We start from the raw sequence: 144,179 nt of genomic DNA, 5'->3' as shown, positions 1-144,179 counted from the left end.
TTAGCAGCAGCATCATTAATTAATTTTGATTCACATCTGATTTTTACAGTTTTGAGACTAAACTCTGTCTCATGTACTCAGCAGACATCTCCTTCTAGCAGAAATTTGTGGCATATTAGCACTAGAAGGATTGGGAAATATTTCTCTGCTTTCAATCTGCTTACAAGCCTCCCTCATCACCACACCTATGAGGGAAAAAAGTCATCAACCAAAGAAAACTATTTCTGCATTTGAAGCTCTTCCATATCTCAATCAAGCATATAAATTAATTTTTTAATCAAGAGTCTTTTTAAAATATAAGATCTTAGTTTTCAAAATACAGAAGTTAGGAATAATTTGTAATTTTTTCTATTTTCTAACTGCATATTCCATTATTTAGAAATTAAGAGAAAAAGAGCTAGCCATGGGAAGAAGGGCAGGGCCAATGAAGTTCCAGAGAAGATGGAGAAGGATGAGTGTGCAAAATTAGACTGATATTTCAAATGTTGTTTTCCATTATGCTTTTCCACATGTTGGATTGTTCATGTTTAGTTTATTTGCAGCCATCTTATCCTCTTCCACCTATTTGGTTCTAATCCTCAACTATTTTAGAATAATGATCTTTACTCCTTTCAGTATGATGCTTAAATAGATAATAAAGCAGGCTTGTAGTAAGAAATTATGGTATGGGAATAATACAGCAATTAAAGTATGAGTAATAACTTCTGTTACAAAGTGAAAGGAGAAATAGCAGAGACCTCAAATAAATTATTCGATGACAAAATTACCAAAAATATTCTTAAGGAAAATGAAAACCAGAATGATACCTCAAAAAAGCTCCGCAAAGGAATGGACAAACGTCAGGCTTTGCTCAGTTTTCTTACCACTTTTCCTAATATTGAGTTAACATATATAAGACAGGCAAATATTTCCCTAATGAATACATACTTTTTGCATTATCACTCAACTACAAAAGTTGAAAATTTGCACCACTAATATAAATAAACAACAATAACAACAAACACTTTATAAATGTTTCTGAACTGGATAAACAAATTTTGGAACTTGCTCAAAAATACCAGGTTCCTATCTTCTTGTCTAAGACCTAGTTAACCAAAGTGGATTTTAATTTTGTAATGATCTGTGACAAAGGCATTAGCCATGAGCATGACTAAATATTACCTGATAGACTTTTTAAATTAAGTTCTTCACAGTAATCTTTCCAATATACTGATAGGAGAAACAGACTTTATAGTTGCTCTTGTGCTCTGGTTAGACTCATAATAAGATTTATTGTGTTGAAGCAATGATGGTGTCATAGGATGAAAGACATTCTGGCCACATTTTAAATACTTTGCTACTCTGAGTGCATATTTTATGTGACCTATTGTGAACTGTCACATCAATTCATGGCATCACTGACTCGATGGACATGAGTTTGAGCAAGCTCCAGGAGTTGGTGATGGACAGGGAAGCCTGGCATGCTGCAGTCCATGTGGTTGCAGTCGGACATGACTGGACTGGACGTAACTGAATTGTGAATTGTGTTTCAGGTAGAGTGTGTAACTGTTGAGCCAGTTACTACAGTCAGTTAATCTTGGAACTGAATATTATGTAAATATTGATAAAAATGATCATATTACTTGAAAGAGTGTTTCATCTACGTTTGTCCTATTACTTAGCATTTTAGTATATAAAAGGTCACATTATATCATCACTATACTGAGGTTGTGGAAAGAATATCATGCTCTGGTACAAAGCTCTGTGCTTTGGACTGGCTTGTATTATCTTTGCTTATTATATTTATACACTGATGCCAGAAAACACTGAAGAACCCTGGAAAGTAGGGATTTTGGATACTGCTATGAAAATGATTTCACTTATAGTAAATTTTTTCCCCAGGGAATTGGGATTCCTTGTTACAAGCACATGTAAACTTTCTTTTAATTAGTGTTTTGAAAGAGACTTTGGTTTTCTTTTAGGACAAATCAGCTGAATATTATTAATCTGTTTAATTTAATAAATCATTATCAAATCTAATTATTTGTACATAACACAGGGAGATCAATTTCTTGCTGATAAGATGTGCTGAGTTGTCATTTCTGATTCTTTGAGACCTGCCAGGATCCTCTGTCCATGGGGATTCTCCAGGCGAGAATACTGGAGTGGGTAGCCATGCTCTCCTCCAGGGGACCTTCCCAACCCAGGGATCAAACCCAGGTCTCTGGCATTGCAGGCGATTATTTACTGGCTGAGCTACCAGGGAAGCCTGCTGATAAAACAAATACAAAATATATTGGGACACAAATAAAAGAAATGTTATTATTTAAGTTGGAAATTAGGAGGATTTTATTTTATTTATTTATTTGCTTTTCCTTTTTTTTTAAATTTATTTTATTTTATTTAACTTTACAATATTGTATTGGTTTTGCCATATATCAAAATGAATCTGCCACAGGTATACATGTGTTCCCCATCCTGAACCCTCCTCCCTCCTCCCTCCCCATACCATCCCTCTGGGTCATCCCAGTGCACCAGCCCCAAGCATCCAGTATCGTGCATCGAACCTGGACTGGCGACTCATTTCATATATGATATTATACATATTTCAATGCCATTCTCCCAAATCATCCCACCCTCTTCCTCTCCCACAGAGTCCAAAAGACTGTTCTATACATCAGTGTCTCTTTTGCTGTCTCGTATACAGGGTTAACGTTACCATCTTTCTAAATTCCATATATATGCGTTAGTATACTGTATTGGTGTTTTTCTTTCTGGCTTACTTCACTCTGTATAATAGGCTCCAGTTTCATCCACCTCATTAGAACTGATTCAAATGTATTCTTTTTAATGGCTGAGTAATACTCCATTGTGTATATGTACCACTGCTTTCTTATCCATTCATCTGCTGATGGACATCTAGCTTGCTTCCATGTCCTGGCTATTATAAACAGTGCTGTGATGAACATTGGGGTACACGCGTCTCTTTCAATTCTGGTTTCCTCAGTGTGTATGCCCAGCAGTGGGATTGCTGGATCATAAGGCAGTTCTATTTCCAGTTTTTTAAGGAATCTCCACACTGTTCTCCATAGTGGCTGTACTAGTTTGCATTCCCACCAACAGTGTAAGAGGGTTCCCTTTTCTCCACACCCTGTCCAGCATTTATTGCTTGTAGACTTTTGGATCGCAGCCATTCTGACTGGTGTGAAATAATACCTCATTGTGGTTTTGATTTGCATTTCTCTGATAATGAGTGATGTTGAGCATCTTTTCATGTGTTTGTTAGCCATCTGTATGTCTTCTTTGGAGAAATGTCTATTTAGTTCTTTGGCCCATTTTTTGATTGGGTCATTTATTTTTCTGGAATTGAGCTGTAGGAGTTGCTTGTATATTTTTGATATTAGTTGTTTGTCAGTTGCTTCATTTGCTATTATTTTCTCCCATTCTGAAGGCTGTCTTTTCACCTTGCTTATAGTTTCCTTTGTTGTGCAGAAGCTTTTAATTAGGTCCCATTTGTTTATTTTTGCTTTTATTTCCAATATTCTGGGAGGTGGGTCATAGAGGATCCTGCTGTGATGTATGTCAAAGAGTGTTTTGCCTATGTTCTCCTCTAGGAGTTTTATATAGTTTCTGGTCTTACATTGAGATCTTTAATCCATTTTGAGTTTATTTTTGTGTATAGTGTTAGAAAGTTTTACAGTTTCATTCTTTTACAAGTGGTTGACCAGTTTTCCCAGAACCACTTGTTAAAGAGATTGTCTTTAATCCATTGTATATTCTTGCCTCCTTTGTCAAAAATAAGGTGTCCATATGTGCATGGATTTATCTCTGGGCTTTCTATTTTGTCCCATTGATCTATATTTCTGTCTTTGTGCCAATACCGTACTGTCTTGATGACTGTGGCTTTGTAGCAGAGCCTGAAGTTGATTCCTCCAGTTCCATTCTTCTTTCTCAAGATAGCTTTGGCTATTCGAGGTTTTTTGTATTTCCATACAAATTGTGAAATTATTTGTTCTAGCTCTGTGAAGAATACCATTGGTAGCTTGATAGGGATTGCATTGAATCTATAAATTGCTTTGGGTAGTATACTCATTTTCACTATATTGATTCTTCCAATCCATGAACATCATATATTTCTCCATCTATTAGTGTCCTCTTTGATTTTTTTCACCAGTGTTTTATAGTTTTCTATATATAGGCCTTTAGTTTCTTTAGGTAGATATATTCCTAAGTATTTTATTCTTTTTCGTTGCAATGGTGAATGGAACTGTTTCCTTAATTTCTCTATTTTCTCATTATTAGTGTATAGGAATGCAAGGGATTTCTGTGTGTTGATTTTATATCCTTCAACTTTACTATATTCATTGATTAGTTCTAGTAATTTTCTGGTGGAGTCTTTAGGGTTTTCTATGTAGAGGATCATGTCATCTGCAAACAGTGAGAGTTTTACTTTTTCTTTTCCAATTTGGATTCCTTTTATTTCTTTTTCTGCTCTGATTGTTGTGGCCAAAACTTCCAAACTATGTTGAGTAGTAATGGTGAAAGTGGGCACCCTTGTCTTGTTCCTGACTTTAGGGGAAATGCTTTCAATTTTTCACCATTGAGGATAATGTTTGCTGTGGGTTTGTCATATATAGCTTTTATTATGTTGAGGTATGTTTCTTCTATTCCTGCTTTCTGGAGAGTTTTTGTCATAAATGGATGTGGAATTTTGTAAAAGGCTTTCTCTGAATCTATTGAGATAATCATATGGTTTTTATTTTTCAATTTGTTAATGTGGTGTATTACATTGATTGATTTGTGGATATTGAAGAATCCTTGCATCCCTGGGATAAAGCCCACTTGGTCATGGTGTATGATCTTTTTAATGTGTTGTTGGATTCTGATTGCTAGAATTTTGTTAAGGATTTTTGCATCTATGTTCATCAGTGATATTGGCCTGTAGTTTTCTTTTTTTGTGGTATCTTTGTCAGGTTTCAGGTATTAGGGTGATGGTGGCCTCATAGAATGAGTTTGGCAGTTTACCTCCCTCTGCAATTTTCTGGAAGAGTTTGAGTAGGATGGATGTTAGCTCTTCTCTAAATTTTTGTTAGGATTCAGCTGTGAAGCCGTCTGGACCTGGGCTTTTGTTTGCTGGAAGATTTTTGATTACAGTTTCAATTTCTGTGCTTGTGATGGGTCTGTTAAGATTTTCTATTTCTTCCTGGTCCAGTTTTGGGAAGTTGTATTTTTCTAAGAATTTGTCCATTTCTTCAACGTTGTCCATTTTATTGGCATATAATTGCTGATAGTAGTCTCTTATGATCCTTTGTATTTCTGTGTTGTCTGTTGTGATCTCTCCATTTTCATTTCTAATTTTATTGATTTGATTTTTCTCCCTTTGTTTCTTAATGAGTCTGGCTAATGGTTTGTCAATTTTATTTATCCTTTCAAAGAACCAGCTTTTGGCTTTGCTGATTTTTGCTATGGTGTCTTTTGTTTCTTTTGCATTTATTTTTGCCCTAATTTTTAAGGTTTCTTTCCTTCTACTAACCCTGGGGTTCTCCATTTCTTCCTTTTCTAGTTGCTTTAGATGTAGAGTTAGGTTATTTATTTGACTTTTTTCTTGTTTCTTGAGGTATGCCTGTAGTGCTATGAACTTCCCCCTTAGGACTGCTTTTACAGTGTCCCACAGGTTTTGGGTTGTTGTGTTTTCATTTTCATTCATTTCTATGCAAATTCTGATTTCTTTTTTGATTTCTTCTGTGATTTGTTGGTTATTCAGCAGCGTGTTGTTCAGCCTCAATATGTTGGAATTTTTAATAGTTTCTCTCCTGTAATTGAGATCTAATCTTGCTGCATTGTGGTCAGAAAAGATGCTTGGAATGATTTCAATTTTTCTGAATTTACCAAGGCTAGATTTATGGTCCAGGATGTGATCTATCCTGGACAAGGTTCCGTGTGCACTTGAGAAAAAGGTGAAATTAATTGTTTTGGGATGAAATGTCCTATAGATATCAATTAGGTCTAACTGGTCTATTGTATCATTTAAAGTTTGTGTTTCCTTGTTAACTTTCTGTTTAGTTGATCTATCCATAGGTGTAAGTGGGGTATTAAAGTCTCCCACTATTATTGTGTTATTGTTAATTTCTCCTTTCATACTTGTTAGCATTTGTCTTACATATTGCGGTGCTCCTATGTTGGGTGTGTATATATTTATAATTGTTATATCTTCTTCTTGGATTGATCCTTTGATCATTATGTAGTGACCTTCTTTGTCTCTTTTCACAGCCTTTGTTTGAAAGTCCAATTTATCTGATATGTGTATTGCTACTCCTGCTTTTTTTGGTCCCTATTTGCATGGAAATCGTTTTCCAGCCCTTCGCTTTCAGTCCGTATGTGTCCCCTGTTTTGAGGTGGGTCTCTTGTAGACAACATATGTAGGGGTCTTGTTTTTGTATCCATTCAGCCAGTCTTTGTCTTTTGGTTGGGGCATTCAACCCATTTACGTTTAAGGTAATTATTGATAAGTATGATCCCATTGCCTTTTACTTTATTGTTTTGGGTTTGAATTTATACACCCTTTTTGTGTTTCCTGTCTAGAGAAGATCCTTTAGCATTTGTTGGGGAGCTGGTTTGGTGGTGCTGAATTCTCTCAGCTTTTGCTTGTCTGTAAAGCTTTTGATTTCTCCTTCATACTTGAATGAGATCCTTGCTGGGTACAATAATCTTGGCTGTAGGTTATTTTCTTTCATCACTTTAAGTATGTCTTGCCATTCTCTCTTGGCTTGAAGAGTTTCTATTGAAAGATCCACTGTTATCCTTATGGGAATTCCCTTGTGTGTTATTTGTTGTTTTTCCCTTGCTGCTTTTAATATTTGTTCTTTGTGTTTGATCTTTGTTAATTTGATTAATATGTGTCTTGGGGTGTTTTGCCTTGGGTTTATCCTGTTTGGGACTCTCTGGGTTTCTTGGACTTGAGTGATTATTTCCTTCCCCATTTTAGGGAAGTCTTCAACTATTGTCTCCTCAAGTATTTTCTCGTCTTTCTTTTTGTCTTCTTCTTCTGAGACCCTTATGATTTGAATGTTGTAGCATTTAATATTGTCCTGGAGGTCTCTGAGATTGCCCTCATTTCTTTTAATTCATTTTTCTTTTTTCCTCTCTGATTCATTTATTTCTACCATTCTATCTTCTAATTCACTAATCCTATCTTCTGCCTCTGTTATTCTACTATTTGTTGCTTCCAGAGTGTTTTTGATCTCATTTATTGCATTATTCATTATATATTGACTCTTTTTTATTTCTTCTAGGTCCTTTTTAAACCTTTATTGCATCTTCTCAGTCCTTGTCTCCAGGCTATTTATCTGTGATTCCATTTTGATTTCAAGATTTTGGATCAATTTCACTCTCCTTATTTGGAATTCTTTATCAGGTAGATTCCCTATCTCTTCCTCTTTTGTTTGGTTTGGTGGTTTATATCCTGTTCCTTTACCTTCTGGGTATTCCTCTGTCTCTTCATCTTGTTTAAATTGCTGAGTTTGGGGTGTCCTTTCTGTATTCTGGCAGTTTCTGGAGTTCTCTTTATTGTGGCGTTTCCTCACTGTGTGTGGGTTTGTACAGGTGGCTTGTCAAGGTTTCTAGGTTAGGGAAGCTTGTGTTGGTGTTCTGGTGGGTGGAGCTGGATTCTTCTCTCTGGAGTGCAATGAAGTGTCCAGTAATAAGTTATGAGATGTCTATGGTTTTGGGGTGACTTTGGGCAGCCTGTATATTGGAGCTCAGGGTTGTGTTCCTGTGTTGCTGGAGAATTTGCTTGGTATGTCTTGCCCTGGAACTTGTTGGCTCTTGTGTGGTACTTGGTTTCAGTGTAGGTATGGAGGCATTTGATGAGCTCCTGTCAATTAATGTTCCCTAGAGTCAGGGTTTGGACTTAAGCCTCCTGCTTCCAGTTATCGGTCTTATTTTTACAGTAGTTTCAAAACTTCTCCTTCTATACAGCACCATTGATAAAACATCTACATTAAAGATGAAAAGTTTCTCCACCATGAGGGTCACTTAGAGAGGTTCACAGCGTTACATGGAGAAGAGAAGAGGGAGGAGGGAGTTAGAGGTGACCCGAATGAGATGAGGTGGAATCAATAGAGGAGAGAGTGGGCTAACCAGTAATCACTTCCTTATGTGCATTCCACAACTGGACCGCTCAGAGATGTTCACAGAGTTATACAGAGAAGAGAAGAGGGAGGAAGGAGACAGAGGTGGCTAGGAGGATAAAAGGAAGGAGTGAAAAGAAGAGAGACAGATCCAGCCAGTAATCAGTCCCCTAAGTGTTCTCCACCGTCTGGAACACAGAAATTCACAGAGTTGGGTAGAGTAGAGAGGGGTTAGGGAGGAGACACAGGCGACCTGGTGGAGAAAAAGGAGAGTCCGAAGGGGGAGAGAGCAGTCAAGCCAGTAATCTCACTCCCTAGTAAAAAAATGGGTACTGAAGATTGGGTTCTTAAAGGTACAAAATTGGTAACAAATACATAAAAGCAAAATTAAAAATCTAGAGTAGAGTTTGGAATTTCAAAAATACAATGTTAAAGAAAAGAAGAAGGAAAAGAAAGAGAGAAAAAGAAAAAAAAAAAAAAACAACAACCAAAAACAAAGTCACCAAAATTATAAAGAAAATATAGGTACAACATTGATAACAAACACCAAAAAGCAAAAGTTAAAAATCTAGAGTAGAGTTCAGAATTTCAGGAATACAATGTTAAAGAAAAGATGAAGAGAAAGAAAGAGATAAAAAAAAGTCACAAAAGTTATAAAAAAAAATATAGGTACAAAATTGATAACAAATACCAAAAAGCTAAATTTAAAAATCTAGAGCAGAGTTTGGAATTTTGAAAATACAATGTTAAAGAAAAGAAAAAAAAAACCCCAAAACAAAACAAGGTTACAAAAGTTCTAAAAATATATATATATGAAGTTTGCTTTAAAAAAAAAAAAAGTCTTTTTTTTTTTTTTTTAAAAAAAGTAATACTAGGTTATTAAAGTGAAAATTAAAGGAGTAATAGAGGACTTAAAATTTTTTAAAAATTAAAAAATAAAAGAATGATCGTAAAAATAGTAAAAATATATATAGGGCTTTCTCTGATGTTGTTGTGGGTATTGTGGGTTCAGTTCATTTTTGGCTAGTTCCTTGTTCTGGCTTATATTTCTCAAGATCTATAGGCCCCTTGTATGTAGTCAGTACTAACCATGGGGTTTTAATCTATTGCCTGTTGCTTCCAAGGCGGTTCCCTCTGTTATAGCTTCTTCTGTTTGCTGGTCTCTTCAGTGTTTGATTTCTACCCTGATACAAAGGGGGTGGTGGTAGACACCTTTTTTTTTTTTTTTTAAGGCTCACTTGTTCAGTTGTGTTGTGGGGAGGGAGGGACGCTGCAAATAAATAACACTGGCATGTGCTCGCAGTGCCTCAGCCACACTGGGCCTGTCCCCGCTCATGGGGCATGTACCCTCCCTGCCCACACTGCTCAGGCTCTAGGTTGCTCTGCCGGGAACCATCCGCAGCCGGCCCTGGGCTGCTTGCACCTCCCAGGTCTAAGCCTCTCAGGTTCAGGCACTCGGGTAGTCCTCAGAGGCACAGACTTGGTTGGGCCTGCGTTTTGTGCCCTTCCCAGGTCCGAGCAGCTCAGGTGATGAGGTGTTTGGCGAGTGCGATTGCTGCAACTTATCGCCTCCCCGCCACTCGGTTATCTGGGTGTACAACCGGCACACCTTCTCAGGCGGATTTTGACTGTCCAGAACCCCAAGAAGTTTTAGTTAGCAAAGAAGCCTGCTTACAGTTTTGTAGATAATGTCTCTCTGGGGCTGCGATTGTCCCCTTCCGGCTCTGGCTGCCTGTCACTGGAGGGGGACAGTCTGCAGCCGGCTATCTCTGTACAGTCCTTTGTTCCGTGCGCAGGCCTGGTGGTGTCTTAGGTTAGGGCTGGCTTTTCACGTGGTAGATATCCCGCAGTCTGGTTTGCTAGCCCAAATTATTTCGCTCAGGTAGCGCTGGGGGTATTCAGGCTAGATCCTTACTCTAAGCAATGCAGCCGGTGCCCTGCCTCCCTGCCCAGCCCCCGCTTGCTAATGGCAGATGCAGGCATCTGCGCTGCTTCTCCACTGGGGGAGTTACCGTAGGGCTCGTAATCTGTGGGTTTTAATTGTTTATTTATTTTTCCTCCCTGTTATGTTGCCCTCTGTGCTTCCAAGGCTCGGCACAGACTCGGCAGTGAGAATGTTTCCTGGTGTTTGGAAACTTCTCGCTTTTTAAGACTCCCTTCCTGGGACGGAGCTCCGTCCCTCCCTCTTTTGTCTCTTTTTTTTGTCTTTTATATTTTTTCCTACCTCCTTTCGAAGACAATGAGTTGCTTTTCTGGGTGCCTGATGTCCTCTGCCGGCATTCAGAAGTTGTTTTGTGGAATTTACTCAGCGTTTAAATGTTCTTTTGATGAATTTGTGGTAGAGAAAGTTTTCTCTCCATCCTATTCCTCGGCCATCTTAGCTCCTCCCCCAATTGGGGGGATTTTAAAACAACTTGTATTTAAATTTCTGAGAAAACCTAGTCTCATACATTCTGTTAAAATTTGCACATGTATATTGATTATGTTCTATATTTTGATATATGTTTAGTATTTGTACTGTTTTAGTGTCTTTCTCTTTCTCAGTGATTTTCAAAGGTTTTGGTCTCTCTGGAACTCTTTATTGAGGCTCAGAGATCTTTTGTATGTGGATTATATTAGTTAATATTTACAGCATTAGAAACTGATCTCATTAGAAATCAATGTAGTTCATAATGGTGATGATGATTACCTATTAGAAATTATAATTAATCAGATTCAATTCAGTTCAGTTCAATTGCTCAGTCATGTCCGAATCTTTGCAACTCCATGAATCGCAGCATGCCAGACCTCCCTGTCCATCACCAACTCCTGGAGTTCACTCAGACTCACGTCCATCGAGTCAGTGATGCCATCCAGCCATCTCATCCTCTGTTGTCCCCTTCTCCTCCTGCCCCCAATCCCTCCCAGCATCAGTCTTTTCCAATGAGTCAACTCTTCTCATGAGGTGGCCAAAATACTGGAGTTTCAGCTTTAGCATCATTCCTTCCAAAGAAATTCCAGGGCTGATCTTCAGAATGGACTGGTTGGATCTCCTTGCAGTCCAAGGGACTCTCAGGACTCTTCTCCAACACCATAGTTCAAAAGCATCCATTCTTCGGTGCTCAGCTTTCTTCACAGTCCAACTCTCACATCCATACATGACCACTGGAAAGACCATAGCCTTGACTAGACGGACCTTTGTTGGCAAAGTAATGTCTCTGCTTTTCAGTATGTTATCTAGGTGAGTCATAACTTTCCTTCCAAGGAGTAAGCATCTTTTAATTTCATGGCTGAAGTCACCATTTGCAGTGATTTTGGAGCCCCCAAAAATAAAGTCTGACACTGTTTCCACTGTTTCCCCCATCTATTTCCCATGAAGTGATGGGACCAGATGCCATGATCTTCATTTTCTGAATGTTGAGCTTTAAGCCAACTTTTTCACTCTCCACTTTCACTTTCATCAAGAGGCTTTTGAGTTCCTCTTTACTTTCTGCCATAAGGGTGGTGTCATCTGCATATCTGAGGTTATTGATATTTCTCCCGGCAATCTTGATTCCAGCTTGAGCTTCTTCCAGCCCAGCGTTTCTCAATTAATCAGATAGTGGCACTGTTTTTGCAAATTTCATTAATGACTCACTTTATGGAAGAGAGCTGGATTCTCTGCTTTTGCATTTAATCTGTTGTAATATCATAGGTCTTGTAGCTTCTGGAAAATGCCACTGCATACTCATGAGGGAATTAGGCTTTTAAAAAATATGGGAAGTGTCATAGTATTATGCACATTCCCTGAATATGTCTCAGAGACCCACAAGAATTCCAAGACCATACTTCAAAAATTACTGCTTTTGTCTCTTTCTCTCCAATCCTAAATTACTGGATTTCATTTTTCTATGTGTGTGTGTGACAATGTCAGAGTTGAAACTAAGATCTACATCAATGAAAATATCACGCTCTTCTGTCAAAACATGCTGCTATCTGGAGGCCTTAGGGATGATATGGAGAATAGGAAGTTTGGGGGGCAATGCATCAGCAGACAATACATTATCAGAGAAGAGAGAGCAGTGCATGGTATCTGGGAAGCAGCAGATCTGTCAAACCAGATACCAAGGTATTTCCTGCCCAAAGTCCAAAATATGCCTAATCAGCCGTTCCCTCAATGTTTCCTTTTATTGCAAATGCTACACCTTTTCATTCAATGGTCTTAGACAAAAACAAACAAGTGCCAGCACTACAGAGAAACTGCTATGTTATCTTCTAAATAGCTCATATATCCTAGAACTTGAGAGTCAATCAGTCAGTTCAGTTGTTCAGTCAAGTCCGACTCTCTGAAACCCCATGGACTGCAGCACGCCAGGCTTCCTTGTATATCACGAACTCTGGGAGCTTGCTCAAACTCAAATCCATCAGAGTTGGTGATGTCATTCAACCATCTCACCCTCTGTTGTCCCCTGCTCCTCCTGCCTTTTAACTCTGCCTCATCAATTTTAGTACATTCTGAAAACACATGAAGCTAGTGGTAAAGAATACACCTGCCAATGCAGGAGGTGCAAGAGACTTGGGTTTGATCTCTTGGTGGGGAAGATCCCCTGAAGAAGGAAATGGCAACCTGCTCTGGTATTTCTGCCTGGAAATTCCATGGACATAGGGGACTGGTAGGTCCCAGTCCATGGGGTTGCAAAGAATTGGACACAACTGTGAACAGGTCTTAAAAGGGTCTACTTAATCCTTTTGTGGCTCAGTTTTTTCAACTGTAAAGTGAGAAGTCTATAAAACGTTGCAGCATTTTTATATGAATAGAGGGGACATATTACAAAATAGCAGGTAGTAATGTCTGGAATAGTAGCTGTTTTTTTTTACAGTAGAGATATAGTCAGCATTTACTCCATGATAGGATCTATGAGAGATAAGAGGCCAAAAAAAGTAAAAAAGGGTTACTTTTAAAGTAATATATCTGTTAAATTGAAATTATCTTCACTGTGATTATATTCAACCAGATATGAAATTATTTCAGAATATTTTCCATATATATATTGATAGTGAAAAAAGCTAAAATTTATTGCACACTTATGATGTGCCCTGTCCTACTTTAATGTCCTTAAACCTATGACTTAACAGAAATGCCCTTTGAACAAGCCACTCTTGTCACTCTAATTTTATAGATGAGGAAATGAGACATAGGGAATAAGTAAAACAAAGACTTATAGTCAGTAATCCATAGAATTGGAAATCAAACCCAGACAGTCTGTATCTAGACTCTACTTTTTTTTTTTTATTGTTGTGCCAAATTTTAAATTTAACTTTGCATACAATTAAATTCAATCTTTCAATTATATAGTCCTATGTGGTTTAATAGGAGAAGGAAATGGCAACACACTCCAGTATTCTTGCCTAGAGAATCCCGTGGACAGAGGAGCCTGGTGGGCTGCTGTCCACAGGGTCACACAGAGTTGGACATGACTGAAGCGACTTAGCATGCATGCATGAATTGGAGAAGGAAATGACAACCCACTCCAGTATTCTTGCCTGGAGAATCCCAGGGACAGAGAAGCCTGGTGGGCTGCTGTCTATGGGGTTGCACAGAGTCGGAAACAACTGAAGAGACTTAGCAGCGGCAGCATGTGGTTTAATATAGGTAGAGAATCATGTAACCACCAACTATAATCAAAATATGAAAACATAACCCCTCAAAATCACCTTTGTGCTGCTCTTTTTAGTAAAGACTTCCCCATCCTAACCCCCTGGTAAGCACTAATCATTGTATATCTGTATACATTGCCCTTTCTATAATTTCATAGAAATGGGTTCATGTGCATTTGGATTTTGAGTCCAGCTTGATGTATTTCACTATGCATAATGCATTAGAGAGTAATCCATGCTGCGAGAGTATAATAAATTAAATCCTTTCTAAAGCTGTGTAGTATTACATTATATGGATGTATCACAGTTTGTCCTAAATAAACATTTGAAGTATATTTGAGTTGTCCAACTTTGGAGTGGATATGAATAAAGTTGCTAAAGCACTCATATACAGGCTTTTGTATGAACAAAAATTTTAGTTTCTGTTGGGTAAATACCTAGAAATAGATTGCTAGTTCATGATATAAACATATATTTATCTTTACAAGAAACTACCAAAATACTTCCTAAAAAGCTTGTACCATTTTGTATTTAGATCTGCATTAGATGGAAGATTTAGTTGCTCTGTCTTCTTACTAGCGCTTAGTATTTTCAGTTTTTCTTTAAAAACCATTCTAATAAGTGTGTCAAATATCTGGTTGTAGTGTACATTTGCATTTCCTTAATGACTAAAGGTCATACCTGAATGGTCTAGTGGTTTTCCCTACTTTCTTCAATTTAAGTATGAATTTGGCATCGAGGAGTTCATGATCTGAGCCACAGTCAGCTCCCGGTCTTGTTTTTGCTGGATGTATAGAGCTTCTCCATCTTTGGCTACAAAGAATATAATCAATCTGATTTCAGTGTTGACCATCTGGTGATGTCCATGTGTAGAGTCTTCTCTTGTGTTGTTGGAAGAGGGTGTTTGTTATGACCAGTGCGTTCTCTTGGCAAACTCTATTAGCCCTTGCCCTGCTTCGTTCTGTATTCTGAGGCCAAATTTGCCTGTTACTCCAGGTGTTTCTTGACTTCATACTTTTGCATTCCAGTCCCCTATAATGAAAAGGACATCTTTTTTGGGTGTTAGTTCTAAAAGGTCTTGTAGGTCTTCATAGAACTCTTCAGCTTCAGCTTCTTCAGTGTTACTGGTTGGGGCATAGACTTGGATTACTGTGATATTGAATGGTTTGCCTTGGAAATGAACAGAGTTAAATAAACAGGGTGACAATATACAGCCTTGACGTACTCCTTTTCCTATTTGGAACCAGTCTGTTGTTCCATGTCCAGTTCTAAAACTGTTGCTTCCTGACCTGCATACAAATTTCTCAAGAGGCAGATCAGGTGGTCTGGTATTCCCATCTCTTTCAGAACTTTCCACAGTTTATTGTGATCCACACAGTCAATGGGATTTTAACTCAGATGGGAATTTAACTCAGATGAGGGCAACATAACTGAGGGAAAAAAACAAACACATGGGATTTTAACTCAGATGGGAATTTAACTCAGATGAGGGCAATATAACTGAGGGGAAAAAGCAAACACATGCAAAGAAGCGGCTCAGACACTCGCGTCTCCCAGCAGTGTCGGGGGTGGGCAGGGAGGCGCGGGCTGCTTCGTTGGTCCTTAGGGTAAGGACTGGGCTTGAATGCCCTGAGGCCAATCTGAAGGGGCTAATGTGAACAAGCAACCTAAAATGTAGGATCACCAGAGAGACCAAAAATAAAAGGGTCTTTTCCGTAAAAGGCTTTTACGCTGTATGGTGAACCCTGGCACACTCACAGAACAAAGGATTGTGTCCTAGCAAATACCAAAGGAGAGCAAGACGGCTACTGTCTGTTTAGGGTCCTCCCTCCCTAGAGGCAGGGAGGCAGGTGTGGGGCAGCCACAGCTGGAAGGCAAGGGGCTGCTGCAATCTCAGCCCCAGAGACTGTATCTTCCACCAAACTGTGAGCAGGCTGCCAGTTGCTAATCAGTTGCTATCCCAGTCTTGCTAGGATCCTGGACAGTTCACATCCACCAGGAGTGTCACAACCTGAGGTCAGCTCCCACCTTGCACTGTACCCCCACGATGCACTCAGGAAACCAAGTGGCAGGACCAGGCAGGTGCATAAGAGGCACGGCCTACCTGTGATGGTGTGCTCGCCAAGCACCTGGCTGCTTGAATGGCTTGGACCTGGGAAAGGCACAAAACCCATCAGGGTCTGTGTCCTTGGGACACCCGAGAACCTGAGCAGCTTATACCTGGGAAATATACAAAATTCAGGGCCCAGTTAGAACAATGCCCTTGCAGAGCACCCTGGAGCCTGAGTAGTGTGGATCCAGGACGTACATGTTGCCTTGGGCTATGGCAAACCCAGAGTGGTCCATCCACTGTGACCACTCCCCACACATGCCAACGATATTTGTTTGCATTGTCCCTCCCTCATTTCCCATAGCACAACTGAAAAAGTGAGCCTAAATAAGTGGCTTTTTTTCCTTTGTGTCAGGGCAAGAATTAGGCACTGAAGAGACTTGCAAACACAGGAAGCCAAAATAAGCAAAGAAAGGGGAAACACCCTGGAAATGACAGGTGCAGAAGATTAAAACCCTACAGGTAATGCTGAGACTGAATTTGAGGGGCAACTATAGACCTTAAGAACAAGTACAAGCCAGAAAAATGGACTATCTCATACTGAACTGACCCCATACTGCCCACAACAGCTCCAGAGAAATTCCTAGACATATTTTTACTATTATCACTTTTTAATTTTTTTAAAAAATTAGTTCTTTATTACTCCTTTAACTTTCATTTTTATAGCCTACTATTACCTTCCTTAAAACAACCCTGTTTTTGACAAACAAATTTCATATATATTTTTAAAATTTTTGTGACTGATTTTGTTTTGTATTTTTTATATTGTATTTTTGGGAGTCTAACTTCTATTCTACATTTTTAATCTTTGCTTTTTTATATTTGTTATAAATTTTATACCTTTAAGAATTTAATCTTCAGTATCCATTTTCACTTAGGGATTTGATTACTGGCTTGATTGCTCTCTCCCCTTTTGACTCTCCCTTTTCTCCCCCAGGTCACCTCTATCTCCTTCCTCCCACTTCTCTTCTCTATATAACTCTGTGAATCTCTCTGGGTGTTCCTGGCTGTGGAGAGTTGTTTCACCATTAACGGAGGGGTTTTATCTTTTGTGCTGTATGGATGGAGAAGTCTTGAGGCTACTGTAGAGGAGGAACATAAACCCAGAGACAGGAGGCTCAATTCCAGAGCTTTAGACTCTCAGAGAAATCCTGATTCCAGGGAATGTTAATAGATGTTCAGTTCAGTTCAGTTCAGTTCAGTCGCTCAGTCGTGTCCGACTCTTTGTGACCCCATGAATAGCAGAACGCCAGGCCTCCCTGTCCATCACCAACTCCTGGAGTTCACTCAGACTCACGTCCATCCAATCAGTGATGCCATCCAGCCATCTCATCCTCTGTTGTCCCCTTCTCCTCCTGCCCCCATTCCCTCCCAGCATCAGAGTATTTCCCAATGAGTCAACTCTTTGCATGAGGTGGCCAAAGTGCTGGAGTTTCAGCGTTAGCATCATTCCTTCCAAAGAAATCCCACGGCTGATCTCCTTCAGAATGGACTGGTTGGATCTCCTTGCAGTCCAAGGGACTCTCAAGAGTCTTCTCCAACACCACACTTCAAAAGCATCCATTCTTCGGCGTTCAGCTTTCTTCACAGTCCAACTCTCACATCCATACGTGACCACAGGAAAAACCATAGTCTTGACTAGACGAACCTTTGTTGGCAAAGTAATGTCTCTGCTTTTCAATATGCTATCTAGGTTGGTCATAACTTTCCTTCCAAGGAGTAAGCGTCTTTTAATTTCATGGCTGCAGTCACCATCTGCAGTGATTTTGGAGCCCATAAAAATAAAGTCTGACATGGTTTCCACTCTTTCCCCATCTATTTCCCATGAAGTGATGGGACTGGATGCCATGATCTTCATTTTCTGAATGTTAAGTTTTAGCCAACTTTTTCACTCTCCTCTTTCACTTTCATCAAGAGGCTTTTTAGTTCCTCTTCACTTTCTGCCATAAAGGTGGTGTCATCTGCATATCTGAGGTTATTGATATTTCTCCCTGCAATCTTGATTCCAGCTTGTGTTTCTTCCAGTCCAGCGTTTCTCATGATGTACTCTGCATATAAGTTAAATAAACAGGGTGACAATATACAGCCTTGACGTACTCCTTTTCCTATTTGGAACCAGTCTGTTGTTCCATGTCCAGTTCTAAAACTGTTGCTTCCTGACCTGCATACAAATTTCTCAAGAGGCAGATCAGGTGGTCTGGTATTCCCATCTCTTTCAGAATTTTCCACAGTTTATTGTGATCCACACAGTCAACGGCTTTGGCATAGTCAATAAAGCAGAAATAGATGTTTTTCTGGAACTCTCTTGCTTTTTCCATGATCCAGCAGATTTTGGCAATTTGATCTCTGGTTCCTCTGCCTTTTCTAAAACCAGCTTGAACATCAGGAAGTTCACCGTTCACGTATTGCCGAAGCCTGGCTTGTAGAATTTTGAGCATTACTTTACTAGAGTGTGAGATGAGTGCACTTGTGCGGTAGTTTGAGCATTCCTTGGCATTGCCTTTCTTTGGGATTGGAATGAAAACTGACCTTTTCCAGTCCTGTGGCCACGGCCGAGTTTTCCAAATTGGCTGGCATATTGAGTGCCGCAGTTTCACAGCATCATCTTTCAGGATTTGGAATAGCTCAACTGGAATTCCATCACCTCCACTAGCTTTGTTTGTAGTGATGCTTTCTAAAGCCCACTTGACTTCACCTTCCAGGATGTCTGGCTCTAGGTGAGTGATCACACCATTGTGATTATCTGGGTCGTGAAGATCTTTTTTGTACAGTTCTTCTGTGTATCTTGCCATCTCTTCTTAATATCTTCTGCTTCTGTTAGGTCCATACCATTTCTGTCCTTTAATGAGCCCATCTTTGCATGAAATGTTCCCTTGGTATCTCTAATTTTCTTGAAGAGATCTCTGGTCTTTCCCATTCTGTTGTTTTCCTCTATTTCTTTGCATTGATCGCTGAAGGCTTTCTTATCTCTTCTTGCTATTCTTTGGAACTCTGCATTCAGATGCTTATATTTTTCCTTTTCTCCCTGCTTGTTGCTTCTCTTCTTTTCACAGCTATTTGTAAGGCCTCCCCAGACAGCCATTTTGCTTTTTTGCATTTCTTTTCCATGGGGATGATCTTAATCCCTGTCTCCTGTACAATGTCATGAACCTCATTCCATAGTTCACCAGGCACTCTGTCTATCAGATCTAGGTCCTTAAATCTATTTCTCACTTCCACTGTATAATCATAAGGGATTTGATTTAGGTCATACCTAATGGTCTAGTGGTTTTTCCTACTTTCTTCAATTTCAGTCTGAATTTGGCAATAAGGAGTTCATGGTCTGAGCCACAGTCAGCTCCTGGCCTTGTTTTTGCTGACTGTATAAGAGCTTCTCCATCTTTGGCTGCAAAGAGTATAATCAATCTGATTTCTGGTGATGTCCATGTATAGAGTCTTTTCTTGTGTTGTTGGAAGAGGGTGTTTGTTATGACCAATGCATTTTCTTGGCAAAACTCTATTAGTCTTTGCCCTGCTTCATTCTGTATTCCAAGGCCAAATTTGCCTGTTACTCCAGGTGTTTCTTGACTTCCTGCTTTTGCATTCCAGTCCCCTATAATGAAAAGGTCATCTTTTTTGGGTGTTAGTTCTAAAAGGTCTTGTAGGTCTTCATAGAACCGTTCAACTTCAGCTTCTTCAGTGTTACCGGTTGGGGCATAGACTTGGATTACTGTGATATTGAATGGTTTGCCTTGGAAACGAACAGAGATCATTCTGTCATTTTTGAGATTGCATCCAAGTACTGCATTTCAGACTCTTTTGTTGACTATGATGGCTACTCCATTTCTTTTGAGGGATTCCTGCCTGCAGTAGTAGATATAATGGTCATCTGAGTTAAATTCACCCATTCCAGTCCATTTTAGTTCTCTGATTCCTAGAATATTGACATTCACTCTTGCCATCTCTTGTTTGACCACTTCTAGTTTGCCTTGATTCATGGATCTGACATCCCAGGTTCCTATGCAATATTGCTCTTTACAGCATCGGACCTTGCTTCTATCACCAGTCACATCCACAGCTGGGTATTGTTTTTGCTTTGGCTCCATCCCTTCATTCTTTCTGGAGTTATTTCTCCACTGATCTCCAGTAGCATATTGGGCACCTACCAACCTGGAGAGTTCCTCTTTCAGTATCCTATCATTTTGCCTTTTCATACTGTTCATGGGGTTCTCAAGGCAAGACTACTGAAGTTGTTTGCCATTCCCTTCTCCAGTGGACCACATTCTGTCAGACCTCTCCACCATGACCCACCCGTCTTGGGTTGCCCCATGGGCATGGCTTAGTTTCATTGAGTTAGACTTGGCTATGGTCCTAGTGTGATTAGATTGACTAGTTTTCTGTGAGTATGGTTTCAGTGTGTCTGCCCTCTGATGCCCTCTTGCAATACCAACTGTCTTACTTGGGTTTCTCTTACCTTGGGCGTGGGGTATCTCTTCATGGCTGCTCCAGAAAAGTGCAGCCACTGCTCCTTACCTTGGACGACGGGTATCTCCTCACTGCCACCCTTCCTGACCTTCAACGTGGGATAGCTCCTCTAGGCCCTCCTGCCCCTGCACAGCCGTGGCTCCTTGACTGTTAATGAGCATTAATAGATGTTAATGAGCATTAAGAGCCCAACCAAAATTCTCTTTACCTACACTGAAACCAAGCTCCACCTGAGAGCCAACAAGTTCCAGTGCAAGATACACCACGTTAATACTCTAGCAAAACAGGACCACAACCCTGAATATTAAAGGATGGCCTGTCCAAAGCCTTACCAAACTTATAGACACCCCAAAATTCACTACTGGACACTTCACTGCACTCCAGAGAAGAGATCCAGCTCCATCCACCAGAACACAGACACAAGTTCCCCCAACCAGGAAACGTTGACAAGCCACTGCTCCAACCCTATCCACAGGGAGCAAACTCCACAATTAAGAGGAAACACGACCTTTCAGCCTGCAGAAAAGGCACCCCAAACACAGCAATATAAACAAAATGAAAGGCAGAGAAATATTCAGCAGGTGAAGGAATATGATAAAAATCCACCAAACCAAACAAAGGAGGAGGAAGTAGGGAGTCCACGTGAAAAATAATTCAGAACTATGACAGTAAAGATGATCCAAAATCTTGAAAATAAAATGGAATTACAGATAAATAGACCTTCTTTGACAAGGATTGAGAAAATGCTAAAAACATTTAACAACTGACTTATAAGAAATAAAGAAGAGTTGATCAATAATGCACAATGCAATAACTGAGATTAAAAACACTCTGGAAGGAACCAACAGAAGGATAACTGAGGCAGAGGAGAGCATAAGTATAGTAGAGGATAGAATGGTGGAAATAAATGAAGCAGAGATGAAAAAAGAAAAAAAGAATAAAAAGAAATGAAGACAAATGCAGAGAACTCTGGGACAATGTTAAATTAATTCAAATCATAGGTGTCCCAGAAGAAAACTAAAAGAAAGGGCGTGAGAAAATATTTGAGGAGAATACAGATGAAAACTTCCCTAAAATGGGGAAGGAAATAGCCACCCAAGTCCAAGAAACCCAGAGAGTTCCAAGCAGGATAAACCCAAGATGAAACACCCCAAGAAAAATATTAATCAAACTAACAAAAATTAAACACAAAGACAAATATTAAAAGCAGCAAGGGAAAAGCAACAAATAACACACAAGATCAGATCAGATCAGATCAGTCGCTCAGTCGTGTCTGACTCTTTGCGACCCCATGTATCGCAGCACGTCAGACCTCCCTGTCCATCACCAACTCCTGGAGTTCACTCAGACTCACGTCCATCAAGTCAGTGATGCCATCCAGCCATCTCATCCTCTGTCATCCCCTTCTCCTCCTGCCCCAATCCCTCCCATAATCAGAATCTTTTCCAGTGAGTCAACTCTTCACATGAGGTGGCCAAAGTACTGGAGTTTCAGCTTTAGCATCATTCCTTCCAAAGAAATCCCAGGGCTGATCTCCTTCAGAATGGACTGGTTGGATCTCCTTGAAGTCCAAGGGACTCTCAAGAGTCTTCTCCAACACCACACTTCAAAAGCATCCATCCTTCGGCGTTCAGCTTTCTTCACAGTCCAACTCTCACATCCATACGTGACCACAGGAAAAACCATAGCCTTGACTAGATGAACCTTTGTTGGCAAAGTAATGTCTCTGCTTTTGAATATGCTATCTAGGTTGGTCATAACTTTCCTTCCAAGGAGTAAGCGTCTTTTAATTTCATGGTAATTACAGTTACCATCTGTAGTGATTTTGGAGCCCAGAAAAATAAAGTCTGACAAGGTTTCCACTGTTTCCCCATCTATTTCCCATGAAGTGATGGGACCGGATGCCATGATCTTCGTTTTCTGAATGTTGAGTTTTAGCCAGCTTTTTCACTCTCCTCTTTCACTTTCATCAAGAGGCTTTTTAGTTCCTCTTCACTTTCTGCTGTAAGGGTGGTATCATCTGCATATCTGAGGTTATTGATATTTCTCCCTGCAATCTTGATTCCAGCTTGTGTTTCTTGCAGTCCAGCGTTTCTCATGATGTACTCTACATATAAGTTAAATAAACAGGGTGACAATATACAGCCTTGACGTACTCCTTTTCCTATTTGGAACCAGTCTGTTGTTCCATGTCCAGTTCTAAGTGTTGCTTCCTGACCTGCATACAAATTTCTCAAGAGGCAGATCAGGTGGTCTGGTATTCCCATCTCTTTCAGAATTTTCCACAGTTTATTGTGATCCACACAGTCAACGGCTTTGGCATAGTCAATAAAGCAGAAATAGATGTTTTTCTGGAACTCTTATGCTTTTCCCATGATCCAACGGATGTTGGCAATTTGTCTCTGGTTCCTCTGCCTTTTCTAAAACCAGCTTGAACATCAGGAAGTTCACGGTTCACATATTGCTGAAGCCTGGCTTGGAGAATTTTGAGCATTACTTTACTAGCATGTGAGATGAGTGCAATTGTGCAGTAGTTTGAGCATTCTTTTTTTTTTTATTTTTTTAAAATTTTATTTTATTTTTAAACTTTACATAATTGTATTAGTTTTGCCAAATATCAAAATGAATCCACCACAGGCATACATGTGTTCCCCATCCTGAACCCTCCTCCCTCCTCCCTCCCCACACCATCCCTCTGGGTCGTCCCAGTGCACCAGCCCCAAGCATCCAGTATCGTGCATCGAACCTGGACTGGCAACTCGTTTCTTACATGATATTCTACATGTTTCAATGTCACTCTCCCAAATCTTCCCACCCTCTCCATCTCCCACAGAGTCCATAAGACTGTTTTATACATCAGTGTCTCTTTTGCTGTCCCGTACACCAGGTTATTGTTACCATCTTTCTAAATTCCATATATATGCGTTAGTATACTGTATTTATGTTTTTCCTTCTGGCTTACTTCACTCTGTATAATAGGCTCCAGTTTCATCCACCTCATTAGAACTGATTCAAATGTATTCTTTTTAATGGCTGAGTAATACTCCATTGTGTATATGTACCACTGCTTTCTTATCCATTCATCTGCTGATGGATATCTAGGTTGCTTCCATGTCCTGGCTATTATAAACAGTGCTGCGATGAACATTGGGGTACACGTGTCTCTTTCCCTTCTGGTTTCCTCAGTGTGTATGCCCAGCAGTGGGATTGCTGGATCATAAGGCAGTTCTATTTCCAGTTTTTAAGGAATCTCCACACTGTTCTCCATAGTGGCTGTACTAGTTTGCATTCCCACCAACCGTGTAAGAGGGTTCCCTTTTCTCCACACCCTCTCCAGCATTTATTATTTGTAGATTTTGGATCGCACCCATTCTGACTGGTGTGAAATGGTACCTCATAGTGGTTTTGATTTGCATTTCTCTGATAATGAGTGATGTTGAGCATCTTTTCATGTGTTTGTTAGCCATCTGTATGTCTTCTTTGGAGAAATGTCTATTTAGTTCTTTGGCCCATTTTTTGATTGGGTCATTTATTTTTCTGGAGTTGAGCTGTAGGAGTTGCTTGTATATTTTTGAGATTAGTTGTTTGTCAGTTGCTTCATTTGCTATTATTTTCTCCCATTCTGAAGGCTGTCTTTTCACCTTGCTAATAGTTTCCTTTGATGTGCAGAAGCTTTTAAGGTTAATTAGGTCCCATTTGTTTATTTTTGCTTTTATTTCCAATATTCTGGGAGGTGCGTCATAGAGGATCCTGCTGTGATGTATGTCAGAGAGTGTTTTGCCTATGTTTTCCTCTAGGAGTTTTATAGTTTCTGGTCTTACATTTAGATCTTTAATCCATTTTGAATTCATTTTTGTGTATGGTGTTAGAAAGTGTCTAGTTTCATTCTTTTACAAGTGGTTGACCAGATTTCCCAGCACCACTTGTTAAAGAGATTGTCTTTAATCCATTGTATATTCTTGCCTCCTTTGTCAAAGATAAGGTGTCCATATGTGTGTGGATTTATCTCTGGGCTTTCTATTTTATTCCATTGATCTATATTTCTGTCTTTGTGCCAGTACCATACTGTCTTGATAACTGTGGCTTTGTAGTAGAGCCTGAAGTCAGGTAGGTTGATTCCTCCAGTTCCATTCTTTTTTCTCAAGATCGCTTTGGCTATTCGAGGTTTTTTGTTTTTCCATACAAATTGTGAAATTATTTGTTCTAGCTCTGTGAAGAATACTGTTGGTAGCTTGATAGGGATTGCGTTGAATCTATAAATTGCTTTGGGTAGTATACTCATTTTCACTATATTGATTCTTCCAATCCATGAACATGGTATATTTCTCCATCTATTAGTGTCCTCTTTGATTTCTTTCACCAGTGTTTTATAGTTTTTTCTATATATAGGTCTTTAGTTTCTTTAGGTAGATATATTCCTAAGTATTTTATTCTTTCCGTTGCAATGGTGAATGGAATTGTTTCCTTAATTTCTCTTTCTGTTTTCTCATTATTAGTGTATAGGAATGCAAGGGATTTCTGTGTGTTGATTTTATATCCTACAACTTTACTATAGTCATTGATTATTTCTAGTAATTTTCTGGTGGAGTCTTTAGGGTTTTCTATGTAGAGGATCATGTCATCTGCAAATAGTGAGAGTTTTACTTCTTCTTTTCCAATTTGATTCCTTTTATTTCTTTTTCTGCTCTGATTGCTGTGGCCAAAACTTCCAAAACTATGTTGAATAGTAATGGTGAAAGTGGGCACCCTTGTCTTGTTCCTGACTTTAGAGGAAATACTTTCAATTTTTCACCATTGAGGATAATGTTTGCTGTGGGTTTTTCATATATAGCTTTTATTATGTTGAGGTATGTTCCTTCTATTCCTGCTTTCTGGAGAGTTTTTATCATAAATGGATGTTGAATTTTGTAAAAGGCTTTCTCTGCATCTATTGAGATAATCATATGGTTTTTATTTTTCAATTTGTTAATGTGGTGTATTATGTTGATTGATTTGTGGATATTGAAGAATCCTTGCATCCCTGGGATAAAGCCCACTTGATCATGGTGTATGATCTTTTAATGTGTTGTTGATTCTGATTGCTAGAATTTTGTTAAGGATTTTTGCATCTATGTTCATCAGTGATATTGGCCTGTAGTTTTCTTTTTTTGTGGTATCTTTGTCAGGTTTCAGGTATTAGGGTGATGGTGGCCTCATAGAATGAGTTTGGACGTTTACCTCCCTCTGCAATTTTTTGGAAGAGTTTGAGCAGGATAGGTGTCAGCTCTTCTCTAAATTTTTGGTAGAATTCAGCTGTGAAGCCGTCTGGACCGGGGCTTTTGTTTGCTGGAAGATTTTTGATTACAGTTTCAATTTCCATGCTTGTGATGGGTCTGTTAAGATTTTCTATTTCTTCCTGGTCGAGTTTTGGAAAGTTGTACTTTTCTAAGAATTTGTCCATTTCTTCCACGTTGTCCATTTTATTGGCATATAATTGTTGATAGTAGTCTCTTATGATCCTTTGTATTTCTGTGTTGTCTGTTGTGATCTCTCCATTTTCGTTTCTAATTTTGTTGATTTGATTTTTCTCCCTTTGTTTCTTGATGAGTCTGGCTAATGGTTTGTCAATTTTATTTATCCTTTCAAAGAACCAGCTTTTGGTTTTGTTGATTTTTGCTATGGTCTCTTTTTGTTTCTTTTGCATTTATTTCTGCTCTAATTTTTAAGATTTCTTTCCTTCTACTAACCCTGGGGTTCTTCATTTCTTCCTTTTCTAGTTGCTTTAGGTGTAGAGTTAGGTTATTTATTTGACTTTTTTCTTGTTTCTTGAGGTGTGCCTGTATTGCTATGAATTTTCCCCTTAGGACTGCTTTTACAGTGTCCCACAGGTTTTGGGTTGTTGTGTTTTCATTTTCATTCGTTTCTATGCAAATTTTGATTTCTTTTTTGATTTCTTCTGTGATTTGTTGGTTATTCAGCAGCGTGTTGTTTAGCCTCCATATGTTGGAATTTTTAATAGTTTTTCTCCTGTAATTGAGATCTAATCTTACTGCATTGTGGTCAGAAAAAATGCTTGGGATGATTTCTATTTTTTTGAATTTACCAAGGCTAGCTTTATGGCCCAGGATGTGATCTATCCTGGAGAAGGTTCCATGTGCGCTTGAGAATAAGGTGAAATTCATTGTTTTGGGATGAAATGTCCTATAGATATCAATTAGGTCTAACTGGTCTATTGTATCATTTAAAGTTTGTGTTTCCTTGTTAATTTTCTGTTTAGTTGATGTATCCATAGGTGTAAGTGGGGTATTAAAGTCTCCCACTATTATTGTGTTATTGTTAATTTCTCCTTTCATACTTGTTAGCATTTGTCTTACGTGACTCTGTGTGCTCCGTGTTGGGTGCATATATATTTATAATTGTTATATCTTCTTCTTGGATTGGTCCTTTGATCATTATGTAGTGACCTTCTTTGTCTCTTTTCACAGCCTTTGTTTTAAAGTCTATTTTATCTGATATGAGTATTGCTACTCCTGCTTTCTTTTGATCCCTATTTGCATGGAAAATCTTTTTCCAGCCCTTCACTTTCAGTCTGTATGTGTCCCCTGTTTTGAGGTGGGTCTCTTATAGACAACATATGTAGGGGTCTTGTTTTTGTATCCATTCAGCCAGTCTTTGTCTTTTGGTTGGGGCATTCAACCCATTTACGTTTAAGGTAATTACTGATAAGTATGATCCCGTTGCTATTTACTTCATTGTTTTGGGTTCCAGTTTATGCACTGTTTTTGTGTTTCCTGTCTAGAGAATATCCTTTAGTATTTGTTGGAGAGCTGGTTTGGTGGTGCTGAATTCTCTCAGCTTTTGCTTGTCTGAAAAGCTTTTGATTTCTCCTTCATACTTGAATGAGATCCTTGCTGGGTACAATAATCTGGGCTGTAGGTTATTTTCTTTCATCATTTTAAGTATGTCTTGCCATTCCCTCCTGGCTTGAAGAGTTTCTATTGAAAGATCAGCTGTTATCCTTATGGGAATTCCCTTGTGTGTTATTTGTTTTTCCCTTGCTGCTTTTAATATTTGTTCTTTGTGTTTGATCTTTGTTAATTTGATTAATATGTGTCTTGGGGTGTTTCTCCTTGGGTTTATCCTGTTTGGGACTCTCTGGGTTTCTTGGACTTGGGTGATTATTTCCTTCCCCATTTTAGGGAAGTTTTCCACTATTATCTCCTCAAGTATTTTCTCATGGTCTTTCTTTTTGTCTTCTTCTTCTGGAACCCCTATTATTTGAATGTTGTAGCGTTTAATATTGTCCTGGAGGTCTCTGAGATTGTCCTCATTTCTTTTAATTCGTTTTTCTTTTATCCTCTCTGATTCATTTATTTCTACCATTCTATCTTCTAATTCACTAATCCTATCTTCTGCCTCTGTTATTCTACTATTTGTTGCCTCCAGAGTGTTTTTAATTTCATTTATTGCATTATTCATTATATATTGACTCTTTTTTATTTCTTCTAGGTCCTTGTTAAACCTTTCTTGCATCTTCTCAATCCTTGTCTCCAGGCTATTTATCTGTGATTCCATTTTAGTTTCAAGATTTTGTATCAATTTCACTATCATTATTTGGAATTCTTTATCAGGTAGATTCCCTATCTCTTCCTCTTTTGTTTGGTTTGGTGGGCATTTATCTTGTTCCTTTATCTGCTGAGTATTCCTCTGTCTCTTCATCTTGTTTAAATTGCTGAGTTTGGGGTGTCCTTTATGTATTCTGGCAGTTTGTGGAGTTCTCTTTATTGTGGCATTTCCTCACTGTGTGTGGGTTTGTACAGGTGGCTTGTCAAGGTTTCCTGGTTAGGGAAGCTTGTGTCGGTGTTCTGGTGGGTGGAGCTGTATTTCTTCTCTCTGGAGTGCAATGAAATGTCCAGTAGTGAGTTATGAGATGTCTATAGTTTTGGGGTGACTTTGGGCAGCCTGTATCTTGAAGCTCAGGGCTGTGTTCCTTTGTTGCTGGAGAATTTGCTTGGTATGTCTTGCCCTGGAACTTATTGGCCCTTGTGTGGTGCTTGGTTTCAGTGTCGGTATGGAGGCATTTGATGAGCTCTTGTCAATTAATGTTCCTTGGAGTCAGGAGTTCCCTGGAGTCAGGGTTTGGACTTAAGTCTCCTGCTTCTGGTTATCGGTCTTATTTTTACAGTAGTTTCAAAACTTCTCCTTCTATACAGCACCATTGATAAAACATCTACATTAAAGATGAAAAGTTTCTCTACGATGAGGGTCACTCAGAGAGGTTCACAGGGTTACATGGAGAAGAGAAGAGGGAGGAGGGAGTTAGGAGGAGTTAGAGGTGACCCAAATGAGATGAGGTGAATCAATAATGGAGAGAGTGGGCTAGCCAGTAGTCACTTCCTTGTGTGCACTCCACAACTGGACCACTCAGAGATGTTCACGGAGTTATACAGAGAAGAGAAGGAGGAGGAAGGTGACAGAGGTGGCCAGAAGGATAAAAGGGGGGAATGAAAAGGAGGGAGACAGATCCAGCCAGTAATCAGTTCCCTAAGTGTTCTCCACCGTCTGGAACACACAGAAATTCACAGAGTTGGGTAGAGTAGAGGGGTTAGGGAGGAGACACAGGCGACCTGGTGGAGAAAAAGGAGAGTCTAAAGGGAGAGAGAGCAGTCAAGCCAGTATTCTTGCTCCCTAGTGAAAAATGGGTCCTGAAGATTGGGTTCTTAAAGGTACAAAATTGGTAACAAATACATAAAAGCAAAAATTAAAAATCTAGAGTAGAGTTTGGAATTTCAAAAATACGATGTTAAAGAAAAGAAGAAGGAAAAGAAAGAGAGAAAAAACGAACAAACAAAAACAAACAAGGTCGCGAAAATTGTAAAGAAAGTACAGGTACAAAATTGATAACTAATACCAAAAAGCAAAAATTAAAAATCTAGAGTAGAGTTTGGAATTTCAAAAATACAATGTTAAAAAAAAAAAAAGAAGAAGAAGAAAAATAAAGAGAGAAAACAGACAAACAAAAACAAACAATGTCACAAAAATTATAAAGAAAATACAGGTACAAAATTGATATTATTCAGATATACAATGTTATATAGAAGAAGAAGAGAAAGAAACAGAGAAGAAGAAAAAAAGAAGTCACAGAAATTATATAAAAAAAACTATAGGTACAAAATTGATAACAAATACCAAAAAGCAAAAATTAAAAATCTAGAGTAGAGTTTGGAATTTCAAAAATACAATGTTAAAGAAAAGAAGAAGAAAAAAAACAAGGTCAAAAAATTATAAAATATATATATGAAGTTTGCTGAAGAAGAAAAAAATAGGGTCTTTTTTTTTTTTTTTTGCAAAGTAATAGGTTATAAAATTGAAAAAGGAACAATAGAGGACTTAAAAATTTTTTTTAATTAAAAAAAAAAGAAAGAATGATGGTAAAAATAATAAAAATATATCTAGGACTTTCTTGGTGTTGTTGTGGGTTCAGTTCATTTTTGGCTAGTTCCTTGGTCAGACTTATATTTCTCAAGATCTATAGGCCCCTTCCTATGTAGTCCGTAGTAACCACAGGGTTTTGGTCTATTGCCTGTAGCTTCCAAGGCGTTTCCCTCTGTTATATCTCCTTCTGTTTGCTAGTCTCTTCAGTATCTGGTTTCCGTCCTGACACAAAGGGGACGGTGGAGGACACTTTTTTTTTTTTTTTTCTTAGGCTTACTTGTTCAGTCACGCTGTGGGGAGGGAGGGAGGAATGCTGCAAACAAATAACACTGGCGTGGGCTCGCAGTGCCTCAGCCACCCTGGGTCTGCCCCCTCTCACGGCGCATGTAGCCACCCTGCCCACACTGCTCGGGCTCTAGGTTGTTCCACTGGGAACAATCCGAGGCCGGCCCTGGGTTGCATGCACCTCCCAGGTCCAAGCCGCTCAGGTTCAGGCACTCGGGTAGTCCTCAGAGGTGCAGACTCAGTTGGGCCTGCATTTTGTGCTCTTCCCAGGTCCGAGCAGCTCAGGTGATGAGGTGTTTGGCGAGCGCCAATGCTGCGACTTAATGCCTCCCCGCCACTCGGTTATCTGGGTGTAAAACCGGCGCACCTTCTCAGGCAGATGTTGACCGTCCAGACCCTCAAGAAGTTTTAGTTAGCAAAGAAGCCTGCTTACAGTTTTATAGATAATGTCTCTTGGGGCTGCGATTGCCCCCTTCGGCTCTGGCTGCCTGTCACCAGAGGGGGAAGGTCTGCAGCCGCTATCTCTGTTCAGTCCTTTTTGTTCCGCGCTGGCCTGGCGGTGTCTTAGGTTGGGGCTGGCTTTTCACGTGGTAGATATCCCACAGTCTGGTTTGCTAGCCCAAATTATTTCGCTCAGATAGCGCTCAGGGTATTCAGGCCAGATTCTTACTCTCAGCGATGCAGCCCGCGCCCGCCTCCCTGCCCAGCCCCCCGCTTGCTAATGGCGTGTGCAGGCGTCTGCGCTGCTTCTCCGGTGGGGAGTTACCGTAGGGCTTGCAATCTGCGAGTTTTAATTGTTTATTTATTTTTTTCTCCCTGTTATGTTGCCCTCTGTGTTTCCAAAGCTCGGCACAGATTCGGCAGTGAGAAGGTTTCTGGTGTTTGGAAACTTCTCTCTTTTTAAGATTCCCTTCCCGGGACGGAGCTCCGTCCCTCCTCTTTTGTCTCTTTTTTTTGTCTTTAATATTTTTTCCTACCTCCTTTCGAAGAGTTGGGTTGCTTTTCTGGGTGCCTGATGTCCTCTGCCGGCATTCAGAAGTTGTTTTATGGAATTTACTCGACGTTTAAATGCTCTTTTGATGAATTTGTGGGGGAGAAAGTGTTCTCCCCGTCCTACTCCTCCGCCATCTTGGCTCCTCTCCCAGTTTGAGCATTCTTTGGCATTGCCTTTCTTTGGGATTGGAATGAAAACTGACCTTTTCCAGTCCTGTGGCCACTGCTGAGTTTTCCAAATTTGCTGGCATATTGAGTGCCGCAGTTTCACAGCATCATCTTTCAGGATTTGGAATACCTCAACTGGAATTCCATCACCTCCACTAGCTTTGTTCATAGTGATGCTTTCTAAGGCCCACTTGACTTGACCTTCCAGGGTGTCTGGCTCTAGGTCAGTGATCACACCATTGTGATTATCTGGGTCGTGAAGATCTTTTTTGTACAATTCTTCTGTGTATTCCTGCCATCTCTTCTTAATATCTTCTGCTTCTGTTAGGTCCATACCATTTCCGTCCTTTATCGAGCAAACACACAAAGGATCCCCATAAGGATAACAGCTGATCTTTCAATAGAAATTTTTCAGGTCTGAAGGGAATGACAGGACATACTTAAAATGATGAAAGATAAAATCTACAACCAAGGTTACTCTACCTAGCAAGTATCTCATTCAGATATGAAGGAGAAATCAAAAGCTTTACAGACAAGCAAAAGCTGAGAGAATTCAGCACCACCAAATCAGTCTTCAACAAATGGTGAAGGATCTTCTCTAGACAGGAAACACAGAAAAGGTTTATAAAAACAAACCCAAAACAACAAAGTAAACGGTAATGGGATCATACTTATCAATAAATACCTTAAATGTAAAAGGGTTAAATACTCCAACAAAAAGACAAAGTCTGTCCAAATGGATAAAAAAACAAAACTCTTCATATATGCTGTCTATAAAGTACCCACCTCAAACCTAGGGACACGTACAGACTGAAAGTGAGTGACTGAAAATGATATTTCATGCAAATGGAGACCAAAGGAAAGCAGGAGCAGCAATACTCATATCAGATAAAATAGACTTTGAGATGAAGGCCGTGAAAATAGACAAAGAAGGACACTACACAATGATCAAGGGATCAAACAAAGAAGACTTAAAATTATAAATATATATGCACACAACATAAGAACACTCCAATACATAAGACAAATACTAACAAGTATGAAAGGGGAAATTAACAGTAACACAATAATGGGGAGGGGGGGACTTTAGTATTCCACTCACACCTATGGATAGATCAAACAATCAAAAAATTAGCAAGGAAACACAAGCTTTAAATGATACAATGGGACCAGTTAGACCTAATTGATATCTACAGGATATTTCACCCCAAAATAATGGAATTCACCTTTTTCTCAAGTGCACACAGAACATTCTCCAGGATAGATTACATCCTGAGCCACAAAATAAGTTTGCTAAACTTTTAAAAATTGAAATAATTTCAAACCTTTGCTGATCACAATGTGGTAAGATTAGATATCAACCACAGGAAAAAATAATTATAAAATACCCAAACATATGGAGGCTAAGCAACACACTTCTGAATAAACGACAGATCATGGAAGAAATCAAAAAGGAAATCAAAATGTTCATAAAAACAAATCAAAATGAAAACATGACAACCCAAAACCTATGGGATTCAGTAAAAGCAATAAAATTCAGTAAAATCTAAGAAGGAGATTCATAGCAATACAAGCCTACCTCAAGAAACAAGAGAAACATCAAATAAACAACCTAACTTTATACTCAAAGCAACTAGAAAAAGAAGAACCCCAAAGTTAGTAGATGGAAACACATCTTAAAAATCAGAGCAGAAATAAATGAAGAAAGAACCTAAAGAGAATATATCAAAGATCAAAAAACTAAAAGCTGGTTCATTAAGAAGATAAATAAAATAGACAAACCATTAGCCAGACTCATCAGAAAAAAAGGGAGAAGAATCAGATCAATAAATTTAGAAATGAAAATGGAGAAATCACAAGAGACAACACAGAAATACAAAAGATCATAAGAGACTACTATGAGTAACAATATACCAATAAACTGGACAACTTGGAAGAAATGGACAAATTGTTAGAAGAGTATAACCTACCAAAAGTGAACCAAGAGGAAATAAAAAATCTTAACAGACCCATCACAAGCACAGAAATTGAAACTATAATAAAAAATCTTCCAACAAGCTAAAGCACAGGACCAGATGGCTTCAGAGGTGAATTCTATCAAAAATTTAGAGAAGAGCTAACACCTGTCCTATGCAAACTCTTCCAGAAAATTTCAGAGGAAGATAAACTCCCAAACTGACTCTATAAGACTACCATCACCCTAATACCAAAACCAGACAAAGATCCCACAAAAAAAGAAAACTATAGGCCAAGCGTCTTCCTTGCCAACCTAAGTACTAGAGGTCAGATTTGGTTACCCCGAAAAACGTTTATAGATGGATGACCAGATAACGTACTGTACACACCTGGATCACTGTGAATAAGCAGAGGAATAATCTGTGACTGCCTCAGGGAAGAGGAACATGCCCACACATACACCTCTGGTAGTTTGCAGCATGTCCCCATATCCCTCAGAGTAAAACCCAGACTCCTACATGAGGCTTACAGAGCCTGTATTTGTCTCCAGGCTTATCTGTCTATGTTTTTGGCTGCTGACTATCATTAGGCAACCAAACCCAAAATTTCACATACCTCTCAGTCTTTCTGCCAAGAGTGCTACCTCTTACCTCCGTTCACACAAACAAAAGAAAATTGGGCTATTCAGCTCTCAATTCACTTCTTAAGAGAAATTGGATGTAATTTTAATCTTTGTTCCCCTTAGCAAGGTGCTTTTCCCTTCTAACTCTTTCAATATTTATTTTTTAAATAGATTTTTTTCCTGCTTAATGTTCACTGATATTTCTGGATGTGTGTTTTTGGCTATTAATTTTGGGAAATTATCAGATATTCAAATATTTCTTTAAGGCGTTTTTCTATTTGATTGTTTTTGTATTCCCATTAGGCATATGTTCTAACTTGAGGCTAATATGTGCTCATCAGTTCAGTTCAGTCGCTCAGTCATGTCGGACTCTTTGTGACCCCATGGACTGCAGCAGGCCAGGATTCCCTGTCCATCACCAACTCCCGGAGCTTGATCAAACTCATGTCCATAGAGTCCGTGATTCAGTCCAACCATCTTATCTTCTGTTGTCTCCTTCTCCCCTGCTCATAGTTGTTTCAAATTCCCTAATTGATATTTCTAAAATCAGTATCTGCCGATAGCCAGCGTGAAGAACTCCACCTGTGGCAAAGGTCATGAGGAAGGAGGCTTGGCACACGCAAAGGCGGGATCGAGCCTCAGGAGTCCCCCTGGAAATTCTTGAGCAGCTACCCCCAAAACCAGAGCCTGCCTACTTTACTGCTTTGTGCTCTCACCTACACCTCTGACTTTACAGGGGGCTGTCCCCCACCACCTCTTTCAGAGAAGGAGTTAACTTAGAGCTCCAGTTAATAATAATTCCTGGGCGTGACTGGAGTGTTTCAACCTACACACTCCTCTGAAGGTTCTCTAGCCTGCCTGACAGGCTTGTCCGGCCACATGTGATTGCTCACAGCCTCCCAACCGTGAGAGGCACAAGATGCTCTAAACTTTCTAAAAACAGATTATTTTAAGAAGTTAGGAAATTATTAGTATAGCAGGCTGATTAGAAATTGTATTGGTGACGGTTTTTCATTTGTTGAGCCAGTGTTTGCTGCTAAGTCTCCACATCCCCTGCCCTTATACACATTAATGAATATATAGAAGAAATAAGTATTAACCTTTGATATTAATCACATTAGACCTCAGGCTAAGCAAATTCTTTCCTTAATTAAAACCCACTACACCCTCACCCTATAGGAATGTAACTTTATCTGGTACCTTTGGAAGGTGGCGTCTGTTTTAAGAATAATCACCCCTGGAGAAATAAGTGTTCTGGTTGACTGACCGCTGTCACAAGGAGAGGGTCATGAATTGTTAACAGGCCCCCTAGCCAGAAGATGACGTAACACCCCTAAGACCTTCGTATACATTTGTATAAAGCACCTGACTTTAATAAAAGTCAGGACTGCTGACCCCGCGTGACTTTTGTATAACATCTCAGTGTATAAAAACAGACCCTGGAAAATAAAGAATGGGATCAGTTCCTCGAAAGACTGGTCTCCCCATGCCGTTCTTTCTCTCATCTTCTGGCTGAATTCCATCTGGGGCACGGAGGCTCGTCAAGCCTACTTATTATGCCTGGGCTTCTAAGATCTGACTGGGGAGGCCTCAGTGTCTCCTCTCCTTCAGGAGAATGAGAGGACGCCTACGGCCTATGTAGGTGACATAAATTCCTTGCCTTGGAATTTTGTTAGCTTTCCATGTAAACCAAGTTATTCAGCCTCTTTTCTCCACTGAATTTTCTCACTGAGCTATCCTCATTCTATTACTCTTTTCATCTCTAATTAATATTTAATTAAAGCCAGTGTATTCACCGATGCCGTCTCTCCTTCGAAATTCCCTGGATCCACCGGGGCTGGACCCCGGCAAGTATATCTGAATCATGTTCTGATGCTTGCTTTATCTCTTCAGACTGTAGTTTTTCTTTTAGTGGATTTGAGTCTCTGACCTGTGCCTTTTTAAGGCATTTCTTAGCCTCCTCTGCTTTCTCCCTTTGTACTTCACATGAGACTGGAAGATCAGAAGGGGCTGGAGTTGGCTATTTGTTCTTTCTCCAGGTGAGAGAAGGCTTTTTCTGTGAAAAGGAAACCTTCATTATGAAGATTACTGTGAACAACTTAAAATGTTTTCTTTTTTTTTCTCTCCCTACCAAAGACAGGAAAGAATTTTTTCCACTGTTCTCTATGACAACTCCCTAGTGGAGTTTCTGGATGTAACACCCAAGAAAGGGTTGGGAACCTCTTATCTCTGAGTCCCCAGGAGAATTTGACTCAAACTTATCCACATCAGGCATCCAGCCATTTATTGCAATTATCATTGAAATAATTTTATCAGTTTCTAGTTTCAGTGTCTTCTGCTTTAGGTAATCTGACCTTTCCTGTGATTCTTTGTATTTGCCTATCTCTCTAGATTGGGGTGATTCTTTGCCCTGTGACAGTTCTCTAATGGAGCAAGTAAAAAGGTTCTTAGTTTTGCAGCTGTTTGGAATTTATCTTTTTATGAAGATAATGTGATGACTTACAAGGTTTTTGCATGCTGAAGCTTACTCTAAAAGATTTATGTTAAATTTCCATCTTGATAAATTGATGGTTTTGACTGTATATTCCAGGTTGCTGTGGAAGCCTTTGAATATGTGGTTCTTGATCAGCTCTTGCACTGGAATTGGGGAAAATGTAGGCCATTAATTGAATGAGTTTCCTCTTGGAGGGTGAACTGGTGCCTCTAGGCTCTAGGACCTAGATGGAAGAACCAATTCATACATGAGAAATCCATGCTTCTCACAGAGCACAGCCTGGGACCCTGGGGACCAACCCAGGAACCTCAATTTCCCCTAAAATTGTAATAACGAATTTTTGAAGGTTTTTCTGAGTCACAAAAATATTTCATACCAAAAAGAAAGAGAGAGAGAGAAAAGAAAAAGAAGATGATCACATCAATGTGGCTCATGTTTTTATCTTCATGTTTCTATGTAATGTATAGAACATTTTGGGCATCCCTGGTGGCTCAGTGAAAAAGAATCTGCCTTTCAATGCAAAAGATGCACATTCTATCCCTGGGTTGAGAAGATGCCCTGGAGAAGGAAATGGCAACCCACTCCTGTATTCTTGCCTTGGAAATTCCAAGGACAGAGGAACCGGGCAGGCTACAGTACATGGCGTCAAAAAGAGTCATAGATGGGACTTAGTCACTAAACAACCAAACAATGTAGAACATTTTGGTATACAGTTATGCATACGCTTTTAATGTCTTTTTCTGCTATTACTGACATTTGTGCTAGGTTGTTCGGTTTTGATTCATTGATTTATTTATTCATTATGGGGTTTCTAATGTCCACATATTTACATGCTGGGTTATTTTGTATTGGGTATCCAAAATTGTAAATCTTACCTTTCTGTATACTGGATATTTTTGTTTTAAAAAGACTGATTCTTTAGATCTTGCTTTTTAAGATTTGTTAAATAAAACCAGAGTAGTCTTCAGCCTGGGGCTAATTATTCCCCAGTCCTAAGGGAAGACCTTCTGTGTCCTCTATTTAATAAGCCCGTGAATCTTGAATTTTTCCAGTGTAGTTCTTAGAACAGACAAGATTCCTAACCCTCTGTGAGCACTGGGTCACTCTTTAATCATTTCTGGTGGTCTTTTTCTGTGCCCCATGTATGATCCCCACATACAATGTGCCAGTCAGTATTCAAGGAAGCCAGCTACAGATTCATGAAGTTCTTTTTCTGAGCAATGTTCCCAACTACGATTTTCTGTCCTGTGAATTGTAGGCACCTTAGTGTCTAAAGACTCCTTCCTCTGTGTGTTCATCTTAGGGAACCACCAGACTTCTTTCCCTCCTCTATGTCACAGAAAACTCTCCCAAGGCAGAAAGCTAGGGCAATCACATTTCTCATCTGTTAGGAATTACTCTTTTTTCCTGATCTTCAGTGTTTTCCAAAGTATTGTTTCATATATTTCCAAACTGGGTGGGGGGAGAGTAGATTTGTTGTATTCATCTACTTTGGCCAGAAAAAGAATAGAATTCTAAATGTTTTTAAAATACATTTCCAATTTTTTGGTAAACATTGATTTGCAATATTTATAATTTTACACTTTATTCCCATAAGCTTGCTAAATTTTCATTTCCAGAAGATGTATTCTTTTGGATTCTCTGTGACTATTAATGAATCACTTAAAAAAATATTTTCTTTCTTATTTTCAACCTTGATGCCTGTCAACAATGTTCAGTGAGCAGTCAATAAGGAAAAGGAAATTTTATTTGGGCTAAAGTGAAGAATATAACCCAGGAGAGAGACTCTCAGAAACCTCTGAGCACTGTTCTGCCAGTTAGAAGTTTAAGGCATAGTCATACACGATTTTGAGACAAAGGATTGTGCATCAACATGACATACTGATATTTTACATAAAGTTCACTGAGGATACATAGTATAGGTTAGCTGGTACAAAGTGAGTAGCAAGTCACCATGATCTCCTGCAGAGTTGGGAAAGAATGCTGGTTTTTTATGAATTTACATAGGTCTGCAGAAAGGGGAAAAAATGATCTTGATGGTAAGCAGGTACTTCCATCTTTGAGAGGTTTGGTTAATGTGGAAAGCAGATGCACACTGCACATGAGGGTGAGAAAGAGGAGGCCTGGATGGACACAGAAAATGTTTAATTTTTCTCTTCTCCTGCCTTTAAATACAAATTGTATTTCATCATGCCTCAAATTGTTGGACTTTTTTCACTGGATAAATCCCTCTGTAAAAAAAGTGGTGGGAATGGATATCCTTGTTTCACATCCTTTCTGGTTTCTTCTTGCCTGCTGGTATTTCTCTCTGGGATTATTTTGGCTTTTCTGAAGAAGGCTTAGTATTTCTTGTAATGTGAATCTGCTGGTGACAAATTGTGTTATCTTTGTCTTTATTTACCCCCTTAAGGATATATCTATTTTTTTCATGTATAGCATTTTATATTGGTAGCTCTTTTTTTATCTTCAATACTTTTCAGACTTTATTTTCTTCAGTGTCTTTTGCTTGGTATGTAATACCACCCATATTTCTTCCTGCTGTTTCCTTCAATAATATGATGTTGCCTTCATTAGTTTTCTTTAATGTTTGTGTTAGTTTTTATTCCTGTGTAATAAGTTACCACAAATTTAATTCAATAGGTTAAGTCAATTCAAAGATTTCAAAACTTTGTGGATCTTGTATGGTATGGGTGGGTTCATGCATTTGAGTTTTATATTGCTTAAATCAAGGTCTTGGTTAGAATTGAGCTTTTCTGAGCTTAGAGTCTTTCTTCAACTTCTTTTAGGTTGTTGCCTGAGTTGAGTTATTTATGGTTGTAGGACTTACCTATTTTCTTGCAAGCTGTTGACTGGGAGCCACTGAACATTTAGTATCTGCCCACATTGGTTGACATTGGACCTCTGCGTATTCATGTCAGTAATTGAAAGTTTGAGGTCGACTGATTTGTAGCCTTAATAACATCGGCCAAATTCTTTCTTATTAATGTTGGCAATGGTGCTTGACTGAATAACTAGGATAAGTTGTTTTTACACCAGTAACCAAAAACCCCAGATAGTCATCTTAGAATTCCAATTTCAAGATTTTTGTCTTCATCTTTGATTTTCAACAGTTACAACTATGATGTGATTCTATGTTTTCCTTTGTATTTATACTGTCATCAGTTCACTGAGCTGTTTGACTTGTGAGCTCATGTCTTTCATGAATTTTAGAAATTTCTCATCCAACATCTATTCCAGTATGTTTCTTCCCCATTTATTATTTCCTGTCCTCTTGGGAATCTTCAAACATATTTTAGACCATTTGATGTTGCACACATGCTTAATTTATATTGCCATATCTTTATGTTCATGTCTTTTTCTTAGTTACTCAATTAATCCTTTGTATCAGACATTTTATTTTTAATTCTAGAATAACTGTTTATAATCTTTTGATTTACCTATGATGAATTCAACACTTTTATATGTTTCTCCATTTTAACTAATTTCTTTAACATATTTAAAATAGTTATTATAACATCTTTCTCTGTTGTTGTGAATTCCAACATCAGAGCTGTCTATGAGTCTGATTTATTCATTGAATTTTTGTGTATGTGTGTGTACCAGACATTGTGTTTAAAAGAACCTTTGAAAATGAAGTAATTTTTATTTATTTATTTATTTTAATTGAAGGATAATTGCTTTACAGAGTGTTGTATCTTATTTTTATTACAAAGAATGAACATACCTATATCTATATTTTGTAGCAAGTGTGAGGGTTAATTACTTCAAACCAATCAGGAACTGACCTGAGTTGTGACTACATAGTATCATTAATCAGTTTCAACTCACATCTGTTTTCTACAGTTTTGATTTTTAGCTCTGTCTCATGTGCTTGGCAGATACCTCTTTCCAGCAGAAATGTCTCATACAACCATTAGAAACATGGGGAAATATTTCTCTGCTTTCAACCTGCTTACCAGCCTCCCTCACCACCACATCCATGAGGGAAAAATCAGCAATCAAGGAAAACTATTTCTGCATTTGAAACTCTTCCATATTGCAATAAAGCATATGAATTCATGTCTTTATCAAGAATCCTTTTTATTAATGTAAGAGATTAAATTTCAGAATGCAGGAAGAAGTTATACTTTTTTTCTATTTTCTGATAGCATATTCTGTCATTTAGAAATCAAGAGAAAAAGCTAGCCAATGGGGAGAAGAGCAGGGCCAATGAGGTTCCAAAGAAGTTGGGAAAGGATGAGTGTGCAAAATTAGACTGATATTTCAAAATGTTGACTTTTCCATTAGCCTTTTTTCAGCCTTCTTATCCTCTTCCACCCATGTGGTTCTTATTCTGCAACTGTTTTAGAATAATTATCTTTATCCCTTTAAGTCTGATGCTTAGATAGATAATAAAGCAGGGTTGTAGCGAGAAATGACAGCATGGGGATAAAACAACAATTACAGTAAGAATAAAAACTTCTGTTGCAAAATGAATGGAGAAACGGGAGAGGCCCCAAATTAGCTATTTTATGAAAAAACTCCCCAAAAATGGTCTTAAGGAAAATGGAAGTCAGAAAGGTAGTTCAAAAAAAGATCCACCAAGGAATGGATAAATGCCAGATTTTGCTCAGTTTTCTTACCATTTTGTCCAGTACTTAGCATATATAAGATATGTGATAAATATTTGTTTAATCAATACATACTTTTTGCATGATCATCCAACTAAATAGATTGAAAATGTTCACTTTCAATGTAAATAAATACTTTATAAGTGTTTCTGGACTGGATGAATTAATTCTGCCAAGAATACTAGGTTCCACTCTTCTTGTCTAAAGCTCAGATGATCAAAGTGGATTTTAATTTTGTAATAATGTATGACAAAGATATTAGCCTTGAGTGTGACTAAATATTACCTGAAAGGTTTTGGTTTTTTTTCTGTGTGTGTGTGTATGTGTGCATGTGTGTGTTTTTAATCTTTTTTTTTCTTTACACTATTCAGTAGTTTTTTTTTTTTTAGTTATCTTTTTTATACATAGTATAAAGTATACATGTCAATCCAAATCTCCCAGTTTATCCCACTCCTTCCTCCCCCTCTTGGTGTGTAAATGTTTGTTCTCTATGTCTGTGTCTCTATTTCTGTTTTGCAAAGAGAGTCAAGCTCTTCACATTAATCTTTGTAAAATAATAATAGGAGAAACACCAGACTCTATGGTTTATCTTGTGCTCTGTTTAGACTCATAGTAAAATTTATTGTGCTGAATCAATGATAGTGTCACAGGATGAAAGAGCTTCTGCCAATGTTCTAAATTCTTCACTATTCTGTCTGCATGTTTGATGAGACATATTGTGAACTGTGTTTCAGATACAGTGTGTGTGTAACTGTTGAACCAGTTACAACTGGTCATTGTTAATCTTGGAACTGAATTTTAGGTCAGCATGGTTAACACAGTCAGATTACTTGAGAGACTCTGTCATGTACCTTTGTCCTACTACTTAGCATTTTAGTATATATACGGGGACATTGTATCATCACTATCCAGAGGTTGTGAAAAGAATATCATGGGGTACAAAGCTCTGTGCTTTGGACTGACTTGTATTCTTTGTGCTTTTTATATTTTTACACCAATCCCAGAAAACATTGAAGAACCATGGAAAGTAAGGATCATGGATGCTGCTATAAAAACTACTTCACTTGTGGTAATTTTTTTTTTTCCAGGGAATTGGGATTCCTTGTTACAAGCACATGTAAAGTTTCTTGTAATTAGTATTTTGAAAATGACTTTTTTAAGATAGATCATTCAAATATTATTAATCTGTTTAATTTGATAAATCATTATAAACTCTATTGAATCTGTATAAAACATGGGAGATAAAATTTTGCTGGTAAAATAAATGCAAAATATACTGTGCCAAGAATAAAAGAAATAATATTATTTAAGTGGAAAATTGAAGGGATTTTAAAGCAATTTATATTTTATATTCCTGAGAAAAACTAACCATGTATTTTCTTAAACTTACTTATGTATACTGATTATGTTTTTATATTTAGATGTACATTTAGTACCTGTATTGGTTTAGTGTCTCTATCAGTCATTTTTAAAGTTCTTAGTTTCAGAACTCTATACCTTTTAAATATTGAGACTAAATGAACTTTTTTAATGTGGGTTATAGTTATTAGTATTTGCATTAGAAACTGACCTCATTAGATAACAATTCCCTGGTAGTCTAGTGGTTAAGGTTCCACACTTCTATTGCAGGGGGCCTATGTACAATTCCTGGTAGCAGAACTTAGGTCCTGCATGCCCCACAGTGTGGAAAAAAAAAGAGAGAGAGAAAGAAATCAACGAACTTAATAATGATAATGATGTTAATATAACAAGCCTATTAGAAGTTAAAATAAATAATAGTGATATTGTTTTCCATTTTTGTAAATCTCATTTATGTCTCACTTTATGGAAGAGAGCTGGAGTCACCATCTACTTTTGCATTTAACCTGTTGCAATATTACATGTCATGTAGCTTCTAGAAAATTCCACTACATGCTCATGAGGAAATTGGACTTTTAAAAAAGGCAGGAAGTATCATTTCCTGAATATCTCTCAGAGACCCACAAGAATTCTAAGACCATACCTTGAAAACCACTGCTTTTGTCTATCTTCAATACTATATTGCTACATTTTAGATTTTATTGTGACAATACTAGAATTTGAACTAAGATCTACCTCACTGAAAGTATCAGGCTCTCTATCAAAGCATGCTGCTAACTGGAGGCCTTATAAATATGTGAACAATAGGAAGTTTGAGGGACAATGCATCAACAGACAATAAATGATCAGAGAAGGGAGAGCGGTGCATGGTACCAGGGAAGTGCTTGTCTAGTGTGCTACCTAGAGGAGGTGACAGATCTGTCAAACTAGATCCCAAGGTATTTCCTGTCTAAAGTTAAAAGTGTGCCGAATGATCTGTTGCCCTCAGTGTTCCCTTTTATTGTGAATGCTCCACCTTTTCATTCACTGAATTAGAGAGAAAAATGAGCAAGTGCCAGCCCTACAGAGAAACTGCCATGTTATTGTCTGAAGAGCTTCTATAGCTTTAAACTTCAGAGTAACGAATGCTAATTTACTGCCCTGCCTCATCAATGTTAGTACATTCTGAAACCATGCAACTGTAGAATTCAACTTCTAGTTTATCAAATGCAAAACAGAATTAAAATATTGCATATGTAAAATAGAAATGGCTTTTGTATTTGCTCATATATACATGCAATTATTTTAGCAATCAGCTTCTAATTGCTCAAGTGATAATCACTTTGTTATTGTCATAAATAAATTTTATAATGTGCAACAATTCTTGATAAAATAATGTGGAAAAACAAGACTACAGAGTTAGACATTCATATTATTGGCTGCATATCATGAGAAACACTGGACTGGAAGAAGCACAAGCTGGAATCAAGATTGCGGAAGAAATATCAATAACCTCAGATACGCAGATGACACCACCCTTATGGCAGAAAGTGAAGAGGAACTAAAAAGCCTCTTGATGAAAGTGAAAGAGGAGAGTGAAAAAGTTGGCTTAAAGCTCAACATTCAGAAAACGAAGATCATGGCATCTGGTCCCATCACTTCATGGGAAATAGATGGGGAAACAGTGGAAACAGTGTCAGACTTTATTTTTGGGGGCTCCCAAATCACTGCAGATGGTGACTGCAGCCATGAAATTAAAAGACGCTTACTCCTTGGAAGGAAAGTTATGACCAACCTAGATAGCATTTCAAAAGCAGAGACATTACTTTGCCAACAAATGTCTGTCTAGTCAAGGCTATTGTTTTTCCAGTGGTCATGTATGGATGTGAGAGTTGGACTGTGAAGAAAGCTGAGCGCCTAAGAATTGATGCTTTTGAACTATGGTGTTGGAGAAGACTCTTGAGAGTCCCTTGGACTGCAAGGAGATCCAACCAGTCCATTCTAAAGGAGATCAGCCCTGGGTGTTCTTTGGAAGAAATGATGCTAAAGCTGAAACTCTTGTACTATGGCCACCTCATGCGAAGAGTTGACTCATTGGAAAAGACTCTGATGCTGGGAGGGATTGGGGGCAGGAGGAGAAGGGGACGACAGGGGATCAGATGGCTGGATGGTATCACCGACTCAATGGACGTGAGTTTGAGTGAACTCTGGGAGTTGGTGACGGACAGGGAGGCCTGGCGTGCTGCAATTCATGGGGTCATGAAGAGTCGGACATGACTGAGTGACTCAACTGTACTGAACTGACTGAAAGTAGAAGACAGAGCATGAACTTGAAGTCCAGATCTTAAAAGAGTCTACTTCATTTTTCTGTGGCTCAAGTTCTTCAACTGCAAAGTGAGAAATCTATAAACAAATTGCAGCATTACTATGAGAGTAAGAGGGCATGTTTTCCAAGACAGCATGTAGTGATGTCTAAAATGGTAGCTGGTGTTTGTTCAGTAGAAATCTAGTAAGCATCTACTCCCATCATCAGAACAATCAGAAATGAGGGGCCACACCCTAAAAAAGTTAATTTTTTAAATTAATTTTTATTAGAGTATCATTGCTTTACAATATTGTGTTAGTTTCTACTGTACAGAAAAATTAATCCATTTACATATATATATATCCCCTCCTTTTTGGACTTCCTTCCCATTCAGGTCACCACAGTGCATTAAGTAGAGTTCATTTTAAAGTGATAATTATCTGCTAAATGGAAATTATCTTCACTATGATTATCTTCAACCAGCAATGAAAATATTTAAGAGTGTTTTTCACATGTATTGATAATGAAAAAAAAACTAAAATTTATTGGGCACTTATGATGTATCCTTTCATGCTTTAATTTCCTTAAAACTGTTATTTAACACTTACAACTGCACTTTGAAGATGTCACTATAGTTATTCTTTTTATAAATGAGGAAAATGAGGCACAGGGAATAAGAAAACCAAAGACACATAGGTAATAATTTTTAGAATTGAGATTCAAACCAAACAGTCTATATTCAGACTCTACTTTCCTTCAACATTACGCCAAATTAAAAGTCAGCCTATTGGTTATACAGTCCTATGTCATTTAATATAGGTAGAGATTCATGTAACCAGCACCAAAATCAAACATGAAAACATAACCCCCCAAATCACCTCATGCTTCCCTTTTTAGTAAACACTTCCACACCCTAAACATCTGGTAACTGCTGATCATTGTATGCCTGTACACTTTGTGTTTTTGAAATACCATAAATGGGTTCATGTTTGTGTATCTGTGTGTGCGTGTGTGTGTGTGTATTCAGTCACTTCAGCCGTTTCTGACTCTTTGAGACCCTATGGACTGTAGCCTGCTAGTCTCCTCTGTCCATGGGATTCTCCAGACAAGAACACTGGAGTGGGTTGCCATGCCCCCCTCCATGGGATTTTCTCCTCCCAGGGATCCTCTCTGTGTCTCCTGTGTCTCCTACATTGCAGGTGAGTTCTTTACCCATGAGCCACCTCGGAAGCCCAGATGGGTTTATACTGCATGGGAATTGTGAGTCCAGCTTAATGGATTTCACTAAACATAATACATTTGAGAGACTTCCATGTGGTTCAGTGGTTAAAAATTCACCTGCCAATTCAGGAGACACGGGTTTGATCCCTGGTCCGAGAAGATTCCACATGCACTTCATAGGCCATTCTCTTCAACAAGAGAAGCCACCACAAGCCCTTACACTGCAACTATAGTAGCCCATACTCACTGCAACTAAAGAAAGCCTACACAGCAACAGAAACCCAGCACAGCCAAAAATAAAATAAATAAAAAGAAAGATATATTCTAAAGTAATCTATGCATTGAGAGTATCACAAGTTCAATCCTTTCTAAAGCTGTGTAGTATTCCCTTATGTGGTTGTATCATGAAAGTGAAAGTGAAAGACAGTCATGTCCGACTCTTTGCCACCCCATGGACTATACAATCTATGGAATTCTCCAGGCCAGAATATTGGAGTGGGTAGCTTTTCCCTTCTCCAGGGTCTTCCCAAACCAGGGATTGAACCCAGGTCTCCTGCATTGCAGGCAGATTCTTTACCAGTTGAGCCACAAGGGAAGCTGGATGTATCATGGTTTATCCCAAATAAACAGTTGAAAGATATTTGGGTTGTTCCCACTGGAGTGGATATGAATAAAGCTGGTAAAGCACTCATATACAGGATTTTGAAAGAGCAAAAATTTTAATTTCTACCAGGTAAATACCTAGAATTAGATGTTTTGAGTAATATTATAAATGTGTATTTAACATATAGCAAATTGCCTATTTGTTTGTTTGTTTGTTTTGGGTCTGTCACTTTTTTTTCACATTTTATTTTATTTTTTAACTTTACAATATTGCATTGGTTTTGCCATATATCAACATGAATCTGCCACAGGTATACACGCGCTCCCCATCCCGAACCCTCCTCCCTCCTCCCTCCCCGTACCATCCCTCTGGGTCTTAAAGAGCCAGTACAATTTGGCATTCAGACCAGCAAAACGTGAAAGTTTTAGTTGTTCTGTGTCTTTTCTACACTTAATATTTTCAATTTTTTAAGAGCAATTTTATTATTGTTTCAAAATATTTGATTGTGGTACACATTTGCATTTCCTTTGTGATTACAAGTATTGAGTATTGTTTCATATATTTATATCTTATTCCATGTTTTTGTGGTGACATGCATGTTTAATTTTTCCTCCATTTTGAAAGATTGGTTCTTTGTTTTGCTATTTTTAACTATACAGAGTTCTTCCTATTGGGGATACAAGTCATTTGTTGTTGTTGTTCAGTGCTAAGTTGTGTCAGACTTTTTGCAAACCCATCGACTACAGCACACCAGGCTTTCTTCACTCTCTTCCAGTTTGCTCAGATTCTCGTCCGTTGAGTTAGTGATGCTATCCCATGGGAGGACCCTGGTAGGCTACAGTCCATGGGGTTGCAAAGAGTCGGACATGACTGAGTGACTTCACTTCATTTCACTTCAACCATCTTATGCTCTGTGCCCCTCTTCTCCTTTTGCTTTCAGTCTTTCCCAGAGCCATGATCTTTTCCAATGAGTCGGTTCTTTGCATCAGGTGGCCAATGTATTAGAGCTTCAGCTTCAGCATCAGTCCTTCCAATGATTTTGATTTCCTTTAGGATTGACTGGTTTGATCTCCTTGCAGTCCATGGAACTCTAAAGAGTCTTCTCCAGCACCACAGTTTGAAGACATCACTTCTTTGGTGCTCAGCCTTCTCTATGGTCCAACTCTCACATTTATACATTACAAATGGAGGAACCATAACTTTGACTATAGCTATGTCACTTTGTTTGCAAAGTGATATCTTTGTTTTTTAATATGCTGTCTAGGTTTGTCATAGCTTTCCTTCCAAGGAGCAAGCAATTTTTATGGCTGCAGTCACCTGTGCAATGATTTTGGAGGCCAAAAATATAAACTCTGTCACTGCTTCTACTTTTCCCCCATCCATTTGCCATGAAGAATGGGACATGATGACATGATCTTAGTTTTTGAATGCTGAACTTTAAGTCAATTTTTCACTCTTCTTTTTCACCCTTATCAAGAGGCTCTTTAGTTCCTCTTCACTTTCTTCCATAAGAGTGATATCATCTGCATATCTGAGGTTGCTGACATTTCTTGGCAATCTTGATACCAGATTGTAATTCATTCAGCCCAGCATTTCACATGATGTACTCTGCATATAAGTTAAATAAACAGGGTGACAACATACAGCCTTATCATACACTTTTCTCAATTTTGAACCTGTCACTTGTTCAGTGTAAGGTTCTAACTGTTGTTTCTTGATTCAAATACCTATTTCTCAGGAGACAGGTAAAGTGGTCTGGGATTCCCATCTCTTTAAGAATTTTTGTTTGTTGTGATCTACACAGTCAAAGGCTTTTGAGTAATCAATGAAGTAGAAGCAGATATTTTTCTGGAATTCTCTTGCTTTCTCTGTGGTCCAGTGAATGTTGGCAGTTTGACCTCTGGTTCCTCTGCTTATCTATATCCAACTTGTTCATCTAGAAGTTCTAGATTCACATACTGGTGAAGCCTAGCTTGAAGGATTTTGAGCATTACTTTGCTAGCATGTGAAATGAGAGCAATTGTATGGTAATTTGTACATTCTTTGGCACTGCCCTTCTTTGGGATTGGAATTAAAACTGATATTTTCGAGTCCAGTGGCCACTGCTGAGTTTTCCAAATTTGCTGGCATATTGAGTTCAGCACTTTCACAGCATCATCTTCTAGGATTTTAAATAGCTCAGCTGGAATTCCATAACTCCACAAGCCTTGATTGTAGTAATGCTTCCTAAGGCCCACTTGACTTCAGACTCCAGGATGTCAGGGTCTAGGTGAGTGACCATACTAGCATGGTGATCTGGGTCATTAAGACCTTTTTTGTATAGTTTTCCTGTGTATTCTTTTAGCAGATACTTAGTTTGTAAATATTTTCTCCCAGTCTGGGACTTTTCTTCTTGTTGTCTTAAGTTACACAGCAAAAACTTTTACATGTCATTGAAGTCCAATTTAGCTTTCCAAAAAGTAAAGCTTTCCTTCTTTAACATTGTATCTAAGAACTTTTTACCTAATCTAAGATCACTGATTTTCTCCTATCATGTCTTCTGAGAGGTTTGCAGTTTTTCATTTTACATTTAGGTACTGGATTCATTGGGCTTTCCAGGTGGCTCAGTGGTAAAGAATCTGTCTGCCAATGCAGGAGACGCCAGAGACACAGATTCAGTCCCTGGGTCAGGAAGATCCCCTGAAGTAGGAAATGGCAACCCATTCTTGTCTGGAAATTTTCATGGATAACAGTGCCTGGCAGGCTACAGTCCATGGGGTTGTAAAGAGTTGGACACTGAGCACACACTGCTCAGTGGATCCATTATGAGTTAATCTCTATATAATGTGTCAGGAATTGGTCAAAGTACATTCTTTTTGCATATGGATGTCCAGTTGTTCCATAATCATTTGTTGAAACACTTACTACCTTTCTTCATCGAATTGCCTTGTATCTGTGTCAAAAATAAATTGGACATAGTTGTATTATTTTTTTCCTTTTTATTAAAAATATTTATTTATTTTACCCTGTCAGTCTTAGTTGTGGCATGCAGAATTTTCGTCATGTCATGTACGATCTTTTCTTGTGGTGCACAGACTCTACTTGTGGCACACAGGGTTAGTTGCTCCGAGGCATGTGGGATCTTAGTTCCCAGACCAGGGATAGAACCTGTGTCCCCTGCACTGGAAGGCAGATTCCAGTGGACCACCAGGGACGTCCCTGTGTTGGTTTATTTTTGAACCGACTCCTTTTTCTTCCCTTGATCTGTGAGTCCAGCTTTTCAGCAATGCTACACGGTTTTGATTACTTTAGCTTCTCAGTAGTCTTGGAACCAGGTTGTAGGAGTCCACCAACCTTTCTTAATTACCAAAATTGCTTTGATCATTATAATTAATCACCATTAATCATAATTTTTAGTAGTGACTAAAAATTCTGATGAGCTTTTTGTCTGAAATTTGTTGACTCTGTAAACCAATTCAGAAAGAGCTGTCAGTTCAACAATATTGTCTCTGATCAGTTTATGAATATTTCTCAATTTAATTAGGTCTTTAATTTCTCCCATCAGTGTTTTCCCATCAGTATTCAGCAGATAAAGACTCTATATGTATATTGTTATATAACTAAAAATTTAATTTTGGTGCTGTTAAAATTGATACTTTTTTAAATTTTGATTTCCTTTTGTTTATTGCTACATTTGAAATGATGTTTCTTATGTATATTCACTTGTATATTTTGTTCAGACTGAACATGCTTATTTGTTTTTTAAGGTTTTTGGTAAATCCCATAATATTTGCTTAGATAATTGTGTTGACTGGAAATAGAGACAGAGAAACTGTTATCCTTTTCTTTCCAGCCTGTGTGACATTTTCTTTCTCTGCCTTAGTGCCCTGACTGGGACTTCCCAGAATTCTGTTGAGTATAGAGCAGATATCCTTGCCTTAGGACGAAGCATTCAGTCTTTCACTATTAAATATGATTTTTTTTTGGTAGATATCCTTTATCAGATTAAAGAAGTTTCTTTTTATTATAAGTTTGCAGAGATTTTTTTTTTTTATCAAGAATAGGTGATGAGTTAAGCCAAATTGTTTTTCTGCATCTGTTATTATAATTGTATATTAGGATGAGCATATATAATTTTTCTTTCTGTATTAGTATCATGAATTACATTGATTTACAAATAGTGTACTAATCTTGCATTTCTGGGGCAGAACTCAATTGATAATAATGGATTGTCATTTTTCAATATCAGGGAATGTTATTTAATATTTTGTTAAGGATTTTTGCTTCTATGTGTGTACAGGCTCAACTCCTCAGTCTGAGTCTTTGCAACCACAAGGACTGCAGCCTGCCAGGCTCTTCTGTTCATGGAATTTTCCAGACAAGATACTGGAGTGGGTTGACAGTTCCTTCTCCAGGAAATCTTCTGACCCAGGAATCAAATCAGCCTCTTCTGCTTGGCAGGCGGATTCTAAACTGAGCCATCTGGGAAGTGTGCATGTGCGTTTTTATTTGAAATCAGTAGTATTTTAGAGCTATTTAGAAATGTTAATATGCTGAAATTTCTACTTCAAGCCTGTACTATGCAGACAAGCAGAGTATTTATGATTCATTATTCCTTAAGTAAATATTATTTTTTAAGTTTGGTCAAGTTACTTCTATCAGAGAACCTTTCCTTTCTTTTTTTCAATTTAATTTTGTTTTTTAAATTAATTTTAATTAGAGGCTGATAATTTTAAAATATTGTGGTGGTTTTTGACATATATCAACATGAATCAGCCACAGGTGTGCAAGTGTCCCCCCATCCTGAAACCCCTTCTCACCTCCCTCCCCACCACAACCCTCTGGGTTGTCCCAGGGCACCAGCTTGGAGTGCCCTGCTTCATGCATTGAACTTGCATTGGTCATCTGTTTTACATATGGTAATGTACATGTTTCAGTGCTATTCTTTGAAATCATCTCACCATCTCCTTCTTCCACATAGTCCAAAAGTCTGTTCTTTACATCTGTGTCTCTTTTGCTGTCTTGCATATAGGGTTGTCATTACCATCTTTCTAAATTCTATATATATGTGTTAATATACTGCATGGTGTTTTTCTTTCTGACTTACTTCACTCTATAATAGGCTCCAGTTTCATCCACCTCATTAGAACTGACTCAAAGGTGTGTGTGTGTGTGTGTGTGTGTTTAATAGCTGAATAATATTCGATTGTGTATATGTACCACAACTTCCTTATCCATTAGTCAATGGACAACTAGGTTGCTTCCATGTCCTAGCTATTGTGAACAGTGTTGCAGTGAACATTGGGATACAGATGTCTCTTTCAATTCTGGTTTCCTTGGTGTGTATGCCCAGCAGTGGGATTGCTGGATCATGTGGCAGTTCTATATCCAGTTTTTTAAGGAATTTCCATTCTTCTCCATAGTGGCTATACTAGTTTGCATTCCCACCAACAGTGTAAGAGGGTTCCCTTTTCTCCACACCCTCTACAGCATTTGTTATTTGGAGACTTTTTGATGGCAGTCTTTCTGACTGGCATGAGATAGTACCTCATTTTGGTTTTGATTTGCGTTTATCTGATAATGAGTGATGTTGAGCATCTTTTCATATGTTTGTTAGCCATCTCTATATCTTCTTTGGAGACATGTCTGTTTAGTTCTTTGGCCCACTTTTTGATTGGGTTGTTTATTTTTCTGGTATTGAGCTGCATAAGCTGCTTGTATATTTTTGAAATTAATTCTTTGTCAATTGTTTCATTTGCTATTATTTTCTCCCACTCTGAAGGCTGCATTTTCACCCTGTTTTCTTCAATGTGCAAAAGCTTTTAAGTTTAATTAGGTCACATTTGTTTATTTTTGCTTTTATTTCCATTATTGTGGGAGGTGGATCATAGAGGATCATGCTGTGATTTATGTCAGAGTGTTCTACCTATGTTTTCCTGTAGGAGTTTTATAGATTCTGGTCTTACATTTAGATCTTTAATCCGTTTTGAGTTTATTTTTGTGTATAGTGTTAGCAAGTGTTCTAGTTTCATTTTTTACAGGTGGTTGACCAGTTTTCCCAGCACCACTTGTTAAAGAGATTGTCTTTTCTCCATTGTATATTTTTGCCTCCTTTGTCAAAGATTAGGTGTCCATAGGTGCATGGATTTATCTCTGGGCTTTTTGTTTTGTTCCATTTATCTATATTTCTGTCTTTGTGACAGTACCATACTGTCTTGATGATTGTAGCTTTGCAGAATAGTCTGAAGTCAGGCAGATTGATTCCTCCAGTCCATTCTTCTTTTTTAGGATTGCTTTGGCTATTCCAGGTTTTTGTTTCCATACAAATTGTGAAATTATTTTTTCTAGTTCTGTGAAAAATACCATTGGTAGCTTGTTAGGGATTGCACTGAATCTTTAGATTGCTTTGGGTAGTATACTCATTTTCATGATATTGATTCTTACAATCCACAAACATGGTATATTTATCCATCTGTATATATCATCTTTGATTTCTTTCATCAGTGTTTTATAGTTTTCTATATATATAGGTCTTTTGTTTCTTAGGTAAATTTATTCCTAAGTATTTTATTCTTCTCATTGAAATGGTGAATGGGATTGTTCCCTTAATTTCTCTGTTTTCTCATTGTTAGTTTATAGTAATGCAAAGGATTTCTGTGTTTTAATTTTATATCCTGTAACTTTACTATACTCATTGATTAGCTCTAATAATTTTCTGGTGGTATCTTCAGGGTTTTCTATGTAGAGGATCATGTCATCTGCAAACAGAGTTTTACTTCTTCTTTTCCAATCTGGATTCCTTTTCTTTCTTTTTCTTGTCTGATTGTTCAATCTCTTTGTTTTTCTCCCATCCATTTCTTATAGGCTCTTTTGTAAAACATAATTTAGCAATTAATTATATGTAAAGGAGTACAGTGGAAGTGAGAAATAGATTTAAGGGACTAGATCTGATAGACAGAGTACCTGATGAACTATGGATGGACGTTCATGACATTGTACAGGAGACAGGGATCAAGACCATCCCCATGGAAAAGACATGCAAAAAAGCAAAATGGGTGCCTGGGGAGGCCTTACAAATAGCTTTGAAAAGAAGAGAAGCAAAAAGCAGAGAGAAAAGGAAAAATATAAGCATCTGAATGCAGAATTCCAAAGAATAGCAAGGAGAGAGAAAGCCTTCTTCAGCTATCAATGCAAAGAAATAGAGGAAAACAACAGATTGAGAAAGACTAGAGATCTCTTCAAGAAAATTAGAGATACCAAGGGAACATTTCATGCAAAGATGGGCACAATGAAGGAAAGAAATGGTATGGACCTTACAGAAGCAGAAGATATTAAGAAGAGGTGGCAAGAATACACAGAAGAACTGTACAAAAAATAACTTCAAGACCAAGATAATCACAATGGTGTGATCACTCACCTAGAGCCAGACATCCTGGAATGGGAAGTCAAGTGGGCCTTAGGAAACATCATTATGAACAAAGCTAGTGGAAGTGATGGAATTCCAGTGCAGCTATTTCAAATCCTGAAAGATGATGCTGTGAAGGTGCTGCACTAAATATACCAGAAATTTAGAAAACTCAGCAGTGGCCACAGGACTGGAAAAGGTCAGTTTTCATTCCAATCCCAAAGAAAGGCAATGCAAAAGAATGCTCAAACTACTGCACAATTGCACTCATCTCACATGCTAGTAAAGTAATGCTCAACATTCTCCAAGCCAGGCTTCAGCAATACGGGAACTGTGTATTTCCAGATGTTCAAGCTGGTTTTAGAAAAGGCAGAGGAACCAGAGATCAAATTGCCCACATCCGCTGGATCATGGAAAAAGCAAGAGAGTTCCAGAAAAACATCTATTTCTGCTTTATTGACTATGCCAAAGCCTTTGACTGTGTGGATCACAATAAACTGTGGAAAATTCTGAAAGACATGGGAACACCAGACCACCTGACCTGCCTCTTGAGAAACCTATATGGAGGTCATGAAGCAACAGTTAGAACTGGACATGGAACAACAGACTAGTTCCAAATAGGAAAGATGAGTATGTCAAGGCTGTATATTTTCACCCTGCTTATTTAACTTCTATGCAGAGTACATCATGAGAAACACTGGGCTGGAGGAAGCACAAGCTGGAATCAAGATTGCCCAGATAAATATCAATAACCTCAGATATGCAGGTGACACCACCTTTATGGCAGAAAGTGAAGAAGAACTAAAAAGCCTCTTGATGAAAGTGAAAGAGGAGAGTGAAAAAGTTGGCTTAAAGCTCAACATTCAAAAAACTAATATCATGGCATCTGGTCCCATCACTTCATGGGAAATAGATGGGGAAACAGTGGAAACAGTGTCAGATTTTATTTTTCTATGTTTCCAAATCACTGCAGATGGTGATTGCAGCCATGAAATTAAAAGACTCTTGCTCCTTGGAAGAAAAGTTATGACCAACCTAGATAGCATATTGAAAAGCAGAGACATTATTTTGTCAACAAAGGTCCATCTAGTCAAGTCTATGGTTTTTCAGTGGTCATGTATGGATGTGAGAGTTGGACTATAACGAATATTGAGCACAGAATTGATGCTTCTGAACTCTGTTGTTGGAGAAGACTCAAGAGTTCCTTGGACTGCAAGGAGATCCAACCAGTCCATCCTAAAGGAAATCAGTCCTGAATATACATTGGAAGGACTGATGCTGAATCTGAAACTCCAATACTTTGGCGACCTGATGCAAAGAACTGACTTATTTGAAAAGACCCTGATGCTGGGAAAGATTGAGGGCAGGAGGAGAATGGGACGACAGAGGATGAGATGGTTGGATGGCATCACCGACTCAATGGACATGAGTTTGGGTGGACTCCGGGAGTTCGTAATGGACAAGGAGGCCTGGTGTTCTCCGGTTCATGGGGTCACAAAGATTCAGACACGACTCAGCGACTGAACTGAACTGAAAGAGGAGTACCAGTAGTATATATCACAGTGGTCTAGAAAAATGTATTTACATCTTGTCAATTACTAGGCATCTAACTTGGGTCAGAATCTGGGACTTTCTAGGTCTCAGTATCCTCATCATTAAAGCAGACAGCTTATATGATTTTTTTAAAACCTCATAAAATTATAACAACCTCAGGTAGCTATAATAATAAATGCTGTGTAATGTTCTTTTCCCCCACAGTATTTCACAATTCTTTTTTTGTGACTATTCAGCGGAAGATACTACAAAGATATTAGAAGCCTACCAAAAACAGTAAAGAGATCTTTATTCCAATGGCATAGAATTTACAAATAATGTTTTTTTTTTCTCCAAGTCTTTATTAAAAACAAGAATGTGTTTGCAGTTCAAACAATGGGCATAGCTTTATTAATAAAGTGTTAAGTATACACTTTCTGAAATTTTATATAAATTAAATTACAATGAATTAAATGAAAATATTTTGAATACCCATACAAAGAAGTTGCAAATCTTTTCCCAGATAATTTTTCAGATAAAATTTATAATTAAGAAATAAGTAGACCAATATAAGATAAGCTGCAAGTAAATTGATCAGATTACTCATTTAAAAAACACTATATATGTGGATTTATTGAGAAGAAACTATATGGAAAAAGTGAGAGAGTTCCAGAAAAACATCTATTTCTTCTTTATTGACTATGCCAAAGCCTTTGACTGTGTGGATCACAATAAACTGTTGAAAATTCTGAAAGAGATGGGAATACCACCTGACCTGCCCCTTGAGAAATTTGTAGGCTGGTCAGGAAGCAACAGTTAAAACTGGACATGGAAAAGCAGACCAGTTCCAAATAGGAAAAGGAGTACATCAAGGCTGTATACTGTCACCCAGCTTATTTAACTTCTATGCAGAGTACATCATGAGAAACGCTGGGCTGGAAGAAGCACAAGCTGGAATCAAGATTGCTGGTAGAAACATCAATAACCTCAGATATGCAGATGACATCACCCTTATGGCAAAGTGAAGAGGAACTAAAAAGCCTCTTGATGAAGGTGAAAGAGGAGAGTGAAAACGTTGGCTTAATACTCAACATTCAGAAAATGAAGATCATGGCATCTGGTCCCATCACTTCATGGGAAATAGATGGGGAAACAGTGGAAACAGTGTCGGACTTTATTTTTTGGGGCTCCAAAATCACTGCAGATGGTGACTGCAGCCATGAAATTAAAATATGCTTAATCCTTGAAAGAAATGTTATGACCAACCTAGGTAGCATATTCAAAAGCAGAGACATTACTTTGCCAACAAAGGTCCGTCTAGTCAAGGCTATGGTCTTTCCAGTGGTCATGTATGGATGTGAGAGGTGGACTGTGAAGAAAGCTGAGCGCCGAAGAATTGATGCTTTTGAAGTGTGGTGTTGTGGAAGACTCTTGAGAGTCCCTTGGACTGCAAGGAGATCCAACCAGTCCATTCTGAAGGAGATCAGCCCTGGGATTTCTTTGGAAGGAATGATGCTAAAGCTGAAACTCCAGTACTTTGGCCACCTCATGAGAAGAGTTGACTCATTGGAAAAGACTCTGATGCTGGGAGGGATTGGGGGCAGGAGGAGAAGGGGACGACAGAGGATGAGATGGCTGGATGGCATCACTGACTCGATGGACGTGAGTCTGAGTGAACTCCAGGGGTTGGTGATGGACAGGGAGGCCTGGTGTGCTGCAATTCATGGGGTCACAAAGAGTTGGACACAACTGAGCAACTGAGCTGACTGATAGCGTATGTGTTAGGATGTACATTGAGACCTCTACAGTATTATTATATTTATTCAATTTTTTAATATTAAAAATATTTTGTTTGGGGTATAGCCAATTAACAATCCTGTGATAGTTCCAGGTGAACAATGAAGGGACTCAGTCATACATATACATGTATCCATTCTCCCCCAGACACCCCTCCCATCCAGCCTGGCACATAATATTGAGCAGAGTTTCATGCGATATAAAATAGGTTTTTGTTGGTTATCCATTTTAAATATAGCAGTTTGGCATGATCTTCCCCAAATCCTTGACTATCCCTTCCCTTGGGCAGATGTGAGTTAGTTTTTTGTCTGTGAATCTCTTTCTACTTTGTAAGTAAGTTCATGTGTATCGTTTCTTTTTAGATTCCACATATAAGGGGTGTCATATAATATTTCTCTTTCTCTCTCTGACTTACTTCACTCAGTATGACACTCTCTAGGTCCATTCATGTTGCTTCAAATAGCCTTATTTCATTCTTTTTAACGACTGAGTTATATTCTATTGTATATATGTACCACATCTTCTTTATCCATTCCCCTGTCAATGGACATTTAGGTCGTTTTCATGTCTTGGGTATTGTAAACAGTGCTGCAATTAACATTGAGGTGCATGTATCTTTTCAGGCCATATTCTTTCCTGGATATATGCCCAGGAGTGGGATTGCAGGGTCATATGGTAGCTCTACTTTTAGTTTTTTAAGGAACTACCATATTGTTCCAATAGTGGCTGTACCTATTTACATTCCCACCGACAGTGCAGGAGGGTACCCTTCTCTTCACATCCTCTCCAGCATTTGTTGTTTGTGGATTTTTTGATGAGAGTCATTTTGACTGATGTGAGGTGATATCTCATTGTAGTTTTGATTTGCATTTCTCTAATAGCTAGTGGTGTTGAATATCTTTTCATGTGCCTGATGGCTATCTGTGTGTCCTCTTTAGAGAAATGTCTATTCAAGTCTTATGACCATTTTTTGAATGGGTTGTTTTGATGCTATTAAGTGTCATAAGCTGTTGGTAAATTCTGGAGACTAACCCCTTATCAGTCACATCATTTGCAAATATTTTCTCCCAATCTGTGGGTTGTCTTTTTGTTAATTGTTTCCTTTGCTGTGCAAAAGCTTTTAAGTAGGTACCATTTGTTTATTTTTGGTTTCATTTTTATTATTCTGGGAGATGGATTGAAAAGATATTGCTGTGATTTATGTCAGAGAGTGTTCTGCCTATGTTTTCCTCTAAGAGTTTTATAGTGTCTGGTCTAATATTTAGGTCTTTAATCCATTTTGAGCTTATTTTTTGTGTATGGAGTTAGTGTGTTAGTCACTCAGTCATGTCCGACTCTTTGCGACCCCATGGACTGTGGTCCGCCAGGCTCCTCCTCTGTCCATGGGATTCTCCAGGCAAGAATACTGGAGTAGATTGCCATTCCCTTCTCCAGTCTGAAGTTAAAGAATGATCTAATTTCATTTCTTTACATGTGGCTGTCCAGTTTTCCCAGCACCATTTGTTGAGAGACTGTCTTTCCTACATTGTGTAGTCTTGCCTCCTTTGTCATAGATTAATTGACTATAGGTTCATGAGTTTATTTCTGGGTTTTCTATCCTGTTCCATTGATCTATATTTCTATTTTTGTGCCAATACTATACTCTTTGGTGACTGTTGCTCTGTAGTATTAGTTAGGGAGCCTGATTCCTCCAGCTCTGTTTTTCTTTTTCATGATTGCTTTGGCTATTCAGGGTCTTTTGTGTCTCCTTACAAATTCTGAGATTTTTTTGGTTTGTTTTGTTCTAGTTCTCTGAAAAATGCCAATGTTAATTTGATAGGGATTGCATTGAATCTGTAGTTTGTCTTTAGTAGTATAGTCATTTTGACAATATTGATTTTTTTTCAATCCATAAACATGGCATATCTTTCCATCTGTTTGTTTCTTCTTTGATTTCTTTCATCAGCATCTTATACCTTTCAGAGTACACGTCTTTTGTCTCTTAGGTAGGCTTATACTTAGGTATTTTATTCTTTTTGATGCAACAGTAAATGGAATTGCTTCTTAAATTTCTCTTTCTGATCTTTTGTTGTTAGTGTATAGAAATGAAAGAGATTTCTGTGTATTAATTTTGCAACCTGAAACTTTACCAAATTCATTGATGAATTCTAGTAGTTTTACAGTATTCATTTTTTATTTTTCCTCTTTGATTACATATTACTAAAAACTGAAATAGTTAAAGTTCTAAATTTTTTGTTTGTTTTGACAGGCTACGATACTGGAAAAAATAGGCCTTAAAAGACTTGAAGATTTTTTGGCCATACTAGTAAAACTGGACTATACACAACCAATTTCAGACGAAAATGTTACAGTGATGGATACAACATTTAGTGATATTCCAGTACGTTTGTACTTGCCAAAGAGGAAGAGAGAAAGCCAGAGACCAGCTGTAATTTTTATTCATGGTGGTGCCTTTGTCTTAGGAAGTTACAGTAAGTACTTTTTATATAAGCAAATGTGTGTGAGTATATGTGTTTGTATGTGTTGCACATTATAAGTATTTATATTAAAATAATCTTTGTATATTATATTTGGCAGAACTTTTGCTGATATAATTTATGTTTGTAAGTAAGTGTACTTAGCAGAGAGATAAACTGTGTCAGTCAAGGTTCATATATATATCTTCATATACTTTTTTGTAAATAAATCATAAAAATATCAGGTGAGATTTTTGCTTTAAAAAAGTTATTATCAAATAAAGTTACACTGACAATGTATAATGGGAGATTCAAGTGGTAAACTTAAAGCTTGGGTTTGAAATTACCTAAGGCCTGATTTTAGGTTCAGAAAAACAGAAGTGAATAAGATGATTTAAATGTTTGTTCAGAAGTGATAATATCTGCAACTTCCAAGTAGCAAATACATATTCATATTGTAGACAGTGATGCATCAATACTTATCACTTTGAGGCTTAGACTCCAATGCATATTTTTGAACTTGAAAAATAAAATACACCTGAGTAATCAAGTTCCTCTCCTCAAGTATATTCCTGTCTAATATTTGGAGATGATTCCAAGAGGTATGATGGAATAGCTAAGACAGTTACACACTCATACACATTCCCAAACAGACACAAACTCAAACACGCTCAAACATATACACACACACTCACAAACACACATATGTACACAGTTGCTTTTAGACTATTGATATTATTGATTCACCATACAGCACAGAATATAATTGATATTGTATTGAAGGAATTTCAAAATGTAAGAAACAAATGAAAAGACTCCTTTCACCAAAGAGACACAGCCTGAGTGATTATACCCAGAATTTTGACTTTGTGATCTGTTAACATTTCAAAATAATCACAAATGCTACGGTAGTTTGGTGAGTGGTCCACTCTTATTTGATAGATACTCACAATATTAAGATCAGAGAAGGCGATGGCACCCCACTCCAGTACTCTTGCCTGGAAATTCCCATGGATGGAGGAGCCTGGTAGGCTGCAGTTCATGGGGTCATGAAGAGTCGGACATGACTGAACAACTTCAATTTCACTTTTCACTTTCATGCTTTGGAGAAGGAAATGGCAACCCACTCCAGTGTTCTTGCCTGGAGAATCCCAGGGACGGGGGAGCTGCCGTCTATGGGGTCGCACAGAGTCGGACACGACTGAAGTGACAGCAGCAGCAGCACAATATTAAGATAGGTATTATTATCATGCTTTTAGAGGTAAGGTAGCTACAGAATGGTTCAGTAATTTGTTCCAAGTCCTATTAGCAAGTGGAGGAACCAAAACCCAAACCAAGGCCTGTCAGCAGGATCAACAGGTTTAACCCTCATACCACTGGTGAGCAGTTTCATCCTACAAACCCTCAAGGTGGTTTCAAGATGTTGTCTCTTGTGTGTATTTAGTTACTGTCCTTCATATCAATGCCACTTTCAAAACCTCATGCTCTTTCAAGTCTCTCAGCTTATCCTCCCTCATCTATCAAGGATGTCTGTGCAAATTCAGCACCCATCTATTCTTTACTCCTTGCCAACCATATGTGTCCTCAAAAATTATGGACTGTATTAATTCTTAACTTTACTTCTTTCTACTTATACTGTAGAAAAATGCATTTTTATCTTTGCTAAGATTTAATCTCTTTTTTGTCTGTGGTCATATTTCCTACTATTGTTAAAATTTTAATCAGTATTTTTCTTCTATCTATAAATGTGTCCTCTCTATTGGCACTTAAACATGTTACAACATCTTCTACCTTAATCTTCTTTGTTTCCAAATATCTCTCTCTAGGTAGTCACTTATCACTCTTATCTTTCTCAGGCTCATTTTTATACACTGTGGAATCCAATTTCTCCTTTAAGACTTCTTAAATTGTGTAATTTGACAATGATCCCTCATCTTTGCTTCACTGAAATTCTTTGCTCCCTTGGTTTCTATGAAACCAATTTCTTTTGACTTTTGCCTCTCCACCTTAACTTCACATGCTTCTCCTTCTTTAAAATAAAGCAAACATAAACAAATGCACAAAATGGGCCTGTTTTTACATTTTATAAATATTTGTGTTCTCCAGTAGTCCTTTCATTAGTTTTTGACTCCTCATGCTCTTTTATTTAGACCTTTCCACTTTTCAGCACTACCCCTCACACCTATGCTGTTGATTTCCAAAGCTGTACCTCCAGCTGTAACCACGGTCTTAAGTTTAAGATCAATATATATAGAATTTCAGAGCTTGCCAGTATATTTGGAGGAACCACAGGCGATGGCACCCCACTCCAGTCCTCTTGCCTGGAAAATCCCATGGATGGAGGAGCCTGATAGGCTGCAGTCCATGGGGTCACGAAGAGTCAGACACGACTGAGTGATTTCCCTTTCACTTTTCACTTTCCTGCATTGGAGAAGGAAATGGCAACCCACTCCAGTGTTCTTGCCTGGAGAATCCCAGGGATGGGGGAGCCTGGTGGGCTGCCATCTATGGGGTCACACAGAGTCGGACACGACTGAAGTGACTTAGCAGCAGCAGCAGCAGATAATATAAGGTTAGCATGATTAAACAACCTGAATCATATCTAGTCCCCACCCCCATAGTCTAGGAAAAAAATAAACCCAAATAAACAACAAAAGTAAAAACAACTTCAAGAAAACAAGCAGAGGAACTCCTCCTCAGCTGTCGTTTTATCAATGTGAGAATTACAATCAATTATTTATTGTTCCTTAGCATCTACATTTAATAACCAATTCTGTCCACCTATCTTCCTAAATAGCTTTTTCTCTCTCCATGCTTAAAAAAATTATCATTTTTATTTCCTTCTGTTGCTTCTCCTTTTTTTTTTTTTTTTGCTCACCACCATTTCCTTGTTTATGTCACCCTTTTTCTAATTTGCTTCTGTTATATGCAAATCTGGTCATAAATTTTATAACTAAATTCTTTGGTAATATCTATCACCTTGTTGACAAAGAAATCTTTAGTGTGGCATCCAAGTACTGGTACAGGTATTCTTATTTTCCAAAGTGGTTTCACTTTATAGCCTACTTCTCTCTCAATACTTGTTTCAATTGTACTTAACAGTTAATTCCCTGAGCTTTAAATGTATTCTCATGATTCTTTGAATGTATTTTCTTCTGCAATGACCTTCCCCATTTGATGGCAGCCATCAAATCTTTCATCTCTGGATCCTAACATGTGGCAGCAGGAAAAGTGAAAATGTGAGGATTCCACCAATTAATCATATTTCTGTCATGTTTCACAGTGTTGTTGGTTTTCCATTGCCATTTATTTACAGGGTAGACTTTCATATTAATTTCTTCATTTCAGAGCATACACCTTTGGACCTCCTGAATAGATGGACGGCAAACAAAGTTGATGCTGTTGTTGTTGGAGTGGAGTAAGACAGTGATTTTTTTTTAGTATTATAATTCTTGCCCTTGTGACATAGTTTTGATTTCCAAAGAAGGCACCCAAGCCTCCCAAAGGACTTGGAGCCTAGGGATCTTATATTTATGTTAGTAACTTTTACTAATGTTACCTTATCTTATCTTCCTGAAAGGCACCCAGTTTCCCTTCAACCTCTGTCACTGGACAGACTTCTGAGAGGCACCACAGGCTGAACATCTTTGGCAACCCAACTGTGGTACTTCTAGAAATGTCTAAGTGGTTAGCTACCCGTTACACATTTGGGATGTTGAGTTTTGTGAAGTTTTTTTTTTTTTTTTTTTGAGTTGGTGACAAAAGATTAATTTTATAGACATTCTTTTTTTCACTGAAGTGCCATTGATTTATCATATTGTGTTAGTTTCAAGTATACAGCAAAGTGGTATAGCTACACTCATATATATTCTTTTTTAGATTCATTTTCATTATAATTTATTAGAAGATATTGGCGGCATAGATACTCTTAATTGGAGAAACATCAGATGAAAATGTTGGGACCATCTGAAAATTTAAAATCATTCCAAAATGAGAGAACTTAAGTGCTAATGATTTTTGCCCAAATTTCCAACAATACACAAGAAAGACTAGCAAATGTCCAGTACTATATGATCTATTCAGGGGTTCTCTGTATTTCATCTTCATAATGAAGTTTTTTCCCCCCATTTTCCAATCAGTTAAGTAGTGCAGAAACATACTTAGAGACTCCTAGCCCAATGGCGAACAGAGAACATAGTAGTATTTTTGTTAATTGAAAACTTAAGGGTATTAAATAGAAAATACAAGTGGAACCACTGCTGTTCTACTCATTAATGCTGCCGTAGGGCAACCAGAAGAACTGGATGTTTTCAGAGATATGTCTAATTTATAATAATTAGGATGCTCTCCCTTTCTCTCTATAATTGAACCTAATATACCACTTTATTATTTTAAGATACTTTTAAAATTGTGATGTGTATTGTACTGAGTTTAAGAATTCAATCAGTTACTTCTGATATTTGTTCTTTTTTTTGTACCCTGAAGAACATTTAAAGTAACAATACATTTTTGATATGTTATTTTCCTTAATTTATACTACATTTCAGATATTTTAGATATAGTTACAATATGACAAGATTGCAGGGGTTATCCAGTCAGCATATGGCAACCCACTCCAGTGTTCTTGCCCGGAGAATCCCATGGACAGAGGAGCCTGGTGGGCTGCAGTCCATGGGGTCCCTAGGAGTAGGACACGACTGAGCGACTTCACTTTGATTTTTCACTTTCATGCATTGGAGGAGGAAATGGCAACCCACTCCAGTGTTCTTGCCTGGAGAATCCCATGAACAGAGGAACCTGGTGGGCTGCTGTCTATGGGGTCGCACAGAGTCGGACACGACTGAAGCGACTTGGCAGCAGCAGCAGCAAGGCAATGGCACCCCACTCCAGTACTCTTGCCTGGAAAATCCCATGGATGGAGGAGCCTGGTAGGCTGCAGTCCATGGGGTCGCTAAGAGTCAGACATGACTGAGCGACTTCACTTTCACTTTTCATTTTCATACGTTGGAGAAGGAAATGGCAACCCACTCCAGTGTTCTTGCCTGGAGAATCCCAGGGACGGGGGAGCCTGGTGGGCTGCTGTCTCTGGGGTCTCACAGAGTCAGACACGACTGAAACGACTTAGCAGCAGCATTGACATTATTAATTCACCAATTCTTTTGCAAAGTAAGATTACTAGTGCAGAGTAAGATTACCCAATCTTACTAAGTAAGTAAGTAAGATTACCGAATAGAGTTTACTTCACTATTAGAAGAAAAATTATATATATATATATATATATATATATATATATATATACACACAGTGTACAGTTGGGTGCATTAACAGATGCTCTAATAATTTGCCTTAGAATGACATTTACAGCTGTCACGCAAGATCACTTACTATACTTAAATATTTATTTTGAATTGTGTTTTCAGGTCATATGCAAGCTCATACTCATGTACTCCGCTTATGATACAAATTCTGATAACAGAATTCTATTCTGTAGAATTTTTACCTAGATAAATTTCTAATATGACACCTATAAATCATTTTCTCTCAGATTTGGTGCTTTTAAAATCTAGTGTGCACTCCCAAGAATGATTGTAAAAATGTTAATCACCAACTCCATAGAGAATCTGATAAATCTTACAGAGCATGTCTCTTTGATTGCACTTTTGCTGAAAAATTTACATACAATTTTATGAGTATAAAGACTGAATCCTGATCTCTTTCATCTCCCATAGAACCCAATATTTTAAAAACGTTCTACAAGAATCTACATTTTATTTTAAAAACAGAAGTTAGTAGGAAGTCCAGGCATGACTGGTGAAACTAAAGATTCAAAGTAGGGCCAATTTTATTCTCTGGACCTGCTGATTAAATTGAGAGATACGTGGATATATGCAACTGAAGTTTAATCCTATATGCTTTGTTTCTTTTCTTTTTTTTCTGAAGCCCTAGACTAGCTCCTGAATATCCATTTCCAGTTCCCTATGAGGATGTTGTTTCTGTGGTCAAATACTTTCTACATGATAAAATCCTTGCAAAATATGGAGTGGACCCCAATCGAATTTGTATTTCAGGTGATAGTTCTGGGGGTACACTTGCAGCAGGAGTGGCTCAACTGGTAAGCTGTATGTGTTATATGTTATACATATTTATAACACATACACACATGCTATAACTCTAACACAAAATCACTTTCTTTGGTAGGATATTTTTAATGGTTTTATATTTCAAGCTGTTAAGTGGAATAAACAGAAAAAAACCCTCCTGTCCTTTTACATAGTTTTACCATTAGACAATGTGGCTTTAGCAGCATTGAGGAAAAGTGACATATAATACTAAATAAGGCTTTTAATTTTGAAGGAAATTTTGAAGGAAACAGAACAATGTCTAGGAACTACTGTTTAATATGACAAGGGATTTTTTGTTCTCCTTAGGTATTGTAGTTCATGTATTTCAGTGGAATGCTAGCAGACAACATTTGGGCCACAAGACATGCTTGCTTGGAAGAATCACTACTGTAATAAAGAAAATGGTCTATGTTAAAACCATTGCTGTGTGCAGTTAAATAATAGTTGTCCCCAATAACTATTACAGTTGAAAAATGAATTCAGTACAATAGATAATTTTTAACCCCAAAAGTAAATTTTATGGAGCAAAACTAACATAAGAAGAAGGATACCTACCAGTAAAACCAGCAGGCTCTTCTAACTCCTCTTGTATGACTTTGCTACTAGCCTGAGAAAGTATTGGTTGAGCTTCTGTCATTTTTGTTTTTGGGTTGCTGTTGTTTCTTCCACTCTGCTTATGACATAAGCCGGTTGATTTAGAAAATAATCTGTATGGAGGACACTGGGAAGGGATCAAGGGCATAAGAGAGATTGTTAGACAAATTTGTTTTTCTTCATTGTCTTTTTGAAACCATGCCCCCATTATACCTTGAGTGTATAGTTTGCAGTTGGTTGGATATCACGTTCCCTTCTGAGGTTCTACTGGGGTTAATTTCAATTAATTCTTATTTTGTATGTCAGTTACTTCTGGGAGGGGTTAAGATTAAGAAACACCCTCCAGAAACTGAGCCTTTCATGTGGAGTGGCAACTGGTATATTCATTTCTACAGATGTCACTATTGAGGCTGTTGGTCTGGGGTTAGGCACCTCACATTACTTGTAAGTTTTCTTCTTTAGAGTGTAGGAGTAAAATCAAAAGAAAGGAAAATATACAGTGGCTCATCTCACCCCATGATTGAGATATTAGGATGCTTCTTATTTCTGTAAGAAAGAAAAACTTCAAATACAATGCTCTATGTCTTTTTTTGCCCTTCAAATTTTCATTAATTACTATGCTTATTGGAGAAAGCAAAGGCACCCCACTCCAGTACTCTTGCCTGGAAAACCCCATGGACAGAGGAGCCTGGTGGGCTGCAGTCCATGGGGTCGCGACTGAGCGACTTCACTTTCACTTTCATGCATTGGAGAAGGAAATGGCAACCCCCTCCAGTGTTCTTGCCTGGAGAATCCCAGGGACGGGGGAGCCTGGTGGGCTGCCATCTCTGGGGTTGCAAAGAGTCGGACACAACTGAAGCAACTTAGCACACATAGCACTATGCTTATTTCCTACCACACTACACTGTTTTCTCCAAAAGATAAGCTGTTTATTGTGCATGTGTGTGCTCAGTCACTTCAGTCATATATGATTCTTTGTGGCCCCATGGGCTCTAACACACTAGGTTCCACTGTCCATGGAAGTTTCCTGCAAGAATACTGAGGTGGGTTGCCATTTCCTACTCCAGGGGATCTTCCTGACCCAGAGATCAAACCCATGTCTCTTGTGTCTCCTGCAATGAAGGCAAATTCTTTATCACTAGTGCCACTGTACTGTTTTTTCCAAAAGACAAGTTGTATGTTAGGAATATTTTTTTTAACTTGATCGAACTCCATTTGAATTTAGTTAATATGTGAGTTTGGGCAATGATATTCTATTATTACATTCATTATTTCTTCTCAGGTTACTGAGGGTCAGATTTTTCAGTATAGACTACTTGTCCATAGGAATTACATAATTATTTTTTTATTTGGTTGTCATATGTGAGTAAACTTGTGTGTGAATCATTATTGATGAAAGTGGCATGACACTTTTTAAAGCACTCAAAGTATAACTTACTTCAGTTCAGTTGCTCAGTCGTGTCCGACTCTTTGCAACCCTATGAATCGCAGCACGCCAGGCCTCCCTGTCCATCACCAACTCCTGGAGTTCACTCAGACTCACGTCCATCGAGTCAGTGATGCCATCCAGCCATCTCATCCTCTGTCGTCCCCTTCTCGTCTTGCCCCCAATCCCTCCCAGCATCACAGTCTTTTCCAATGAGTCAACTCTTTGCATGAGGTGGCTGAAGTACTGGAGTTTCAGCTTTAGCATCATTCCTTCCAAAGAAATCCCAGGGCTGATCTCCTTCAGAATGGACTGGTTGGATCTCCTTGCAGTTCAAGGGACTCTCAAGAGTCTTCTCCAACACCACAGTTCAAAAGCATCAATTCTTTGGTGCTCAGCTTTCTTCACAGTCAAACTCTCACATCCGTACATGACCACTGGAAAAACCACAGCCTTGACTAGACAGAACTTTGTTGGAAAAGTAATGTCTGTGCTCTTCAATATGCTATCTAGGTTGGTCATAACTTTTCTTTCAAGGAGTAAGCATCTTTTAATTTCATGGCTGCAGTCACCATCTGCAGTGACTTTGGAGCCCAAAAATATAAAGTCTGACACTGTTTCCACTGTTTCCCCATCTATTTCCCATGAAGTGATGGGACCGGATGCCATGATCTTAGTTTTCTGAAAGTTGAGCTTTAAGCCAACATTTTCACTCTCCTCTTTCACTTTCATCAAGAGGCTCTTCAGTTCCTCTTCACTTTCTGCCATAAGGGTGGTGTCATCTGCATATCTGAGGTTATTGATATTTCTAACTGCTGCGAAGTCGCTTCAGTCGTGTCTGACTCTGTGTGAACCCAGAGACAGCAGACCACCAGGCTCTGCCGTCCCTGGGATTCTCCAGGCAAGAACACTGGAGTGGGTTGCCATTTCCTTCTCCAATGCATGAAAGTGAAAAGTGAAAGGGAAGTCGCTTAGTCATGTCCGACTCTTAGCAACCCCATGGACTGCAGCCCTCCAGACTTATCCATCCATGGGATTTTCCATGCAAAAGTACTGGAGTGGGGTGCCATTGCCTTCTCCAATATTTCTAACTATGAGGTACTATATTATTCTTATAATTATTTACATAAGAGCTGATATGATGGGAGGAAAGCTTCCTACTCCTATAGCTTGGAAGGCTTGGACTCATTCACATTTTATTGTGTCTTTTTTCAGATACAGAATGATCCAGAATTCAAAAATAAACTGAAAGCACAAGCTTTAATTTACCCTGGCTTACAGCTAGTTGATGTCTCTATGCCATCTCACCGAGAAAATGAGCATGGTCCACTTCTGTCACGGAAACTGGCAATCAAACTTGCATGCCTATATTTAACCCGGGATAAAGCACTCCCCCAGGCAATGATGAAAAATCAACACATGCCTTATGGATCAATGCATCTGTTCAAGTTGGTAAACTGGAGCACCTTCCTTCCTGAGAAGTACAAAAAAAACCATGTATATACTGAACCAATTATTGGAAAACTTAACCCTTCATATTCAATACTTTTGGATAGTAGGTTATCACCCTTGGCAGCCAATTATTCCCAGTTGCGAAATCTGCCCTTAACTTACATCCTCACCTGTGAACATGATATTCTAAGAGATGATGGACTTATGTATGTCTTACGACTTCAAAATGTTGGAGTTAAAGTTTCTCATGACCATATGGAGGATGGAATCCATGGAGCTTTATCATTCATGGCTGCACCAGTTTACTTAAAATTAGGCATTAGAATAAAAGATAAGTATATTAATTGGCTAGAAGAAAATCTGTAAGTAGTACATATAACTAACTAGCTAATCAGTGTTATAGTGCAAAGGCTATGTTTTGAGATTTGTGAATTTAAGTGACAATATGATGTTAGTTTTGATCAATCAAGGTTTAAATCAAAGCATAATTATTGTGTATCTTTGAAAAAAATTAATTTCCCTAATCTTAGATCTTGCTAAAAGGAAGACATATTTATCCTAATAAATGTCATTTATTCAGTGTGATACATGTTAAATATTCACCAATTTCATAATGAAGTATAAAAATAAGTATGATTATAAGCAACATACACATCATAGTTTCCGACAGGAATGGTAATGGTGAGTGAGAAGTAATTTTAAGAAAGAAAAATTGCAATGGCTTTTAGATGGGGTTGGGAAGTAATACCTTTCAAGCTTTTTTATTTTTATTATTTAGTGGTCTGTACATTAATTTTATCCTCTCTGTGTAAATCATTAGTTTTCTTTTACTCACACAAAATCTGCTTTCAGACATATTGCTAGCCTTCTTTGCTGATAGAGGGAAAAGGCCAACATCTAAACTGTAAATCCTTTAAAAGCCTAAATTTTTAGCCCTTACTCAAATGTTTAGAAACATCAACCCAGAAGATAGATGAGTTACTACACTGATTTCTATGTACTGATTATCCAAGATGTTCCCTCACCAATTGTACATTGCTGTAAGTATTGGGTATTCTATTATTTTGAACTTCTGGGGTCATACATTTATCTTCACAGAAAGCTATATAACTACAAAAATATTTAACTGATGATATCTGGACCTATGGACTCTCCAGTGATAATGGTGTCCACACTCATGTTAATCTAGATGAACCTCACGACTAAAATTCATTCCCATTGCTGTTGCTGCTAAGTCGCTTCAGTCGTATCTGACTCTGTGCGACCCCATAGACGGAAGCCCACCAGCCTCCCCCATCCCTGGGATTCTCCAGGCAAGAACACTGGAGTGGGTTGCCATTTCCTTCTCCAATGCATGAAAGTCAAAAGAGAAAGTGAAGTTGCTCAGTCATGTCTGACTCTTAGCGACCCCATGGACTGCAGCCTACCAGGCTCCATTGTCCATGGATTTTCCAGGCAAGAGTACTGGAGTGGGATGCCATTGCCTTCTCCATAATTCCCATTAGGACACTTCATAAACAGTGTCTCCTTTTCTGAAGTCCCTGTGATGCTACTCTTTGCATGTTATTGTTAGTTCTGTGTCTTTTTATTAAACTGAGTAAATTTGGTGCTGTATAAGTGTAATTGTGTTTGTTCATTTGTTTGAGAATCTAATCCCCAAACACATTGCTTGAGTCTACAGCTGCATTATTTGCTTTTTGGTCATCTCAGCACCTAATCTGTTCTCCAATCTCCTAACATATTCCACCATATTAAGCTCTTCCCTGAAATCCAAACACTAAACTATTACATCAGGACCCATGAGTATAGACTATTATGTTTTCATTGGTATTTGTTGTCTCATCACATGCATGAAATAACATCTTACTCAACAATCATCTAGTTGTGTTTTTTATAAAAGAGACACTGTTCGAAGATACTGTCTTCAGATCAGATCAGATCAGTCACTCAGTCCTGTCTGACTCTTTGCGAGACCATGAATCGCAGCACGCCAGGCCTCCCTGTCCATCACCAACTCCTGGAGTTCACCCAAACTCACGTCCATCGAGTCGATGATGCCATCCAGCCATCTCATCCTCTGTCGTCCCCTTCTCGTCTTGCCCCCAATCCCTCCCAGCATCAGAGTCTTTGCATGAGGTGGCCAAAGTATTGGAGTTTCAGCACAGCATCAGTCCCTCCAATGAACACCCAGGACTGGTCTCCTTTAGGATGGACTGGTTGGATCTCCTTGCAGTCCAAGGGACTCTCAAGAGTCTTCTCCAACACCACAGTTCAAAAGCATCAATTCTTCAGTGCTCAGCCTTCTTCACAGTCCAACTCTCACATCCATACATGACCACAGGAAAAACCATAGCCTTGACTAGACGGACCTTTGTTGGCAAAGTAATGTCTCTGCTTTTGAATATGCTATCTACGTTGGTCATAACTTTCCTTCTCAGATGAAAAAAAAAATTGCTTGCCTGAATTAATCATTGGAATCATGTGAATCTTTGTGGTTCAAGATTTATTTTGTAAACATCATTATTTACATTAATTATAAAACTTAACATAAAGCTTATAGCTGTCAGTATTACAAACCATTAAGTTAATATGTAAATACTACAGTGACTAACATGTGATTATTGAGGAAAGGAAGGTCTGTGGAATTGAAGACAATTTTTAAACTAAGAAAAATTTATGACCCATGCAGATATAAAAATCCAGATATGTTAAAGACTATATTTTAATTCAATTCAATCAGTAAGCAAACCAAGCCACTGTTATAACTCAAACAAAAGATAATTCAGAGGACCGATATAACAAAAAGACGTCAAAGACAATGAGCAATAGAGGGTGTGCTTAACGTAGACAATGCATAGTTGTAAAGTATTTCAAAGACCATAATATACTAGACCCAGATAACGTACAGAAACACAAAGATGACACAGAAGAAAGAAGATCTCTTTCTTCTAGGCAACACAGAAGATCAGTTTTTTATTGAAGTACATTTATTTTTTCTTTAGTGGAAAGAAGGACAAGATGAGAGTAAATTTCTCAACACTTTAAAGCATCAGAACAATTTGCTATGTGAATTATATCTGTAGTTATAGAGCTATATCAATGAGCCAATTAAAGAGCTTTAGGAGAGGGGGTTAGACATTTTTTGGGCTCCAAAATCACTGCAGATGGTGATTGAAGCCACAAAATTAAGAGATGCTTACTCCTTGGAAGGAAAGTTATGACCAACCCACTCCATTGTTCTTGCCTGGAGAATCCCAGGGACGGGAGAGCCTGGTGGGCTGCCATCTCTGGGGTTGCGCAGAGTCAGACAGGACTGAAGCAACTTAGCAGCAGCAGCAGCAGCAGCAGAAAACATATTCAAAAGCAGAGACATTACTTTGCTAACAAAGGTCCATCTAGTCAAGACTATGGTTTCTCCAGTAGTCATGTATGGATGTGAGAGTTGGACTGTGAAGAAAGCTGAGCACCAAAGAATTGATGCTTTTGAAGTGTGGTGTTGGAGAAGACTCTTGAGAGTCCCTTGGACTGCAAGGAGATCCAACCAGTTCATTCTAAAGGAGATCAGTCCTGGGTGTTCTTTGGAAGGAATGATGCTAAAGATGAAACTCCAATACTTTGGCCACCTCATGCAAAGAGTTGACTCATTGGAAAAGACTCTGATGCTGGGAGGGATTGGGGGCAGGAGAAGAAGAGGATGACAGAGGATGAGATGGCTGGATGGCATCACCGAATCGATGGACATGAGTTTGAGTGAACTCCGGGAGTTGGTGATGGACAGGGAGGCCTGGCGTGCTGCAATTCATGGGGTCGCAAAGAGTCGGACAGTATGAGCAACTGAACTGAACTGAACTGAGGAGAGGGGGAGAATCAAGATGGCAGAGGAGTAGAAAGTAAAATCACCTCCTTCCACAGAAACATTGAAAATACAAATGGAAAGATTCACACAGAACAGCTACTGAACATTGACAGAAGACCTCAGATCTCTGAAAAGACAGGAAAACTTCCATGTAATCAGGAAAGAACCAAAGGAAGAAAGAAAAGAAGTAATCAGTACTGTGCCCCAGGGAGGCAGCTGTGAAGGAGGAAAGGTTCCCACTGCTCTGGAAGTCTTCTTATCAGCAAGGAGATCAGCCTGGACAGATGGGGAATTTCAGAGCCTTTAAAGGAATTTCTCTCCTTTAAAGGAGAGAGCAACAATCAATCTGTGGAAGGCGTAACAGTGAGTAACTTGCCCAGAGGGTCAACACCACCACCCGGCTCCCCACAACCTAGACAGTCCTGTGTTGGTAAGGGTGAGAAGCACATGCTGATGCTCAGATTCAAGAGCTCAGTCCCAGGGAAAGGACCAGGGTTGTATGTGGAAACAGCTGAAGAGTTCAGGCTGTAGCAACTGAGGGTGTACTAGGAAGAAGCCTGGGCCTGCCAGAGAGGTGAGGCACCATTATTTGGAGGTGCACAAGGAGAGGGGTGGGACCATCGTAAAAGCGTCTTTCCCTGTGAGAGCTCTCAGGTGCAGAACACCTCCTACAGGAGCTTTGGGGATGGGCACAAGTCGCCACTGCCACCTTGGGCTCCAAAGATGGACACTGGCCACCTCCTCCAGAACACAAGCAGATGCCAGGCTCCACATCTGTGGACCCAGAAGGGTATGGGCAGTTCCCACCACTACAAATTTCAAATTTTGCCACTGAGCCCTAGGACCACCTCCTCCACTGACCCAAACGGGCACAGAGAGCTTCCCAAACTAGCAATTCCACCAACAGGTCACAGGACCTGCCTACACTGACCCAGAAAGGAGCTGACAGCTCTGACCTCTAGGAATTCCACCAGTGGGTCCCAGGATTTGCCTACACTGTCCTCAAATGGCAAGGAAACTTCTGACTACCCGTGGGTGCTGGGACTTGCCCTCCAGTCCTGGGATATTTCCCTTACTAAGTCCATCAGTGAGAGCTGGGACCTGCCCCATTTCCCCAGGTTTATGAGGAAAGCTCTCACTATTAGGAAATCTGTCAGTGGATACTGGGATGCACCCTGCTGTCCCAGGAAGGCATGGATAGCTCCTCCAACTAGGAGGCACTGAAACCATAGCTGAGCCCCACTGGCTCTGTGACTAAGGAAGAAGAGTTGAAATCTCTCCTTGCAGCTCCATAAAACTCCTTTGATGGCTTCCTAAATTCAGTGGTTACAAAATATCTGAAAGAATAAATATCCTAGAAGCTGGAATAGGTCTGACTTTACCAGCTGTGGACTTTGTGGGCATGTACACATAGAGATTAGGTCAGGCCAGAACCTGAGCTGCTTCCATAGCTGGTCCAGGTTCATGACTACTGAAGTCCTGGGTCCTTATCTCAGTGGATCTGTGCCAGTGTCCTGGTGAAAACAACACCTGAGAGTCACCGGGGCCAAATTCAGGCATACCCACAGGTAAGATGAGACTGAGAGCAATGCCAACAACAGTATACTTTGTGAGCTTACACAAGACGAAAAGGGAACACTGCAGAGTATATTCACAAATGAATGGCTCCAGAGGAGGAATATTCAGTGGCTTTTCTCCCAGTGGAAGTGCTCTAATACAACATACCTTGTGCCACAGATTAAAATGACAGCTAAGAAACAGATCAGGGGGCCTCTGCTACAACAACTAGGGAGCAGACCTCACTCCTGATAGGGCAGTGACAAGCAAAAAGCAAATGGGAGGCCATGCTCAATATCCAGGGCAGGCCCTCATCACTACAACACCAATCAAACCCCCTATTAAGAGGATAGTGCCACAAATGTCTGGATCAACCTCACACACCAGGGATCAGACACCAGAAGCAAGAGGAACTACAATAGTGCAGCCTGCAGAAAGGAGACCACAAATTCAGTAAGTTTAACAAAATGAGGTGACAAAGAAATACGTTTCAGACAAAGGAGCAAAATAAAACTGACAAAAACAACTAAATGAAGAGGAGATAGGCAATCTACCTGAGAAAGACTCAAGAGTAAATATGATCCAAGATCTCAGCAAAAGAATGGAGGCACAGGTCAAGAAGATACAAGAAAAGTTTAGCAAAGACTTAGAAGAACTAAAGAACAAACAAACAGAGATGAACAATACAATAACTGAAATGAAAAATACTCTAGAAGGAATCAGTAGCAGAATAACTGAGATGGAAGAATGGATAAATGACCTGGAAGACAGGATGGTGGAAATCTCTGCTAAGGAACAGAATAAATAAAAAAGGATGAAAAGAAATGAGGACAGTCTCAGGAGATCTCTAGGACAACATTAAACACACTTTTTTTTTTTTTTCCTCAGAAGAAGAAAGAGAGAAAGGTCCTGAGAAAAAATTTGAAGAGACTATAATAAAAAACTTCCCTAACATAGGAAAAGAAATAGTCATCCAAATCCAGGAAGTACACAGCGTCTCATACAGGATAAAGCCAAGGATGAAAACACAAACACATATTAACCAAACTATCAAAAATTAAATAAGAAGGAAAAAATATTAAAAGCAACAAGATAAAAGCAGCAAAAAATATACAAGGGAACCCCCATAAGGTTATTATTTTTCAGTTGCCCAGTCGTGTCTGACTCTTTGCAACCCCGTGGACTGCAGCACGCCAGGCTTCCCTGTCCCTAACCATCTCCTGAAATTTGCCCAAGTTCATGTCCATTGCACTGGTGATGCCATCCATCCATCTCATCCTCTGATGCCCCCTTCTTCTGCCCTCAATCTTTCCCAGCATTAGGGCTTTCCCAATGAGTTGGCGGTTGGCATCAGATGACCAAAATACTGGAGTTTCAGCTTCAGCATTAGTCCTTCCAATGACTATTTAGGGTTAATTTCCCTAAAGATTGACTAGTTTGATCTCCTTGCTGTACAAGGGACTTCCAAGAGTCTTCTCCAGCATCAGAGTTTGATGGCATCAATTCTTTAGAGTTCTGGCTTCTTTACAGTCCAGCTCTCACAACCATACGTGACCACTGGGAAGACTATAGCCTCGACTATATGGACCCTTTGTTGGCCTAGTAATGTCTCCGCTTTTCAACACACTATCTAGGCTTGTCATAGCTTCCTGCCAAGAAACAATTGTTTTCTGGTTTCATGGCTGCAGTCACCATCCACAGTGATCTTAGAACTCAAGAAATGGAAATCTGTCACTACTTCCACATTTTCTCCCTCTATTTGCCATAAAATAATGGGGCCAGATGCCATGATCTTAGTTTAAAAACAAAAATATTTAGCTTTAAGCCAACTCTTTCCCTCTCCTCCTTCACCCTCATCACCAGGGTCTTTAGTTCTTCTTCACTTTCTGCCATTAGGGTGGGTGTCATCTGCATATCTGAGGTTGTTGATGTTTCTCCCACCTATCTTGATTCCAGCTCATAACCCATCCAGCCCAGCATTTCTCATGATGTGCTCAGCATATAGTTTAAACAAACAGGGTGACATCAGACAGCTGTTATACTCCTTTCTCAATCTTGAGCCAATAAATTGTTCCATACAGGGCTCAAAATATTGCTTCTTGACCTGCATACAGTTTTCTCAGGAGACAGTTTGGATGATTTGGTATGCCCACCTCTTTAAGAACTTTCCACAGTTTGTTATGATCCACACAGTCAAAGGCTTTAGTGTAGTCAATGAAACAGAGGTAGATGTTTTTCTGGAATTCCCTTGCTTTCTCTATGATCCAGAGAATGTTGGCAATGTGATATCTGGTTGCTCTTCCTTTTCCAAACCCAGCTTGAACTTCTGGAAGTTTTTGGTTTGCATAATGCTAAAACCTTGTGGAAAATTCTGAAAGAGATGGGAATACCAGACCACCTGACCTGCCTTTTGAGAAACCTATATGCAGGTCAGGAAGCAACAGTTAGAACTGGACATGGAACAACAGACTGGTTCCAAATAGGAAAAGGAGTACATCAAGGCTGTATATTGTCACCCTGCTTGTTTAACTTATATGCAAAGTACCTCATAAGAAATGCTGGCTGGAGGAAGCACAAGCTGGAATCATGATTGCTGGAAGAAATATCAATAACCTCAGATATGCAGATGATACCACCCTTATGGAAGAAAGTGAAGAGGAACTAAAAAGCCTCTTGATGAAAGTGAAAGAGGAGAGTGAAAACGTTGGCTTAAAGCTCAACATTCAGAAAACTAATATCATGGCACCTGGTCCCATCACTTCATGGGAAATAGAAGGGGGAAAAAGTGGAAACAGTGTCAGACTTTATTTTTGGGGGGCTCCAAAATTACTTCAGATGATGATTGAAGTCATGAAATTAAAAGACATTTATTCATTGGAAGGAAAGTTAGGACCAACCTAGACAGCATATTGAAAAGCAGAGACATTACTTTGCCAACAAAGGTCAGTCTAGTCAAGGCTATTGTTTTTCCAGTGGTCATGTATGGATGTGAGAGTTGGACTGTGAAGAAAGCTGAGCACTGAAGAATCGATGTTTTTGAACTGTGGTGTTGGAGAAGACTCTTGAGAGTCCCTTGGACTGCAAGGAGATCCAACCAGCCCATCCTAAAGGTGATCAGTCCTGGGTGTTCATTGGAAGGACTGATACTGAAGCTGAAACTCTAATACTTTGGCCACCTCATGTGAAGAGTTGACTCATTGGAAAAGATTCTGATGCTGAGAGGGATTGGAGGCAGGAAGAGAAGGGGGCAATAGAGGATGAGATGGCTGGATGGCATCACTGACTCGATGGACATGGGTTTGGGTGAACTCTAGGAGTTGTCGATGGACAAGGAGGCCTGGCGTGCTGCGATTCATGGGATCACAAAGAGTCAGACACAACTGAGCCACTGAACTGAAGTGAACTAAACTGAAGCCTAGCATACAAGATTTTAAGCATGATCTTACTAGTACTGGATATGAGTGCAATTGTCTGATGGTTAACACAGTCTTTAGTACTACCCTTCTTGGGAATTGGGATGAGGATTGACCTTTTCCAGTCCTGTGGCTTGGTCTTCCAGATTTGCTGACATGTTGAATGCAACACCTTGATGGCATCATCCTTTAGGGTTTTAAATAGTTTTATTGGAATTCCATCGCATCCGTTAGTTTTATTTACAACAGTGCTCCCTAAGGCCTGCTTGACTTTGCACTCCAGAACGTCTGGCTCTGGGTAACGGACCACACCATCCAGTTCATTTAGATCTTTTTTGTACAGTTCTTCCATGTATTCTTTCTATCTCTTCTTCATCTCTTCAGTGTCAACGAGTTCTCTCTACTGTTTCTGTCCTTTATTTTGCCCATCTTTGGGTGAAATGTTCCCTTGATATGTCCAATTTTCCAAAAGAGATCTCTAGTCTTTCCCCTTCTGTTGTTCTCTTTTAGTTTTATGCACTGTTCATTGAAGAAGGCCTTCTTGTCTCTCTGTGCTATTCTTTGGAACTCTTTGTTTAGTTGGATGTACTTTTCCCTTTCTCCATTGCTTTTCATTTCTCTTCTTTATCCAGCTATTCACAAAGCTGCCTCAGATAACCACTTTACCTTCTTGCTTTTATTTTTCTTTGGGATGGTTTTGTTTGCTGCTTACTGTACAATATTACAGACCTCCATCCATAGTTATTCAGATCTAATCCCTTGAATGTATTCATTACTTCCACTGCATGTTCATAGGAGATTATATTTAAGTTGTATTTGGTTGGCCTAGTGGTTTCCCCCACTTTCTTTAGTTTAAGCCTGAATTTTCCTATGAGGAGCTGATTGAGCCACAGTCAGCTCCAGGTCATATTTTTTCTGACTGTATACAGCTTCTCCATCTTTGGCTACAAAGAACGCAATCAATTTGATTTAGGTATTGACCCAAATTATAGGTGATGTCTATGTGTAAAGTCATCTCATGTTGTTGAAAAAGGTATTTGCTATGACCAGTGCATTCTCTTGGCAGAATTCAGTTAGCCTTTGCCCTGCTTCATTTTGTTCTCCAAGGTCAAACTTGCCTGTTACTCCAGGTACCTCTTGACTTCCTACTTCTGCATTCCAATCCCCAGTGATGAATAGAACATCTTTGTTTTTGGTGTTAGTTCTAGGAGGTCTTCTAAGTCTTCATAGAATGGATCAACTTCAGCTTCTTCAGCATTGGTGGTAGGGGAATAGACTTGAATTACTGTAATGTTGAATGGCTTGCCTTGGAAACAAAGTGGGATCATTTTGTCATTTTTGAGGTTGCACCCAGGTACTACCTTTTGGACTCTTTTGTTGATTATGAGGGCTACTACATTTCTTCAATGGGATTCTTGCCCATAGTAGTTATAATGGTCATCTTAATTAAATTTGTCCGTTCCTGTCCATTTTAGTTCACTGATTTCTAAAATCTTGATGTTTATTCTTATCATCTCCTGCTTGAACCACGCCAGAGTTACCTTGATTCATGGACCTAAAATTCCAGGTTCCTATGCAATACTGTTTTTTGAAGCATTGGGTTTTTCTTTCATCACCAGACACATCTACAACTGAATATTGTTTCCGCCTTGGCCCAGTTGCTTTAATTTTCTGTGGCTACTAGTAGTTCTCTTCCACTCTTCCCCAGTAGCATATTGGATACCTTCAGCCCTGGGGGACCCATCTTTCAGTGTCATATCTTTTTGTCTTTTTATACAGTTCATGAGGTTCTCAAGGCAAGTATTCTGGGGTGATTTGACATTCCCTCTTCTAGTAGATCATGTTTTGTCAGAACTCTCCCATAAGGTTATCAGCTGATTTTTTTAGCAGAGACTCTTCAGGGCAGAAGAGAGAGGCATGATACATTTAAAGTGATGAGAGGGAAAAACCTACAACTGAGAATACTCTACCCAGCAAGTGTCTCATTCAGATTCCATGTAGAAATCAAATGCTTTACAGACAAGCAAGAGCTAAGAGAATCCAATATCACCAAGTCAGCTCTACAACAATTGCTAAATGAACTTCTGTAGGCAGAAAATACTAGAGAACAAAAGAGGAAGGGAATAAAAAAGACCTAAAAAACAAATTCAAAACAATTAATAAAGTGACAATAGGAACATACATGGCTACATAGCACTGGGGTGGGAAGTGGCCGAGAGGAGATGCCCCAGTCCAAGATCAGTAGTGGAGGCCATGAGGAGCTACCACATGTCCAAGGTAAGGAGCAGCAGCTGCGCTTTGCTGGAGCAGCCATGAAGAGATATTCCATGTACAAGCCTTGTCTAACTCAATGAAACTAAGCCATGACATGTAGGGCCACCCAAGATGGATGGGTCATGGTGGACAGTACTGACAAAATGTGGTCCACTGGAGAAGGGAATGGCAATACTGATCACTTCAGTATTGTTGCCTTGAGAACCCCATGAACAGTATGAAAAGACAAAAAGATAGGACATGGAAAGATGAACTCCCCAGGTCTTTGGTGCCCAATATGCTACTGGAGATCAGTGGAGAAATAATGCCAGAAAGAATGAAGAGATGGAGCCAAAGCAAAAACAACACCCAGTTCTGGGTATGACTGGTGATAGAAGCAAGGTCCAATGCTATAAGAGGAATATTGCATAGGAACCTGGAATGTTAGATCCACGAAACAAGGCAAATTAGAAGTGATCAAACAGGACAAGGCAAGAGTGAACATCAACATTTTAGGAATAAGTGAACTAAAATGGACTGGAATGGGTAAATTTAACACAGATTAAATATATTATATCTACTATAATAGTAGATATTTATTATATCTACTACTGTGAGCAAGAATCCTTTAGAAGAAATGGAGTAGCCATCATAGTTAACAAAAGAGTCCAAAATTCAGTACTTGAATACAATCTCAAAAATGACAGAATGATCTCTGTTCATTTCCAAGATAAACCATTCAATATCACAGTAACCCAAGTCTATGCCCCGACCAGTAACGCTGAAGAAGCTGAACGGTTCTATGAAGACCTACAAGACCTTCTAGAATTAACACCCCAAAAAGATGTCCTTTTCATTATAGGCGACTGGAACACAAAAGTAGGAAGTCAAGAAACACCTGGAGTGACAGGCAAATTTGGCCTTGGAATACGGAATGAAGCAGGGCAAAGACTGATAGAGTTTTGCAAAAGAATGCACTGGTCATAGCAAACACCCTCTTCCAGCAACACAAGAGAAGACTCTACACATGGACATCAACAAATGGCCAACACCAAAATCAGATTGATTATACTCTTTGCAGCCGAAGATGGAGAAGCTCTATACAGTCAGCAAAAACAAGACCGGGAATTGACTGTGGCTCAGATCATGAACTCTTTATTGTCAAATTCAGACTTAAATTGAAGAAAGTAGGGAAAACCACTAGACCATTCAGGTATGACCTAAATCAAACCCTTTACGATGATACAGTGGAAGTGAGAAATAGATTTAAGGGCCTAAATCTGATAGACCACCTGATGAACTAGGACAGAGGTTGATGACATTGTACAGGAGACAGTGATCAAGACCATCCCCAAGAAAAAGAAATGCAGAAAAGTAAAATGGCTATCTGAAGAGGCCTTATAAATAGCTGTGAGAAGAAGAGAAGTGAAAAGCAAAGGAGAAAAGGAACGATATAAGCATCTGAATGCAGAGTTTCAAAGAATAGCAAGGAGAGATAAGAAAGCCTTCCTCAGTGATCAGTGCAAAGAAATAGAGGAAAACAACAGAATGGGAAAGACTAGAGATCTCTTCAAGAGCATTAGAGATACCAAGGGAATATTTCGGCCAAGATGGGCTCAATAAAGGACAGAAATGGTATGGACCCAACAGAAGCAGATGATATTAAGAAGAGGTGGCAAGAATATACAGGAAAACTACACAAAAAAATCTTCACAAACAAGATAATCATGATGCTGTGATCACTCACCAGGAGCCAGACATTTTTGAATGTGAAATCAAGTGGGCCTTAGGAAGCATCACTACAAATAAGGCTAGTGGAGGTGACGGATTACAGTTGAGCTATTTCAAATCCTGAAAGATGATGCTGTGAAAGTGCTCCACTCAATATGCCAGCAAATTTGGAAAACTCATCAGTGGCCACAGGACTGGAAAAGGTCAGTTTTCATTCCAATCCCTAAGACAGGCAATGCCAAAGAATGTTCAGATTACCACACAATTGCACTTAACTCAGATTCTAGTAAAGTAATGCTCAAAATTCTCCAAACCAGGCTTCAACAATATGTGAACCGTGAACTTCCAGGTGTTCAAGCTTGTTTTACAAAAGGCAGAGGAACCAGAGATCAATTTGCCAATATCCGCTGGATCATCAAAAAAACAAGAGTTCCAGAAAAACATATATTTCTGCTTTATTGACTGTGCCAAAGCCTTTGACTGTGTGGATCACAATAAACTGTAGAAAATTCTGCAAGAGATGGGAATACCAGACCACCTGACCTGCCTCCGGAGAAATCTATATGCAGGTCAGGAAGCAATAGTTAGAACTGGACATGGAAAACAGACTGGTTCCAAATAGGAAAAGGAGTACGTCAAGGCTGTATATTGTCACCCTGTTCATTTAATTTATATGCAGATTACATCATGAGAAATCCTGGGCTGGAAGAAGCACAAGCTGGAATCAAGATTGCTGGGAGAACTATAGATAACCTCAGATATGGAGATGCTGCTGCTAAGTTGCTTCAGTTGTGTCCAACTCTGTGCAACCCCATAGAAGGCAGCCCACCAGGCTCCCCTGTCCCTGGGATTCTCCAGGCAAGAACACTGGAGCGTGTTGCCATTTCCTTCTCCAATGCCTGAAAGTGAAAGTGAAGTTGTTCTGTCATGTCCGACTCCTAGCAACCCCATGGACTGCATCCTACCAGGCTCCTCTGTCCATGGGATTTTCCAGGCAAGAGTACTGGAGTGGGGTGCCATTGCCTTCTCCCAGATATGCAGATGACACCATTCTTATGGCAGAAAGTGAAGAAGAACTAAAGAGCCTCTTGATGAAAGTAAAAGAGGAGAGTGAAAAAGTTGGCTTAAAGCTCAACATTCAGAAAACTAAGATCATGGCATCCGGTCCCATCACTTTATGGCAAATAGATGGGGAAACAAAGGGAAGAATGACAGACTAATTTTGGGGGCTCCAAAATCACTGCAGATTGTGACTGCAGCCATCAAATTAAAAGACACTTACTCCTTGGAAGGAAAGTTATGACCAACCTAGACAGCATATTGAAAAGCAGAAACATTACTTTACCAAGAAAGGTCCATGTATTCAAAGCTATGATTTTCCCAGTAGTCATGTATGGATGCGAGATTTGGACTGTAAAGAAAGCTGAGTGCCAAAGAATTGATGTTTTTGAGCTCTGATGTTGGAGAAGACTCTTGACTGCAAGGAGATAAAACCAGTCCATCCTAAAGGAGATCAGTCCTGGTTGTTCTTTGGAAGGACTGATGCTGAAGCTGAAACTCCAATACTCTGGCCACCTGATGCGAACAGCTGACTCATTTGAAAAGACCCTGATGCTGGGAAAGATTGAAGGTAGGAGGAGAAGGGGACGACAGAGGATGAGATGGTTGGATGGCATCATTGACTCAATGGACATGAGTTTGAGTAAACTCCGGGAGTTGTTGATGGATATGGAGGCCTGGCATGCTGCAGTCCCTGGGGTCACAAAGAGTCAGATATAACTGAGCGACTGAACTGAATTGAACAGAGGAACATACATATCAATAATTATGTCAAATGTAAGAGGATTAAATGCTCCAAGAAAATGGATAGACTGCCTGAATGGATATAAAAACAAGATATTTATACATATAGGCGACCCACTTCACACCTAGGGACACATATAGACTAAAAGTGAGGAGACATGGTAAAACATATTTCATGCCTTTGGAAATCAAAAGAAAGCTGGAGTAGCAATACTCATTTCAGACAAAATAGACTTTTAGATAAAGACTATTACAAGAGACAAGGAAGTATACTACATAATGATCAAGAGATCAATCCAAGCAGAAGACGTAACAATTGTAAATATACATACGTCTAACATGGGAACATCTCAATATGTAGGGAAAATGCTAACAGTCATTAAAGAAAAATCTACAATAACATAATAATATTGGAGACTTGAACACCTCACTTATATAAATGAACATGTCATCCAAACAGAAAATAAGGAAACCACAAAACTTAAATGACACATTGACCATATACTTAATTCATATTTGTAGACCATTCCATTCAAAAGCAGCAGAATACACTTTCTTCTCAAGTGCGGGCAGAACATTCTGTAGGATAGATCACATCTTGGGCCAAAAATAAAGCCTTAGTAAATTTAAGAAAACTGAAATCATTTCAAGCATCTTTTCTGACTGCATTCCTAGGAGATTAAAAATCAATTACAGGGAAAAAAACTATAAAAAACACAAACACGTGGATGCTAAACAATATGTTTATAAGTAACCAATGAATCACTGAACAAGTCTAAGAGGACATTAAAAACATATCTAGAGATAAATGCCAACAAAAGCATGATGATCCAAAATCTATGTGATGCAGTAAAAGCAGTTCTAATAAGGAAGTTTATAGCGATCAATCTTACCTCAAGAAGCAAAAAATCCCAAATAAACAACATAATCTTACACCTAAAGCAATTAGAGAGAAACAAACAAAACCCAAAGTTAGTGGAAAGAAATAAATCACAAAGATCAGAGCAGAAACAAATGAAATGGAGACAGAGAAAATAATAGCAAAAATCAATGAAATGGAAAGCTGGTTCTTTGAGAAGATAAATAAAATTGATAAATCTTTAGCCAGGCCCATCAAGAAAAGAAGAGAGGACTCAGATAAAAAAATTAGAAATAAAAAAGGAGGAGTTACAATAGACATCACAGAAATACAAATGATCATAAAGGACTACTACAATACCAAAACAATGGACAGCCTGGAAGAAACAGAAAAATTCTTAGAAAGGTACAACCTTTCAAGACTGAAATAGGAAGAAATAAAAAATATGAATAGAGCAAGCACAAGTAATGAAATTGAAACTGTGATTAAAAATCATCCAACAAATAAATGTCCAGGACTAGATGGCTTCACAGGCAAATTCTATTAAACATTTAGAGAAGAGCTAACACCTATCTTACTCAAACTCTTCCAGAAAATTGCAGAGGAAGGTAAACTTCCAAACTCATTCTATGAGGCCACCATCACCCTAATACCAAAACCTGACAAAGATGCCACAAAAAAAGAAGACTACAGGCCAATATCACTGATGAACATAGATGCAAAAATCCTTAACAAAGTTCTAGCAATCAGAATTCAAGAACACATTAAAAAGATCATACACCATGACCAAGTGGGCTTTATCCCAGGGATGCAAGGATTCTTCAATATCCACAAATCAATCAATGTAATACACCACATTAACAAATTGAAAAATAAAAACCATATGATTATCTCAATAGATGCAGAGAAAGCCTTTTACAAAATTCAGCATCCATTTATGATAAAAACTCTCCAGAAAGCAGGAATAGAAGAAACATACCTCAACATAATAAAAGCTATATATGACAAACCCACAGCAAACATTATCCTCAATGGTGAAAAATTGAAAGCATTTCCTCTAAAACCAGGAACAAGACAAGGGTGCCCACTTTCACCATTACTATTCAACATAGTTTTGGAAGTTTTGGCCACAGCAATCAGAGCAGAAAAAGAAATAAAAGGAATCCAAATTGGAAAAGAAGAAGTAAAACTCTCACGGTTTGCAGATGACATGATCCTCTACATAGAAAACCCTAGAGACTCCACCAGAAAATTACTAGAACTAATCAATGATTATAGTAAAGTTGCAGGATATAAAATCAACACACAGAAATCCCTTGCATTCCTATACACTAATAATGAGAAAACAGAAAGAGAAATTAAGGAAACAATTCCATTCACCATTGCAACGGAAAGAATAAAATACTTAGGAATATATCTACCTAAAGAAACTAAAGACCTATATATAGAAAACTATAAAACACTGGTGAAAGAAATCAAAGAGGACACTAATAGATGGAGAAATATACCATGTTCATGGATTGGAAGACTCAATATAGTGAAAATGAGTATACTACCCAAAGCAATTTATAGATTCAATGCAATCTCTATCAAGCTACCAACGGTATTCTTCACAGAGCTAGAACAAATAATTTCACAATTTGTATGGAAATACAAAAAACCTCGAATAGCCAAAGCTATCTTGAGAAAGAAGAATAGAACTGGAGGAATCAACCTACCTGACTTCAGGCTCTACTACAAAGCCACAGTCATCAAGACAGTATGGTATTGGCACAAAGACAGAAATATAGATCAATGGAACAAAATAGAAAGCCCAGAGATAAATCCACACACATATGGACACCTTATCTTTGACAAAGGAGGCAAGAATATACAATGGATTAAAGACAATCTCTTTAACAAGTGGTGCTGGGAAAACTGGTCAACCACTTGTAAAAGAATGAAACTGGAACACTTTCTAACACCATACACAAAAATAAACTCAAAATGGATCAAAGATCTAAACATAAGACCAGAAACTATAAAACTCCTAGAGGAAAACATAGGCAAAACACTCTCCGACATACATCACAGCAGGATCCTCTATGACCCACCTCCCAGAATATTGGAAATAAAAGCAAAAATAAACAAATGGGACCTAATTAAACTTAAAAGCTTCTGCACAACAAAGGAAACTATAAGCAAGGTGAAAAGACAGCCTTCAGAATGGGAGAAAATAGTAGCAAATGAAGCAACTGACAAACAACTAATCTCAAAAATATACAAGCAACTCCTGTAGCTCAATTCCAGAAAAATAAATGACCCAATCAAAAAATGGGCCAAAGAACTAAATAGACATTTCTTCAAAGAAGACATACAGATGGCTAACAAACACATGAAAAGATGCTCAACATCACTCATTATCAAAGAAATGCAAATCAAAACCACAATGAGGTATCATTTCACACCAGTCAGAATGGCTGCGATCCAAAAGTCTACAAGCAATAAATGCTGGACAGGGTGTGGAGAAAAGGGAACCCTCTTACACTGTTGGTGGGAATGCAAACTAGTACAGCCACTATGGAGAACAGTGTGGAGATTCCTTAAAAAACTGGAAATAGAACTGCCTTATGATCCAGCAATCCCACTGCTGGGCATACACACTGAGGAAACCAGAAGGGAAAGAGACTCGTGCACCCCAATGTTCATCGCAGCACTGTTTATAATAGCCAGGACATGGAAGCAACCTAGATGTCCATCAGCAGATGAATGGATAAGAAAGCAGTGGTACATATACACAATGGAGTATTACTCAGCCATTAAAAAGAATACATTTGAATCAGTTCTAATGAGGTGGATGAAACTGGAGCCTACTATACAGAGTGAAGTAAGCCAGAAAGAAAAACACCAATAGAGTATACTAAGGCATATATATGGAATTTAGAAAGATGGTAACGTTAACCCTGTATACGAGACAGCAAAAGAGACACTGATGTATAGAACAGTCTTATGGACTCTGTGGGAGAGGGAGAGGATGGGAAGATCTGGGAGAACGACATTGAAACATGTATAATATCATGTATGAATCGAGTCACCAGTCCAGGTTCAATGCACGATACTGGATGCTTGGGGCTGGTGCACTGGGACGACCCAGAGGGATGGAATGGGGAGGGAGGACGGAGGAGGGTTCAGGATGGGGAACACATGTATACCTGTGGCGGATTCATTCAATATTTGGCAAAACCAATACAATATTGTAAAGTTTTAAAAAAAATGTTATATAGACAAAAAAAAAGATATTAAAGGAAATGTTCTCTAGGCAGAAGTCAGTCTCAGGTGAATGCACAGATATATAGACAGAGAAAATATATTTATATTGTATATAAATACAAATATATTTATATTTTAAATATAAATATATTTGTAAAAAAATATATTTATATTGTATATAAGCAATATTATAAAATGCAATTTTTATTGTGCATGTAAACAATAGTTATGTTTTATCTATAATGTTTAATTTGCATAATGCTTTAATGTCATTTTTGGTTTGTCTTAATCCATCGTGGTTGCTGTAACAGAATACAATAAACCAAGTAGCTTAAACAACAAATACTTATTTCTCACATATGTGGAGGCAGGGAAGATCAAGGCATAAACAGATTTTCTGTCTGGAGAAGGACTGTTTCTTGGTTTATAGACAGTCAGTCATCTTCCTGATGTGTCCCTTCAAGGCAGAAGGGAAGGAGTTGTCTGAGGTCTGTTTGATAAGGGTACTATTCCATTGATGAGAGCTCTGCCCTCATGACCTAACCATCTTTCTAACAGAAATACCTTGGTCATTAGGTGCTCAACATATGTATTTTGGGGGAACACAAAAATTCAGTGGGTAGCAGTGTTTGTAGAAATATTTGTTTGTGCATATTAGTAAGAGGTTGAGATACATGCTCACTATGTAAATTCTATTTGGTGTTATTGGGAAGAAGGCAAAAGTTTATACTTCTTTCAGTTCAGTTCAGTTCAATTCAGTTGCTCAGTCGTGTCTGACTCTTTGCGACCCAATGAATCGCAGCACGCCAGGCCTCCCTGTCCATCACCATCTCCTGGAGTTCACACAAACTCATGTCCATTGAGTCGGTGATGCCATCCAGCCATCTCATCCTCTGTCATCCTCTTCTTCTCCTGCCCCCAATCCCTCCCAGCATCAGAGTCTTTTCCAATGAGTCAACTCTTCATGTGAAGTGGCCAAAGTATTGGAGTTTCAGCCTTAGCATCAGTCCTTCCAATGAACACCCAGGACTGATCTCCTTTAGAATGGAATGGTTGGATCTCCTTGCAGTCCAAGGGACTCTCAAGAGTCTTCTCCAACACCACAGTTCAAAAGCATCAATTCTTCAGTGCTCAGCTTTCTTCACAGTTCAACTCTCACATCCATACATGACCACAGGAAAAACCATAGCCTTGACTAGATGCACCTTTGTGGACAAAGTAATGTCTCTGCTTTTCAATATGCTATCTAGGTTGGACATAACTTTCCTTCCAAGGAGTAAGCGTCTTTTAATTTCATGGCTGCAATCACCATCTGCAGTGATTTGGAAGCCCCAAAAAATAAAGTCTAACACTGTTTCCACTGTTTCCCCATCTATTTCTCATGAAGTGATGGAACCAGATGCCATGGTCTTCATTTTCTGAATGTTGAGCTTTAAGACAACTTTTTCACTCTCCTCTTTCACTTTCATCAAGAGGCTTTTGAGTTCCTCTTCACTTTCTACCATAAGGGTGGTGTCATCTGCATATCTGAGGTTATTGATATTTCTTCCAGCAATCTTGATTCCAGCTTGTGCTTCTTCCAGCCCAGGGTTTCTCATGATGTACTCTGCATAGAAGTTAAATAAGCAGGGTGACAATATACAGCTGTGACGTACTCCTTCTCCTATTTGGAACCAGTCTGTTGTTCCATGTCCAGTTCTAACTGTTGCTTCCTGACCTGCATATAGGTTTCTCAAGAGGAAGGTCAGGTGATCTGGTATTCCCATCTCTTTCAGAATTTTCCACAGTTTATTGTGATACACACAGTCAAAGGCTTTGGCATAGTCAATAAAACAGAAATAGATGTTTTTCTGGAACTCTCTTGCTTTTTCAATCATCCAGCAGATGTTGGCAATTTGATCTTTGGTTCCTCTGCCTTTTCTAAAACCAGCTTGAACATCAGGAAGTTCACGGTTCACATATTGCTGAAGCCTGGCCTGGAGAATTTTGAGCATTACTTTACTAGCGTGTGAGATAAGTGCAATTGTGCGGTACCTTAAGCATTCTTTGGCACTGCCTTTCTTTGGGATTGGATGGTGTAAAGAAAGGGAAATTGATCAACTCCATGTGTTAGGGATCACAAAAAACAACACAGAAGGGAATGAGCTGAAAATTAAAAGCACAAGGGAGTGAGATCAGAAAGCAATTGAGGGGGCTCTTTTGAGGAAGAGACATGTGACAAAATCTCCAGAAATCTTATATGATCTGCTGTTACAGGGCAGCATTTGAGGTTGACCTGGATTCTAGGGTATGAGGAAAGACATTATGAAGAGGCTTGGAAACATACAATGCCCTACTTAGGAACTTGGATTTTATGTTGTAAGAAATGAGAAAATGTCATCAATTTAAAGGCATTTGTGATTGTCTGACTTGAATGGAAATGAGATGTGGGAAGGGTAACCAAAACTCCACAGATATTAGTCGACTGATAGTGATACTGTGTGGTGAAAAATGGTGGGGAAACTAAAATAAGCACATTTTACCCTGAAATGTATACCCTCACAAACCAAAAGCTGTGCCAGCAGATTTAGGGAAGACTAGAACATAGACACAAGCTGGAATCAAGATTGCTGGGAGAAATATCAATAACCTCAGATATGCAGATGACACCACCCTTTTATGGAAGAAAGTGAAGAGGAACTAAAAAGCCTCTTGATGAAAGTGAAAGTGGAGAGTGAAAAAGTTGGCTTAAAGCTCAACATTCAGAAAATGAACATCATGGCATCTGGTCCCATCACTTCATGGGAAATAGATGGGGAAACAGTGGAAACAGTGTCAGACTTGATTTTTTTGGGCTCCAAGATCACTGCAGGTGGGGACTGCAGCCATGAAATTAAAAGACGCTTACTCCTTGGAAGGAAAGTTATGACCAACCTAGATAGCATATTCAAAAGCACAGACATTACTTTGCCAACAAAGGTTCATCTAGTCGAGGCTATGGTTTTTCCTGTGGTCATGTATGGATGTGAGAGTTGGACTGTGAAGAAGGCTGAGCACCAAAGAATTGATGCTTTTGAATTGTGGTGTTTGAGAAGACTCTTGAGAGTCCCTTGGCCTGCAAGGATATCCAACCAGTCCATTCTGAAGGAGATCAGCCCTGGGATATCTTTGGAAGGAATGATGCTAACGCTGAAACTCCAGTACTTTGACCACGTCATGTGAAGAGTTGACTCATTGGAAAAGATTCTGATGCTGGGAGGGATTGGGGGCAGGAGGAGAAGGGGACAACAGAGGATGAGATGGCTGGATGGCATCACTGACTCGATGGATTTGAGTTTGGGTCAACTCCGGAAGTTGGTGATGGACAGGGAGGCCTGGCGTGCTGCGATTCATGGGGTCACAAAGAGTTAGACACGACTGAGCGACTGAACTGAACTGAGAACATAGGTGAATATAAACAAACATTTTAATAATTAAGCTTATGATAAGTTTTGGAATTAAACTGATATATCCTTATATCAGACCCCTGACTAAACTGAATTTTATCATAAAATTACTTCCCTTAAGTAACAATTCCTGTTTGATGAGTTCTTGTGTGTTTATTGATCTGTGACTGTTCATCTATTTAGTTTGTCCTGACATATTGGACAGGAAAATCTTGTTTCTTGCATCACTAAAGAACTAAGGATCATTCCAGGTGATCTGCTTTACAGACAAGTCTCCCTCAGGCTCTCAGGTGGCAAGAAGCATGAATGCAATATTCACACTTGATGTTTCCTGCCATCCTAGGCTGATTTCTCAGTATAATTTTAGATACTTACCACTAAACCTTATGGACAAAATCACTATGTAATCCTTTAAAAACAGGATTTTTCTTTGATACCTGTACTGAACCTGGTGGTACTCAGTCTAATAAAAAGTTTCAGCTCGGTGGATAATGAAACTTGAACGAGACCCTACACTTTTATCTTTTGTCCCAAAGTCTGGTCCATTACAACAAGCAGGATTTGTTAACAGGATTAGTAGTCCATGCTAATAATGTGAGACTGGATTCTGACAGACTACCAGGCAACTTTTTTTTAAACGTCCTCTTATAAAATGTTGCAACCAGCCAATCACAGAATTACACTTCATGGTTGTCTCATAACTATCATTTAGACTCTGATTTGCATCTTAAATACGTTGGGCTGATGATGCAATCACAGGGTGAGGAAATACTGTGAGAGTTTTTAACTGCATGCAAATAAGAAATGAATTAGGTATCTGTGTCAGAGTCTGTCTATTGCAAAACAGGTTTCTACTGGTGCTATAATATTTAAAAGAAAATTAGCCTCTTGTTCTTAAGATGATCACATTACCTGAAAACGTTCTCAGTCTACATTTGTTCTGCTACTTATGATTCAGTATTCATGGAAAAAAATTTAATCTTGGCACTGTGAAGAGACTGGAAAAAGGAATATTATTGATAGCTTATGGTGAACGATGTTGGATTTGCAATCTCTGAAAAAGAAGATTTAGCTTCAGGACTAGAGAACAGACTTGAACACTCAGCGGTCTCGTGTGGCAGAAGCTTTATCACAGTGAGAAGGGATGGAGAAAGCTTCTGACACAGACGTCAGAAGAGGACAGACAATGCCCCATTCACTAGTCTTTAGCAAGAGAGCTATACACTTTTTAAATTTAGTTATTACAATAAATCATAAGAATGGCTCAAGATTGTAAAAATTTTACCAGACCCACTCCCAAATTTACATTTTAAGATAACAGGATTCAGTTCAGTTCAGTTCAGTTAGCTCATTCGTGTCCAACTCTTTGTGACCCCAAGGACTGCAGCACGCCAGACCTCCTTGTCCATCACCAACTCCCGGAGTTTACTCACTCATGTCTATTGAGTCAGTGATGCCATCCAACCATCTCATCCTCTGTCGTCCCCTTCTCCTCTCACCTTTAATCTTTCCCAGCATCAGGGTCTTTTCAAATGAGTCAACTCTTAGCATCTGGTGGCCAAAGTATTGGAGTTTCAGTTTCAGCATCAGACCTTCCAGTGAACATTCAGTACTGATTTCCTTTAGGATGACTGGTTGGATCTCCTAGCAGTCCAAGAGACTCTCAAGAGTCTTCTCCAACACCACAGTTCAAAAGCATCAATTCTTTGGTACTCAATTTCTTTATAGTCCAACTCTCACATCCATACATGACCACTGGAAAAACCATAGCCTTGACTAGATGGACTTTTGTTGGCAAAGTAATGTCTCTGCTTTTTAATATGCTGTCAGGTTGATCATAACTTTTCTTCTAAGGAGTAAGCATCTTCTTATTTTATGACTGCAGTCACCATCTGCAGTGATTTTGGAGCCCAAAAAAATAGTCTGCCACTGTTCTACTATTTCCCCATCTATTTGCCGTGAAGTGATGGGACTGGATGCCATGATCTTCGTTTTCTGAATGTTGAGCTTTAAGCCAACTTTTTCACTCTCCTCTTTTACTTTCATCAAGAGGCTCTTTAATTCTTCTTCACTTTCTCCCATAAGGGTGGTGTCATCTGCATATCTGAGGTTATTGATATTTCTCCCGGCAATCTTGATTCCAGCTTGTGTTTCTTCCAGTCCAGCCTTTCTCATGATGTACTCTGCATATAAGTTAAATAAACAGGGTGACAATATACAGCCTTGACGTACTCCTTTTCCTATTTGGAACCAGTTTGTTGTTCCATGTCCAGTTCTAACTGTTGCTTCCTTATCTGCATACAGATTTCTCAAGAGGCAGGTCAGGTGGTCTGGTATTCCCATCTCTTTCAGAATTTTCCACAGTTAATTGTGATCCACACAGTCAAAGGCTTTGGCACAGTCAATAAAGTAGAAGTTTTTCTGGAACTCTCTTGCTTTTAGATGATCCAGCAGATGTTGGCAATTTGATCTCTGATTCCTTTGTCTTTTCTAAATCCAGCTTGAACATTTGGAAGTTCATGGTCACGTACTGTTGAAGTCTGGCTTGGAAAATTTTAAGCATTACTTTGCTAGCATGTGAGATGCGTTGACTCATTGGAAAAACCCTGATGCTGGGAGGGATTCGGGGCATGAGGAGAAGGGGACGACAGAGGATGAGATGGCTGGATGGCATCACCAACTCAATGCACATGAGTTTGGGTGACTCCGGGAGTTGGTGATGGACAGGGAGGCCTGGCATGCTGCATTCATGGGGTCGCAAATAGTTGGACACGACTGAGCAGCTGAACTGAACTGAGATGAGTGTAATTGTGCAGTTTTGAACATTCTCTGGCATTGCCTTTCTTTGGGTTTGGAATGAAAATTTACCTTTTCCAGTCCTGTGGCCACTGCTGAGTTTTCCAAGTTTGCTGACATATTGAGTGCAGCACTTTCACAGTATCATCTTTCAGGATTTGAAATAGCTTAACTGGAATTCCATCACTTCCCTTAGCTTTGTTCATAGTGATGCTTCCTTCCTAAGGCCCATTTGACTTCACATTCCAGGATGTCTGACTCTAGGTGGGTTGTGAAGATTATCTGGGTTGTGAAGATTTTTTTTGTATAGTTCTGTGTATTCTTGCTTTTACTTTGAAGTTTTGTTCATATGCTCAGAACACCTTACAAAAGTTTGAAATTTGATTATGATTTGAGAATTCTCTGAATTTCTAGGATTTGTGGTAAGTACATCACAAATGTCACAGTTTTGCCAAAATATTGTGACCAGGTGCTGACAAACTGGAGTTGGGGTTAACTGGGAAGAGAGGAGTGTGTGTGTGTGTGTCCACTGGAGGGAGAGCTGATGGCTTGTGTGCCAAGCATGACAAAATAAACATGTCCATCTAAGTCCATACACTGATTTCCAAGAACCTCTCTCAAAATGTAGTTGCTTTTCATTACATTCTGTCTTAAATGTCAAGGTTATTGGACCATTTCATAATGTATTGGACCATTTCATAATCAAAGAATATGGAGATTTGGAGGAACCATATTATTCAGTGTTGTGGTTTTAGAGAGTCAATACATCTATCCCTTTCTTTATCCCCTGAAATATTAACCAGTTGAAATATTAACACAAAATTCAAATATATTGAAGTTAATACATAACCATTATTTCTAAAGAAAGCTTTGGAGAATGTGCATTGAGGTATACACATCACTCAAGTTAAGACTAACCCATATGAAACTTGCTACCTTGATGAGTAGAGCAGAAGAAAACACAACAAGCCACGGAAGGTTTTGGGGAGGATCATTGTGTACAGACAGCAGATGGCATGAGAAAATCAGAGGGGGTTGAAGTTGAACCCAGCTTCTCTCTCACAGAACACCAATTAACAAAATCATCTTTTGACTCCTGGAAGACATTACTGCAGAGTGTGTCATGGTGATTCAGGTCCCTCTGCATAGAAACAGGAAAAGGAAATAAATGTTTCTATGTGACACTGACAAGTCACATTTCTTTCCAAGGTCATACTTATAATCATTTCTCTTGCTTTTTAATTACAGGGAGTACTTTGACACTTATTTCTTTATTTCAGAGCATAAGACTTTTGACTTCTGAACAGATGGACGGCAAGCAAGCTTGGTTGTGGGAGTGGAGTAAAGAGAATTTTTTTTTTTTTGTCACTGTGATTTTTGCCTTTATCCAGTAGAGATGTGATTTCCAAATCAAATCAGTTATGCCTCAAATAGATTTTTTTAATTAATGTATTTTATTCATCCCCATTGCAACATAGATCTTCAAGAGGATCTAGTATGTCATTACTTTTCTGTGATTGTGAGAATTTCTGAGTGACATCCCAGGGTGAGCATTTTTAGAAAAGACTATTGCTCTAGACACATAAAATTTAGGTTATATAAGGTTTTAATTATACCCCAAGTAATCCAGCTAGATAGGAAGAAATTAATAAACTATTACACACTGGGATAGTATGCTGTATTAAGACTAATAATAAAATGTTTTAACTTACAGTAATTCTTGTTTGGAAGTAATAGAGGAGGGAAAATTTGGGAATAGCTGAGAATTTTAAGCCACTCTTTGGAAAAGTGATTTTGCATTCTGTATTTTGCAAGGGCATACCAGAATATCTTAGGACAGGTCCGTATTTTCTTACTCATGCTGGAAATAGTCTGGATATCCGGATATCCAGATATCATAGTCTGGATATCTGAAGCCAACATTCCCAGGAGGAATTCTTCCCCCTCTTCCCTTTTCCCCTTTTTATAGTAACAAAATTATCCTTAGAGACTTCCAATCCAACAGTTCTTAGATGACATAGTGGTATCATTGTGACATTTGTAGTTGGTGGCAGTGGTTTTTCAGTTGGAAGCTATGAAAGTTTAGAGAGAAAACAGATTAAAAATGGGTCATCTAAGCAGTGATTTCTGTCCTTGTTGTTATGGTTACATATAGAACAAGGAAAAACTTCTATTTTCAGGGATACTTCTAACTTATAATATTAGGATATTCTTTCTACCTCCATAGCTTTTGGAGTAATCTAAATCATTGATTTTAAATCTGTTTTAATACAGTGATATTTTTGTGCTTTGCTTATGTTGTCTATCAGATCCTTATGATTTTTATTGTTTTTAGCTCTAAAAGCTTAAATGTACTGTATTTAAACTAGAAACCAACATCTTTTGGTACATACCTATGTTTAAATTATACATTGTTTAGGATTTTCTAAATATAAATTATAATAAACATATAAGAATTATCTCACCAATATTTAATGTTAAGTACAAATACTTACTAATTTTAGCATTCTGAAGAATGAAAAGAAAAAGTTAGCCCTGAGAACAGGTTAACAGAAGTACTCTCCTGTTTTTACTGGTCCACACATGTTGGGGGAAAATCCATTTGTATCCATTAAAGGGATGGTAAGATAGTTTACCTTGCAAATGAATTGATCAATACCAGAAACAAGCAAGCTCTCTAGCATATCTAAATACTATTTATATTTCAAAAAAATTATTTAGAATCAATTCCTGTGCATTATTCATAATGAGGTATGTGCATTGCCAGTCTGTATAATTTTTATCTAATTGCTTTGAAAAAATTGAACATTTGCCTAGAGTATGCTCTAGATCTACTGCCTTCAAAAATTCATATGCTTTTTTATTTTTAATGCTTAGATTGCTAGTTACATTGAGAATATGACATGAGCTATAGGGCATTTCCAATCCAAAATATACTTGCACTAAATTCATGTTTATGTTCTCGAGAGTTTTAATACTCTCCATACTTATCCTGGGCAATGCCATCCATGGACCTCAGATACAAGGTTGAAAACTTTAACATCAATTTTGAGTCATTCACATAAGAAGTTAGTAGAGAACTCAGTTTTGGTATTTGGAAGATTAAACAAGAGAACATGGTGTTAAATTGCATCCATTTGGTGTTTGAAAGCTACATTCACAGATAGAGCCATAAACCGTACTTTAAAAAATTGTTTAAATAAAATTGTTTTGTTTTAAAGCTATAGATTAGCCAGCCCCTCAACACCACTTTCCTGCTCCATTTCAAGATAGCATCACTGCAGTCAAGTTTTTTCTTCAGGATAAAATTCTTACAAAATATGGAGTGGATCCTATCCAAATTGGTATTTTAGGAGACAGTTCTGGGGGCACCTTAGCAGTGGCAGTGACTCAACAGGTACACCCTTGTCTTTTATTGGGAAGTGGAGTTCAAAGCTCATTTTTTTCCCCCATGCAGACACCCTGTTCCTCCAGCAGTATTCACTGAAAAGACTATCCTTTCTCATTAGATTACAGTGATGCTTGAGTGTAAAACAAAGACCATAACATGACTATTTCTGACTTCTCTCTTCTGTTCCATTGATCTATATATTTTACCCTTATGCTAATACCATGCTGACTTCAGCTTTGTTCTTATCTTCACAATTGTTTCTTGTGTTCCATGTCTTTTCCATCAAAATAATAGGATATTTTGTCAATTTCTAAGAAAGAACCACTAATAGGATTTTGATTGGTATTGCATTAAACCTATAAATTTAGGGGAGGAATGATATCTTACCATTATTGAGACTTTCAAGTAATGCATAAGGTCCTCTTCAACTTCCTAAATAATATATTATTTTTTCAATGCTGAAGTCTTGCAAATCTTTTCTTGAATTCATCCCTGACTTATTTTGGAACTTAATCTAAAATAAAATTTTTCAAATGTTCATTGAGAGTGTACAAGAATACATTTCATTTTTACTTTGACCTTCCCAATCATATCCTTGAAAGTTTCACTCATATATTCTTCTTCTTTTTTTTTTACATTTCCTAGGATTTTCTCAGAGAAGGCAATGGCACCCCACTCCAGTACTCTTGCCTGGAAAATCCCATGGATGGAGGAGCCTGGTGGGCTGAAGTCCATGGGGTCACTAAGAGTCTGACACAACTGAGTGACTTCATTTTCACTTTTCAGTTTCATGCGTTGAAAGAGGAAATGGCAACACACTCCAGTATTCTTGCCTGGAGGGAGAATCCCAGGGACCGGGGAGCGTGGTGGGCTGCCGTCTATGGGGTCACACAGAGTCGGACACTCCTGAAGCGACTTAGCAGCAGCAGCAGGATTTTTTACAAAAACAATCATAACTTCTGTAACCAGAGACAGAAACTCTCTGGAGAGAGTTTTAATTCCTCTTTTCCAGTCTTTATGCTTTGCTTTTCCCTCTTATTAGTGTACTGGCTAGGGCTTCCAGGAATATTGATTACAATTATCTTGCTCTGGATCTTAGGAGAACATTGTTCAATGCTTCACTAAAAAAAAACTGAAGAGTTTTCATAGCTGGCTTTTGTTATATTGAAAGTCCCTTCTATTCCCAGTTTGCTGATAGTTTTTTGCATAAATGGTTACTGAATTTGCCAAATGTTTATAATGCAACTATTGAAATCACAGTGTGACTTTTCTTCTTTATTCTTTCAACGTGTTGAATTATGTCAGTTGACTTTCAGATTTTTTCTATCTTTTTTTTTTTTTGTTGTTCCATTCTGTGTTTTTTTTTTTTTTAAATTAATTTTAAATTTTATTTTATTTTTAAACTTTACAATATTGTGTTAGTCATCTTTCAATTTTATTTATTTTTTTTTTTACTTTACAATATTGCATTGGTTTTGCCATACATCAACATGCATCCGCTACGGGTGTACACGTGTTCCCCATCCTGACCCTCCCTCCCACCTCCCTCCCTTACCATCCCTCTGGGTCATCCCAGTGCACCAGTGCACCAGCCCCAAGCTTCCTGTACCCTGCATCAACCTGGACTGGCAATTCGTTTCTTATATGATATTATACATATTTTAATGTCATTCTCTAAATCATCCTAAATTATGCTTGCATTCCAAGCACGAGCCTCACTGGGTTATGGTGAATTAAAATGTTCATGTATTGTTGGTTTTCACTTGCTAAAATTAAAAATCTGTGGGTTTTGAGGAATTTATTTCTACTTATTAAAAATTCTGTGTCAGGTTTTGATATGTGTTATATTAGCCCCATTAAATCATTGGGGAAGAAATCCAACTCCTTTAAAAGAAAAAGTTTTTCTTCTTCAGTTTGAAAATAAAATACTCAGGGTTGGAAGGAAGATTATATATACATACATATGTTTATATCTTATATACACATAGACACATGCAAATATATGTACACACATGTTTATATTTTATATATACACAGACACATGCAAATATATATATATATGTACATATCCATAAACATAAGCCTATATGTGTAAGCCAATATGTAACATCACATACACACACATAAACCCCTAGATGTGGAGCCAGATTGGTAAGGATGATAGCAAAGCTTCTTCTTTGGCTGTGCACCCACGCTTCCTTTCAACCAAAGATGCTTCACTTTAATCCCCTTCATGTATACAGTTCTATATAAATTGCCTTGGGGAAAAAGACAATTTCATTGCCCAAAGAAAGTTTGCAAACCATTAAACCTGTTGATTCTTGAGATCTCTTCCAATCTGAACTGATTTGTATTTGAAAAAGGATCTTGCTGAGGTGGAGTGTGAAGTGTGGTAGAGAATGAAAGTTGAGGACTGTATCTTCTTTGAGATTATTATTCCAATTGCTATACCAAGTCATATAGCAATCTGATCTTGAATCTTACCTAAAACTAGTTTTATGGCTGTAGAGATTTTGAAAACTGTCCAGCAATTACCCAATAATCATCAGGCAACATCTTGCCACACTTACAATTTCTGCTTCTACATTATAATATTTGCTTGGTTTTGTAAGTGAAGGAGCTTTAGAAATGACAATTAGATGTACTCCTGGAGACTTACAAAGATGTGAAGACCTGCTTTATAGCTTTCTGGCAGGGCAATCCTAAATACTAACAAAGCCACTTTGGAGGCAATGCTCAGTAATGCAATTCTCAGTAAAGTTTGTAGTGTGGTGAATTAAAATTTGAAATTATTGTAGTCTTATTAATTAATTATTCAAGAAGATAGTATCTCTTTAACTTTCTATCTGTCCAAAGAGATTGCTACAGCTGAAAATAGTGCATCAGAACTCAGTATGGTTAAATAACATAAAAAGATCATTTCCTTTACCCTTTTCCTGTTTATTTTTATGACTATACTTCAAGTTACTCATCTTCATGGTTTGCTAAGCTTTCTATAAGAGATATTTTAATCAAAAAGTTTTACTTGTTCTAGGATTATTCTTGATCTGGGTCATCAGAATGAACTCCTACTTTGTAATATATTATAAATCTTTTTTTTTCCAAAATGTCATGATCCTGTGTTTAATAATACGTTACCTATTTATGGCCTGAAAAACTCAGTTTCAATAAGAATACACCACTGAGAGATCAATATTGTTTGTATCGCTGAGAAGACCTCAAGAAGGAATATTAGATTTGTCTTTCTTATAGGTATACAAAAGATGACTCATTGTTTCATATAAAATTACAATATAAAAGATGTTTGCCTGGGTTAGGAGGGCAAATAGAGTCTTACATAACTTTATTTTGTGGAACTTTTCCATTTTCAATTATATTACCATAATTAAAAGACAATGACTACTACTATAATTTCAAATTTTTTTTTTTACATAATGTGTTCTAAAATCATTAATGTTGCTGGCCTGTCACAATGATCTGGATGGTCAATATAGTCAAGGAAACTCTTCTGAACATAGTCACTTATTCTTTAAGAGGAACAAAATTTTTAAATGTAATCACAGCATTTAAATCCAATTAAATAAGCCATTTAATCCATTTTTAATCTATGCATTATTTTTATTTATTTAGGATCATAAATATCTTTTAATTTTAGAAAATAATATAAATTAATTTGATATTTTGAGGTAATCATTAAGTTCCCTCTGATCAACTTTTAAAAACTATGTACTTCAATATAGGTAATTTAAAAGGAAACTGTGATATAAGATATCTGTATTTATTAAAGTTTATAGTTTGTCTTTTCTAAATATACTATTCCTACTAATTTAGATCGTTTGTCATAAGGTGGTAATCTGACTTATAATAATATTTTTATGGCAACATATGATCTTATATATTTGACACATCTTTAAAAATATTTTTAAGATTTTCTTTACAAAAAAGTCTTAATAGTAAATATTAATCAGAAACTGTAATTAATGAGGACACTCTATTGACTGACTTGTAGCAACCTTGTTACTGCCATTTTTGTTTGCTTATTTCCATGTAGTCCGAACATCTCAGTGTTGCACAGATTACCTGAAATCCATTGAAAGCAGAAACATTTGTCCTCTTCCATGAATACTTTATCACCATTGCTCTGGGAGCTACTATTCATCTGTGCTAATCAAATCCAAATGAATTGCATAAGCCACTGGATGGTGTCTGTCATCGATTGTTAACCTTGAACTGAGTAACTCTCTACTCAAGACAGACGGATTCCTCAATTCTTCTCTTTTGGGTGAATTAGCAGAATCTCCTTCTCTCCTAAATTCATCAAGTGGAACATATGTCCAGGGAAAGCAACTTTTCTTGGGATATCCATCCTGGTCTCAGGAAAAAATTTATCTTAATAAGAGTGACAGATTAAATAAAGATTGGCTAACTTCCTCAGGTCTATAAAACCAAAACACCTATATCAATACAGCAAGTTAAGTTTGACATTTAAAAGGCTTGGAAATTATTATCTTTTAACATTTGAAAGCTGTTTAACTGTGACAAAATTGCCTTACTCTAAAGTAACAGATGGGACTTCCCAGGGGCGCTACTGGTAAAGAACCCACCTGCCATTGCAGGAGACGTTGGTTTGAACCCTGCATTGGAAAGATCCCTGGAGAAGGGCATGGCAACCCACTCCAGTATTCTTGCCTGGAGAATCGCATGGACAAAGGAGCCTGGTGAGCAACAGTCCATAGGGTCAACTTGGCAGGTAAGAAATTGTTTTGCTCCATACTGACACCAGATATTTAACCATCATAATTTTCTTTGTCTCAAATTTGGATTGTTTTCTTCCTCATCCGTGGGAAACAATATTCACAATTATGATAGAATTGATTTGTCACTAACATGTGTTTGCCTCGTAAGAGTTGAATCAACTATAGCTGTTTCAATGCCACAGAATTTTAGATTCCCGTTCTTGTATGATTATGTTGAGGGTGATTTTAGTACTCAATTTCTTTATAGTCCAACTCTCACATCCATACATGACCACTGGAAAAACCATAGCCTTGACTAGATGGACTTTTGTTGGCAAAGTAATGTCTCTGCTTTTTAATATGCTGTCAGGTTGATCATAACTTTTCTTCTAAGGAGTAAGCATCTTCTTATTTTATGACTGCAGTCACCATCTGCAGTGATTTTGGAGCCCAAAAAAATAGTCTGCCACTGTTCTACTATTTCCCCATCTATTTGCCGTGAAGTGATGGGACTGGATGCCATGATCTTCGTTTTCTGAATGTTGAGCTTTAAGCCAACTTTTTCACTCTCCTCTTTTACTTTCATCAAGAGGCTCTTTAATTCTTCTTCACTTTCTCCCATAAGGGTGGTGTCATCTGCATATCTGAGGTTATTGATATTTCTCCCGGCAATCTTGATTCCAGCTTGTGTTTCTTCCAGTCCAGCCTTTCTCATGATGTACTCTGCATATAAGTTAAATAAACAGGGTGACAATATACAGCCTTGACGTACTCCTTTTCCTATTTGGAACCAGTTTGTTGTTCCATGTCCAGTTCTAACTGTTGCTTCCTTATCTGCATACAGATTTCTCAAGAGGCAGGTCAGGTGGTCTGGTATTCCCATCTCTTTCAGAATTTTCCACAGTTAATTGTGATCCACACAGTCAAAGGCTTTGGCACAGTCAATAAAGTAGAAGTTTTTTCTGGAACTCTTGCTTTTAGATGATCCAGCAGATGTTGGCAATTTGATCTCTGATTCCTTTGTCTTTTCTAAATCCAGCTTGAACATTTGGAAGTTCATGGTCACGTACTGTTGAAGTCTGGCTTGGAAAATTTTAAGCATTACTTTGCTAGCATGTGAGATGCGTTGACTCATTGGAAAAACCCTGATGCTGGGAGGGATTCGGGGCATGAGGAGAAGGGGACGACAGAGGATGAGATGGCTGGATGGCATCACCAACTCAATGCACATGAGTTTGGGTGACTCCGGGAGTTGGTGATGGACAGGGAGGCCTGGCATGCTGCATTCATGGGGTCGCAAATAGTTGGACACGACTGAGCAGCTGAACTGAACTGAGATGAGTGTAATTGTGCAGTTTTGAACATTCTCTGGCATTGCCTTTCTTTGGGTTTGGAATGAAAATTTACCTTTTCCAGTCCTGTGGCCACTGCTGAGTTTTCCAAGTTTGCTGACATATTGAGTGCAGCACTTTCACAGTATCATCTTTCAGGATTTGAAATAGCTTAACTGAATTCCATCACTTCCCTTAGCTTTGTTCATAGTGATGCTTCCTTCCTAAGGCCCATTTGACTTCACATTCCAGGATGTCTGACTCTAGGTGGGTTGTGAAGATTATCTGGGTTGTGCAGATTTTTTTTGTATAGTTCTGTGTATTCTTGCTTTTACTTTGAAGTTTTGTTCATATGCTCAGAACACCTTACAAAAGTTTGAAATTTGATTATGATTTGAGAATTCTCTGAATTTCTAGGATTTGTGGTAAGTACATCACAAATGTCACAGTTTTGCCAAAATATTGTGACCAGGTGCTGACAAACTGGAGTTGGGGTTAACTGGGAAGAGAGGAGTGTGTGTGTGTGTGTCCACTGGAGGGAGAGCTGATGGCTTGTGTGCCAAGCATGACAAAATAAACATGTCCATCTAAGTCCATACACTGATTTCCAAGAACCTCTCTCAAAATGTAGTTGCTTTTCATTACATTCTGTCTTAAATGTCAAGGTTATTGGACCATTTCATAATGTATTGACCATTTCATAATCAAAGAATATGAGATTTGGAGGAACCATATTATTCAGTGTTGTGGTTTTAGAGAGTCAATACATCTATCCCTTTCTTTATCCCCCTGAAATATTAACCAGTTGAAATATTAACACAAAATTCAAATATATTAGTTAATACATAACCATTATTTCTAAAGAAAGCTTTGGAGAATGTGCATTGAGGTATACACATCACTCAAGTTAAGACTAACCCATATGAAACTTGCTACCTTGATGAGTAGAGCAGAAGAAAACACAACAAGCCACGGAAGGTTTTGGGAGGATCATTGTGTACAGACAGCAGATGGCATGAGAAAATCAGAGGGGGTTGAAGTTGAACCCAGCTTCTCTCTCACAGAACACCAATTAACAAAATCATCTTTTGACTCCTGGAAGACATTACTGCAGAGTGTGTCATGGTGATTCAGGTCCCTCTGCATAGAAACAGGAAAAGGAAATAAATGTTTCTATGTGACACTGACAAGTCACATTTCTTTCCAAGGTCATACTTATAATCATTTCTCTTGCTTTTTAATTACAGGGAGTACTTTGACACTTATTTCTTTATTTCAGAGCATAAGACTTTTGACTTCTGAACAGATGGACGGCAAGCAAGCTTGGTTGTGGGAGTGGAGTAAGAGAATGATTTTTTTTTTTTTTTTGTCACTGTGATTTTTGCCTTTATCGAGTAGAGATGTGATTTCCAAATCAAATCAGTTATGCCTCAAATAGATTTTTTTAAATTAATGTATTTTATTCATCCCCATTGCAACATAGATCTTCAAGAGGATCTAGTATGTCATTACTTTTCTGTGATTGTGAGAATTTCTGAGTGACATCCCAGGGTGAGCATTTTTAGAAAAGACTATTGCTCTAGACACATAAAATTTAGGTTATATAAGGTTTTAATTATGCCCCAAGTAATCCAGCTAGATAGGAAGAAATTAATAAACTATTACACACTGGGGATAGTATGCTGTATTAAGACTAATAATAAAATGTTTTAACTTACAGTAATTCTTGTTTGGAAGTAATAGAGGAGGGAAAATTTGGGAATAGCTGAGAATTTTAAGCCACTCTTTGGAAAAGTGATTTTGCATTCTGTATTTTGCAAGGGCATACCAGAATATCTTAGGACAGGTCCGTATTTTCTTACTCATGCTGGAAATAGTCTGGATATCCGGATATCCAGATATCATAGTCTGGATATCTGAAGCCAACATTCCCAGGAGGAATTCTTCCCCCTCTTCCCTTTTCCCCTTTTTATAGTAACAAAATTATCCTTAGAGACTTCCAATCCAACAGTTCTTAGATGACATAGTGGTATCATTGTGACATTTGTAGTTGGTGGCAGTGGTTTTTCAGTTGGAAGCTATGAAAGTTTAGAGAGAAAACAGATTAAAAATGGGTCATCTAAGCAGTGATTTCTGTCCTTGTTGTTATGGTTACATATAGAACAAGGAAAAACTTCTATTTTCAGGGATACTTCTAACTTATAATATTAGGATATTCTTTCTACCTCCATAGCTTTTTGGAGTAATCTAAATCATTGATTTTAAATCTGTTTTAATACAGTGATATTTTTTGTGCTTTGCTTATGTTGTCTATCAGATCCTTATGATTTTTATTGTTTTTAGCTCTAAAAGCTTAAATGTACTGTATTTAAACTAGAAACCAACATCTTTTGGTACATACCTATGTTTAAATTATACATTGTTTAGGATTTTCTAAATATAAATTATAATAAACATATAAGAATTATCTCACCAATATTTAATGTTAAGTACAAATACTTACTAATTTTAGCATTCTGAAGAATGAAAAGAAAAAGTTAGCTCTGAGAACAGGTTAACAGAAGTATTCTCCTGTTTTTACTGGTCCACACATGTTGGGGAAAATCCATTTGTATCCATTAAAGGGATGGTAAGATAGTTTACCTTGCAAATGAATTGATCAATACCAGAAACAAGCAAGCTCTCTAGCATATCTAAATACTATTTATATTTCAAAAAATTATTTAGAATCAATTCCTGTGCATTATTCATAATGAGGTATGTGCATTGCCAGTCTGTATAATTTTTATCTAATTGCTTTGAAAAAATTGAACATTTGCCTAGAGTATGCTCTAGATCTACTGCCTTCAAAAATTCATATGCTTTTTTTTTATTTTTAATGCTTAGATTGCTAGTTACATTGAGAATATGACATGAGCTATAGGGCATTTCAATCCAAAATATACTTGCACTAAATTCATGTTTATGTTCTCTAGAGTTTTAATACTCTCCATACTTCTCCTGGGCAATGCCATCCATGGACCTCAGATACAAGGTTGAAAACTTTAACATCAATTTTGAGTCATTCACATAAGAAGTTAGTAGAGAACTCAGTTTTGGTATTTGGAAGATTAAACAAGAGAACATGGTGTTAAATTGCATCCATTTGGTGTTTGAAAGCTACATTCACAGATAGAGCCATAAACCGTACTTTAAAAAATTGTTTAAATAAAATTGTTTTGTTTTAAAGCTATAGATTAGCCAGCCCCTCAACACCACTTTCCTGCTCCATTTCAAGATAGCATCACTGCAGTCAAGTTTTTTCTTCAGGATAAAATTCTTACAAAATATGGAGTGGATCCTATCCAAATTGGTATTTTAGGAGACAGTTCTGGGGGCACCTTAGCAGTGGCAGTGACTCAACAGGTACACCCTTGTCTTTTATTGGGAAGTGGAGTTCAAAGCTCATTTTTTTCCCCCATGCAGACACCCTGTTCCTCCAGCAGTATTCACTGAAAAGACTATCCTTTCTCATTAGATTACAGTGATGCTTGAGTGTAAAACAAAGACCATAACATGACTATTTCTGACTTCTCTCTTCTGTTCCATTGATCTATATATTTTACCCTTATGCTAATACCATGCTGACTTCAGCTTTGTTCTTATCTTCACAATTGTTTCTTGTGTTCCATGTCTTTTCCATCAAAATAATAGGATATTTTGTCAATTTCTAAGAAAGAACCACTAATAGGATTTTGATTGGTATTGCATTAAACCTATAAATTTAGGGAGGAATGATATCTTACCATTATTGAGACTTTCAAGTAATGCATAAGGTCCTCTTCAACTTCCTAAATAATATATTATTTTTTCAATGCTGAAGTCTTGCAAATCTTTTCTTGAATTCATCCCTGACTTATTTTGGAACTTAATCTAAAATAAAAATTTTCAAATGTTCATTGAGAGTGTACAAGAATACATTTCATTTTTACTTTGACCTTCCCAATCATATCCTTGAAAGTTTCACTCATATATTCTTCTTCTTTTTTTTTACATTTCCTAGATTTTCTCAGAGAAGGCAATGGCACCCCACTCCAGTACTCTTGCCTGGAAAATCCCATGGATGGAGGAGCCTGGTGGGCTGAAGTCCATGGGGTCACTAAGAGTCGGACACAACTGAGTGACTTCATTTTCACTTTTCAGTTTCATGCATTGAAAGAGGAAATGGCAACACACTCCAGTATTCTTGCCTGAGGGAGAATCCCAGGACCGGGAGCGTGGTGGGCTGCCGTCTATGGGGTCACACAGAGTCGGACACTCCTGAAGTGACTTAGCAGCAGCAGCAGGATTTTTTACAAAAACAATCATAACTTCTGTAACCAGAGACAGAAACTCTCTGGAGAGAGTTTTAATTCCTCTTTTCCAGTCTTTATGCTTTGCTTTTCCCTCTTATTAGTGTACTGGCTAGGGCTTCCAGGAATATTGATTACAATTATCTTGCTCTGGATCTTAGGAGAACATTGTTCAATGCTTCACTAAAAAAAAACTGAAGAGTTTTCATAGCTGGCTTTTGTTATATTGAAAGTCCCTTCTATTCCCAGTTTGCTGATAGTTTTTTGCATAAATGGTTACTGAATTTGCCAAATGTTTATAATGCAACTATTGAAATCACAGTGTGACTTTTCTTCTTTATTCTTTCAACGTGTTGGATTATGTCAGTTGACTTTCAGATTTTTTTTCTATCTTTCTTTTTTTTTTGTTGTTCCATTCTGTGTTTTTTTTTTTTTTTTTTTATTAATTTTAAATTTTATTTTATTTTTAAACTTTACAATATTGTGTTAGTCATCTTTCAATTTTATTTATTTATTTTTTTTACTTTACAATATTGTATTGGTTTTGCCATACATCAACATGCATCCGCCACGGGTGTACACGTGTTCCCCATCCTGACCCTCCCTCCCACCTCCCTCCCCTTACCATCCCTCTGGGTCATCCCAGTGCACCAGTGCACCAGCCCCAAGCTTCCTGTACCCTGCATCGAACCTGGACTGGCAATTCGTTTCTTATATGATATTATACATGTTTTAATGTCATTCTCCTAAATCATCCTAAATTATGCTTGCATTCCAAGCACGAGCCTCACTGGGTTATGGTGAATTAAAATGTTCATGTATTGTTGGTTTTCACTTGCTAAAATTAAAAATCTGTGGGTTTTGAGGAATTTATTTCTACTTATTAAAAATTCTGTGTCAGGTTTTGATATGTGTTATATTAGCCCCATTAAATCATTGGGAAGAAATCCAACTCCTTTAAAAGAAAAAGTTTTTCTTCTTCAGTTTGAAAATAAAATACTCAGGGTTGGAAGGAAGATTATATATACATACATATGTTTATATCTTATATACACATAGACACATGCAAATATATGTACACACATGTTTATATTTTATATATACACAGACACATGCAAATATATATATATATGTACATATCCATAAACATAAGCCTATATGTGTAAGCCAATATGTAACATCACATACACACACCGCAAACCCCTAGATGTGGAGCCAGATTGGTAAGGATGATAGCAAAGCTTCTTCTTTGGCTGTGCACCCCACGCTTCCTTTCAACCAAAGATGCTTCACTTTAATCCCCTTCATGTATACAGTTCTATATAAATTGCCTTAGGGGGAAAAAAGACAATTTCATTGCCCAAAAGAAAGTTTGCAAACCATTAAACCTGTTGATTCTTGAGATCTCTTCCAATCTGAACTGATTTGTATTTGAAAAAAGGATCTTGCTGAGGTGGAGTGTGAAGTGTGGTAGAGAATGAAAGTTGAGGACTGTATCTTCTTTGAGATTATTATTCCAATTGCTATACCAAGTCATATAGCAATCTGATCTTGAATCTTACCTAAAACTAGTTTTATGGCTGTAGAGATTTTGAAAACTGTCCAGCAATTACCCAATAATCATCAGGCAACATCTTGCCACACTTACAATTTCTGCTTCTACATTATAATATTTGCTTGGTTTTGTAAGTGAAGGAAGCTTTAGAAATGACAATTAGATGTACTCCTGGAGACTTACAAAGATGTGAAGACCTGCTTTATAGCTTTCTGGCAGGGCAATCCTAAATACTAACAAAGCCACTTTCGAGGCAATGCTCAGTAATGCAATTCTCAGTAAAGTTTGTAGTGCAGTGAATTAAAATTTGAAATTATTGTAGTCTTATTAATTAATTATTCAAGAAGATAGTATCTCTTTAACTTTCTATCTGTCCAAAGAGATTGCTACAGCTGAAAATAGTGCATCAGAACTCAGTATGGTTAAATAACATAAAAAGATCATTTCCTTTACCCTTTCCTGTTTATTTTTATGACTATACTTCAAGTTACTCATCTTCATGGTTTGCTAAGCTTTCTATAAGAGATATTTTAATCAAAAAGTTTTACTTGTTCTAGGATTATTCTTGATCTGGGTCATCAGAATGAACTCCTACTTTGTAATATATTATAAATCTTTTTTTTCCCCAAAATGTCATGATCCTGTGTTTAATAATACGTTACATATTTATGGCCTGAAAAACTCAGTTTCAATAAGAATACACCACTGAGAGATCAATATTGTTGTATACGCTGAGAAGACCTCAAGAAGGAATATTAGATTTGTCTTTCTTATAGGTATACAAAAAGATGACTCATTGTTTCATATAAAATTACAATATAAAAAGATGTTTGCCTGGGTTAGGAGGGCAAATAGAGTCTTACATAACTTTATTTTGTGGAACTTTTCCATTTTTCAATTATATTACCATAATTAAAAGACAATGACTACTACTATAATTTCAAGATTTTTTTTTTTACATAATGTGTTCTAAAATCATTAATGTTGCTGGCCTGTCACAATGATCTGGATGGTCAATATAGTCAAGGAAACTCTTCTGAACATAGTCACTTATTCTTTAAGAGGAACAAATATTTTTAAATGTAATCACAGCATTTAAATCCAATTAAATAGCCATTTAATCCATTTTTAATCTATGCATTATTTTTTTATTTATTTAGGATCATAAATATCTTTTTAATTTTAGAAAATAATATAAATTAATTTGATATTTTGAGGTAATCATTAAGTTCCCTCTGATCAACTTTTAAAAACTATGTACTTCAATATAGGTAATTTAAAAAGGAAACTGTGATATAAGATATCTGTATTTATTAAAGTTTATAGTTTGTCTTTTCTAAATATACTATTCCTACTAATTTAGATCGTTTGTCATAAGGTGGTAATCTGACTTATAATAATATTTTTATGGCAACATATGATCTTATATATTTGACACATCTTTAAAAATATTTTTAAGATTTTCTTTACAAAAAAGTCTTAATAGTAAATATTAATCAGAAACTGTAATTAATGAGGACACTCTATTGACTGACTTGTAGCAACCTTGTTACTGCCATTTTTGTTTGCTTATTTCCATGTAGTCCGAACATCTCAGTGTTGCACAGATTACCTGAAATCCATTGAAAGCAGAAACATTTGTCCTCTTCCATGAATACTTTATCACCATTGCTCTGGGAGCTACTATTCATCTGTGCTAATCAAATCCAAATGAATTGCATAAGCCACTGGATGGTGTCTGTCATCGATTGTTAACCTTGAACTGAGTAACTCTCTACTCAAGACAGACGGATTCCTCAATTCTTCTCTTTTGGGTGAATTAGCAGAATCTCCTTCTCTCCCTAAATTCATCAAGTGGAACATATGTCCAGGGAAAGCAACTTTTCTTGGGATATCCATCCTGGTCTCAGGAAAAAATTTATCTTAATAAGAGTGACAGATTAAATAAAAGATTGGCTAACTTCCTCAGGTCTATAAAACCAAAACACCTATATCAATACAGCAAGTTAAGTTTGACATTTAAAAGGCTTGGAAATTATTATCTTTTAACATTTGAAAGCTGTTTAACTGTGACGGCAAAATTGCCTTACTCTAAAGTAACAGATGGGACTTCCCAGGAGGCGCTACTGGTAAAGAACCCACCTGGCATTGCAGGAGACGTTGGTTTGAACCCTGCATTGGAAAGATCCCCTGGAGAAGGGCATGGCAACCCACTCCAGTATTCTTGCCTGGAGAATCGCATGGACAAAGGAGCCTGGTGAGCAACAGTCCATAGGGTCAACTTGGCAGGTAAGAAATTGTTTTGCTCCATACTGACACCAGATATTTAACCATCATAATTTTCTTTGTCTCAAATTTGGATTGTTTTCTTCCTCATCCGTGGAAACAATATTCACAATTATGATAGAATTGATTTGTCACTAACATGTGTTTGCCTCGTAAGAGTTGAATCAACTATAGCTGTTTCAATGCCACAGAATTTTAGATTCCCGTTCTTGTATGATTATGTTGAGGGTGATTTTAATGAGGATTCAGTTCAGTTCAGTCACTCAATCATGTCCAACTCTTTGCGATCCCATAAACCACAGCATGCCAGGCCTCCCTGTCCATCACCAACTGCTGAAGTCTACCCAAACCCATGTCCATTGAGTCGGTGATGCCATCCAAGCATCCCATCCTTTATCGTACCCTTCTCCTGCCCTCAATCTTTCCCAGCATCAGAGTCTTTTCAAATGAGTCAGCTCTTTGCACCAGGTGGCCAAAGTATTGGAATTTCAGCTTCAGCATCAGTCCTTCCAGTGAACACCCAGGACTGATCTCCTTTAGGATGGACTGGTTGGATCTCCTTGCAGTCCAAGGAACTCTCAAGAGTCTTCTCCAACACCACAGTTCAAAAGCATCAATTCTTCAGTGCTCAGCTTTCTTTATAGTCCAACTCTCACATCCATATATGACTACTGGAAAAACCATAGCCTTGACTAGATGGACTTTTGTGGACAAAGTAATGTCTCTGCTTTTTAATATGCTATCTAAGTTGGGCATAACTTTCCTTCCAAGGAGTAAGTGTCTTTTAATTTCATGGCTGCAATCACCATCTGCAGTGATTTTGGAGCCCAGAAAAATAAAGTCAGCCACTGTTTCCACTGTTTCCTCATCTATTTGCCATGAAGTGGTAGGACCAGATGCCATGATCTTAGTTTTCTGAATGTTGAACTTTAAGCCCACCTTTTCACTCTCCTCTTTCACTTTCATCAAGAGGCTCTTTAGTTCTTCTTCACTTTCTGCCATAAGGGTGGTGTCATCTGCATATCTGAGATTATTGATATTTCTCCTGGAAATCTTGATTTCAGCTTGTGTTTCCTCCAGCCTAGCATTTCTCATGATGTACTCTGCATAGAAGTTAAATAAGCAGGGTGACAGTATACAGCCTTGATGTACTCTTTTTCCTATTTGGAACCAGTCTGTTGTTCCATGTCCAGTTCTAATTGTTGCTTCTTAACCTGCATACAGATTTCTCAAGAAGCAGGTCAGGTGGTCTGGTATTCCCATCTCTTTCAGAATTTTCCACAGTTTATTGTGATCCACACAGTCAAAGGCTTTGGCATAGTCAATAAACAGAAATAGGTGTTTTTCTGCAACTCTCTTGCCTTTTCGATGATCCAGCAGATGTTGGCAATTTGATCTCTGGTTCCTCTGCCTTTTCTAAAACCAGCTAGAACATCTGGAAGTTCATGGTTTACATATTATTTTCCTTAAATAGCCAGTTTTTTTTTAACATGGAAGTTTAAGGGTAAGAGATTTTTATTAGCCAGATAAAGAATAAAAGAATAATATGTAAAGAATTTCTATCTCTCTGTCTCTTTCCTTGGTCTCTCTCTCTCATCCAAGACACCTCCTACTTTAAATTTGTTTTTGACTCACATGTTTATCTTTGTTTATTGCCTATCAATTAAAATGTATTTTCTTAAATAAATAATGGGCTGCTGCTGCTGCCAAGTCGCGTCAGTCATGTCCAACTCTGTGCGACCCCATAGACGGAAGCCCACCAGACTCCCCTGTCTCTGGGATCCTCCAGGCAAGAACACTGGAGTGGGTTGCCATTTCCTTCTCCAATGCATGAAAGTGAAAAGTGAAAGTGAAGTCGCTCAGTCGTGTCCAACTCTTAGCGGCCCCATGGACTGTAGCCTAGCAGGCTCCTCCGTCCATGGGATTTTGCAGGCAAGAGTACTGGAGTGGGGTGCCATCGCCTTCTCTGAAATAATGGGCAGTGGCTACCAGATATGTACTTCTTTTAAATCTTGTCTTATCCCTGACACCAACAGAGAAATCAACCAACCAACCATCAGACACAATTCCTCTGTTATGTTTACATGTTTCCCGTTACTTTTACCATGCCTGCTGGATTATTTGCTTCCCACCTCCCACATCTCCAGGGATCTTTTTCTAAAAATTGTTTTCTTTCTTTCCAGTATCTTCAAAATCTCTAACTTTGTTCTTTTACTTTAGTATATAATCAATCATATCTAAGCTTTCTCATCTTAAACCTGAAAACAAAAAGCCAAAGCTAATGAGCTTTTTGTAACCACTTATCCAACATTCCATCCTATCTGTAACCTTTATTTTATATCCAACTTCACTTGAAATCTAATTATACTCTTTTTCTACATATTCATATACTGTCCTCAGATCATCTCTTTGTGTTTTTTCCTGGCCATTCCTTTTAACTTGCTGTGGCTAAGTTTGTCAATCATCTTTGTTTTCTAAATCTAAGGGCATTTTTTTGTTGTTCTTTTTATATAACTTCTTCTTATCATTTAAAACCCTTGCCAGCTTGCCGGCTTTTTAGAAAACTCTTCCAATGAGGTCTATGATAGCACTCTCTCTTTTTCTCCTCTTACTTCTCTTCCATTCAGTTTTACATGAAACAAACTCCTCTTTAAATCTGGTATTTCCAGGTCTCAACACTCAGTCGTTATTTTATCCCCTTCTCTGTCTGGTCTCCTGGCTTCATCTATGCCTTCCACTGAGATCACTGTTATGAACTCAGAACCCACATACACAAATAGATTTCTCCACCTGGATGTGCCATAAGTTCCAGAAAGTCCTCCAGCCAAGCCTCCTCTATGTTACCTCTGTATTTCCTGAAGCAGTTTATATAAAGTTATAGTATCTAGCTGCTGTTGTTCAGTTGCTAAGTCATGTCTGACTCTCTTGCAACCCTATGAACTGTAGCTTGACAGGCTCCTCTGTCCATAGAATTCTCCAGGCAAGAATACTGGAGTGGATTGTCATTTCTCTCTCCAGGGGATCTTCAGAACCAGGGATCAAACCTGCATCTCTACAGTTACAGTATAAGGTTTGTCTTATGATTTGTTGCTTGTGTATATACCCAATTAGACTCTAAGTGTTTTGAAAACTGGGATAATAATCTTTTAAAAAATCTTTATATTTCCACAGTCTGGCAACATACCTGTCTTCTCTCTCCACTCTTCAGATATCCTAGGGTTTGAACTCCTCCTCTCTTCAACTTTTTGTACCTGATTAGCTACTTTATTTGAGCTGTCCCATTGTGTAATAGAAAACAATCTCACAAGTAGTCCTTAATGTCTTTGTAGAAAAAAATTAGAGCTCTTGTCACAGAGTACCTGGTAGAGCTCGCAGTGTTATACTGCAACATCCCACAAGCTATCTGTTTTACATATGGTGATGTATATGCTTCAATGCTAAGCTCTCAATTCACCTCACTATCTCTTAATTGCCGAAGAGAGTGTGGGTGGACTCTCTTTGTCTCTCCCTGCACAGGCGGTCATTGTTTGTTCCTTTCCTTGGCTTTTGATCCAAACAAATGAAAGAAGTCCATACATGTTATATCAGAGGAAATGAGGAAAGTATAGTGAGTGATGAGGTTAGAAAGACTGGTGGGGCAAATCATGAAAGGCCCTTGTGAGATATGTTTCCTTGATTCCAGGGGACAATGAAGTTATTGAAAAGATTCAATCACATTCTTATTTAAAAATGACTGTTGTTGGGACATCCCAGCAGTCCAGTGGTTAACACTTCACCTTCTAATGCAGGTTCCAAAAACCCAAAACATAAAACAGACCAGTATTGTAATGAATTCAATAAAGACTTTAAAAATGGTCCACATCAAAAAAAATAAATAAATAAAAAATTCTGTTAAAAAATGGAGAGTAAATTGGAAAGTGGGAAAGGAAGGAATAGGGAAAGAATTTCAGTACTTTGAGCAGCAAAAAGAGTGCCGTGGATTAAGATAGTGGCAGTGGGGATGGAGAAAAGTGGATGAATTAGTGAAATAAAAAGAAGTGGAATTGACAGATCTGGGGAACTATAGTATTGGATTTGGGGAATAATGAATAAAGATGAGGCAAGGAGGTAGATTTGAGAAGTTTAAGATATAAACAAGAGGAAATTCAATATAAAACAGTAACCAGAATGTCTTGCTTGGAATAAATACACATTGCTGCTGCTGCTACTGGTAATTCGCTTCAGTCGTATCTGACTCTGTGCGACCCCATAGAAGGCAGCCCACCAGGCTCCCCCATCCTTGGGATTCTCCAGGCAAGAACACTGGAGTGGGTTGCCATTTCCTTCTCCAATGCATGAAAGTGAAAAGTGAAAGTGAAGTTGCTCAGTCATGTCCGACTCTTAGTGACCCCATGGACTGCAGCCCACCAGTCTCCTCCATCATGGGATTTTCCAGGCAAGAGTACTGGAGTGGGGTGCCATTGCCTTCTCCAAATACACATTAAATACTAGTAATCATGACTTCTCAAAGAGTAGATAGCTTTAATCCAAAGTGAACTTCTGGGAGCTTGGTGTGTGTTTAAAAGTGGAGGTGGGGCTGGTCAAAAATGTGTATTCTAGAGAAATAAGGGAAATAACAATAGGAGAGAACTGGGTAACAAGCCAGATTAAGCAAGTGATTGAAATGGTAAAAAGAAGCAGTGTATGATCCATCATATATTAATACTTACATGGGTTTGGGGGAGCATATGTTTTTCAGAAGCCTTCTGTGGTTTGAGCCATGGTTTATATAGGAGTTATTAAGATGTTTGTCCAGTTCAGATAGTACCTCTGTATCTTCAATCAAAAATGGAGCTAAGCCATCATTTCCTATGGTTTGCCTGTTGAAAGATCAACAAATATTTTCTGAAGCATTCCAAAGATAAGCTGTTGGGTTCCTTCAACATTTATTTCAATGACAATAAGAAATATAATCAGTATTTATTGTTTTCTGTATGCCAGAAACTGTACTATAAATGCTTTATCTCGCCCTGGCAAAAGCCATATGCTGCACTTACTATTATTACATCAATTTCAAAGATCAAGAAACTGAGGGTTTACAAGGTTAAATAACTTGTCCAGGACTCAAACTCAGATATGAACATCTTAACCATGGAGTAGCACTGATTTCAAGCTCCTCTTTCCCAACTGACTGGGTATTGCACCTGGGCATGGGTCACTGTGAATCTGGCACTTTTACATCATATGCTAGGTTGCAATGTCCTACTTTTAGAACATAATGGGAGGCAGGATTTTTGAGGGGGTAATAAGAAACAGGAAAGGATGGGATGAATCTATAAAGAGGAGAGTAAGTTGGATTCTTTAAAGGGCCCTGTCTTAGTCTGTTTGAGCTTCTGTATATAATACCAGTGTCTAGGTTGCTTATAAACAACAGAACCTTATTTCTCACAGTTCTGGAAGTTGAACTGGGGCCCTTTCCCAGCTCACAGGCTTTTCATTGCATCCTCACATGATGGAAGGGGAGAGCTAGCCATTTAAGACCTCTTTTATAAGGGTATTAATCCCATTCACCAGGGTTTCACCTCATGACCAAATCAATTCTCAAATGTGTTCTTACTAAGACCCTCATCTTGGTCATTAGATTTTTAATATATGAATAATGGAAGCACATTTAGATAACGTTTAGACTATAGCAGGCCTGGTATGGGGTTTCTCCAGCTTCCAGTGTGCTTGTAACATGTGTCCTGGAATGAGACCAAAAGGCCTCTCATATTGGAATTCCTTCATGGTCATCCATAGTACATCCAGATACTCACTGACTATCTGTGTTTTGTAAAATTGGATGTGGTATTGGGGGGTGGAGTTAGGTCAGTGGAGAGGAAATTAGTTGGTGGGGTGGGGAGAGGAGGGAGATCACATTATCATAAAGCTAGGTGTTCAAGGTTGAAATATAACAGATTTGCTGAGCTGTGTGAGTACAAAGACATTGCTAGCAATGTAGGAACACCATAAATAAGTTAACATTTTGCACACATCTATTCTCTATGAGGATGAGATGGCTGAATGGCATTACCAACTCAAGGACATGAGTTTGAGCAAGGTCCAGAAGCTGGTGATGGACAGGGAAGCCTGGCATGCTGCGGTCCATGGGGTTGCAAAGAGTCGGACACCACTGAGCGACTGAATTGAACTGATTTTTCTATGAATTACAGGCAGTGGGTAAGCTTCTGCAGATGTGTAGGGCTTTGGATAGATAACACACTCCCAAATCAGGAGTCTAAGTTTGGAAGGGACCCTGGTGAACCAGTGAGTAGAGAGAGGCAGTGGATAATGAGGGATTCAGTGCAAGGACTGAAGTATAGTCCACTGGCAGGAGGAAACTACCACTCTCCAGGAGGGTATCATGCTCTAGATATTCGATCTCAGGACATTTGGCAGGTAGAAGAGGACTTAATAATGCTTCAGGCAGCCTGGGGTAGGCTTTATATCAGGCATAGGTGTTCGTGACACAGACAACTGCTATGAGTGGGCTTCAAAGAAGCTGAGTTGGTGGACTGATACAGGCCTCTCTGGGCACGGTAGAAAGTCATGGAACATCATCTCTTCTCTGACTCTGTGACCAAACAATCCTCAGCCATGACTCCCAACTCCTGGGGATTGGTTGTGAACAAAAAAATTGATGTAGGAGTGTACATGTAACTCCAAGCTTTTAACCATAATATAGATGCCTTTCATGAACTGGTCCCAAATTTTGCTTTCAAATATGGAGATCAAGGAGATCAATCTTTACCATGATGTTAATAAACTACTCTCACAATGACAATAATATTAGTGGCAAGGCCTATAACTTGAAAAATTAGAGATTCAAATTAGGTAATTTAATAAATAAGGTACAGAGTGAATAATTTATATAGGAGAATTTTTCTTTAAGTAGCCTGAATTTAGGATTAATAGTGTTTAAATATATAAGGTTTAATAGCATCATATCCCTTGTGTTCTTATTGAAAAAGATAAAGAATGGGCTTTGTTGAACATCTTCCATAATCATTTAATTACTGAGTTACCCAACGGTCTTTATTTTACTGAAAAAGTAATACAAAGTGAAATGGACAATTTAAATACAGTTACTGATGTCCAATTCTCAAGAATATTTCTATGAGCTGGGTATGTTTTTCAACTTTCTTGACTTTGTACTTTCATTCTTATTTCTCCAAAGAATGACATCCTGAAATGAATGTCTTACTTATATTTTTTTGCATTCAGGTACATATGAGTTGACCACAAAATGAGGAATACATATCCATTTATATGATATTCATGTCCATTTTTTAGAGTGTTCCATTCAGGGCTTTTTCAGCATTAATATTTATGTTTCAAGATTAATGGTTATTTGTACCTTTGCATTCTGATTAACTGGTTGTCTTTGAGTCGAGATGACTTTAGAAGAAAATAACTAAGCTATAGATCAATAATTCAGAGTTATTTTGGCGACCTATTTGTTATATGCCTGTTACTTCTTTTTATATCCTGTGACTTCTGGTCCCAAGAATAGTGTCCTCTTAACAAAATTATAAAATGAAGAGCAATATTTATTCATTCATTTTCTATTATTTTTTCAAACTGTATTGAGCATTTTACTATCTTAGACCCAATGGGAAATAAAATAATAACAAGTATTGAGCCAGTATGTCAAGGCTGTATATTGTCACACTGCTTATTTAACTTCTATGCAGAGTACATCATGAGAAATGCTGGGCTGGAGGAAGCACAAGCTGGAATCAAGATTGCCAGGAGAAATATCAATAACCTCAGATATGCAGATGACACCACCCTTATGGCAGAAAGTGAAGAAGAACTAAAGAGCCTCTTGATGAAAGTGAAAGAGGAGAGTGAAAAAGTTGGCTTAAAGCTCAACATTCAGAAAACTAAGATCATGGCACCCGGTCCCATCACTTCATGGCAAATAGATGGGGAAACAGTGGAAACAGTGGCTGACTTAATTTTTATGGGCTTCAAAATCACTGTAGATGGTGATTGCAGCCATGAAATTAAAAGACGCTTACTCCCTGGAAGGAAAGTTATGACCAAACTAGTTCAGTTCAGTTCAGTCATTCAGTCGTGTCCGACTGAAAAATAAAGTCAGCCACTGTTTACACTGTTTCCCCATCTATCACATATATATGGTTATAAGTATATAGAAAATGTGTAGAAAATATCTGAAAAGTTTACAGCAGACTGATAACACAGATATTGAGAATATGGCAGAATTGCCAAATGTGAAGGATCTAATTAGAAGGTGCTCTCCCAATATCTTGAAAATATTGTAAAGTTAAAAAAGAAAAGAAAAGAAAATGGTTGACTTTGAAAGGAGCTTTGAAGGACAGGAGAGAGACCGGAAAAAGGTTTAAATGGCAAGAGGGGGCACAATAAGGATGTAGGGGTGGCAAACAGTGGCACATGCATAGGAAAGTGATTTATTTCATGCAACAGTACAGAAAGGAAGGTTAGAGCTAGATAAGAGAGTTGGTAGATTCCTTTTTGCCTCATCCCTGGGCAAGTGGTCCCTGTCTCTTAAATGTGGGACACTGAGGGTGAGTTGTAGATAGTGGACCTTTGCTCATTAGACCATCTACCTGAGGGTACTTGGGAGAGCTTTGGATCTAGAGGAGTTTCTGTCAGGGGGCTTTATCTTGGCTCATTTTTATTATATACTTGTGAAATGTCTAGCACCCTGAGCATGCATTGTGGAGGTGCATTTCCCTTTCTGATGGCCCTCTTGAATTTCATTGTATTCCCTCCACTAGGTTCAGCTAGCCACTGTGGTGAGAGGTTGACCAAGAGATATGTCCTTCATTCCTGAGCTTTTACCTGGAGCAGTAGCAGGTTTTTTCATTTGTCCAGATGCCACTGTCTCAGATGCGACACTTCGGCTGAGACAGTTGTTCCTTGGACATTATCCTGAGGTTCTCTATGATAGTCTTTAGGGTCACAAATGAGACCTCAGGATACCCACTACCTCGGGAAAGGAAAATCCTTGTCAATTATTCCACATCTTTCCCTTGCATGTAAAACTGTGTGAATATCATCAAGATGTTTTTCATAATTTTATTCCTTTGTTTCACAAACACATTACTATTTTTTCACAAGCTAAGTTACCTATTGATTGGCTTACCTGTTCATTTTTTGTCTTGGTACTTCTACATTTGTATATTTCTTAAAAATGTATGGCATGATGTTGGGAACTTTTCTTATTAGCCAAATAACATTATGTTAAATTTTAAGAATATTTTATAATATTTTAATTTTTAATATTTATTTTAAATATATAAACATTTATCTTTAATTTTTAAATGAAATAAGATTATTTTAATAGTTACATTGATTTCTTCTATTCACTTAGGTTACTTTCAGCCAAGAATTTTTACAAACTTATATATACTGTCAATTTTCCATAGGAATATCTTACTTAGGTAATTTCTATTGGTGATTTTTGACAAAAACACCATAAATGTATGTACCTTCCTTTCTCCTCTCTATCTCTCCCTCTCATTCTTTATTTCCCCCATTGCCCTCTGTGTTGAACTCACTTTATGTACTAACTCAACTGATCCTAAGACGTCAATTTGCTAACACAAATCTAAGCAATAGTTTGTGCTGTTACTGTGGTAATGGAGCCAGGTTGCTGATACTTTTGTCAGCATCTCAGACTGAGAAGCTCACTAAGGCTGCAGCTCCAGTTTCCCCCATTTCTCTTGGGTATAGACCAATAGTGCCTCACCTTCTGCCATATGACTTTAGAAAAATTTATATTGAGAGTAATTGGCATATAACAGTATATCAGTTACATGTGTACAATATAAAAATTATATACATATGTATATATAAAACAAAAAGACGACCACAATAAATCTAGTTAATATCCATCACCACACATATTTAGAACTTTCTTCTTGTGATGAGGCTTTTCGAGACTTACTATCTTATCAATGTTTAAATAGACAACATAGTATTATTAGCTATAGTCACCATGTTATACATTACATACGAGACATTTATTTTATAACTGGAAGTTTGTATCTCTATCAGTCTCACCCACAACATGAAAATTTTTAAAACTTTACTGTTGCAATAAGTATGACACTTTTTTTCATATCACTGAAAGACATAAGTATTGTGAAAATAATTTTAACATCCATCAATTTACATAGACTTGTTTATCTCAAGATTGCATAAATTATTAAAATTAAATTTCCTCCTCCTGGTGTTTCAGAAGTCTTTGCATTACAAGATACTATCTTTTTTTTTTCAGGTGCAAAATGATCTTGAAATAAAACATAAAATCAAGATACAAGCTTTGCTTTACCCTTTCTTACAGTTCATTGATTCTTATTTACCATCTCACTGAGAAAGTGAACATGGTTTAGTTCTGACAAGAGACATACCCATAAAACTTGTGAGTGTGTATTTAACCAAGGATGAAGCATTTCCCCAGGCAATGAGAAGAAACCAACATATGCCTCTGGAATCAAGACATTTGTTCAAGTTTGTTAACTGGAGTACTCTCTTACCCAAGAAGTAGGACGGCCATATTTATACTAAACCAATTCTTGGAAAATCTAGTTATTCATCACCAGCACTTATGTATATCAGATTATCACCCTTGTTGGCCAATGAGTCCCAGTTACAGAATTTGCCATCAACCTATATTCTGACCTATGAATATGATGTCCTGAGAGATGATGGACTTATATATGTTTCAAGACTTCAAAATGTTGGAGTTCAAGTTGCTCATGACCATATTCAGGATGCAATCCACGGAGCTTTATCATTTATGATATTGCTGTATTTAAATCTAGGTCTCAGAATAAGGGATAATGTATGTTAGTTGGCTGGATAAGAATTTATAAATACATTTATACAAAACATGTGTGGTCTTCACTTATTGGGTTGTAACTTTTGGTATTTTATAACTGTAGTGCAAAGAATAATATCATTTGTGTTGTCTAAATCTAGATTTGAATCTTACAACATTACCTGTATGTCCTTGAATAGGTTATCAATTTTTCTGATTCACAGAACTTGCATATAAAAAAAGTATATAATCACGTCTATTTTCCCTTTGTGTGCGTGTGTGTGTGTGTGTGTGTGTGTGTGTGTATGTCACTCAGTAGTGTGTGAGTATTAGTTGCTCAGTAGTGTTCAACTCTTTGCAAGCCAGTGGACTGTTTTACATCCTTGGACAGCCCACAAAGCTCCTCTGTCCATGTAATTCTGCAGGCAAGAATATTGGAGTGGGTTGCCATTCACTTCTCCAATTTTCCCTTCACTTATACTTTATTGTAAGTATGTTGGTTCTAAAGGGACAAGTGCATATTAAATTTGAGAAATAAGATGGTTACCAGCAAGTTAGAGAAGATAGTTTCCAGACAGGCACAAAAATTGCAGTAGCAAGTGGGAAGATGAAAAAAAATTGCAAGGTAATTGTATCAGTTTCCTGTAGCTATTGTACTAAATTATTGTAAGTTTGGTGGCTTAAAACAATAGAAATTTACTCTCTCAAGGTTCTAGACAGCTAAAGTCCAAAATTAGTATCATTGGACCAAAATCCAGGTTCTGACAAGAGCCATGCAACCTTTGAGGCTCTAGTCAGGCCTCCTTGACTCTTTGATCTATGGCTGCCAGTGTTCCTTGCTGTAGACAAGTCACTTTAATCTCAAAAGTCAGCATCTTCAAACTTCTCTCTTCTCCATCTTTATATGCCCTTCTCCTCAGCCTTCCTCTCAGAAAAATACATGTTTTTGCATTTAGAGTCCACCCCAATAACTCAGGATAATCTTCCTAGCTCAAGATCCTTAATTACATTTACAAATACTCTGTTTTGTTTTTTTTTCCCCCCTATACCTGGTAACATTCATAGGGATTAGGATTTGCATATTTTTTAGGAAGCCTTTTTTCCCCGACATTTTCAGCCAATTTGTAGTTTTCAAACAGCAACAGATCAACATTATAATTTATTATAACTCAATCAAGTCTAAATATGCACTCACCAATATAGCCCATCTGAAAGTGAAGTGAAAAAGGTTTTTCAAAAAAACCCAAAAACCCATCAAATATATCATCTCAAAATAGCCAAATAATAAATCATATCTGCAAGCATTTTGTTGAGTGGAATCATAAAACAGAATACTTATTGTTATAAAAACAAATCTATAGTACAATGATATGAAATATGAATCTTGGGTATTATGCTTAATCAGTTGAATCAAGAAGTTGAAAATGTAGTAAGAAATTGTGTGTGTGTTGTTGGAGAGTGGCAAGAAAATCTAAACCCAGCTGACCCAAGAGGAACTGAGATATCTAACTTCTTCAGTTGAGAACAGACATTGTGGCAAACCTACATATTTTAGATGGCAAATTAAAAATGACAGTCCACAAACCACACACATTTTTCAAATCTGAAAGAAATTAACTATAAGCAAAGAGCCATTTTTCTTCAGCTCAATTTCAGCACTTAAAGGATGAAAAATAACCCCATGACTGTCACAAATGAAAACAAAAGTCATCGGAATCAGTTATTTTTCTGCATTGTCATTTATACACTCTACATAGAAACGTGACAATATAACAACTTATACTTTCACAGTTTTGATTTAATTTCCTTTAAACTCTTTTAATATATATTTTAAAAGTTTTTGTAAAAGTATTTCTTTTTTAGTAATAATGAATCTCCTTCCCATTGTCATCATGTAGAATATTGGCTACTAGTTCTTATTAGGAAAAAAAAAAAAACCCTCTTGGAAATCTCTTCATTATGAAAGCGTATTCTGCAACAATAACTGATGTGTAAGCAAACCATAAAAACTGCAGCTTGTCAGAAAAAAAATACTTTGTTGGTTGTTCCACAGTCGAAATATTTTTTACAGTAATTCTTGACAAAAGATTCTTTCAATCTTATGAGTGTTAGTGTGAGTCTCACTAGCATATAGCTTTACATCCTTGGACAGGAAGGGTAGCCCACAGCTACAGAAAAGCTCATGGAGTTTAGGTTTTGATTTCTGAAAAACCTTATACTCCACTGAGCAGGAAATCACTTTTTTTATTCCTTTCCTTCCTTTTTTTTTTTTTCCTACTTAAAACTGTGGATAGATGTATGCTAAGGTAGCCCAGTCAATCCTCATTTATTTACTTTGTGAATTTGGTCTCAGAACATTTCTGGAAGAGACCTTTGAAAAAAGCCTGGATAGACTTCCACTGCAATCTCTAACAGTGGGCATCTGGCTTCCTCTTAAGTTTGGAAACATCTAAGGAGAAGACTTTTGAGAGTCCCTTGGACTGCAAGGAGATCCAACCAGTCCATTCTGAAGGAGATCAGCCCTAGGATTTCTTTGGAAGGAATGATGCTAAAGCTGAAACTCCAGTACTTTGGCCACCTCATGCGAAGAGTTGACTCACTGGAAAAGACTCTGATGCTGGGAGGGATTGGGGGCAGCAGGAGAAGGGGACGACCAAGGATGAGATGGCTGGATGGCATCACCGACTCGATGGACTGAGTCTGGGTGAACTCCAGGAGTTGGTGATGGACAGGGAGGCCTGGCGTGCTGCGATTCATGGGGTCGCAAAGAGTCGGACATGACTGAGTGATTGAACTGAGCTGAACTGAAGCAAAAGTAATCTTTTGTAATTGCTTTATTGGCAGTATAAGGGAAGACCTGATTGGATCCCATACCACAATATCTAAAATTTCCAAGCTTTTTATTTTTTTCTCTAGCTATGTTTTCCCAAGCCTCTGTCCTAGTCTCTGGTAGTTTCTTGCTTTGAGGCAGCACAAATCCAATCATCACATGCTAGTCTCCCTGTATACATTTGTCTATTCAAATTTTCTCCTTTTCATAAGAATACAAATCATATAGGATGGGGGCCCACCCTAATAAACTCATTTTAACTTGACAATGCCCCCACGGTGGGCTCTGGACTCCAGAGGCCCAGGTGGTTGGGCCTGCTCTTAGCCCTGCCTCCATAGCACTGTGCTGCCTGCGCAGGACCTTCGTGGGTCTCTTTGAGCAGCGCGGCACCATCCAGCGTGCGTGCCACAACTCCCACGTGATGAGGTCATCATGGTTCCCCTGGCCTGTGCCACTGCTGGGGAGCCTGGTGAGGCGTCGTTTTTTCAGCCTACTACGGTAATTATAAGGCCAGAGCATTTTGCTACATTCCAGTCTATTTATGAATGCGTGCGTGTGTGCTAAGGTGCTTTAGACGTGTCCGAATCTATGCGACCCCCGACTGCAGCCTGCTCCTCTATCCATGGGGTTTCTCCAGGTAATAATACTGGAATGGGTTGTGGGTTGCCATTTCCTCCTCCAGGAAATCTTCCCGGACCCAGGTATTGACCCCCACCCCCACATCCACACCCCAACCCTCACCGCTAGTGCCACCTGGGAAGCCCATTTATGAATGAGAAGCATTCAAATCAACTGCTGTCAGTGTGATATTATCTGCAGCTTTTATGTGAACTCAATGAGGAAATCCTATGGACAGAGGAGCCTGACGGGCTGCAGTTCATGGGGTCACAAAAGACTTGGACGTAACTTAGAGACTAAATAACAACAAAAATGAGGAAATTTGCTTGCATGGTATGACAGTTCTTTTTGCTTTGTTTGCCTCTTGGGGAATCATCCTGTTCACTAATCTTCCTGCAGCTGGTAGTTCATAAAGCAGTCTTCCGACTCAAGTCCTGAACTATTGCCTCACTTCAAAAACGTATTGGTGGATGTATGTTGTCCTTCCTGTTATCACAAGGTATGGCATGTGGGGCAGGGTCAAATGTATATGATTTTATATTCTACCACCTTTGGGCTGTTTATCATTCCACCCTTTTCCATTAATGTAAACGAGTACGTGCTCAGTCATGTCCGACTGTTTATGACCCCCATGGACTTTATCCCTCCAGAATCCTCTGTCCATAGAATTCTTCAGGCAAGAATACTGGAGTGGGTTGCCGTTTCCTTCTCCAGGGGATCTTCCTGACCCAGGGATAGAATCTGGGTCTCCTGCATTGGCAAGCTACCACTGAGCCACTTGGGAAGCATTAATGTGAATTCTTGGACATTATGTCTTTCATAAAATATGTGTGCAAAATATTTCCACAGAGGCTAAGAGGAATGTTTAAGAAAAGTGCTGGTGTCATAGTAATTCTGTAAATTTATATATATTTGGATGTGTGCGTGGAGCCGGCGGGAGGCACTCCGCCCGTGGCAAAGGTCATGAGGAAGGAGGCTCGACATACGCAAAGGCGGGATTGAGCCTCAGGAGTCCCCCTGGAAATCCTCGAGCATTTACCCCCATAACCAGAGCCTGCCTACTTTACTACTTTGTGCTCTCACCTACACCTCTGACTTTACGAGGGGCTGTCCCTCACCACCTCCTTCAGAGAAGGAGTTAACTTAGAGCTCCAGTTAATAAAAACTCCTGGGCGTGACAAGAGTGTTTTAACCTACAAACTCCTCTGAAGGTTCTCTAGTCTGCCTGACAGGCTTGTCCAGCCACATGTGATTGCTCACAGCCTCCCAACCGTGACAGGCACGAGATGCTTTAAACCTTCTAAAACAGGTTCTTTAGAGAAGTTAGAAAACTATTAGTATAAGTATAGTGGGCTGATTAGAAATTGTATTGGTGAAGGGTTTTTCATTTGTTGAGCCAATGTTCGCTGCTAAGTCTCCACATCCCCTGCCCTTACACGCATTAATGAACATATAGAAGAAATAAGTATTAACCTTTGATATAAATCATGTTAGACCTTAGGCTAAGTAAATTCTTTCCTTAACTAAAACCCACTACACCCTCACCCTATAGGAATGTAACTTTATTTGGGTGGAGTCTTTTTTAAGAATAATCACCCCTGGAGAAATAAGTGTCCTGGTTTACTGATCGCTGTCACAAGGAGAGGGTCATAAATTGTCAGCAGGCCCCCTGGCCAGAAGATGATGTCACACCCCTAAGACCTCTGTATACATTTGTATGAAGCACCTGACTTTAATAAAAGTCAGGACTGCTGTCCCCACGTGACTTTTGTATAACACCTCAGTGTAAAAAACAGACCCTGGAAAATAAAGAATTGGGATCAGTTCCTTGAAAGACTGATCTCCCCATGTCTCTCTCTCAAACTCTGGCTGAGTCTCCATCTGGAGCGCAGAGCCCGCCATGCTTACTAATTATGCCTGGGCTTCTAAGATCCGACCGGGGAGGCCTCAGTGTCCCCTCTCCTTCAGGAGAATGGAAGGATGCCTGCGGCCTACGTAAGTGGTGCAAGCTTCTTGTCTTGAAGTTTTATTGGTTTACCGCGTAAACCAAGCTACTTAGCCTCTTTTCTCCACTGAATTTTCCTGCTAAGCTATCCTCATTCTATTACTCTTTATATCTCTAATTAATATTTTAAAAAGTCGCTGACGCCATCCCAGCTTCGAATACCCTGGATCAGCCGGGGCTGGACCTTGGCAGATGTGTGTGTGTATAACATTTTGGTTCCTTAAAAAGCTAAAAATAGAGCTACTGTATGATCCCACAATCCCACTCTTGGGCATATATCTGGAGAAAACCATGGTTCAATAGGATACATGTGCCTATTGTCACAGTACTATTTACAATAGCCAGGACATGGAAGTAACCTAGGTGGCCATTGACAAAGGAATGGGTAAAGAAGTGGTACATGTTTACAATGAAATATCACTTAGCCTTTAAAAAGGATGAAATAATACCACTTGAAGCAACAGGGATGGATTTGGAGACTATCATACTAAGTGAAGTAAGTTAGAAAAAGACAAATGTCACATGATATTGCTTACATGAGGAATGTTTTAAAAAATTATACAAATGAACTTATTTGTATCAAAACATTTAAAATATATAACCAACCAAATAGAAACATTTAAAATAGATACCCTACTATAAAAAAAAAAATAGTAATTTTTGATGACTGACTCAATGGACGTGAGTTTGAGTGAACTCCAGGAGATGGTGATGGACAGGGAGCCCTGGTGTGCTGTGATTCATGGGGTTGCAAAGAGTCAGACATGACTGAGCCACTAAACTGAACTGAACTGGTGACAAATAATGGGACTTCTCTGGTGGCTCAGATGGTACAGAATCTACCTGCAATTCAGGAGACCTGTGTTTGATCCCTGGGTTGGGAAGAGCCCCTGGAAAAGGGAATGGCTATCCACACCAGTATTTTTGCCTAGAGATTTCCATGGGCAGAGGAGCCTGGCAGGCTACAGTCCATGATGTCACAGAGAGTCAGATAAGACTGAAGACTAACATATACACCCTCTTACACACACATGACAAATAACTACCACCTTGGTACATAGGATAAAAAAATAACAACTTTCTAACAATTTTAGTAATGAAAAGAACATGGGAAATATTAATTATAAGTGACTACTATATGCCTAAAAGGGCAAAATATTTACAACATTGAAGGTGTGGGCAAAATAGGTACAAAAGAAAATGGACCCCTCCCTCAATTTGTAAAGATGAAGAAATATAGGAAATTAATAATACAGAATTAGAGAAGATACAATGACTAGATGGATTTATAGTAGCATGGATTTTATCTAGTTAGTTAATTTCAGTAGTTTTGAAATTATTCCAAGTGATATAAAGACAATAAAAATCTCCTAGTTCATTTTAAGAAGCAAGAGAATGATACATCAAAAGAATGATATCATTTGACCAAGTAGATTTTCTTTTAGGCATGCCATAATGACTCAATACTAGCATATGTATCAACACAACTTATTCTATAAAAAAATTAAGACAGGAACCAAATAAGATAATCAGATTTTAAGAAGGCATCATAAAAGTTAATAACTGGTCCTTAATTTATATAAATCTAAGGAAAATAATAAATGAAAATTTGTTAATCAAATAAAGGCTTAATTACCAACTGTAGCAGAAATGATGATCACAATTAATAAATCACTGAAACACTTTCAGTTGAAATTATAAATAAGAAGTAATGCCTATTATCACTAATGAGTTTAAATCTTCGATAAAATAACTCCTGAGGTCATACTGAAATTTTCAATTCAAAGCCTGGGCTTTGGGACATTTATCAATGCTTTCCTTTACATTTCTATCTCCTTTTCTTCACACTGAGATTCCTAGTTCTTGTGTACACTGGAAATGACATAGTTATAATATAGTATAATTGTTCATCTGCTTTATCCCACATTCCTTAGAAATCATTTCCAGAATAATATACTGCCACTAAAGTATGGTTATTGAAAATATTTAAATCTTTTTGTGTGTATTCACCTTTTTTGCTCCCCATTTTTTAAAGTAAACTTTTTACTATGAAATAATTTTAGATTTTCAGAAAATTTGCAAAGATAGCACAGAGAAAGCCTATATACCTCTCCCCCATGTTCTCGTTGTTGATTTTATAAAACCATGATACATTTTTAAAAACTAAGAAACCAACATTAGTATTTTACTATTAACTAAACTTCAGATTTTATTCAGCTTTCACTGTTTTTTCCAATAATGTCCTTTTTCCATTCCAAGATCTAATCCAGGATACCATATTGTGTTTAATTGTCATGGTTCCTTGGTCTCCTCTGGTCTTTCATAGTGTTCAAAACCTCAGGAACGTCTTGTAATCTGGAACCTGCCCCTTAAATGGAGGGCAGGGAGAGATCAAAGAAATAGGCTCACCACTCCAGATTGGTAGGTAGCAGGTTTAATAAGCAAGGAAACTTAATTTTTGAGCCTTGTTTTGGGCTTCAAGACAAGTAGATTTCTGCATCTGTCAGCCAGAATCTTAAAAGGCTTTAAGACTATATCCTTGTGGAAGCTTCTGGGAACACAGAAGGCAACTGGAAAGAATATTCCAAGGACAGTGATGGGATGAGAAGCCTCCTGGTCAATAGTCAGGACCCAGCTTGCAGGTGAAACCAGTTGTTGCATCTTCTTGATAACCTCCTCCAACAGATAGTTTTTTAGTCTTCGTTTTTCATGACCTTGACAGTTTTGAGGAGTCCTAGTTAAGTATTTTATAGAATGTCCTTCAATTTGAATTTACCTTTTGTTCTCATAATCAGTCTGCATGAAGGGCTTGGGAAAGAAATACTACAGGTGAAATGTCCTCACGCATCAGGGGATACAGTACTATCAACATAACTCATAAGTGATGATGTTAATTTTATTCATTCAGTCAAAGTAGTTTTTTCAAATGTCTCCATGGTAAAGTTATGTTTTCCTCCATTTTTCCATACTCAATTCTTAAAAAGCAAATCATTAAGTTCAGCCACACTCAAGAAGTAGGAAGAATTAAACTCTGCCTCCTGCAGGGTAAGATCTACATCATTTATTTGGAATTCTTCTGTGGGGAAAATTCATATCTTCTTTCACATTTGTTTATTTAATCATTTACTTGTGACAGTAGGGGCTCATAAGTATTTGTTTTGTATTTGGGGTTATAGGCTGCTGCTGCTACTGCCTAGTCGCTTCAGTCGTGTCCCACTCTGTGCGACCCCAAAGACGGCAGCCCACCAGGCTCCCCCGTCCCTGGGATTCTCCAGGCAGGAACACTGGAGTGGGTTGCCATTTCCTTCTCCACTGCATGAAAGTGAAAAGTGAAAGTAAAGTCGCTCAGTCGTGTCCGACTGGCAGCGACCCCACGGACTGCAGCCTACCAGGCTCCTCCGTCCATGGGATTTTCCAGGGAAGAGTACTGCAGTGGGGTGCCATTGCCTTCTCCGATACTTCTCCAGACATATCTCTCCTGCACTGACAGATGAGTTCTTTACCCAGAAGTCCAATAGATAATTGTAGAAGCTAAGATACCACTTGTGTCATAGGTAATGTAGGTAATATAGGTACATAGGTAATATAGGACATCTGTCCTATATTTATTAGGATATCTCTCTGACATTACCTATGACACAAGTGGTATCTTAGCTTCTACAATTATCTATTGGACTTCTGGGTAAAGAACTCATCTGTCAGTGCAGGAGAGATATGTCTGGAGAAGTATCGGAGAAGGCAATGGCACCCCACTCCAGTACTCTTCCCTGGAAAATCCCATGGACGGAGGAGCCTGTTGGGCTGCCGTCTCTGGGGTTGCACAGAGTTGGACACAACTGAAGCGACTAGGCAGCAGCAGCAGCAGCTGGAGAAGTATATGGATGGTATTAAATCATCTCATGACTTGTTTCCTCTTTGTCATATTTGCTCATTTTTCATCATTTTTCTTGTACTTTTGGATTAATTCAGTATTTATAATTTAATCATTTTCTTCATTATCAAGTTTTAAAATACATGTCTTGGTTTTATTATTTCGTAGTAGCAATGTTCATCTTTATGTTATCATGTATAATTTCAAATAATATACTTACTACATGTAAATGTCAAAAATTTACAACAGTATACTGCCCTTTCTTTCAACCCATTTTTTGGTTACTGTTACCATATATTTCATTCTATATGTGTTATCAACCCAACATTGTATTAATATTTTTGTTTTAAATAGTTTATCTTTTGAAGCATTTTTAAAATGAAGAAGATACATCTTTTCTATTGACCCTAATGATTATTTTTGGAACTTTTCATTCTTATCTATGGCCTTTTTTATGTAATTTTTTTTTTCTTTTAATGTCTGGTTCATTTGAAGAACTTCCTTTTTCATCATTGTTTTTCAGTAATGTCACTGTGACATGACTTGCTGTAGTTTATATTTTTATTAATCTGGGGGGATTTGGTGAGCTTATTGGGTCCTTGAGTTTATAGCTTTCTTCAGATTTGGAAAATTTGACTTTTTTAACTTCAAATAAATTATCTTTCCCCCTCCAATAATTTATCCTCTACCTCTTTCTAGAACTCCAATTACACATATTAAGTTGCTTTAGAGTTTTCCAGAGGTCACTGAGATCTCATTTGTCCATTCCTCTGCCCCTGTGTACTTCATTTTGAATACTTTCTATTGCTATTCAAGTTCACTTATCTTTATACTGTTTGAAATCTGATTTGATAAACACTCTAACTTTGTCCTTCTTTAAATCGTCTTGGCTATTCTATGTTCTTTGTATTTAAAAAGAAATTAGAATCTATTTGCCAACCCTCCCCCAAATTTTTTGAGGTTTTTAAAATCAGATTTCATCGAGTCTGTGGATTAATTTTAGGAGAATTAATAAGTAAAAAATAGTGCATTTTCAAATCCATGAATGTATATCTCTCAATTGATTTAAATATTTTCTAATTTATTTTGACAGTGTTTTGTAGTTTCCAGTGTTATGGACTAGAGATAGAAATTACTAGGCAGTCAGTGTAGAACTCTGAGACCACTGTCTTGTTCTCAATAAACATCTCACTCCATTAGCCTAAAGCTATACCCTGTGTTCCAAGCTCCTGGAATGTGTCCTTGGTCTGATAAATAGTCATTACTTAGATCCAGGATGTGTGTGCTCAGTCACTCAGTCTTGTGGCAAGACTTCATGGCAAGTAGATGGGAAACAGCAGAAACAGTGGCAGACTTTATTTTGAGGGGGCTCCAAAATCACTGCAAATGTGACCACAGCCATGAAATTAAAAGATGCTTGCTCCTTGGGTGAAAATCTGTGACCAAACTAGACAGCATATTAAAAAGCAGAGACAGGTGGTCCTAAGACGATGGAGGAATAGGATGGGGAGACCATTTATCCCACAAAAATTCATCAAAAAATCATTTGAATGCTGAGCAACTTCCACAAAACAACTTCTGAATGCTGGCAGAGGACACCAGGCACCCAGAAAGGCAGCCCATTCTCTTTGAAAGGAAGTAGGACAAAATATAAAAGACAAAAAGAGAGACAAAAGTCCGGCTTTTGCAGTCACTCCAGTCAAGATCATGTGAAATCCACCTGGATTCTAGTCATTCAGAGAAGCGACTCCATTCCATTTTTATAACGGAGTGTGAATTTTCAATTGTGTGGACAGAAGGAAGACCGGCTCTAGCACGAAAGCATCTCCTGTGTCTGATTAGACAGGTGGTCTGCGGCACGTCCAGATTGAGTCTGTGGCTTGCTCAGTCCCAGCTTTCCTGTGGAGAGATGGCTCAAGTGTGGGGAAATGGAAGAGAGCCATGTGTAGAGGTGATGTTGCTATTTTTACTGAGCCCTGCTGGCAGATGCCTTCTGCCTCGACGAAGGGCTCCAGGAATGGCTGTAGTACCTCAGCAGCCCGCTAGGAGGCACCCTTCCCCTCCTGGCACTCATGCCAGATTCCAGATGGTCGCTTGTGAAATTGACCTAACTCCCTGCCCAGCTAAGCTGTGACCAGTCATGGTTGCCTCTGTCAAATTTATAGCATTTTCTACATATTAATGGGTGTTGATTCCCTAGTGAAAAAAATAATATTGAGTTATTTTTAGTTTAACTTAATAAATCAGTTTCTACTTACATTTTACCTTCAGCCAAAAAAAAAAAAAAAAGAGAGACAAAAGAGTTAGGGATGGAGACCCATCCTGGGGAGGGAGTCGTGAAGGAGGAGAAGTTTCCAAACATTAGGAACCCCTCTCACCAGCAGGTTTATGGGGAGTTTTGGAATCTCAGAGGGCAACAAAACTGGGAGGGGAAAAAAAAAAAAAGACACCCCACAGAATATGTGCCTTAACCACAACTCCCTGGAGAGAAATAGCTCAGACACTTGCGACCATTACCAGTGAGTGGGGGAGGCACAGGTTGCATGCTTATGGTAAGGATTGGGCCTGAATGCCCTGAGGACAATCTGAAGGAGCTAATGTGAAATAGCAACCCAAACTGTGGGATAGCCAGAGAGAGATGGGGGGAAAAAGCGAGAGAGAGAGAACTTTCCCCTGAAAAGCTCTATCCTAAGGCACAACCTGGCTGGCTCAGAGAACAAAGGATTGAGCGAACACCAAAGGAGAGCTAGCTGGCTGTGGACCGGCCCCTCCCCGCATCGGAGGCAGAGAGGCAGGAGGGCGACACTGGAGCTGGAAGGCAAGAGGCAATCTCGGCCCCAGAGACAGCATCCTCCACCAAACTGTGAGCAGGCTCCAGTTGCTAACCAAGTCTTCCTGGGATCCTGGACGGTTGACATCTGCCAGGAGGGTTGCAGCCTGAGATCAGCTCCCCAGAGGAGACAAATGGCACACCTGAGACAGCGCTCTTGTGGTGCACCCAGGAAACCGAGTGGCTGGGACTGGGGAGGGGATTAAGACTCACTGCCTACCTGGGAGAGTGAGCTCGCCAAGCACCTGGTTGCCTGAGGTCCTCAGACCTGGGAAGGGCACAACACGCAGGTCCAACCGAGTCTGTGCCTTTGTGGAGTACTCAAGACCCTGAAACTGAGCATCTTAGACATGGAAAGTGCATGCAACCCAGGGCCCACTTTGGATAGTTCCCCTTCAGAGCAACCTGGAGCCTGAGCAGTGTAGACTGGGAAAGCACACACGTGAGCTGGGGCAAACCCAGTGTGGTCCATATACTGTGAGCACTCCCTACACACACCAGTGATATTTGTTTGCAATGTTCCTCTGTCCCCTTGTGTCAGGGTGGAAATTAGACACTGAAGAGACTTGCAGGCAGAAGAAGCCAAAATAAACAAAGAAGAGGGATCCACTCTGGAAGTGACAGGTTCAACAGATTAAAACCCTGTAGTTACCATTAACTAAGCATTGGAAGGGGCCTATAGACCTTGAGAAAAAGTACAAGCTGGAACAAGGAACTATCTGACTGAACTGACCCCACAGTGCCCTCAACAGCTCCAGAGAAATTCCTAGATACGTTTTTACTATTATCATTTTAAAAAATTTTTAAGTTCTTTATTACTCCTTAAATTTTCATTTTTATAACCTACTATTACTTTGTAAAAAAGACACTTTTTAAAGCAAATTTCACATATATATATTTCTTATAATTTTTGTGATTGATTTTGTTTTGTATTTTTAATATTGTATTTTTTACAGTCTAATCTCTACTGTAGATTTTTAACCTTTGCTTTTTTGTATTTGTTATCAATTTTGTACCTTTAAGAATCTAATCTTCAGTACCCATTTTTACATAGGGGTGTGATTACTGGCTTGATTGCTCTCTCCCCTTTGACTCTCCCTTTTCTCCCCTAGGTCACCTCTATCTCCTCCCTCCCCCTTATCTTCTCTGCTTAACTCTATGAATCTCTCTGGGTGTTCTGGGCTGTGGAGAACAGTTAAGGAAGTAATTACTGGCTAGATTGGTTTCTCCCCTTTTCACTGACCCTTCTCCTCCTGGTCACCTCTATCTCCCTCCTCCCTCTTCTCTTCTCCATGCAACTCTGTGAACCTCTGGGTGTTCATCACTGTGGAGAATCTTTTTACCATTAACCTAGATGTTTTATCATTGGTGCTATATGTATGGAGATGTCTTGAGGCTACTATAAGAATAAGACTGAAAGCCAGAGGCAGGAGGCTTAAATCCAAAACTTGAGAACCCCAGAAAACTCCTGACTCCAGGGAACATTAATTGACAAGAACTCATCCAAAAGCCTCCATGACTACCCTGAAACCAAGCTCTACCCAAGAGTCAACAAGTTCCAGAGAAAGACATACCATGCTAATTCTCTAGCAATGCAGGAACATAGCCCTGAGCATTAAATACAGGCTGTCTTAAATACAGGCTGTCCAAAGTGAAACCAAACCCACAGACACCTCAAAACTCACTACTGGACACTTCATTGCACTCCAGAGAGAAGAGATCCAGACCCACTCACCAGAACACTGACACAAGCTTCCCTAACCAAGAAACCTTGACAAGCCACTAGTCCAACCCCACCGACATGGAGCAACCTCCACAATAAAGAGGAACCACAAACTTCTAGCACACAGAAAGGCCACCCCAAACAGAGCAATTGAAACAAAATGAAAAGGCAAAGAAATATTCAGCAGGTAAAGGAACATGATAAATGCCCACCAAACCAAACAAAAGAGGAGGAGATAGGAAGTCTACCTGAAAAAGAATTCAGAATAATGTTAGTAAAGATGATTCAAAATCTTGAAAACAAAATGGAGCTACAGATAAATAGACTAGAGACAAGGATTGAGAAGATGCAAGATATGTTTAACAAGGACCTAGAAAAAATAAAAAAGAGTCAATATATAATGAATAATGCAATAACTGAGATCAAAAGCACACTGGAATGAATCAACAGTAGAATAACAGAGGCAGAAGATAGGATAAGTGAGGTGGAAGATAGAATGGTGGAAATAAATGAAGCAGAGAGGAAAAAAGAAAAAAAAATTAAAAGAAATGAGGACAACTTCAGAGACCTCTGGGAAAATGTTAAATGCCCCAACATTTGAATCATAGGAGTCCCAGAAGAAGAAGACAAAAAGAAAGGCCATGAGAAAATTCTTGAGGAAATAATAGTTGAAAACTTCCCTAAAATGGGGAAGGAAATGGCCACCCAATCCAAGAAACCCCAAAGGTCCCAGATAGGATAAATCCAAGGCAAAACACCATAAGACACATATTAATCAAGCTAACGAAGCTCAAGCACAAAGAGCAAATATTAAAAGCAGCAAGAGAAAAGCAACAAATAACACACAAGGGGATTCCCATAAGAATAACAGCTGATCTTTCAATAGAAACTCTTCAGGCCAGAAGGGAATGGCAGGACATACTTAAAATAAAGAAAGAGAAAAACCTACAACCCCTATTACTGTTCCCAGCAAGGATCTCATTTGAATATAAAGGAGAAATCAAAAGCTTAACAGGAAAGCAAAAGCTGAGAGAATTCAGCACCACCAAACCAGCTCTCCAACAAATGCTAAAGGATCTTCTCTAGACAGGGAACACAGAAAGGGTTTATAAACTCAAACCCAATACAACAAAGTAAATGGCAACAGGATCATACTTATCAATAATTACCATAAATGTAAATGGGTTGAATGCCCCAACCAAAAGACAAAGACTGGCTGAATGGATACAAAAACAAGACCCCTGTATATGCTGTGTACAAGAGACCCACCTCAAAATGAGGGACACATACAGACTGAAAGTGAAGGGCTGGAAAATGATATTTCACACAAATGGAGACCAAAAGAAAGCAGGAGCAGCAATACTCATATAAGATAAAATAGACTTTGAAATAAAGGTCATGAAAAGAGACAAAGGAGGACACTACATAATGATCAAAGGATCAATCCAAGAAGAAGATATAACAATTATAAATATATATGCACCCAATATAGGAGCACCACAATATGTAAGGCAAATGCTGACAAGTATGAGAGGGGAAATTAACAGTAACACAATAATAGTGGGATTAGTATAATACCCCACTCACACCTATGGATAGATAAACTAAACAGAAAATTAACAAGGAAACACAAACTTTAAATGATGCAACGGACCAGTTAGACCTAATTAATATCTATAGGACATTTTATCCCCAAACAATGAATTTCACCTTTCTCTCAAGTGCACACGGAACATTCTCCAGGATAGATCACATCCTGGGGCATAAATCCAGCCTTGGTAAATTAAAAAAAAATTGAAATCATTTCAGGCATCTTTTCTGATCAAAATGCAGTAAGGTTAGATGTCAACTACAGGGAAAAAAACTATTAAAAATACAAACATATGGAGGCTAAACAACACTTTTCTGAATAGCCAACAAATCACAGAAGAAATAAAAAAATAAATAAAAATAGGCATAGAAACAAATGAAAATGAAAACACAACAACCCAAAACCTATGGGATTCAGTAAAAGCAGTGCTAAAGGGAAGGTTCATAGCAATACAAGCTTACCTCAAGAAACAAGAGAAAAATCAAATAAACAACCTAACTTTACACCCAAAGAAACTAGAAAAAGAAAAAATGAAGAACCCCAGGGTTAGCAGAAGGAAATAAATCATAAAAATTATGGCAGAAATAAATGAAAAAGAAACAAAGGAGACCACAGCAAAAATCAACAAAAGTAAAAGCTGGTTCTATGAGAAGATAAATAAAATAGACAAACCATTAGCCAGACTCATCAAGAAAAAAGGGGAGAAGGACCAAATCAACAAAATTAGAAATGAAAATGGGGAAATTACAACAGACAACACAGAAATACAGAGAATCATGAGAGTACTATCAGCAACCATATGCCAATAAAATGGACAACTTGGAAGAAATGGACAAATTCTTAGAAAAGTATAACTTTCCAAAACCGAATCAGGAAGAAGTAGAAAATCTTAAGTGACCCATCACAAGCACAGAAATTGAAACCGTAATAAAAAATCTTCCAACAACAACAACAAAAAACCCAGGACCAGATGCTTTCACAGGTGAATTCTACCAAAAATTTAGAGAAGAGCTCACATCTATCCTACTCAAACTCTTCCAGAAAATTGCAGAGGAAGGTAAACTCTCAAACTCATTCTATTAGGCCACCATCACCTTAATACCAAAACCAGACAAAGGTGCCACACAAAAAAAAGAAAACTACAGGTCAGACTTTATTTTGGGGGGCTCCAAAATCACCAAAGATGGTGATTGCAGCCATGAAATTAGAAGACGCTTACTCCTTGGAAAGAAAATTATGACCAACTTAGATAGCATATTAAAAAGCAGAAATATTACTTTGCCAACAAAGGTCCGTCTAGTCAAGGCTATGGTTTTTCCAGTGTTCATGTGTGGATGTGAGAGTTCCACTGTGAAGAAAACTGAGCACCAAAGGATGGATGCTTTTGAACTGTGGTATTGGAGAAGACTCTTGAGAGTCCCTTGGACTGCAAGAAGGTCCAACTAGTACATCCTAAGGGAGATCAGTCCTGAGTATTCATTGGAAGGACTGATGCTAAAGCTGAAACTCCAATACTTTGGCCACCTCATGAGAAGAGTTGACTCATTGGAAAAGACCCTGATGCTGGGAGGGATTGGGGGCAGGAGAAGGGGACGACAGAGAATAAGATGGCTAGATGGCATCACCAACTCGATGGACGTGAATTTCAGTGAACTCTGGGAGGTGGTGATGGACAGGGAGGCCTGGCATGCTGTGATTCATGGGGTCACAAAGAGTTGGGCAAGACTGAGCGACTGAACTGAACTGAACAGGCCAATATCACTGATGAACATGTAAAAATCCTCAACAAAATTCTAGCAAACAAAATCCAACAACATATTAAAAAGATCATACAGCATGGTAAGTGGGCTTTATCCCAGGGATGCAAGGATTCTTCAACATTCGCAAATCAATCAATGTGGTACACCACATTAACAAATTGAAGGATAAAAACTATGTGATTATCTCAATAAATGCAGAGAAAGCCTTTGACAAAATTCAACACCCATTTATGATAAGCAAATCAATCAATGTGGTACACCACATTAACAAATTGAAGGATAAAAACTATGTGATTATCTCAATAAATGCAGAGAAAGCCTTTGACAAAATTCAACACCCATTTATGATAAAAACCTTACAGAAAGCAGGCATAGAAGGAACATACCTCAACATAATAAAAGCCATATATGATAAACACACAGCAAACATTATCCTCAATGTTAAAAATTGAAAGCATTTCCCCTAAAGTCAGGAACAAGACAAGGGTGCCCACTCTCACCACTACTATTCAACATAGTTTTGGAACTTTTAGCCACAGCAATCAGAGCAGAAAAAGAAATAAAAGGAATCCAGATTGGAAAAGAAAAAGTAAAACTCTAACTGTTTGCGGATGACATGATCCTCTACAAAGAAAACCCTACAGACTCCAACAGAAAATTACTAGAGCTAATTAATGCATACAGTAAATTTTCAGGGTATAAAATTAACACACAAAAATCCCTTGCATTCCTATACACTAATAATGAGAAAACAGAAACAGAAATTAAGGAAACAATTCCATTCACCATTGCTACAAAAAGAATAAAATAGGAATAAATCTACCCAAAGAAACAAAAGACCTATATATAGAAAACTACAAAACACTGATGAAAGAATTCAAAGATGACACAAATAGATGGAGAAATATATCATGTTCATGGATCAGAAGAATCATTATAGTGAAAATGAGTATACTACCAAAGCAATCTATAGATTCAATGCAAACTCTATCAAACTACCAATGGTATTTTTCACAGAGCTAGAAAAATAATTTCACAATTTGTATGGAAATACAAAAAAACCTCGAAGAGCCAGAGCAATCTTGAGAAAGAAGAATGGAACTGGAGGAATCAACTTGCCTGACTTCAGGCTCTACTACAAAACCACGGTCATCAAGACAGTATGGTACTGACACAAAAGACAGAAATAGAGATCAATGGAACAAAATAGAAAGCCCAGAGATAAATCCACGCACCTATGGACACCTTATCTTTGACAAAGAAGGCAAAAATATACAATGGAGAAAAGACAATCTCTTTAACAAGTGGTTCTGGGAAAACTAGTCAACCACTTGTAAGAGAATGAAACTAGAACACTTGCTAACACTGTACACAAAAATAAACTCAAAATGGGTTAAAGATCTAAACATAAGACCAGAAACTATAAAACTCCTAGAGGAAAACATAGGCAAAACACTCTCTGACATAAATCACAGCAGGTTCCTCTATGATCCACCTCCTAGAGTATTGGAAACAAAAGCAAAAATAAACAAATGGAGTCTAATTAAACTTAAAAGCTTTTGCACAATGAAGGAAACTATATAAGTTGAAAAGACAGCCTTCAGAATGGGAGCAAATAATATCAAATGAAGCAACTGACAAAGAATTAATCTCAAAATATACAAGCAGCTCATGCAGCTCAATTCCAGAAAAATAAACAACCCAATCAAAAAATGGGCCAAAGAATTAAACAGACATTTCTCCAAAGAAGACATACAGATGGGTAGCAAAAAAATGAAAAGATGCTCAACATCACTCATTATTGGAAAGATGCAAATCAAAACCATAAATGAGGTCCCATCTCACACTGGTCAGAATGGCTGCTATCAAAAAGTCTAAAAACAATAAATGCTGGAGAGGGTGTGCAGAAAAAAGAACCCTCTTACACTGTTGGTTGGAATGCAAACTAGTACAGCTACTATGGAGAACAGTGTGGAGATTCCTTAAAAAACTGGAAATAGAACTGCCGTATGACCCAGCAATCCCACTGTTGGGCATACACACTGAGAAAACCAGAATTGAAAGAGACACATGTACCCCAATGTTCATCCCAGTACTGTTTACAAAAGCTAGGACATGGAAGCAACCTAGATGTCCAGTGGCAGACAAATGGATAAGAAAGCTGTGATACATATACACAATGGAATATTATGCAGTTATTTAAAAGAACATATTTGAATCTATTCTAACGAGGTGGATGAAACTGAAGCCTATTATACAGAATGAAGTAAGTCAAAAAGAAAAACACCAATACAGTATATTAACGCATATATATGGAATTTAGAAAGATGGTAATGATAACCCTATATGCAAGACAGCAAAAGAGACACAGATGTAAATAACAGAATTTTGGACTCCTTGGGAGAAGGTGAGAGAATGAATTCAGGGATGAATTGAGAGAATAACATTGAAACATGTATATTACCACATGTATATTACCAGATCGCCGGTCCAGGTTCAATGCATGAGACAGAGTGCTCAGGGCCGATGCACTGTGATGACTCTGAGGGATGGAATGGGGAGGGAGGTGGGACGGGGTTCAGGAAGTGGGACACATGTACACCCATGGCTGATTCATGTCAATGTATGGCAAAACACTACAATATTGTAAAGTAATTAGCCTCCAATTAAAATAAAAAAAAAATTTTTTTAAGCAGAGACATTACTTTGCCAACAAAGGTCCGTCTAGTGAAGGCTATGGTTTTTCTGGTAGTCATGTATGGATGTGAGAGTCAGACTACAAAGAAAACTGAGTGCTGAAGAACTTATGCTTTTGAACTGTGGTGTTGGAGAAGACTCTTGAGAGTCCCTTGGACTGCATGGAGATCCAACCAGTCTGTCCTAAAGGAGATCAGTCTTGAGTGTTCATTGGAAGGACTGATGTTGAAGATGAAACTTCAATACTTTGGTCACCTGATGCAAGGAACTCACTCATTTGAAAAGACCCTGATGCTGGGAAAGATTGAAGGCTGGGGCAGAAGGGAAAGACAGAGGATGAGGTGGTTGGATAGCATCATTGACTCAATGGAGATTAGTTTGGGTAAACTCCAGCAGTTGGTGATGGACAGGGAGGCCTGGCATGCTGCAGTCCCTGGGGTCACAAAGAGTGGAACACAACTGAGCAACTTAAAGGAACAGAGTCGAATGGATTGTAGCCCACATAGAGGACAGGCTCCTCTGTCCATGGAATTCTCCAGGCTAGAATACTGGAGTGGGTTGCCATTTTCTCCTCCAGGGGAATCTTCCTAAACAAGGGATAGAACTATTTTCTCTTACCTCTCCTGCACTGGTGAGCAGGCTCTTTATCTGTGCTTCAGATACAGGAAAGGCAGTAATTAACTGCCTTCCATATGCCTGAGGGAAAAATAACTGGTGGTCATTAATCTTAAACTCATACATCTGGTCCATTGTAAAATGGCCAGAGGGCATGAAAATGGCAGACTTAATCTGAGGATCAAGAGAAGCCATACACATATTAAGTTAAACATCTTGATCTTTCAACTGATTGGTTAAAAATGACATATTTTAAGGAAAAGAGCCAACCAAAAATGTACAGATTAATACTGGTAAAGATATAAAACATGTAGTCTGCTTTTTTGGGATGTCTTTACACCCTCTTAGTGTCTATTGCTGACAGTTTTGTACCTGGAAGGGACCCCGTGGTGTCAGTCTTCTTGGAGGTCACCCTTAAACCTACCGTAGAGTTTGTAGACCCCAGGGCTGGTTTCAGTTCAGTTTGGTACAGTCACTCCATTGTGTCCGACGCTTTGTGACCCCATGGACTGCAGCACGCCAGGCCTCCCTGTCCATCACCAACTCCCAGAGTTTACTCAAACTCATATCCATTGAGTAGGTGATGCCATCCAACCATCTTATCTCCTGTCATCCCCCTCTCCTCCCATCTTCAATCTTTCTCAGCATAAGGCTCTTTTCAAATGAGTCAGTTCTTTGCATCAGGTATCCAGAGTACTGGAGTTTCAGCTTCAACATCAGTCCTTTCAATGAATATTCAGGACAGATTTCCTTTAGGATGGACTGGTTGGATTTCCTTGCAGTCCAAGGGACTCTCAAGAGTCTTCTCCAACACCACAGTTTAAAAGCATCAATTCTTCAGCACTCAGCTTTGTTTATAGTCCAACTTTCACATCCATACATGACTACTGGAAAAACCGTAGCTTTCACTAGATGGACCTTTGCTGGCAAAGTAATGTCTCTGCTTTTTAATATGCTGTCTAGGTTGGTCATAACTTTTCTTCCAAGGAGCAAGGGTCTTGTAATATCATGGCTGCAGTCACCATCTGCAGTGATTTTGGAGCCCCCAAAATAAAGTCTGACACTGTTTCCACTGTTTCCCTATCTATTAGCCATGAAGTGATTGGACTGGATGCCATGATCTTAGTTTTTTGAATGTTGAACTTTAAGCCAACATTTTCACTC

At 38.3% G+C, this 144,179-nt stretch overlaps 1 protein-coding gene and 1 pseudogene across 1 annotated transcript; both read left to right on the top strand.

The window, feature by feature from the left end:
- The first annotated feature begins 41,771 nt into the window (after nt 1-41,771).
- LOC102285037 (arylacetamide deacetylase-like 2) lies at nt 41,772-69,438 on the top strand. The gene is made up of 5 exons (XM_005909461.2): nt 41,772-41,909; nt 59,271-59,493; nt 62,827-62,896; nt 65,419-65,590; nt 68,836-69,438. The coding sequence occupies exons 1-5, from the start codon at nt 41,772-41,774 to the stop codon at nt 69,436-69,438; spliced, it is 1,206 nt and encodes a 401-aa protein (XP_005909523.2).
- A 10,682-nt stretch (nt 69,439-80,120) lies between these two features.
- On the top strand, nt 80,121-122,530 carry LOC102285312 (arylacetamide deacetylase-like 2; annotated as a pseudogene).
- Nucleotides 122,531-144,179: the final 21,649 nt, after the last annotated feature.

This window comes from Bos mutus, chromosome 1 (assembly GCF_027580195.1).
Source record: "Bos mutus isolate GX-2022 chromosome 1, NWIPB_WYAK_1.1, whole genome shotgun sequence".
Taxonomy (NCBI): domain Eukaryota; kingdom Metazoa; phylum Chordata; class Mammalia; order Artiodactyla; family Bovidae; genus Bos; species Bos mutus.
This window is presented reverse-complemented; position numbering and strand designations above follow the sequence as displayed.

What these genes read in the sequence shown, in the direction of transcription:
- LOC102285037 (XM_005909461.2), top strand. Translation starts at nt 41,772, where the DNA reads ATGGGGTACAAAGCTCTGTGCTTTGGACTGACTTGTATTCTTTGTGCT. An exon ending in CTTTGTCTTAGGAAGTTACA is followed by an intron (nt 59,494 to 62,826) that starts GTAAGTACTTTT and finishes TCTTCATTTCAG; the next exon opens with AGCATACACCTTTGGACCTC. An exon ending in GCTGTTGTTGTTGGAGTGGA is followed by an intron (nt 62,897 to 65,418) that starts GTAAGACAGTGA and finishes TTTTTTCTGAAG; the next exon opens with CCCTAGACTAGCTCCTGAAT.